At 39.2% G+C, this 118365-nt stretch overlaps 1 protein-coding gene across 1 annotated transcript; it reads left to right on the forward strand.

The window, feature by feature from the left end:
• The first annotated feature begins 25328 nt into the window (after positions 1–25328).
• GADL1 (glutamate decarboxylase like 1) lies at positions 25329–105668 on the forward strand. The gene is made up of 15 exons (XM_034064031.1): positions 25329–25453; positions 35402–35568; positions 36280–36406; positions 37994–38084; positions 38839–38945; positions 40373–40488; positions 46273–46352; positions 46469–46523; positions 50352–50468; positions 55122–55186; positions 55443–55524; positions 61188–61387; positions 65766–65817; positions 68850–68939; positions 105495–105668. Exons 1-15 carry the CDS (start codon positions 25447–25449, stop codon positions 105666–105668), a joined length of 1530 nt encoding a protein of 509 aa, XP_033919922.1. The 5' UTR covers positions 25329–25446.
• The last annotated feature ends 12697 nt before the right edge of the window (positions 105669–118365 follow it).

A 118365-nucleotide genomic window follows, 5' to 3' on the forward strand; every position in this document is an offset into this window, starting at 1 on the left:
CTAAATCACAACAGTGGTTCTCATATCTCGGGACACCTCGTGTTGATCATCTCTAGAATACTGTATGTTGACTCCTCCTGATGTAACGTTTTTGCTGCACAGTAGTACATAAGCACTTACTGCAGCAAATAGAGGCCACATAGCTTCCTTCACAAGTAGGAACTGAAACCATCCAGAGTGATTCTCACTATCCCTCTCTTGTCAGACAAATATTTCAACATGCTCTGCATTAAAGATGATTTTCAAATTGAAAACATATAGTTTAGTATTCAGTCAAAATATTTTTCTATTTCTTGCTTTGGTGTCTGAACCAGGAAAGTTGGATATTTTTTTCTTTGAATTGATAACTGGAAAGAGCTTCAGAAGAATATGCTTTTAATAATGTACATATTAATTATAATGTTCACTAATAAGTGCTAGAGCAAGAAGCTTTAAGCAGGTTAAGCAGCAGCTTAAATAGAGTGTATTATGCAGACAGAGTTATTTCAGCTATAAATTCCCACCAAAGGTAAAACTGATGTAAAATCTCACAGACTTTTAATTAAAAAGATATAGCTGTATCACCTTAATAGACTGTGGGGTTAACAGATTTGCCTTGTAAAAATATTTTGTGAATCATTTTCCAGTTTTCCAGGAATCTGCATGTAATAAACAAACCAAGAAGTGGGTGTATTAAAATAATTAAGATAAACCAAGTGCTCCACTCAGGTTCAGTGAAAATGCTGCCTTTAAAACAAGAGGCTGGAGGGAGAACCATTAATATGTAAATGCTGGTCATCCTCCATTGCAGCTGTAGCCCCTTTCTGGCTATAGCAAGAACAAGATCGAGTTCACTGCCTGAGAAACGAATCTAGTGATGATAATTATTGAAAACCAGGTATGCTATTTCCTTTGTTAAAATCCTGCTACTCAGTAACATTTTTCAGGTTCCCAAGAAGTGTTCCTTTTTGTACAGAACTTTATCTCTGGTGAAGAATCAATACTTTTCATCCTGTGGCTATGGAAATTTGCTGAAGTAGGAAAAATTACATGTCTTCTGCATTTTTTTGTAGTTAGAGGACTGTATCCTGGAAGATCCCCAAAAGTATGTTCCTTAAAATAGGCTCATTTTCTCTCTGCCTTCAGCATTTACAACTCTCCTCTGTCCAGTCAGCCTATTATGTTTAAAATTAAACCTCTGCTAGTGTTTTGGGTAGTATGTCCCAGTTGTCTTACAAGACTTCCCCACATACAAGACATCTTCTTTTTAATAGTTGTGTCAGCTATCTTGCATGAAGTTTACTATATACCAGCTTCTCCTTCCCTGCCTGTCACCCTCAGGAAACATTAAGGGCTTCTGCTTGAATTGTTACCAGTTCTATTGAGTTGCTAAGCACATTTTAAATGTAGGCTGTCACTTCTTTCTTTGCTTTCTTTCTCCCTGGTCTGTCTTCCTCCCTTTGTCTCCAAGTCCATTTCTGATGTGTTTGTGAAGCTTTCAGCTTCATTAGAGTACTGATTTTTTTTTTTTGTTAAATTATCTAATTCCAAGTCAAATGAGGACATGGTACTTGTAAATCATTTAGTTTCTCATTAATCTCTTCCAGTGCTGCCTCCATTTTTAGCTGTCTTCCTATTTACTATCTCTGGAGAAAAATATCCAGTGTTCCCATCACTTGTCACAAGTAATGTCACGGTTGCTGTGGATCCATTGGCCTGAATAATCAACATAATTTTTTTAATTAGAAATCAAAATATTTGCTGCTGCTGTAGAAAGCCACATTTTAAATCCCATGCAAGGAAGTACACTAAATTAAATGCAATAAACAAAAGATCTAAAGCCTGCCCTGTTAATTTGTGCCAAATCTTATTCATTAGTTTTCCTTTAACAATAGCTGTAGAATTTTAAGAGGTTGTTTAGAAGAGCAGAAATCCTGAGAACTGCATCCTTATGCCTTGATACTTCTCTGGCAGAGATCCCATTGAGATGAAAGGAATAGGACTTCAGCATTCACTCCAGAGAAGCTAGTATCAGCTTAGGCAAACCCACAGACAAAGAATTCTCTACTGCTATCCTTGACTACAAAACAGTGGTATCACATCAGACTTACAAGCTGCTTATAGGTAGATTGGCAGTCCGGGGAGGCTGCCTGCTCATATAGCAAACTAGCAAGAAAAAAAATTTATCTTGAAATGAAGTGTTTTTCAAGGCAATAGGTGGTATTCCACCTTCCAGGTCAGCATCAAACAGTGCCCTAGCAGGGTAGGAAAGAGAACTAGGCTAAATTCTCTACTCAATGGAACAGTTGTCACACACATAGCCATTGCATTAGTTTTATTTTTGAGGTAGAATGGGCCTCACCTTTAATGTTGCCTGGCCAAATCTATGCTTCAGCTGCATGAGAAAAGTAGATTCTTGTGCCTGCTAACCTTACTCTGTACTATATGACAGCTTTTCAAAATTACTTTCATTAGATTTCAGAGACATTTGCAGCTTATTTCTATGTAAGCATATATACGTTTTGTGATCTTTAGATCATTAATCTCAGCCACTGTTTTTATTTTATTTTGAAAAGAGACAGATTTGACAATAGTTTCTTTCGTGGTGTCACTCATCCTGAATTTTCCTATAGACTTGTGTGCAACAGTCCCCGAAAACAACTTCAGTGCTTCATGGTTATTTTAATTGCCACTCAGTGAATCATCTTCTCTGGCTGTAATGAGATCTAAGAAGTATTAAATGTTCTCTGCCACATCTGGGGCAGTTACTTAGCCAATACAATGGTAAGAATATTAGACTTACTATAGCTAGAGATGTTAGGCTGATGGGAAGGATTAAACATGTACAGATTTTGTATTTGAGACAGCAAATAATAAATGCTGCCTCTTAAAGAACAGAGGTCCTAGGTGGGGAAGATCAGGCCACAGTATTTCTTCATGTGTCAGAAATATCAGAGGAGGTGGAAGAAATTGCTGAAGCTTTATTTGTAAAGTATGCACTGGTTAAATTGTTGCCCCTTGCTGATCGATCTAATCCTTTTAATGAGGCTAGGTAAGCAAAAAGGAGGCGGTAATGACGCTGATGGCTCAGAGATTTCTCTCTGTGAAAGAAAACAAGCAGAAGATGGTTGTCTAAACAGCTCAGTGACTCTTCAGGTATCTTTTTCATCTGCAAAATGGTTGCTGGATGGCAAGCTAACCAAACTCAGAGGTTCTAAGTGCCTATAAGGAACAAGTGTTAAAATACAAATCAGTATAGTATACTGTAAGAGTGTGAGATTTGTTATGTTTCAGCCACCCTTCAGCTTGCAGTATACATTTTTCTTAAGTCTGAATTTGTGTTGGTTCTTTTTGCTTAAAGAATGATACATCAGCACAACAGCTCAACGACTAGGACCAGCACACAAAGATACTGAGGCACTTTGTTCTGCTCTATCTCCCTATAGAGACTATAGTGCCTATAGGCACTTTGTTAACCTATCTCCCTTGATGAAACTGCCCTGATCTGAGGATAAGGGATACTACTACTTTTACACCCTGTCATTTTATTTTATTTTTTTGTAAGTAATTAAAGATCTGGGGAGTATGCCTTGTATTTAGTGATTGCCCCATGGGAATCATCCTTTCACCAATGCTGATTGCACTGTTTATTGTAACTTCTCATCGCAAAATCTGTAGCCACTTCCGTTGACCTGGGACTGCAAATATTCTGGGGAGAATTCTGACCACTGACAGAGTCAGGTTACTTTCCTTCACCCAATGAGCTTTTAATGTTTATGCAAAGTGAAGCAAACTCAGCCAGAGAGAGGGAGAGGACTCCTGCCCCATAAAATAGCCAAACACTTGTGGTAAGAGCAGTTTTTTGGGAAGGCCAAATCCCATTAAGCAGATGATGAGTTTGAACGTGTGTTTTCTGCTGCTTCATTTGTTGAATTTACCACCAGTTTGTGGTGTAAAAAAGGGGGGAGCAGTAGTTCATTGGTTAAGTGTCCTTCAGATGGCAGGAATAACAAGCCTTCTTCCTTTGGACATGCCGAGACACTACCACCTGGATCACCTCTCCACTGGAACACCAGCCCATGGGACCCAGCAGAGCTTGGCACTCAGTTGCCAAGTGATGTTAAGTAACTGTGTGTATAGTCAGAATAGTCTAGATATTTAGGGAACACTCGTGTTTACACGAGTCCCTTGAGGGACTTCGGGATTTACGTGCTAACCGGGGAAGGTGGCAGCCAGCAGTTTAATGCGTTTTAGCTTCAGGGTTGGGATGGTAAATAGAGAGACAAGTGAAATGTAGCTGGCCTAGTCTTTTTGCGTATCTGGTACTTAGTAGCTTTATCACTTGAACAACATGGCTTTCTGCCATTGCAGCCCCATGCCAAGAAAACCACAGTAATTTATGTTTGACGTTGGCTGTACAAGTTGCACAGAAAAAAAAACTAGTTAGAGGAAAGTTTAGAAAATCTGAATGATTTCTGCAGGGGATTCTTTTTCACCTGCAGGGCTTAATTAGTAGGACTCTAGACTGTAACAGTGCAGTGCTTGAAAATGTGTTGGATTGCATTGAGATGTATGCTTTTTACGGGATGCTTTCTTATGCAAGTTTTGATGATATAGTGCAGTTGTTTAGAAATCCAGCAGCCCTTCCTCAGACAGTTCCAGCCCCTGCACACTGCTTTGGATATTGTAACCCATTTTGTTGTGGGCCAGAAGGCTTAGATTTGACTTCTCTTTGTTCTTGTAACAGTTTTATTTTTGAACTTGTCACTACAGAAATTTACATGACCTTTACTATAAACTTGAATAATCTAGTTGTAGCAGGCTCAGCACGATGTGTGTTCAAATGTACAAGGTAGGTGAGAATGTCACATGCAGTACCAAACATCTCTGTGCTTTGCCTGGGGAGCTGTTAGCCTACTATGCACAAGAAAGCGGAACAAAGCACAGTGCGTTTCACAGTGCAGAAGGCTAGCTGAGCACTTGGTAATATTTTTCACTTTCTGTCAATACACTATAAAGCAAAAATGTTGGTATCTATATATCTAGGGAACTGTGCATTTTTGCACATTGGTAAATACCATAACTCTTTTCTGCTTGTCAAGATGTGCAACCTACAAGCATGAGGCTTCAAAGGAGGCCATTTAAAAACATAATTTTCCAGTCTAGATTGGCATCTACATACCCCCCTAAAAGAGAGCCACTGAGACCACAGTTTTGAAATCCTGCTAAAAAAGGCTGTATCTCTCTCCTGACATGTCTGCACACTTACTGGTGGAAACCAGTTAAACCAAGGGAATATTTATAGCACCAGTGGGAGAATAAAGTTGGTCCCTTAACTGTGTCAGTATCCATTTCAGACCTGTCAGCTGCCTCCTTTCTTAGTTGAACATCAGAAAGCAAATTCCACTGAATGGTGGCTTCATGCTGCTCTCTGTTGATAGCTGAAGCTTCGATCAATGTCAATGTGAATCAGTTATTAGAACCTTCTGCCTGTACTGGCTGCAGCTCCTGCTCTTGACCCCTGGTCTCTTGCATCTAACATGCACTTGCCCTCTTGACTGTGTAATGCTTCATGGAAGCATCTATGTGTAGGAGATTTTAAGTATATGCTAATTTTACTGTAAATTATTTACAAGATGAATATGGAAAGACCTGTTTGTATAGCGCTTTTGATACTGGAGAAATCTGATCAGACATTTTCCATCAAGGAATCCTCTTGTCCTGTTTTCCCCTATTTGTCTACTTCATTGAAAATGTCTCCTGCTTAGCAAGTGGTCTGAGAAACTAAGAACTAGTCCCCACAGTATCCCCACAGTATTCACAGCTGCAAATACATGAGGAGTACAACCACGTTTAGGCAGCTCAGGCTGACTAATTATGTTGGTGTTTGCACGTTTAGCTCGGTGGTGACTATCTTTAATTCCTTCCCTGCAGTTAGGATGAGGAAGTCCAGTGAACACCTTCTCAGATGTGCTCAAGAGAGCCCAAAGAACAGGGTTTAAAGTGATTTGATATCATTAATTAGAACTGTAAGTGAATTTCCTCAGCTAAACCTAACAGCAATCCTTCTCTGACCCTTCAGCTATTGTGGGTTATTATTATAATTATTTTTAGGATGTTATTAGGATCATTTTCATTAAGGTTAAGAGCCTCAAGCTCCTTTCCTCCTAAAAGGATAATGTGTTCTTTCCATTTTAGATTAAGGAAATCACAAACCTGTCAAATCTTATGATTGCTAAAGGGTCCTACCATGTCGTCACATCTCATTTCCTCACCTGATTGTCCTTTGTCTTCGCCATCCATTATATATCTCCCTGCCCTTTCTCCTGCATTGTGAAACCTGATGATGGAGTATGTGCATGAGCGATGTGATCTGCAATCTGCCTGCAGTGGCACCTAGTACATGGGTTGGTGAAAGGGGATGGCCATGGTACTACCATGAAGCATAGATGTGCCCTCTCATGAGATCTGGTATTCAAAAGAGACTTTCAGAACTTTTTCAGCAAGAGCCTTTTGCCAAGACCCCTGCCTGTCACACGATTACTAGATCCACTCCCCTATCACACAAAGAAGGTGCTGGGACTTGAGTATCAGGAAAGAAGCAGCTTGCAAAGACTACAGAAAACCTAAACCAAAACAAACCAATCTCCTTCAGTGAAGGCTACATGAATACCTTCCTTAATAGCCAGAAGTGACTCTGATATCGAATGTTTACTATGCTGAGTCTGAAAACACAATGCACAGAAAACAGGTTCTTTGGTGTATAGATCACAGAATTTGAGAGTATTACAAGTGTCCCCTGTGCAGAGCCCTGTTGATGGTCAGTGTTATAGAAAACATAGTTTTTATTTCCCTCTTGAAGATATATCTGACATACACACTTTCAAAAAGAAATGTTTATTTTTCAGGTCCAGAGACTGTAGTGCTAGGACCCCAAGTTCCTCCAGTTAGTTGCCAGAAATTAAATCCAGGCTCTTTGATTCATGACTATGTCTCTTTCCCATTATGCATGAGCACTGATACCCTAAGCGCTGAATTCTGGGAATTTGAGCTTTACAGTCTTGGCCTCTTCATCTGTGTGCACATACCCAATGGGTGCTACGTCCTTATATGATCTGGACTGGTATCTCTGTTTAAGGATTCCTGTCTAATATTTCTGGGACTTGGAATTTGCTCTTTTGGATTCTTGGCAGAGAGACCTGATCTTGGCCCTCTGCTTGCTTCCTTTGGCCTTTACCCTTTTCAGTGGTATGTTCTTCTTTCCAGAGACCTGTCTTCATCTCAGCTGTCTGGGAGAACTCTGAAACTTTCCCCATCCTTTGCCCTCTGGTTTTGCAAAGATTCTGATCTAGCTGTGTCCACAAAAGTCACTGATGCTGCAGGGAATGGGATTTCTTGATATTCTAATTTTTTTTTAATTTCCATTTCCTTTTCCAAGTGCCAGCCTTAGCACCTTTGTTTTTCACTTGGCTTCAATTTAATATCTCATTCAACTTTACAGTTTGCCCACTTCAGAGCATCTCATCTATTTGATGAAGTTAAACTAATTCAAAATGTCTTGAATTTGTAGTAACATTACAAAAAATATCAATATGGACAACATTCCCTGAATAGGAATCAAACCATAATAGTCAGAAACTGTCTTACTATTGTTTTAATGAATATTCACACATCCATTGCACTTGGGTATAGATTTCTGGAGCTGAAAATGTCCTTGTTTGATTAAACATTATAGAAAAAGTTCACATGAGATCACTAGTGACTCCAAAATATAACATTTAATTTTCATTTCCCTTCCTCTTGGAAAAAAATGTGATTTGGTTTTCTAAGCTGTGATGATCTGAACTCTTTCAGTAAAAGTTACAGATTTCCTGAGCAGTGTGAAATGACTGTCACTGTTGGAAAATGTTCTAGTTTTATAGAATCGTAGAATAGTTAGGGTTGGAAAGGACCTTAAGATCATCTAGTTCCAACTCCCCTGCCATGGGCAGGGACACCTCACACTAAACCATATCATCCAAGGCTTCATCCAACCTGGCCTTGAACACTGCCAGGGATGGAGCATTCACAACTTCCCTGGGCAACACATTCCAGTGCCTCACCACCCTCACAGTAAAGAACTTCTTCCTTATACCTAATCTAAACTTCCCCTGTTTAAGTTTTAACCTGTTACCCCTTGTCCTATCACTACAGTCCCTAATGAATAGTCACACTGAATATATACTATCACACTGTATATATATATTCTGAATATATCTCATCACAGTGAATATATACCTATTCTTTTTCAGAGGACATTAGAAAAAAATAACTGCTTTTGACCACATATGAATTATTAAATTATTAAAATAGCTTCAGTGAGCTCAAAGTGAGATCAGAGCCTTAGATAAATACAGCTGGCACATAAGTACACCTAAAAGTGTACTGTGAAGCCCAAGACTCATTCAAGGTCGGTTTCCCTTTCTTTTTCTATTGAACCAATATGTTCAATAAAAAGCCATGTAGACAGCTCTGCAGGTGGCAATTAGTGTGGCAATTGGCCCTTAAGATGGGCCTCTGCTGCACAGTACTGTAAATATTGTGTAGGGGCAGTGTCTCTAACACGAGATAAAACGGGCCAGAAAGTCCAGTAGTGTAGCCTACTTCATGTTCACATAGTTAAATTCTCTTTCTTTCTTCAAATATGATGACTGAGCCCAAATGGCTTAACAACAACACACCAATACTGTTCCACCCCAAAACTGAGCCCAGGTAGGACATGAGAGAGTGAGAGCTGGCAGAGGTAAGAACTGGTCTGGGAGCATGTTAACACCTAAATAGTCCAGAACTCAGGTTAGTACCCAGCTCTGGTTAGTTTACAATATACAGTTATTAAGATTGAACTTCATGAACTTCATGAACATTTTAAGTTCCATTATAACATACTGTAATGATGATTATTGTGATTCTATGTAGCTATAATTCTGTGCTTCAGTAAAATCCTTCCTTTTCATTCCTAAAAAAGGAGGTTTTCCAGCTTAATTGTAAGATGACCTAACAAATATATCTCCTGTAACCTCAACTATTGGTTTAATGGTTAATGCAGCCCAGCAACAAATGTGAGAAATTTCACTTTCAGTTGCAGAGGGAAGAAATTGAAGTTCAACACGTAGCATGTCAGGGATGGACAGAGAAGCACAGGCCTAGTTAGCATTCTGTAGGTGATTTTCATCTAGCTCATTTACTTAAGTCTTGACAAGACAGTACTGTTTTCATAGGTCTCTGATTTGAAAGTCGTATCAAAATGAATCAGTGTTCTCTTTCTCTGTGTTGAGACCATTATCTTAATTTACTTTTTTCATAAGAGTAATGATTGTCCATTCACTTGAGTTAAAATATAAAGGCATCTGGGAACTTCAGGTAATATTTTTTTCTGAAAAATTCCAGTTAAAATGTTTTCTGATAAACAGTGAAGTAGGTAATATCAATGAAATATGTGGGTTGATGTTTCTTTAGTAATATTTGATTGTTTTGTGGTATCAAGGAAGAGATATGAAGAAAGAGCTTATTATGGTACAGCTTTGTCTGTAAATTGTCTTTGGCCCCAGTTCTGCTACTTGATTTTTGCAGAAGGACTTGTCTGAATGAGGTGTAGAGGCACTGGAGGGTGTTTCTGTATTATGTAATGAAATTCAACACACAGACCTCTGGGGTACTACCAAAGAGCCACTGGTTATGATTAGCGACAAAAGTGCAAAAGTATTCACTGAAGTGAAGCCTATACTAATAGGGTTGAGAGCCAGTGGTCTACAGTGTACTGTATTGAAGACTTCTGTTACACTTTAATTTCCCAGCTGAGCTGCTCACATGAATGGCCAAAGTGTTGTCAAATGCATGGGGATAGTCCTGCAAAGGGGTTTGGCTTTGACATGACCTCCTCACCCAGAAAAGAGGTACCTCCTCCACTCTCCATCCATACACAGAGCGTGTACAGATTAGTAGTATGTAATAAATTCCTTCTGACAAGGGGGAGGCTGGTTCAGAGACTGACAAATTGCTCTACTCAGCCTGTCTCAGAGGGAAGAGGACAGAAGGGTGCCCCACTGGGAAACTGCAAAACACAGTTCTGGTGGTGAACTTGAGCTGGATGCAGCAAGCAGTACAGCTGAAAAGGTAGAGAGGGGCAACCTTGCCCACAATCCTTCATCTGGAGCTAGACTGCTAATTTAATTTCATCACAGATAGCTCTACTCAGGCTATGGCCAAGCAAGGGAATGTGATAAGTGATAACAACTTATCACCCACTTGGAGGAGCCCCTAGAACTTTGTGTTTGCAGTTAAGGCTAAATAAGTTGCTTAGAAAACAGCTGAACTGGTTTAAGGTCTTATAGTCACCTTCCTGTTTTCTACTCTTCATCTGACAGAGTATTGCTGCCAGGAAACCTGGCAAAGAGAAATGTGTACCTGTGCCTCTGCCATTCCCATTCATAGCCTGTCATCTCAGTGAAAGTATGGCATACCAAGTGGAAGTCTGGTATACCAAACTATCAGGTGCACTGAGAGATAACACAATTTTGTTTTAAACTTGGCGAACAGGGTTTAAAGTAATGCATTTCATGCTTATAGCAAACTATCAGGTGCACTGTGAGATAATGTGATTTCTTTTTAAACTTGGTGAGCAGGGTTTAAACTAACACATTTTATGCTTATATTAACTTAAATTTTAAATGTCTTTAAATTAATTGAAAAATCATGCTTTTGGCTAAACTAATATTACTTCATTGTCAAGTTAAATCCTCAGATTCATATCTGAATGCTCATAAATGTGAGTGGTTGTAGAGATCCTTTTTCTTTGTCATGGAATTATGAATATGTTGCAGTCAAAAAAAGCAGGTTTTGGTACTGCACCATCAGAAGTGTATGTTACTTGAATCTTTATTACCAGATCAAATGCATCTATGCAAACCACAAAAATTAAATCGAAGAAAATTTCCTTCATTAAGATATAAATGAAACCACTTGCTGTACTTACAAAGACATTCCCAACCTGCTTTTTGGCATAAAATGTGTCTTTTACAGCTTATCTTGGCACATGCATCTCCTGCCTCCCAATTATAAATGCCTTGGGGTGACCAAGTAAACAGTAATTCCAGCTGCTTCTGACAGAAGAAGACACTGCTACACTGCATTATTTTTCTGCTGACTGTATCTTCCCAAGGAGCTGAAACATGCTTTGCATCAGCAACATCTGCAACAACAGAGATTTAGATAAGCGGGTCAGGTATATTGATGAGAAGAAGAATGGATGAAGGAGGGGGTATGTGAGCACATGTATAAATGTGGATCTACTTTTGCCTCCATATTTCCATCCAAATACCTCTCTGATGGATTCAGATCCTCTGGCAGTAGCCATAGAGGGAGCTTTCAGTATAAAGTGCTTTACTTGGAGTTTTAGTAACCATGGCTGAAAAATCTGACTCTATTACCGCTCATAGTAATCTATTACATTGGATTACTATGTTGACTCATATGGGGACAGCATTTCTTGTTGTAATTCCTAAACTAGTTTAGGGCATGGTCTAAGTAACATATTGTTTATGCTATTTGTCCTCAGCACTGTTCTTTACTATTTGCTCTGGAATTGTGTACATGGCAATGACATGTAGGTTGCTTTAGGTGAAAAAATGTCTAAAATAAGATGACAAATTTCAGGAGGGAAATGGCTTAAATCTGCAAGGACCAATGATTACAATCAGCTAGAGAAAGAGGTAGATGGAAAACCTTGTTGTTTTGAGGCTGGTGTTAATATATCAGGCAGCTGGGCAGCAGGACGTATTGTGAAAACACCTGCAGTGTAAAGTTTGATTGCCTAGAGTGAGAAAGGAGATGGTGGAAGCAGCAGCAACTGCAGTCAGACTGAGAAATCTCTTCTTTTGTTGTTTATTTTAACAGCAATATTATGTTGTATTGATGGCTCTGGAGAATGCCTAGTTTTCACTGGCTGGACAGAGCAGATTTGGAGCATGGGAGCTGCCCATTAAGTTGGCTAATGCATAAACTGGAAAGGCCATTTAGATGGAGCAGGCATCTTGAAGGCATCACCTTCAACATCAAATTTAGACCTCTGAAGTAGCAGGCAGACCTCTGGCACATGTTTAGTACAGCTAAGTCAACAGAAAGGCTTCTCGCTGTGTATCCCAGGAGCCACAGAGCACTTACTCTAAGCTTGTAATAACATTAAAGTCCATAATACAAAAGCAAGTACAACAAAAGCACACCACACCACAAGGAAAAGAGTACAAGAGACTGAGGTATTACCAGCGTGTTCAGACACTAAAGGATCAGAAGGATTTGTCCCCTAAAGAAGCCTAGAAGGTCCTACAAAGTGAAAATCCCTCATGCTATTGATAAATACCAAAACCTTCAAAGACTTCCTTGCCAATCTGCTCTGAAGAAAAGTTTTGGCCCCAGACCTGGTGAGCAGTTTAACTGTTGGTGCCTGAGCAAGATGCATCATGATTTTGACAGCTGTTTATCCTACATGTCCATCCAGTTTTCTCATTGGCCTCTATCTTTGGAGACAGCTAATGAGGTTCTTTGTTAATATCAATTATGGATATAGTGACAGTGAGACACACTAGAAACTGTCTGGACACAGACTTTCAGACCCATCTTATGCTGACCATTCAACCCACCATTACAGAGATCTTGTAAAATATTGTAAAAAAAATAAAATCTGAAAATAAGCTGTTTGGGTTTTTTTTTTTTTTGCATATATTTATTTCCCTGTTAGACCTTGCTGCAGCATGAAGGAGAAAGGGCTCATTATATACTAGCACAGGAGTCTTGATGATTTGCTTTCCTGTGTTCCTACCACATGTGTTTTCTTTTTCATTGTTATCTAGAATAGCAAGGATCATATAGAAAACCTGGCCTTTCCTATGTGCTTTTACAAGTTAAACTCCTCCAGGTGGGACTACTGTCAAATTGGGTTAACTTTTAGACTCTTTATCCTAGACAAAGTCTCTTAAAATGACACTATGGGCTTTCAAGGCCACTAAGGGCTATATGCCTCAAGCCTTTAAACAAAACAGAAGAAAGCAGATGTGCAGACATTGTAAAAGAGAAATCAAATGAAAGCTTCAGTCCATTCTTCACACCAAGAGTTTGTACATATTATTCTGCAGCAAGGCACAGCAAAGAGGGCACTGTGAAAGAGTCCATTAGTTGTTATGTTGTCCCTGGGCAGAAACTGTCACTTCAGCACACAGATCCCCAGGTAGTTTTCAAACAGACAAACTTAACTGTGAGTTGCAAACTTTTGAAAGTCTCATGTATAGTTCCCAACAGCTGGGAAAGATTGGGTTTATAATGCCTTATTATGCCAAAAGTTCCATATTACTTTCAGTGCTGAGTAGATTCTGGAACCTCCCTGAATACAGTCCTGTTATTTACTTTTGCTCAACCTTCTTATTGGATTGAATTTTTTTTAGACTGGTAAGGGAGAAATTCTAATTAACTCTCTCAATTTTTGATAGCTTGCACTATTATAAAACTAATTAGTGTCTGACTTTTATTGTTGTGAGAATTAGAATACTGAAAAAAAGCCTCAGAGTAACAAAATTAAAAATATGAGATTTTTCTAATGATTCTGTACTGGGTCAGACACATATTTCTTCCTAGCAACTTCCATTTTCTTTAGAAGGGAAAAAGAAAAGGGAAAACTCTTTGGGATACTTGAAGTCGCCTTACTACACCAGTTCTTAAAGCTAGCTTCTGAGAAAATGGGAGCAGTAAAGTGTAAAAGATACTCAGGATTAAAATTGTTAAGCAAAAAAAGTACCGTTTTCTATCAACAGAGGTTTCTGCTTGGAAAATAATGGCACAATTATTACTTCCATTACTAAGAATATCTAGAAATCGTTTGATATCTGAAAAGAAACCAAAGCTTCCAGAATGGTACAAAAGCCTTTATTACCAATCTGCCACTGTAGATGAACAGACTAACAAGGGACTAGGCTTGAAGAACTTATGAATGGATTTGCAGAGAAGGGTCAAAAATAGAGCAGTGTTGTCTTTTGAAGGTCAAAGATTGTAATAAAAAGCAAGGGCCATCTTAAAATGTAATCTGAGATACCTAATTTTGCCATGGTGGGTCAATTTATGCCAGGGTACTATACTGAAATTTTATTGAAGAGTTCTAAACTTTAGGGATTAACCTTTGAAGATGAATCAAATGTCTACATGATTAAGAAGAATTATATTCATTCATATAAATAGCCCTATTTTAAAAAGCAATATGCTGATCTGAGCTACTGATTTAACACTTCAAAATGCCAGTGGTAAGAATGTGTTTCAGTGGTTGTGTTAGTTTTAATGTGGCTGAATTGTTACACTGTATTTTAATGTGTTGAGACCAACCTTTAGAAACAGGTTGCTTATGTACAGGATGCAATACAGATTACATATTTTGGGTTTATGTTGCTGTTGACATTAAATGTTTGAAGATGGTTATGATTCAGTAACTAGTTTTAATGGACCACAGTTGGTTGTGAAGTATATAATTTAATGGCATCCTTATCCCTAAACATACCATTCTGTGTTGCTTTATGTAAGTAGGTACCAAAAGAACATGTTAAAATGATGCATTTTTTCTTTATTTATTTTTTATTAGTATGTATATTTATATACTTTAGGTTTATGTACTTGTCAGATATTCCCTATAGCTCTTTTCTAAAATAAGGTGGAAGCTCGTTTTGATTTCTTTCCATTGCACTGTTGGCGGGCCTTGTATTTTTGACTCATTTGGCTTAATTCTTTCTGATATGCCTATAGAGTAAGTCTTTGTATTCTTCTGTGTTGTCAAGTACAGAGGACTATGCGGTGTTCTCATCTCTACTATAACTGGTTGAGTGAGTAATCAAAAGTCTGCATTTCTTCACCTGTGAAATCCAGAGACCCCAAGAGAAAAGATGTCTTAGCAAAGAATGCCTTGAAAGTTTGAATGGAGGGTGTCTCAGGAGAAAATAACTTCTGAATGGTTAAATAAAAATATTTTTGGAAATAATGAATCATTCTTTCTGCCTCGGCTGCATGGCTCATAGGTTTACCAGCGCAGCTCATGAGTCTACATAACTGAAAGATCCAGGCATTCGAACCATGTCCCTCAAGTTGCAACTTTTTGTTTGCAGCTGACAGAGCTTTTCTTTAATATTCTTCCTCTAAAAAAAAATCTCAAAAATACTGTGTGAATTGCTGTTTTCAAGAGACCAATTCACACTGCCCTAATATCTAATAATGCTCCTTAAGTGTTCGACTGGGAAAGAAATAGCAGAGCTCAGACTCCAGTTCACCTATTCAGTTGTGAATGTCTTTGTCAAAGTGAAAATGTGTCTGAAAATGGTCAAAAAGCATTCTTGTTCACAGTTCCATTCTCTCATCTGTTTACACGCAGCCATTTCTACAGTGGAAACTCTAGTTTCTTTTTTTATTCATATACTAATCATATTGCAAAAGATCTGTAGGTATCCACATCAAAGCTGTACTCCAGAGTAAAGGTTGTGCTAACTCATTAAGTGCCACATCTCATTTTCTATCAGCTTCTTCTTCAGCTTCTGTTCTAGGTTTGCCTCAGCTCTACCCTCCAAAACAGTTGATGCTTTTCATGAGTGTTTTCTTTGGGGGAAGCGGTCTTCTGAGTCATTAAGAAACAGAAACAGAGATTACACTGTTTCAGCAGCAAGGATAGACTTTTCTCCTTTTTCATCCTAGTTAGGGGCTTGGACTTCCACCTTTTGCTGTGTAAAAATTTTAAACAATGGCTCATTCTCAACTTCCAAATGTGAAATGCACTCCATGTGCAGGGAACCATGCTGGATGCAGGAGATGGGATTTCAGATCCTTACTGTCTCAGGAGTGTGCTAGGTAACTTTAAGCAACATGCTGGCTTTGACTTGGCCTTTCTGTACGCTTTATTATACGTATGCAAGCTGTTTTCTCCAATCTAACAAAAGGGGCTTTTAAAGTTATGTAAGAGCTGAGAATGCTAAGAAGAGTGAGCTGCTTAGTGTAATTCTCATCCTGAGAGGTGCTTATATTTCTTGTTTATATCCTTTGATCTCAGAAAAAATGCTTTGTCACAAACTAACTTTTTTTTCTCACCAGGAAAGAGTTGCTGGAGATAAAACTGAAAAAAAGAAAATACTGAAAAAATGATGTCATTATTGAGATGGTACACAAAACCCCAGATGCATCAGGACAGACTCAAATTATAGTTGAATGCGTGCCCATTAGAGGCAACCAGTTGCTTTACTTTCTGCATGGGCACCTAGGTATTAAAACTGCTTCCAGTTATCACAACAACGTTTGGCATAGCTGTGCTTTTTAACCAACAGTGTACAGACAGACAAAAGGGCCATTGAAATACTTGATTTCTGCCTCTGCTAGAATGAGAGAGCTGACATAGACCAGAAGTGCCTTCTGGTTTCATGTAGCTAACATTGTCCTGAAGAAGTTAGTCCTCTCCCTGTTGCTGTTTCATGTCTTTTTGAAGACAGAGAAGTAGTAAACCACCTAACTGAAACCATTTCTCTAACCTACACCCAGTATTTACATTATTTGAATCATGTTACCGTTAAAAAAATACTTTGTTCTTTGTGGTAGATGTTTGCTTCTTGCTTCTGCCTAGTTTCTGTGTCTCAGCCATGGCATCAACTATTACAGTCCCTGCATACAGCAATTTCATTTTACCTCAGACTTCTTTAGCCATTACAGGTCTTTGCACAGATACAAGAAATAACACTCATTTCAGTGAAATATACAAGGTCACATTAGATATGAAGATGGCTTTCATCAGTTTCATGATGCTTGGTGTACATTGTTTATACACAGAAGTCTACATTTGCTCATGCATTACTTCACATGGTTACATGCTCTGGAAAACAATGTAGATGTATTCCACTTACACTCTGTGGTATCTGTATCTGTTCCAAATGGTACCACACAATGCCCTACATTGGATGGAGTGTTAAGACATGTTTGAGTGCAGTTCTTGAGCTCAAGTTATCTTCTGGTGGCTGCAAGTTACAAAGAACATAAATCCTAGTTTGAGAAATAATACTCATGCCTTTTATTTTATTGCTTTCCAGTATTACAAATACAGCTTTTGCCACAAAGATATTTCAGGATGCCATATACTTAGTCTGCTAAAAATTTCCTAGTTTTTATTCTTTTGGAAAATCATAAATTTTTTTTTTTTGCAGGTGGGAAACAGCCATGAAAGATACTTTTTTGAGGAAAAACAAGTATATAGGTTTTTCTTAAGATTCCTGTCATTACAAAACATGACAGTGGAGAGCTCACCCCTTCTCTGCTTTATCACCTCTACTGTTGTGCTCTTCAGAATTTATTGTCTCAGGAATATCTAGTGAAGCCTGGTTTAAAAGTTTCTACAAAAGACTTACGAAAAGACCTACTTGATGCAGCTGGCTGATGAGCGAAGCCCAGGCTTTATACTAATTGCTTCTTCAACTTTGTGAATGTTTGTGTGTGGAATTTATCTCCTAACTTCCAAGATAAACCAAGGACTGATCTTTGATCTCTTCTGCCAGCACATATGATCATCTGTTACAGCAATGTCCATGACAGGACTCTGACTGCAGCAGCATTTCAGGCACATGCCAAATCCCCAGCCTTGATAAAGCATCTGTAGCTTGCCTTGATGAGCATTGTGTTACTTTTACTACTTCTTTAGCAACATTCAAGCTTGGTAGTTTAAAGATAGCTCATACGTGCCCACACTAGCTGCAGTGACCACAGTAGAGCAGTAACTGATTCTCTAATTTTTCACTATTACTCCCTGTGATCCCCTTTCTATGCTTAGAATATAAAGATTCATCCATTTCAAAAAACAAATGAAAAATTCAAGAACACTGAGAAATAAAAAGCTATATGCACTTTTAGTATCTTTTTGTTTATTAAAAGCCATCAAGTACAGACACATAATAAGGATGAAAACACCTTGCTTCTATTAGCTGTTTTCCTCTAGGCTTCTCTATCTAAAACACAATGAATCATAGAATCATAGAATAGTTAGGGTTGGAAAGGACCCCAAGATCATCTAGTTCCAACCCCCTGCCATGGGCAGGGACACCTCACACTAAACCATGTCACGCAAGGCTTCGTCCAGCCTGGCCTTGAACACTGCCAGGGATGGAGCATTCACAACCTCCCTGGGCAACCCATTCCAGCACCTCACCACTCTAACAGGAAAGAATTTCTTCCTTATATCCAATCTAAACTTCCCCTGTTTAAGTTTTAAACCATTACCCCTTGTCCTATCACTACAGTCCCTAATGAATAGTCCCTCCCCAGCATTCCTGTAGGCCCCCTTCAGACACTGGAAGGCTGTTATGAGGTCTCCATGCAGCCTTCCCTTCTCCAGGCTGAACAGCCCCAACTTTCTCAGCCTGTCTTCATACGGGAGGTGCTCCAGTCCCCTGATCATCCTTGTGGCCCTCCTCTGGACATGTTCCAACAGTTCCATGTCCTTTTTATGTTGAGGACACCAGAACTGCACACAATACTCCAAGTGAGGTCTCATGAGAGCAGAGTAGAGGGCAAATGAAACAGGCAAATAAGAATTATATGTCTATCAAAAGATTTTGGTCATTTTATAAACCATAAGAATAAAGCTTAGATAGTCCTTTACTTTGGAACCAACAAGATCTTGAGAAAATTAAAGTCTGAGATTTGAAATATCCTCATTTATTTGTTAAAATTCTTGAATGTGATTTTCTTGTTGCTCCTGCTCCCTCTTTTGTCTGCCTGATGCAAACAGCAAACAGAAGCCCTGCTCTGATCATCCTATTTTTAATTTGCAGGAGTGATTTAATCCCTCTGAATTATAGAATGGGCAAGCAACTTCATAAACCTGAGTAATGAGATTCATTAAGCATTATTTTTGTCATGAGGATCTTTCCTAAAGCACATATCTACCCCAAGAAACTATCTGTTTAATACATAATGGATGAAACAATATGCTGTTTCCTAAATCCTGCAAGGTTCTTCCTCCTATGAGGTTTAAAATTCTTTCACCTCCCACCAAAATGAGCATTAGAAGAATATAACATGACCTGGTTTGCCAATATTGATTAAAGGATAATGTATAAGACGTAACAGTTATTCAAAAAGGGTATTACAATTTTGATATCAGCCACTTCAGACAGTCTACCCTTTATTAAAGTATGTTGCAAGGCTTCTTTTATTAAACATGGGAATAATAACAGTTAGATCTGTAATTATTATTATTGACTTGAATCAACAAAAGTCAGTCTTGAAGGCTTGCATGTTCAAGGGTTGTAAATAGCCCTATTTGGAATACCCTACTTTTTAATTCATGGAAATTGTCGTGGTTTAAACCAAGTCCCCCAACTCCCTGAGAGTTAGGAAGAAGAATCCAAAGAATGTAGCCCCCACGGATTGAGATAAGAACGGTTTAATCGCTAAGGCATAACACAAAACCCCTACTGCCATTTACTACTACAAATAACAATGATACAGCAAACAGCAAGTGAGAAGAATACAACACCCCACCAGCCACCGACCCATAACTCACTCCACCCTGCCCGGCCGAGCACCATGTGCTCCCTCCTCCATTTTTCCTCCACAGCTCCAGCAATCAAGGTATAACAGAAGTAAACTACCGGTACCAATAACAAATCAAAGTTAGAGGAGACAAACAGAGAGAGAGAATACGATACCACCCGCCGCCACGAGGCCAGCAGCCGGAACCCCACAGCCGGAAGCCCCAACCCGAGCTTCCCCTTCCCTTCCCGAGCTCAGCCCGGCGTGTTAACTCCTTCCCTCCCGGCTAGCTTCCAGTCCCCTCCCCAAGCAGGACGTGCTGTGGTATGGAATACCTCCCCGACTAGCCCAGACCAGGCGCCCTATCTCTCCCTCCTCACTGGCAGAGCATGAGCTACTGCTGAACCCATGACAGAAATATAATGTAATTTAATAGACTTAAATAAACAACTTGGGCATCTAAGCTGGGTCTATGAAACCACAAAAGACTTGCAAGCAATTTGAGTGATTTTCCATTTGGGAAGCAAGTGGGATTAAAGCTAGCAACATGTGGATGCCACAGGCCTGAGCTGAATGTCCAGCCCAGGTTGGCAATGGAGAGAGGTGCGATGTCCTTTCAGTGTCCGTGCCTCTTTTAGGCTGCTGTTGTCTCCTGCTCATCCAGCTCTTGTGAGGGACAGCAGTAAGCTCTGGTATTTGACAGGTCCTTGCCTTGCCTCCAAAGGATGCAGAGGCTTTTGCTGTTTTTTGAACTGCTCCCAGTGTTTTCCTCCACCTATACTCTTCATAGTACGTGTGACCTTCAGACATGTGAAGATGTGTTGTCTGAAATAAGATGTGGCCTATGTGTGTTTCAAGGGAATGGCATTTGATCACCTCTGATATGCAGAATGTAATCTCCAGAATTGTCTGGTAGCAGTATGTTGCTCTTAAATTCAGTATTCCTTTGGCTGTGTTTGTTGTCTTTGCTTTTGGGGTCCAAGCCTCACCAACTGATGTTTTGGTATTTTGAGCCTTGACATCCTGAACAATGTGTTTTGTTAGCCAGCTAATGTAATGTGTTACTTTGAAGGCATCAGATGCTGCAACTTGAGAGCCTAACTACTTCTTCCCTTTACTGTATAGAATGATCAGTCTTCACCTTCAGTTGGCCTCCAGTAGCACAGCAACACTATTCCTCTAGGCATCAAAAAGGTAATGAATGCTCTTCAACCTCCTAATGCTTTTTCTTTCCTGTCTCAGTTACATGCACTAGACTACTGATGTTTAAGTTCCACAGGTGATGTTGATACCAATAGAAGTAGCTATGACGTTTCAATTATTAATTGAAGTGCCCCAAAATCTGATTTTCATAAGTGCAGGGATATTGCAGCTTTTGTTTACTCCATATGGAGTTGGGAATTCTTTTTAATTCTACAAATGAAGCCCACAACTTTTCCTGGGGAAAAGGCAGGGGAAGAGCTGAGACCTTACTTTATGCACCATCTTGTATTTGCAGAAGTATATGGTAATTTTGAAGGCTTCTATCCTTAAGACCACCTAGAAGGCCTGGAATTTTTCAAAATAATTTCTGGAAGACCAAACCATTTGCAAGGTGTTTGGGTTTGCAAACCAAACTTAGGTAGCTCAAAATCTGTGAGTCTTTTGGATAAAACTGTTTTCTTGCTTGGAAAGCACCCTTGGTTTGAATTTTGGGATAGTGTAATGGAAAAATATTTACATGCTAACTCCAAAATGAACCCTCCCTCTCCAACTGTATTCTTTCTTCCTTCCGTAAGTAATGTATTGTTGTTCTACTGTTCTATTTGTTTATGGCCTTTGATTTTCTGCACAGTTTAGAGGATGCTCTTTATTTGTTGAAAAGGTTGTGCCTTCGTGTAACAAACTTCAGAGAGGGGGAGATATGATAAGAACAGAAAGGGCATGGAGATGAACACTGCCATATCAGCTTTGTAAGCAGAAGAGTGAAGATGCAAGTTCACATCCTGGCAAATAGAACAATTAAGAAGACTGTTAGTTCATTAATGTTTAAATGCAGTTCTCAATAGTTTATGTGCAACACAATTCAGTTTCGTGGTTCTGGCTACTTTCAGAGAGGTAGATTATTACTTGTCAGTGTCAAACCTTTTAGTCTTCCCTGCATACCACAGCTCATTATGGGGGATCATAGCTTCAGGTAAGGTAACTTGATTCATCCATGCACAAGCTGGGCAAGAAATACATGAATATTTAAAACTGATGTATATTTACTAGTGTAATATTGCATATAGAATTAGTTGTCTGGCTTGTCTGCCAGCATTTCAAAGCTTGCAGTTTAATTATCACGTTACCCATCTGATGGCCAGTGTTTTTAATGGATTCATGCTTCTGCCTTGTCATTCAGCTTCTCCTTAAGCTCTTCTGGGTTCCTTTGTGACCGAGGTGAATTAAAATCTTGTCAGCTTAGTGCACTGACAAATGAAAATAGGTGGCTAATGTTGTTTTTTGATATTTCATACTTTTCTTGCCAAGAGTGTCTCATGTACTGCGATTATTTAAAAACCTGCACACTCAGGGTAGTAATGTTTTTCACAGACACTCACTGTAGTCAGTTGACAAGGAATGTAGTCTTGAGCAGATGCTCACCACTAGCCACCCCTTCTTATATTTACTTAGTATAACAAGAAATAATGAAGTAAGACCACAAAGGGCCATTTAGTTATCTGGTCTGATCTCCTCTGAATCCTGTGTCATTAAATTTCACACATGTACAAGCAACTGAGGGCTGTAACCTGCACTGGGCTGAAACATGTCTTCCAGAATGATATCTTGTCCTGGCTGTGGTACATAAACCCATTAGAAATTGGTGCCTTTGTCAGCTTGTTCCAGTGATGTATTGTCACCTTAAGAAGAAAAATTGTGTGCTTCACTTGAATATGTCTGATTTCAGTTTCTACCACAGTTTCTTGTTATGCCATTCTCTGCTAGATTAAAGAGCCCTTCAGAATCCAGGCTTATTTTCTCCATAGAGGTACTTACATGTTGTAATCAAGTCAATCTTTTTGATATGATAAACAGATTGAGATCTTTAAGTCTCACTTAACAGCATTTTTCTTCAATTCTCAAATCACATTTTCTGCTCTTAATCTGCCCCCTCTCCAATTTTTCAACATTTTTCTCAAAACATGGGCAAGAACACAGTATACATTGATCTCACCACTGATATATCCAGAATAAAACTATCATCTCCCCTACTTCCTACTCCCCTGATGCTGGTTAATCCTTCCTGTGTCAGAGTGAGCATTTACGATGAGCTGGTGACTGCAGCTTCTATATCTTTTTCAGTAAGTACCACCTCCTTCTCAGTACACAGCATCTACAATCTTTCAAGCTTGTTACAGGGATTTAGTTATAGTAGATGTATTTTGTTTAACAAGACTGAGATTGCTGCTCAATTCTTTATTAAAGATGTATTAAGGATGTTTATTAAATGTATTTATTATGTTCACCATTTCTCTCCTTTTTGTGTCATTTTCAGATGTGACCCCCTTTCACAAAAACACACACGTTTAATGAAGGTTCCTTCCTGCGAAGATACATTTTGTCATTAGTCATTTAGACAAGTCTTATTCGATTTAGCATCTCCTGTAATAATATTATGGGATACTACCTTTCTTTCAGACTGTCTTAAAAGTCTAAATGATCAATATGTATTTAACCAAATGAACAATCTCATCAAAGAATGAATTTATAGAAGTTTCATCAGACCCAGTCTTCATTTAAAAACTGGAGTTATTTCTATTATTTTTTTTTAATCTTTTAAACTTAAATCTGTTATTCCTATTGTTATTATTTGGGGTTCTGATGTTGGCCTGTGTTTTTCTGTCATTGCAATCGCCCTTTTTTGATTACTGGTATAACATTAGCACTCCTTTGGAATTTGACAAGTATTCCAGACTTTACTAAAACAGGTGAAAGAGCCCAAGTATCCATTCTGGAACTGGGAGTAAAAGTTATCTACATTTACTTATAGAAGAATGGCCATGATTCCTATCTTAATTACTAGCATTCTCAAGCAGCTCTTCATAACCCCCTTGAGATCCATTTACTTGTTTCTTTTGTAGCACGTATTGAATATATTCACATTTTCCATATCAGCACAAACCTACTTATGAATTACATTTACTGATGGGCCAGAATCATATCACCACTGGGGTTTCTTTTATTCCTAATGCACTTAAACTGTTGCATTTGCCTTCAGCTCTTACAACCACAGATTTTTTCTTGCCTATTGATTTCTCCTAGCAATTTTTGATACTGTAACTTGCAATTTATAACAACTCTAATTTGTATAATTTCTCTTTGTTTTCCATTTTATTTTTAACTGCCACCTTTGAGCCTTTATGGGAAGTTACTGCCTTCTGTGATTGCAAAATCATAGTCTTTTGGACATTTAATTGTATCTTTAAGAAAGCCTCTTCTTTGGAGTTCTCACTAAATGTGCTTTGCCCTGTCAGTTCCCTTGCTGTTTTTTTTTTGGGGTTTTTTTTTTGCGGGTTTTTTTTTGTGGGTTTTTTTGTGTTTTTTGTTGTTGTTGTTGGGGTTTTTTTTGGTGTTCTTTTTTTGTTTGTTTTTGTTAGTTTGTGGAAATTAGCTCTTTGAAGCAGCTAGGTAATTTTGATTTGGGCTGTCCTTCATTTACCCATGATGAATGGGATCAGGCCATGATCACTTGCTCCCAGGCAACTACGGACTTTTAATTTAGCAATATCTATCACTTTTATCTATCATAATGAGGATATCTATTGGGCCACAAAATTACCTTCTGCAGGTTGTAGAAGTTATTAATGATTTAGCAGAATCCGTAGTTGAAGATAAAAGAGGACTACACTTGCTTCCTCACAAACAAGGAAATTCAGATACTACATATGAATAAATCATAGAATACCAGGTTGGAAGGGACCACAAAGATCACCTGCTCCAACCTTTCTTTGCAAAGCACGATCTACATTATATGTCCCAGAAACATCCAGTGTTGGGCAATCCACCACTTCCCTGGGGAGATTATTCCAATGCCTGATTGTTATCATTGTGAATAAATGTTTAAATCATACCTGAATATTTCACCAGCTTCCAAAAATCGCTGCTAGACTAACCAGGCCTGAATTTTAACTTAAGACACAAGCATCTGGGGATTTTGGTGAAGTTTTGGAGGCTTCATGTAACAAAAGCACTAACACCTTTTGTCAAAAAGAAAATGTTTTTTTTTTTGTTTTTTTGTTTTTTTTTTTTTTTTTCAAAGAGGTAGCAATGACAAGCAGATAAAGCTCGTCTTTTTCATAATGAAGGATACAAAGGAATGAGTATGAAGAAGGCCTGTGGTGCGTCAAATGGGGCTGGTGGCTCGAATAGACCGGAATAAGGATGTCAGCCACAACTCACTCGGGAAGCCCTAAAATAGCCCTTGGAGGCCGGCGGTGCTGGGCCGGGCGCTACTGCGTGGTGGGCAGCTTGCCGGCAGGGCATCGCGGGTCTGGCAGCCGGGTTATGAGGCACCGGAGGCAACGGCACAAACTGCCGCAAGCAGCGACAGGAATCTCCCGACCCCAGAATAAGGGCAGCTCCCGGGCACTTAAACGCCTCTCCGTGTTTACCGCAGCCCGACGCCGCCGTTCCCCTCACGCCTGGGGACAGCCCTGCGGGCGGCTCCCCGCCCCGACCGTCCCCAGGCCCCCCCCCCCCGCCGCAAGAGGCGGCCAGCGGCGTCTCGGGTATTAATAGGCAGCCCGGAGGCAACAGCCGAGCGGCTGTGGGAGCGTGGGGCGAAAGCTACGGGCTCTGCTCGGCCGCGGACGGCGAGGGAGCGGCAAGGGCCACGCAGGAAGGTGCCTCCCCTCCGCACCCAGCTCCCACCGCGAAGGCGAGATGGAGGGTAAACGCCGGTGGGCCACAGCCGCCTTCTCCCTCCTCTTTCCCGGCTTCTGCGGGATCAGGCGGAGGGCTCGGGGGGAGGCGGGCGGAGGGCAGCTCCTCGCTGCCTGCCCCTTCATCTGCCGGCCGCCGGCGTGCGGGGGCTCCGGGAGGCTCCGCGCCGTGGCTGCCCCCGGGACGGGGAGCAGAGGGACTTCGGGGACAGGAGGGAGGCAGGGTCGGCTCGCAGCCGAGGTGCGGGAGGGGTAACGCTGCCTTCGAGGAGGCTTTCCCCTGGCAAAGTGAACACACTTGGAGTGGAAACTTGGATGTGCGTAGCATTACCTTTGCAGTGGCTGCTGTGATGAATGCAGTGGGAGCATTCTTCAGGGTGACATTGGTTGAACATTTGTAAGGTTCATCTTGCTTGCTGGTAATTGAGTCTAACTTCTCTCACGTTATCACCACTACCCACAAGGGCAACCTTAGTGGCTGTGCAGGGATGAGTGAGAGGATTTTTTAGGCTATGCTTCCACTAACACAAAAGATAAAATCCCGTTATTGAGGGGATCAGGTTCTAGATTTCCACTCCTAGCTGCAGAAATGGTTCTTGACTGTGTATATCCTTCAGTCATTTGTCATCAGGGCAGTTCTCCAAGGTTGTTTTGGCATGGAGAAAGCCTGGAGAAATTCTGTGTTTGGAAGAAAAAAAAATAAATGGTGAGGTGTTCCCTTGTGGGGCATAAAGCCTGAGTCTGTTGTGAGAGTCTCAAACAAGTTACTAGCTCATCAAGTACAATAAACAGAATCAGAGCTAGAAACCACAACAGGAGGGAAGCAACCAACATTTATGCAATATGCTGCTTTTTAACTTATGAACTGACGGGTGCTTGGTGTGTGTATGGTATATTTGGGGCATTGTGTGGTTTGCATCTGCCAGCAGACTGAGGAGATGAGTCAGCAGGCATTTATTTCATGGTAAGGTGTTGCTGTGTTGTTTCTCACACAGGTGTAATGTGAAGCATGGTAAAACAGCCTCTGGTAGTGTGACACTCTGGTTAGTACTGTGGTCAGAACAGAGGGACAGGATATCTCCTGTGTCTTAAAATCTGATCTGATGAAAGAGATACAAGGATCTTTGCTAATATCCCTTCATCATCAGAGGAAGGGAAACATAGATTTGCAAGAAATGAAGTTTGCATAAAATAAAGCCATTCTCTGTGAGTACGTTCATTGTGCTTTAAACTTAATAAGAATTTTCTTGGCAGTTAATGAACGTTTGGTGAAGAAGTTTAATTTGACATTTGGAGAAGTTCAATAAATAATTTTTCTTTCTTGATTAAGACATCTTTTAACCTGTCACTTATACAGCCAAGAATTGTCACTTTTTAATGCATTGGGAGATCTTGTTGCATACTGACTCAGCTATTACTTGTTGCATACTGATTCAGCTATTACTGCCTATTAAACAGCTTAAATTTCATGTGCCTTAATTTCCCTGCCCTTCAATATTTTAAGCAGCCTGCTTTTTTAAAGACCATTTGTATTTCCAGAAGCATTTGTTACATGTACAAGACAGAAAAAATAGGTGCTTTGAAACATATGTCTCTGTATTTCTCTGACTCCTCCTCTCCCCACAGTCAGATAGGATAGTTGGTCCTAATGCTTACAGAAGCTACCTCTTCAAGCTTCACAGACCATAGATGTTGGTAGATATAGTTTGTAGAGCATTGATAGCTAAAGGATAGTCATCAAGAGATGGGTAAATTGGAGCCACTTCCCCCACCTTTTTTTCCCTCCCATCTGTGCACACAGGTTACCTTATTTTAACATAACGGGGTTTTTACATGTGCAATGAAGGAATAGTGAATTTAAAAGGCAAATGGTTGTTGCTTTGTGGCATGTCAGTGGAGGTTGTTTCTATTGATGATTATTGCCAGGGCTAGTCTAATGGTAGTGAAAGGTGGCTTTGACCTGGTTCAAATTTATGGATGTCCATCTGTCCATCTCTCTTACTGTTTCTTGAATATATGTGATCTTGTGGGTTTTTTGTTTTAAGTTGAAAACCTTGTCAAGTGTCAGCAAATAGAGGTGTCTTTAAAGATAGCATCACTGTATCAGAGATTTTTCAGTGCCATAAATATGATGAAGAAAGTGATGCTTAGTGGCCAGGGTCTTTTGTCAGCAAAGTAGCAATAACTCTACAAAGTAGTTGGTTAAATCGAGATCATTCAGAAGAGCTTTTGGCTCCAAAGCTTGGAAGTTTCTGCTGTTTGTCATGTCTTGCCTTATGTAAGCTGCAAAGCCTAATAAATATGATCTTATCCATTGACAAATCTCAGGATTTCAACACGAAAGTTTTTTTTTTATAAGCAGCTTGGCATCCCTCCATTAGTTACACTGGAAGATGTGTGTCTCATTGAGCTGCTTAAACTTATTTTTCTCAAGCAAATGTACTCTATTGTTCAGGGATTATTGAGCCCCCTTTGGGACCAATATATCATGTTAGAAAGGTGTTACACCTGCCTGAAGGGGAAAAAGCAAGCAGCAAATGCTGTATGTATCTGGTATTTGTTTGTAGTACTGATGCTGATCTCAAATGACTGATTAAAGTTTTGTTATGATCAAAAAAAGCCTCAAAATAAGTTATCTATCTTCTGTCTACCTTAGAGGAAAAACAGAAGACATGGGTGCAGTCAGACTGCAGGTGGTGTAGGGTCTCTGTGACTCTTTCAGCAGCCTGGGCAGGAATCACAGCCTCATTGGTGATCCCTAGTATGCATACATGGTCAGATCTGTGCTTCTACCAGGTATCATCTGGGCTGCTGCCCATGAAAAGGACTGCTGGTATCTTCAGCTGCCACTTGCCAGTATGTACGGTCACCCAGCAGCTTGGCCTCTTGCAGCTCAGGAGTAGATTCCCAAAGCCAGATAGGAAAACCAAGGCAGGCATGATCTGAAATGATGGGTCCGGAGCCTGGGTCCTTCATTTGTAGCTGATCTCTGCTGATCTGACCAGCAGCATTATAATAGTCTGTGCAAGGCAGCTTGTTTCATTTTGAAAGTGGATTGAACTACTTTGCTATACATAACATGCTAATAAATTATGAATGTCTACATAGGAGCTAGTTCAGAGGATCTAGTGGGCTGGAAAATTGTGTCCTGATCTACTATGCACTAGTTTCCCTGTGTTAGTAGATAAGGGGATATCTTAGATCAATGTTGTAGATGTAAATTAGTGAGCAGTATTAGGAAATCCTCTGTAGGAAACAGAAAATACAGAAATGTTAAGAAAGTAATGTTAAGAAAAAGTGAGAAGAAAAAAGTTGTTTTGACTGTAACTAGAATGTAGAGGTAAAACTTCCTAAAACAAAATTTAGACTTTTCATCTGTTTTTGCATTTTTAACTTGCGTTGAATTCCAGAAAATTCAGTTTTAGTAAATTACTACTTTCTTAGATGGTTTTTGAAAAACTGGAGTTAGAAATTATTTCTATATTATGACCCAAAATATAGTTCTTGCATGAAATTACAGGCTGTTGTGGACTCTCTTAAATCAAATGGCAGGATTTCCATTTGGAAAAAAGCCCCAGTTGTATTTTCATTTCAGTTTTTTTTACAGTGGGAAGCAGAGAAATCTCAAGGGTTCTTTATATTATCATGTGTACATTTTCAATTCTTTCTGAACTCAGACTCCTAAAGTTAACTTTTCTATCCCATGCACAATGCCTGTGACTGACTTGGGTGGTGAAATACATTCACTTTCCCATGGAAAAAAGGGACAGTCATTAAATGTTCATTATTGATATGCAACTTCTAATTAAAATAAAAGCCATTTTGTTTCTCAGATGCTTCCTGCACTGTTGGCAGATGTTAAGAATTAGAACATGTGAGCTGAGAGAATTTCATTGGGGTCAGGGAGTTGGGATTTCCATTTCGTAGTTGGCATCTGCCGTTTCTCGATTTCACATCAAGGTGAATTTGAATTCTCCACAGCCTTTCTTCCTAATTGGAAATGTTACAGCATGAATCATTCCTGCAGTTACTTGGTTAGGGCATTGAGAAGTTGTTATTAAATATTAACATCAGTTCCTGAGGTTTGGCTGCGTAAAAATTCCTGATTCTTCTTTCTTAACGTTTGTCTGCTACTTACCTTTTTTTTTTTTTTTTTTTTTTTTTTTTCTTGTCCTTCTTTAGCATAAACTGTTGTGTATAGCAAAGTGCTTGGCATGCAGTGAATGGGCACAACATGTCATGGGCATTCAGCTGTACCTGGGTACCCCACAGGACTCTAGAAACATGTCTGGAAGCAGAAACTCTCTCCTAGTGTGGACCTTGCAATCACTGTCAGATAGTAATCCCTAGGACTCCTCCCTAGATTTCTCTCTATTGTCCCAACCTTTCCTTTCAGAATGGGAAATTTGGGTGTGGGCTGAGGAATAGGCCCAGTTGTTTATACTGTTGCTATCCAGTGCTGGAGTTGAAGAGCTTTTGAGTCTGGACACAAGCACTTTTGTTTCCTCTGAGTCCTGCTCTGTAAAGGTCACGTTTGCATTTTAACAGTTGGAGGATTCCTGTGGGTGGTGGCTGTTGCAGACTTTCTGAAGAGAAGCACCCAACTTGTTCCCTGTCCACAGGCCTAGTCCATAAACCTGCAGAACAGGAACACGTAGTGCAGGAGCAATTGCATGAGCCCTACTGGACCTGTGCCTACTTTGTTTTCATATGGATGATTTTGCCAGGACACTGAGTTAACTTATATACTGATTCTAAGAAACCTGCGTTTCCTTTATTTGGCAACAGGCCTGGGAGATCAGTTTACTAAGAAACTGTGTATTTTGCCTTAAAACTAGAGTGGCTTTACTTCTGTCATAGGCATACAGAAAGTGGTGATTAAAAAAACAAAATTGTCTTTAAAGATTATGTATGCCAAGGGACTAGAATAGCTGCATAGCACAGGACAGGTTTGTGTTTTAACTCTTTGATATATGATATGGCACTACAATAATTCATTAAACATGGTGCCGTGGAGTCTTGACACTGAAGTTCGCTTGTTTTCTTTTGCTGGACACACTGAAAGAAAATACTGAGGTCTTCTGAAAGAACTGTGACTATCATACAGAATGAAAAATACAAAATTCATTTCTGATTAATGCTGTCAATTATTACTGCATATGTTACAAAGCAGAAATGAGCCCTTGGTCATAGCCAGCCTTTTGCGCTCATTGGAATAGTCAGTGGTGCTAGCACAGTCTAAACTGAATAGGATTTGGCTCTGGCATTCAAGCACAAGCTACTCTTTCACAGCCACCCCCTTCTGTTTCTTCCTTTTCCTTTCAAGCAGTAGATCCTTCTGGGCATTTTATTCTACACTCCCAAATGTTGTCAGAACGTGCCAAGTACAAAGCTCCAGTTTCTTTTTGTAGTGCAAGAATTTATCAGTGAAAGTTCCTGTATGTTTATAGAAACACAGATGCAGCTTTAAAAGTTCTTGATTGTGCTCACTTAATGATACAGAAACATCTGAAGTAATGTTTATTTTTCTGTACATTATTGCAGCTTTAATTTATGCTTTCTGCTAGGAAAGTAATATTGATCATAAAAATGAAATGTTGGTTGGCAATCCTTAGGCTTCTCTAATTTTTCATTCATAATATATCATTCAGTATGAAATGTGAGAGTTATGGGCTTGATTCTGCCGCTACTGAAGCCAGTGGTTAAATGCCCAGTTCTCTTTAGTTGGAGTGGGATTGAATCTTCTCTTTTGGAGAAAGGTATCTTGAACAGTCAATAATCCTGAATCTCTGATTTAAGCACTTCCATTTAGTACAGTTTTAGTTCTGTTTCAAGCCTGAAGCCATTTGGTTGAAATGGCATTTGATGTACTTTCTGGAAGTCTGTTTAGGATTCTGTTTCTGTATTCTTCAATAGAAAATAATGTTTATTGCAGCCACATCTCTATGTTGATTGCATATCATGTTTGAAAACAAAAAAGGTATATGGACAAGATGCTGTTTCTGTGAAGTGAGCTCAATGTGGAATGCATTCCTTTAGTGCTATCAGGGGTTTTTGAGACATATATTTTTACCTGAAATTCTTGGAAAATAATGTTTTGAGCATTTGAGGTTTGATTTTTTTTTTTCTTAGAGACAGCATAGATTATCAACTCATAAAGGTAGTCTATGAGTTACCTTGGATGCTGAGCTCTGAGAAGGTGTTAAAGGCATGCTAATTAACTTGGGTTCAGTAACATAAAAAGTGAACCTTGAATCTTTGTGGAGGTTCACCCATCTGAAATGTAATAAATTGTTCATAGGATCTTTTAAAAAATGTGATAAAAAATTGTTATGGAAATTCAGAATTTTTATCATCTACTTATTTTTCCTTTTCAAGGTTTTTACTGCAACCAAGAGAAAACACTTATTGTTCTGTAGAGTTTGGCATTCTCACAAGAGCTTCAGAAGTCAGACAGTTATAAGCAGAAGATTAAGTATCACAGGATTTGCAGTAAAACCATGAGGGATGGGAATAACGTATATACCCAACAGTGGTCTGCAAAACCTGAAGACCTTTTTCTTCAGAAATTCATAGAATCATAGAATAGTTAGGGTTGGAAAAGACCTTAAGATCATCTAGTTCCAACCCCCCTGCCATGGGCAGGGATACCTCACACTAAACCATGTCACCCAAGGCTTCATCCAACCTGGTCTTGAACACTGCCAGGGATGGAGCATTCACAACCTCCCTGGGCAACCCATTCCAGTACCTCACCACTCTAACAGGAAAGAATTTCTTCCTTATATCCAGTCTAAACTTCCCCTGTTTAAGTTTCAACCCATTGCCCCTTGTCCTATCACTACAGTCCCTAATGAATAGTCCCTCCCCAGCATATCTGTAGGCCCCCTTCAGATACTGGAAGGCTGCTATGAGGTCTCCACGCAGCCTTCTCTTCTCCAGGCTGAACAGACCCAACTTTCTCAGTCTGTCTTCATACAGGAGGTGCTCCAGTCACCTGATCATCTTCGTGGCCCTCCTCTGGACTTGTTCTAACAATTCCATGTCCTTTTTATGTTGAGGGCACCAGAACTGCACACAGTACTCCAAGTGAGGTCTCACAAGAGCAGAGTAGAGGGGCAGGATGTCTATATTTGGGTCTTGATTTAGCTACTGATTGTAAAATAGTTGCCGCTATTAATTTCCAGTAATAGTTGTATGGTTCCAAGGCAGAATTTAGCTCAGCAAGTTCAGATAGAAATGGTGATAACAAAAAATTAAGAAAATGGTAAATAATTGCAAAGTAAATTATTTAATGAATTATAATGTGGGCTAAGTCCTGAACCTTTTGCTGGAGCCTTATACAGGTAAATTGTTGTTTAAATGAAGGCTCTTTTCCCTTCCTTCCTTTTGACCCTTCTGCTATGCCTGAGGCCCAACACAGATGTGTTGGGACTAGTGGTAGACTATCACCTATTTTCCAGAGGATGTCATCTTCTTTGGGCTCTACAAAGTGTCTTATGAAGACTGTAAAACTGTGTATAGAGGTGAACAGACCTACTTCAAATAGGGAGCAGTTTTGTTAGACCTACCACACAGTTCCCTAAAGACTCAGTAGAAAAACCAATGTAAAGTTACTCTTTTGCTTTTCAAAGAATCCCTGGGAAGAGGCCATTGTAAAGTCATGGAAGCACTAGTATCACATCTCTATGCAAACGTGTCAGAAATAGAGTGGATGGAATTACCAATGGAAAGGTTTTGCACAGCTCTGGTTCTAGCAGAGACCTGAGAGGTGTAGCAGAGAGAGGGGAAGAAAAAAATGCTAGTGCTCCACTGTCTGTTTTTCTTGTAACCAGAGGAGGCATCAACATCTCTGCTCTGTGACAGATAATAATGTCCTGTATAGTGCTTTTTTTTTAGATCCTGTCTTCCATAGAAACAAGCACTTTGATATGGTGTCATCTCCAGGTAGCATCTCCAGGTGATGTAAAGTCTGAGATTCTTTTGTGTTTATATTAAGCTTTGGTTAATACCTAAGGCAGCTATTTATACATCAAATAACTATCAATCCAAAAATAATCCCCTCTTTTGTCTTCCCAAAGACCTGATACCTTGTTAATACCTGATGTTTTCAGTATTGTAAAGTTGACCTACTAGCTTGTGTTTTCAGAGAAACCTCTAAGACTTTTTCAAAGCTGCAATTTCTGTACAGTGCCTCCTCTATGGTGTGCTGGGAAGCATGATGAGAATTGACATTTTTGGCATCTGATTTCCCTCTTTGACTGTTGAAGATATAATACTGTTAACCTGTTTGTTCTGTATATGTCCCACAAGAACATTTATGCCTATCTTATAAAAATGTGCTGAAGTTTACTCTGTTCAGCAAAACTTAGTATATTGCCCTTTTGGATTAAAAATAGGGTAATTTCAGATATAGAGGGTGAGGGTCTCATTTTTCTTATAAGCGTTATGGGAAGCCTGAAGTTCCATCTTATGTTAGAATTTTATGTTATCAGTTCTGTTCTGATAAGTGAAAGTGAACTGAATAGCTTCTCTGAGTCATCCAAAAGTAAAAGCTCATGGGACTGACAGGGTTTCTTTCAAGCCATGGACCTCAAACTCATGCACCTCTCTAGGCAGTGTTGTTGTTCTTCTATATTCTCTTGCTCATGAGGAACTGTAATTATGATAAGCATGATGAATGTGTCATACTGCAGTGTCTGGCAGTTTTCTGGAAACCCAGTTCATTGTTTAGACCTGTTAAAAATATACCTTTTTTCTGTACTGCATAACTGGAGCAAAATGTAATGCAGAAAATTAAGTTGTTTTGGGCATAGAACTTTGTCCGTACATCTTTACCCTTCCCTCATCCTCACTGTAGTTGAAGGTGATCCTTCAGTGCTGCCTTGTTTCATATGTCTTAGCTATAATAAGTTGAGATCAATGGACAGATGCAGTCTGTAACCTAGATAATTTGGATATGGTAGTTACCACTTCTCCTTTCGGCACTATACTGATTCATACATCTGTTCCTTTGATATCTCCAAATGTCTCACTTTCATTTTATCCTTGCGTTAAGACTGGAGTCCTGATCTTGCCATAGGAAATCAATACATGAAATAGATACGTGGTTGCTGGTGTTGTCCAGTGTCTTATAAGCATCTTGGATATGCTTTCAGAGTGATGTAAAGGAAGAAGTAGCACATCAGGAAAGTATATCTCTTGGACAAAGGCAAGGGAGAGGAAAGAGGTTGTCATTGAACTGAATATACATGATAATCCACACAGCAAATGACTGTAATTAGTGAGTGAGGGCACTTAATAGGATAAGGGCAGAAAGAAGTACAGGTATGTGATATTGACAGCAGTCTCAAAAGGTTTTATCTTCATGGAGTGTGGGTCAGTGAAACAGGTTGCAAAAACAAACATGCAGAAGAGTCTGAGCAATGGGACTGGCTGGTGGGAAGGAGTAGCATAAACAAATGGGAAATTACTTAATAAATATATATAGTTATTATATATAAATACTTAATAATATAATAAAAATTACTTAATGCAAAAAGGGGAGCAGGAGGGGTGACGTATGGAAGGAAATATTGCCAGCTGAGAAAAATGCCTATCATCTTGCATTTTATTTCTGTTTATCCAGCCGTATCATGTTCCGGGCTGGAACTGTATTTTGTTTTCCTCTGTGGTTGGAAGGTGCCTTGCATGCTTTTGTGTGCTACAGAAAGCGGCAGATACCATGCAGTAGCCTGTTACTAACTATATAATAACAGTCTAGGTTTGAAGTAACATATCTGGCTTTTCGTCTGCAAAGATTCTTACACCAAAATCTAGGATTTTTGTATATGTAAAAGTTGATGTGATTTTTTTTTTCTTGACTAAATCTTCACCAATGAAAGAGTATTTTTTTTTTTTAGTTTATGAATTAGTTGCCCAGGTCTTGCTCTGATAGTGAGTTATTTATTTTACAGTTGATATTTGCAAACCGGAGATGCTCCAGAAGAATGCTATTTTGGTGGATGGGGTCATCCTAAATGGTCCAATAATGGACTCAAGAGCAGGAGAGAAGTTTGTGGAAGACGCCTGTAAGATTATAATGGAAGAAGTCATCCAGAAAGCTGATGATGTAACAGAAAAGGTAAAGCCATACAGCATTGTTGCAATTTTGTAACAGATAATGAACAGTAAATCAGTTTTTGTCTAAGCTGTTATTTTGTTGCACTTTAGCCTCACAATTACTTCTAGTCTACCCCTGGCTCTGAAATAGCTTTACAAATTAAGAAAGGTCATATTACAGAACCTTTCAATAACATAATTAACATACATATTTGACAGAAAATTATGTGTTTTTTTGTTTGTTTGTTTTTTTCCTTCTCGGAGTACAGTGGTCACTTTTGTCAGATGAGAAATGGGTGCTGTGTTTTTCTTGTTCGGTGTGGGGGGAGTTACTTGTTTGCTCCTTAGTAGCTGTGATGTTGGAAAAGGAGGAAGAGTGGATGTGGTACCACTGTGAAAAGGCAACACTGAGATTGCTGTGGGTTTCACAGAACCTCTGCTTAAGAGGCTATATGGGAAGAGGAGCTTTGCTTGCCTTTAGGTGTGCACTGGATGCTCCTACCCTTTGGCAAAACAGCTTCTGAAAATCTTGTGATTACAAATCCTTAATTAAGGACAGAATTTGAGCTGCAGGCCTGCTGCTTTACTGCTTTCCAGCATTCCCCACTCTAATGTTTATGATCAAGCAGTGCCCAAGACACAGCACTGAATGTGTTGCTTACCCTGCACCTATATAACCTCTTCCTCTTGGCTAACCTGTTCACTGCCGGTGTCCTCCCATCTCCATCCCTAGGTTTGTGAATGGCAAGACCCTGAAACACTGAAGCAGATACTTGATCTGGAAATGAGGGACACTGGAGAATCTCATCAGAAACTGTTGCAGCTCTGCCGGGATGTTATACAATACAGCGTCAAAACCAGTAGGAATGTGATTTCTAGTGAAATTATTTTGTATGCTAAGTTAAGGAAGACAGGACAATGTTTATAAAATTTTGTCATTTTTCAGGAAACCAAGGGTGTGAATTTTTTGTTTTACTGGTCATCATAAGTTTGACTAAAATGTGTAATCATGGCAAACTAATAAAAGACTAATTCCTGTAATGCCCTTGACATTAATGGTAGATTCTGTCATTTTGAAGTCTCATGAAAGTCACCTAGACAGATACAACAATCAGACAGGAGAAGGACTTTTATGTGCAGTTTCCTGCAGTCTGAGTGGTGAGGAGTGGAGCTACTGTCATTGCCCTCTTACCTTCTTAGTGATGATTGCCATACATTTACTATTGTTTTTGAGCAATAGCCTTACAGGGTGTTAATTTGCTGATAGGCAGTAATTCCTGTTCCAGGCTCTGAGAAGAAAGCCTGCAGTGTTTCAGAGACCAAACATCACATCTCTGCAGGATTAGTTCTCTGTGGCTAACCTTTCTGCATCATGTGTAATATAATTCAGTCTTAGCAAAAACGAATGAACAACATCTGTTCAGGACATAGAGCTGTGGTTCAGTAGCTCAGAATTTCAGATGTGACAGAGCTTGGGCAGTGTTTTGAAAAGTGAGAGGGACATTTGATAGTTATTTGTGCATTTCCAGGGCATGTTCTCTGCTACAAAGTAAAACTGTAACATAATTTTGAGTGAACTCGTGCCTTTAAAAACCATAGAAAAATAGCAGTACTGGTCTACGGGGCAGTGCATTAATAATATGCAGATATAATTACTGAGTAACTGGAAGGTGTTCTGTTTATCTTACTTTTGCAAATTGCCTTTAATTTTCCATTTGTTACACTCTATCACCTTAGAAAGGATATTGTATATAAAAGTATGCTGTGCAAATGGTCTTTAATTCAAGTACAAACATTTATTGAAGCCTCAGATATAATATAAATGGAGCCATATAGTTTACCTGGTTTTGCATATAAAAGTACTGTGCTGTGGATTAAAATTAAGGTGTTGATACCACTACTGAGCTGACTTGGTTTTATAGTCAGCAATAGTATAGAATTTTCTCATAGTTAGTTATATCTCAGTGTTTCAAGGCAAGTAAACAAATTCTCTTAACTTGTTTGAAGTCTGCAGCAAGATTTTCCAAGCTGTTATGCTGCCTCTCTGACTGCCTGGGATCAGCAGGTTCCTGTATGATACTGCTCAGGAAAATTTGGCTGAACATCCATTGCAGCCTCTAAAGACTGCTGTTAAAAGCTACTGTGTATACTTATTTATCAATTTTTTTTAAAAATTTTATTTTATTTGTGAAACTTGTGAACAACCCACATTCATTCTGTGCACTACTTGCATCTCTCAAACCTTGGTTTGGGACCTGAAAGTGCTCATCAAATTTGCTTTCAAAGGGTTGTCTAACCTAAAAAAAGGATAGTATACCCAGAAAATACTGACAGAATGATTGAGTGAACTGTGGTTTGCAGTGATCAGTGTTCAACTGAGAAAGGCTTGTGATATATTCTCTTTCATGTATATACTGTCACTGCTTGCTTTTCATCTGTGTTTTCAGGTCACCCAAGATTTTTCAATCAGCTGTATGCTGGAATAGATTATTACTCATTAGTGGCTCGTTTCGTTACAGAAGCACTGAACCCAAGTGTGTAAGTACAGTTCTTTGTCCTCTTGGTGATGAATTGGTGGCATGCTTTTTGAAATAACAGCTTTCCCCCGTTTCCCTCCTCCGCTTTTCCCCACTTCTTATTTCTGTTTTCAGTATTATAGAGGAGGTAAGAATTGTGCAGGAATGTGGGAGAGAAAACAGTCTGGATTGGATGAATAGCTCAAGAGGTTGGCTAATCTGATGAGGCCTTATTTTTCTGTTTTATAAAGTGGGGTTTAAGAGATGAGATCTTAGTTTTTCAATGCTTTTAAACCTAGACTTTCATCTTACTTGGTGCATAAAAATGAATTAATAAGACTTCCTGAGTTGTTCATTTCCTTTGAAGCATTCTGCACAGAGTTGAGTGCAAGTAGTTACCTGTCTAGTGCTACTTGCAAATGTAAAGCCTAAACAAAAAGTAATTGTTGCTTTGCAATAGATTATTATAGCTGAAATCTAACTATGTGACCTACATTGAAAGAAAACCCTGTTGTATTACTTTGAGAACTGAAGCTCAATGTGATGCTGCCAGGAACTAAGCAATTGCTCTGCTGGGTCAGATCCACAGTGTTTTTAGAGTTCTACTGCTGATAAATAGATCAGATAGATCTATCTATCTGGTAGATAGATATATAGATCAGATTCTGATAGGTAAGAGAAAGGTGCAAGAAACCTTAATCTAGTTTTACCAGTATCCTGTGGCATGAGTTCTGTAGTCTTAATATGAATCATGGTGGATTTTTTTTTTCATTCAGATATACATATGAAGTATCCCCTGTGTTTCTGTTGGTGGAAGAAGCAGTCATCAAGAAAATGATTGAGTTCATAGGCTGGGAAGAAGGTGATGGTATATTTAATCCAGGTAGGAACAGTGCAGATTTCAGGATGATATAAACCAACTAATATCAGTAATTCCATGAAAATTGAATTTGTGTCGAATATTTGAAAATGCATGTAAAAATCTAGTGATACACACACACAACTATTTAATCCAGGCGTATTTTACATGTTTCTAGTAATAATTACGTGAATCTGATCAGTTCTACATTAAATATAATTATGTGGAAATTGGTTGTAACTATTGCCCTTCCTGATCTTATCAACAACAATAACAACAGCCTCATTGGACTGAATTGTATTGATTGACAGAGAGGGAGATGATTTGTGTACCTGACACTAAATAGTGGTGCCTGAGTGCACTGGTCTATGTATCCTGCCTACTAGCTGTGGGAACCAGAGTTTATCATAGTGGGATTGTCCTGAGCTTAACTCCATTGAGTTTTGATGGTTTTATTAAATGTTACGACAAGGCCAACCAAACAAATATTCCTTAAGCTTCTTGATAAGCCACAGTTTTCAAATGTTCTCTAAAGCAGCATTCCAGCCCACTGTATTGAAATAATGAAACATAATGATATTATTCCACAGATTATTTGGGTAACAAATTATTAGGCTCAATAGGAAGTTGTTATATCTAATTTAGGGGTGAGAAGAGGAATAAGTAAATGAATTTAATCACCTCAAAAGCAAAGCAAGGTCAGCAATTCTAGCTTAACATGTGAGTAATAGAAAAATTAACATACTAAACATCCTTTTTTTTTTTAGGTAATGACTTTTTTCCCCCTACATCAGATTTAACATGTAGAATCCTTGCTTTTATGGCAGAAGTGCATAACTAAAACATACTGTGACACTGTCAAAAGAGAAATGAATTGTACTTTTTGGTGCTAGGTTTATGTGAAAGTTTTTCTTATTGATTTGGGTTTGCTCTTTTCTTAGAATAAAACCTTTCCAGATCTTACCTTTCAGACCTTCCAGTTGCCACTCACTGTGTATTTCTTTTTAACAAATAGCTTCCCCTCTCCCTCCCCCCCCCCCCCCCCCCCCCCCCCCCCCCAGTTTCCCATCAGAATACTGTAAGGCCTGCAAGGGAACTCCTAGGCTCTGTATAGTGCAGTCACAGCCTGACTTGATGTGGGCAGCTGAGCTGGCATGGCCTCAGTATAAATGGGAAGGAACTGTTGCAGGATATTTGCTGTCAGGGAGGACAGTTTGGGCACAGTTATTATTCTTTAGGAAATATTCCCAAAGAGCATTCAAACATGCTGTGTTTCCAAACATGCTGCAAAGCCCAAGTTCATTTTATATCTGTAGTTTTTTTTGGGGAAATTAAGCTACGATGGATGCATCTATAGGCTAACAGTATGGACAGTAGGGTTGATTTTTTTTTCCCCTAATAGGGGAAACAAGACTGTGGCTAACATGATATTTGTGTGCCTCTTTCTGCAGGTGGCTCTGTTTCTAATATGTATGCTATGAACTTAGCAAGATACAAATTTTGTCCTGAGATAAAGGAAAAAGGGCTTTCAGGTTTGCCAAGACTAGTCCTGTTCACATCAGAAGAGGTAAAAACAAAACAAATCAAAAAGGCATTTCTAAACCTTTCTCTTTTTCTAAATGTCTGCAAAAGTGATATAATTTGTATATTTGATGGGGCTCTGGTACAATAAATTTGTCATCATACACTGTTACCAGGTTGCACAGAGCCTTGGGCAACATGGTCTAGTGTGAGGCATCGCTGCCCATGGCAGGGGTATTGGAACTAGATGATCTTAAGGTCCTTTCCAATCTGAACCATTCTGTGAGTCTGTGATTCTGTACCTCATGCATATGGAAAATTGGAGCTAAGTGGAGAAGTCTGATGGTAGATTTTCCTGCAGAAGCTTCCTTGCTTTCAGAAAACAAGCACAGATGTTCCTGCTCTTGGAAACTTGATAAAAGAATTGATTGTGGGTGGGACAAACCTGAAGCAGAATGCTTGTGGTGTGATGTGGAGGTCTGCAGCATTTGAGTACTCAAAGCATAAAGTCTAATAGGAACCATAGGTAGGTTATGGATGTCAAAGATTTTTTCAGCAGATTAAATTTGTACTAAGCTGAACACTTGTGGACCTATGAGATGGCTCTCTGCATCGCCTGCTCTCCCCTATGACTGAATGCAGATTGGTTGCGGTACAGAGCCAAATGCACCATAAAACATTTCAGAAGAAACTGAGAGCAACAGTTCTTTAAATAATTAAAATTATGTGGCTAGTTGAAAGCTCTTGAATAATATCTGTCCAGACTGCCTGTGGTAAATTGAGTTATATTCATACTTGTATTCTGAAGCTAATTTTTGAGGCTTTTTTTCTCACTTGTCCCTCCAGTTTTAAGAGTTTATCATTTGATTAGTACAGAGCAGTTATTCATTCTGACTCCACTAAGTAAAGGTCCCAGTGAAAGTGAGAACCTTGTTCTAGAAAGTATGTAGTTACTAGAATAATTTTAGCTCTTAAGGTTATGTTCCAAACAGTTTGCAGTGTAAATAGACAAGAGGCTTATTTTGAAGACGCCTGAGAGAGATGGAGGCATTGCATAAGTTGTCCAAGACAGCACATATATTTTGGAACTGAATCCAAATGTCCTAAATAAAGGGATTTTTTTCCCCCCAGGCAAAATATATTTAGGTTTATTTTTTTCTGAAAAGTGTGCATATGAAAATGCATGCCAGTTCATAGTAATTTGTCCTATTAGATCTTAAAAATAGCTATGGAGATAAAAATGAGATTGAAACATGTTCTGTTAATGCTTTTGCAGCGAAGTATGTGGAATTTTTACCATGAAATATATTTTTTTTTCATTGTAAGATTTAACTAAAATGTATGTTTTCATAAAACAAACAAGCATTTAATTTCATGACAAAAGAAATTTTATTTGACTCTCAGTACATTTATTTTGATTTACTGGTCTTTGCTTCACCAGAAGGACCAAAACCATAAAACATAGAACTGATCAGGAAAAATAAACTAGTAAATAAGTCGGAAGGCAATGCTTTTGGTCTCTAATACTTTCCTTGATTCACAAAACCGTGTGGTCTTTAGTACATGATAACAATTTGCTGTAAACCTGCCACTTCTAGTGGTTAGAATTGTGGCTCTTGTATAAGATCTCCAGTGTTTATTCATGGTTTTTAGATGTCATATTCATATCTGCTTATTTTAGATACCCCTGTACTCAGTCTGAGTTATATTACCTTTTAGAAGTTTGTTTAGTTCAGATATGTCATATTGAGAATATATGCAGCCAAGACTGAAGAAAAGTACACAAGTGCTTGTGTCACATAATCTTATTTTTTTTATTATTTGTTTCTATTTTGAGCCTTTATTTAGCATTTTGTACCCTTTTTTTATATACATATATAGAGAAGCAAATGATTTTTTTAAAAATTATCCTGGAGCAAATAACATGTATTAATTCCTTTGACCGTTAGTGTCTTATTAACATCTTCAACCTGAATCAGGCAAACAGTGTTGGCATGGAGAAGCCATGAAGCTATAACAAACTGAGAGTATTGATAAGGTGTTAAAACACATGTCTGCACAAGACACTTTTGTCATTTTGCAGTTTGGCTTCAACACTGTTCAAATGAAATTATTTTTGCCTTGAGTTGCCAAGTCCCAAAGTTTCAGTCTGGCACTTGGCAGACTGAAAGAGTTGCCTTGCTGTAGAGCACAGAAATACACGGACTTGTCAGTCACTTAACTTTATATGATCTACGGTTATGTATTTTTTGTATGTTCTAGAATAAACTGTTTAATGCATGGCCCACACAAGGTCCTTAAATGCTCCATTTGGCCTCCAGGAATAAAAAGGCACTTTGTTCCTGCGAGTAGGATGCTTAGCTGATTAAAATTATGTTGATACACAATGAACATTGCTTAAGCTACTACTATGTAGTTCTATTGATGGACCATTACAGAGCGATTCCTCTTGATACATTAGCAGCAGTAGAGAAATTGTTATATCCCATTTCGTGGCATGATTTATGTGTCTGTGGGAGCTGAATGCAGTTGTAGTTACAGATGTCACCCAACTTTTTTATCACATTTTGCTCTTTGAGTCCCATCTGAACTTTACTCTGACCCTAGAATGTATTGCATTGATCTGAAAGGTAGAAATCTGCTAAATTTGAGGTAACTGAGGGTAGGAGAGGGGTGTGTAAACAATTGAAATGTGCATGCTGATGTGAGCAGTTTTTAGATGCAATGAAGCTAAATTCCTCCCCAGTGCAACTTGATCATGAAAGTAATAAAATGAGAGAATACAACATTAACTCACTATATTGTTCCCTGTTGAAATTACAACAGGCAAAAATGAGTAATATAACAGTCTCATAATAATGTAATAGCTTTATGCAGTCATGTTTCTAGGAAATGTTTCAAAATCAAGAAAATACAAATTCATCTTCTGTTTTAATGAGCACAGGAGGAAAGTACCTTATCTTTGCGAATGTTATTAGGAAATGAAAGCTATGTCTAGCTATAGTTAAAACAGTACAGCAGCACATTTAAATGAACTGTTCCAATTTGATCTTGTGCTCAAAGGCATTGATTTCTTACTACAAATGACTACAGATCTAATAATGTGTCCAAACAAACAAAACTGAAAAAGACATGGCATGATTAATCTGAATTCACAGTGTTTAAAATCATTATTTAAAATTACATTTGTAATCTAGATACAAAAATACCTCTCACTTGGATACTTATTTCCTTTAAGGAAAGGGAACTATGAACAAGCGAATTAGTTGACACTGTGACTGGAGCTGGTAAATGTTCTCTGGTATATTTTTTCTTAAAATGATACATGTAGTTTAGCATAATGACTTCTGGTAATGAAAGCAGGGAAAAAATGTTCTTGTATGTTTTCAGTCGATATAACCAGAAGATTACTTTTTTCATCAAATAAAGTATATTTCAAGTCTATGTAGTAGTATAAATCTTGTCCTTTTTTGGTCTTACTGAAGACCTGACAAAATTTTCCAAGAGGAAACAGAAGTATTTGTGAAGGCAAGAAATAATGTATCTGACATCCTGTTTTGTTTTGGTATTACCTTTGTTTTCTCTTTACCTCTGCTTTTTGGTATAATCTTTCAGGTGCTCAAGCCCCTTTATCTATATCCCAGTCTCCCATACAGTTTTTTTATAATAAAATACCTGATTACTAGTATACTGAATTTGCAGGTGTATTGCTTTCTCAGTTTGGAGCAGTCTCATTATTCCTGGTGATTCCTACCTTTCACTTGAACCTAATGGACAGAAATCAGTGATGAAGGCAACTTGTATTTCAAGTGATTCAGTAATCAGTTGAAAATGTCTCTGAACTTCTACTGAACAACATACAGCCACTCTACAATCATTATTACCATTATTGATGTAATTTAATGCAATGTAAGACTAATTATGTATGTTATTATCTTTGTAACAGTCTAAATGAATGAGACTTTGTGGATGTGTCATATTGCAAAATTAAGCTTTCTTAAAACTACCTGATAGTATCAAGTAATGTCTGTATGTGTGTAAAAAGTGGGCGATGGTAGAGGAAACCTTTTTATCAAAAAGAGAAAGAGCCCTTTGAGGTGATCCATCTCATCAAAATAAGCATGACAGCCCTTAATACCCTTAATATATTCAGGCCCACACATTAAAATGTTGTACATTTTTCATAATTATGTTCCACAGTAACTATATTTTTGTGAATTATCTGGAAGAAAATGGAATTAATTAACCACCTGGCTTCAGCTCCTGTATGAAAAGTAGCTTTTCTAGACATTTTTGTGGTTGCTGGAGTATGCGTTATTTTAACTCTTCAGTAATCTGAAAAAGAACCAGTTTTCTTTTTTGAGAAGAGTGGTACTAATCCAAGGGTTGGATGATCTTGATTCTGAGAACTATATAGTCCACTCATGTTGCATACTCTCAAAACTGTCTCTATTGCTGTGATTGGGTAGGCACTTGGCATGCTACAGGTTACTCACAATGGTTTTGACATCAAAAAAATCTTCAGATTAAGAATGTTTCTTGAATCTTGAATTCCCAGGCTAATCTTGAAGATCGATTAAGATGAGATCAGCATACTCTTATTCTAGAATAAAACAAAATGTTCTTATGGTAGAGTAACAGTATCCACAGTAGAGTAGGTCCTTATAGAGGTGATATTGGAAATATGGCAAGATATACCATTAATATTTGTTTGACAGAAATAAAAATACTTACAATAAATAGAGTGGACTGTAGGAGCTTGAGTATCCTTCCCACCGGAGCCACGTTACCACATTCTGATTGAATAAACCCCCATTTATAACATCCTTTGAGGCAGTGAAGGGATCTCAACTTTTACGCTCACTTCACAGACTTCATAATGCTAATTCCCTTTGTTCAGTGCAAATTGAGAAGTGGGCTGCATGTATTGATCCTCATTCAAAGACATTTCTGATGAAACCTAGCTAAAATTCTTTGCTGAAATGGTAACTTCATTTTCTGGAAAATGCAGACGAGAACCTTGTGCAAAATCCACATTAACTTTTGAAGATGTGCTAAGTCCTGTCTAAAGTCTGCTTACTTTCATAATGGTTTTTAAGATTCCATGTTCATGTGAAAAATCTTTTCAGATCCTTTTGCAGAGATGGGGCTTTGAAAGCCTTGGAAGTCCCAGTTGTACCACATTTAAAGGCTTTTAGTAAGTCTTGGACTTCAGTCCTTGAAGTAAAGGACTTCAGCTCCTTGATCCTCTGAACAGTTTCTGGATCAGGACAAGGGTCAGTTTAGCATAGTATCCTGTCTCTGGATACCACAAGGATAAAGTGATAGAGGCTTTAGATGTATCCAAAGGTACATATTAATTAAGGGTCCAGTTTCCAAGAATGGTGCTTTTGGACTTTCAGACCTCTCAGTTACTTTTTGACTGTTGAGTTCAAATAGAACATTCTTATCATGCGTTTCCTAACACTTGATAATTTTGACTTAGTTCTATGAAAACATTTTGAAGCAATTAATAATTCTTCCCTGATGACACTTCAGAATTTCTACTTTTCATTCTAATGCAAAACTAAAATTAAAAAAAGTATTAAATAGATTTTTTTTTAAACCCACATTTTAAACATGTTGCGCATCTTTTTTTTGTCTTATTCTCTCCAGTGTGTGTTGTTGTCAAATGCTGTAGCTTTGTCAGTTTGCTTAGTGTGTTAGGATATGCTGTTGTCATGACTGTTAGCTGCTGTTAATTTTAGTGTCACTGTTTTCTATGCTAAGAAATTCCTTTCATTTTAATTGCATGCTTACTACTTTCTTTTCATGTCTCTTTCATTTACAGTGTCATTACTCCATGAAAAAGGCAGCCTCCTTCCTGGGTATTGGTACAGAGAATGTTTACCTCATCAAAACAGATGAAAGGTAAGCAAAACAAAAGCCATAGCTGTGGTCTCTGATCATTTAAAAAATGCAGTAGTGCTTTAAGTAATCAAACTATTTGAATGTAACTGAAAAAGTTTTAAATCTGTGTCCCTTAGAGGTAAGATGATACCTGAGGAACTGGAGAAACAAGTCCAACGGGCCAGGAAAGAGGTGAGAGTGTGAGAGAGAGCATGAAGCAGAGAGGGGGAGTGTATGCAGACTGTGTGCTTGTGTCTGAGTGAAAAGAAAGAAAACAGAGAGTGAATGAAGCCTTAAAAAATAGGGTAGTTAATGTAACAGTGTGTTTCTTGCAGGTGCGATCTGTTTGCCACAAACTTCTAGGTGCTGTACTCTTATGAGGAAGAAAAATTCCGTGGCCTGTTCCGTACTAATGAAAGTCCAGAGTACAATGCTGCTCTGAAGTATTTAGTGCATTTCTTCTAGGATTTCTTTGGCCCTTGATCCTTTTTATGTGGATGCAGTATTTGTTTCTGTAAGCAGTAAATGAAAACTGTAGGCTTTTCAGTTAATTACAGCAGCTATTTCTCTATCCTCTGCAGTAAGCAAGAGCAGTAACATAAGGCTTAGTCTCTAAAACTATCATAAAAGCTACAAATGCTAAATTTGGTCCTTCCTAGTATTGTAGCAAGACTGTCTAAATTCTGTCCCATGTCTCTTTTCCCCCAGGGGCTTTGCCAAGTAGAAAGTCAAAGGCCAGTGTTTGGAAATACAGTGACATGTGTATTTGGACAACATTGTAACATATATTCCCGTAGTCTGTAAGATAACACTTACTATAGTGAACATAATTCATTTTAGAGAGCTTGGAGAACTGAATATGAATTCTAAGGTACAGAGCATCTTCTTTTGGCTTGGTTAGGCTCACTTGATTTCTCACTTGTGGTCTGTGCATCAGAGTAGTGGGATTCAGAGCTCAGCCCTTATTCTGCAATCTGTGAACACTAAGCAACTAGGCAATGTTGTCCTGGGTTCAGCAGTAGCAGTCATTTTTTTCTCCTTCTTAGTAGCTGGTGCAGGGCTGTGCTTTTGACTTTCAGTCTAGGAACAGCACTGATAACACCGATGTTTTTAGTTACTGCTCAACTGTTTAGTCTGACCAAGGACTTTCTGAGTCTCATGCTCTGCCAGGGAGGAGGGGAAGTCAGGAGGAAACAGAGACAGGACACCTGACCCAAACTAGCCAAAGAGGTATTCCAACCACAGCACATCATGCCCAGGATGTAACTGAGAGTTACCTGGAAGGGCTGACTCACTGCTCGATCAGGCTGGGTATAGGTGGGTGGTATTGTATTCTCTTCCCTTGTTATTTCCATTATCATTATTACTATTGGTGGTAGCAGTAGTGATTTGTGTTATACCTTAGTTACTGGACTGCTCTTATCTCAACCTGTGGGAGTTACATTCTTTCAATTCTCCTCCTTGTCCCTCTGAGAGTGGGGTTGGGCGGAAGAAAGATGGTGGGATTGAGCATGAGGGCTGTGTGGTTCTGATTTACAGCCTGGGCTTAAACCACGACAAATGTCGGTGATGTTGTTGATACCTTCTTTGGTAAACCTACTTTGTGGCTGGTAGAAAAGGCAAGGCATTCCTGTCATGCACTTGCAGGGTCATAGCACCTTTCAATAAGATAGGATTTAGATCTATTTTCTTCCAAACAACCATCTCTTCTTTGAGTTTCATGCTAAACAGCATACTTGTTGATATATAGTGGCCCTAGTGACCTAGCAAACTCTCTTGCTTGCCTCTTTCTATACTTGCCATTATCTGTGGCAGACAACCTGTACTTTACTCACTTGAGCAAGCTGGAGGAAAAAAAATGAAAGACTGAAATAAAATGGAGCAAGAGGAAGCAGGCTGTCAGGTGAATGGGCTCTTTACCTTTGCAAAAACTTAATTCTTGTTTGTTAATAAAATAAATCTAATGGTTATTTGCAAGAAATCTTCTGGCATTTCTGGTTTTTAAAAAAGGTCAATCTTAGTATGGTGCTCTGCAATTTAAAAACAAATGTTCTATGTTAAAATACTGCTTACAGGAAAATATTTTGCTTGCATTTTAATGGAAATTACAGGTATTTTGGAAGGTTTTCATTTCCTCAGAGCTTCAGTATGTGTGTCTGTCCTTGATAAAGTGCTACTTTACAACCTTTACAGAAAGACACTTCAGTGAATTACAGTAAATATTCTAATGACTCTAGATAACAGAAGATATATTTGCTAGTCATAGGACACAAAATGATTACAAATTCTGAATAGCCAGAATGTTAGGTCTCTTTTTAGAGAGTTTAGTCAGAAAGATATATATAACTATATTGTCAAGAAGAATGAAAATTTAATTCCCTTCTTTGTGGGAAAAATGTAATGGTACCAATCTTTGAAATTTGTAGAGATCCTAGATTTGTCCCCATACTCAGTCATGTTACCTACTGGCTGCTGGGAGACCTCTGACTTTGATGTATTTGTGGAAGAAAATTGATGAGAACACTAACAGAAATTAGGTGCAGCACATACATCTTTGCCTCACTTGCAAAAGTTTTGGACTGGAGCTTCAGGCTAGTTTGTAAGTTTGATTGACTTTTGTGGTAGGCTGTTCTAGGAATGAATGACCAAGAAGTGAATTATAGGCTGGTAATTCTTCGTGAATGTGTGGGATTAAATTAAATTCATTCCAAGGTTATTTTTCACTGCTTTAGCAAATTGTAAAGAATTTTTAAAGTACTAACAAATCATAATTATCTACCATTCTAACAGTGCTCTGTTAAAGAAGTATAAAACTACCAGTGTGTAAACGTGACTCAAGCCTGTCTGTCTTCTCTGTAGCAGATGTTTAAAAGAGGGCTCAGATTTCAGTTGAAGACACATAAGACTCCTGTAGAGTCTGATTTTTCAGCTGATGTCTAATTTCAGTGAAGGGACATTGAGTTATGTCAACAGAGACACTTACATCATCTGAGAGATTTAATTCACTGCAAATGAACTCCAGGTATCCCAGACTGTACAATTTAATAACAACTTTAGTGCCTCTTCAGTAGCAGCATTAAGCTGTGGCCCAGAAACTGAAATGTAGGGGATTTCCTTCAACATGTAGCTACTGGCAAGTGAGACTGCACCGTCATTGCTAGGGCTGGTACCCTCAGTTTCATGGAGATTACAGACTCCATCAATTCTATGCATTATTTCAGTTTCAGGTTCTAAGCAGGCACAAGCACCTACATCTGCAAGGGTATGTGACCTAGTCTGCTATTGTAGTTGCACCCCTGCTATTAGTTGAATGGGAAAGCAATGAGCAAAGCCATTGAAACCAAAATGGATGGCTTATGATGGTTGTGTGGCACTACAATCTGTTTAACTTTAAAACTGTCTGAGTGTCAGTGGTGTCTCTCCTAACATTCTACAGCCCTTCATGTGTTCTAGAAATGGGTAGGGGCAAGAGAATAGCACTTTGCTGTAGATCAGACATGGGGGCCAGACAGTGATGACTATTCCAGTTGCAGTATGTGATAGTGCTGTCTAGGGAAAATCATGTTCCTCTTCACTGAGCAGAGAAGGAGCATGTAGAGACAACTCAGGTGGAAACCCTAAAGGGATGAGCCTTTTACTTGCATGGGTAGCCTGCTGACTGAGCTAGTAGCTTGGTTATATTCAGCAGAATGGCAGCAAATATGGTAGTAAAATGTGAAATGAAAAGCCGTGTATAAAGAGAGATGTCAAATATCTGATATGCTTTGATCTTGACAAAACTAACATCTGTCAAAAGAACTGGTGAAGTCTGCCCTGGGATGATGTTAACTGGAAATGGAAAATACCTTTTTTAAGAAGAGTCAGCTCTTTTAAATGCAGTGCCTTCTGCTGGGAAACTAAAACGTAGACTGTTGTGTCTTTGTCCTACATTCCTAGACCTTTTTATACTCTAACTCCACAGGTATACTGGGGGAGATGAGCAGTGCAAATGATAGTTTTTTGTTTTCAATCCTATTGCAGGAGTCAGCACCATTTCTTGTCTGTGCTACAGCAGGCACAACAGTGCTGGGAGCATTTGATCCTCTGGATAAAATTGCCGATATCTGTGAAAAACATGGCCTCTGGCTTCATGTAGACGTGAGTTTGCATACTGTACATTTTTGTTTGGCGTTGCTTTTTTATAATTGCTATTTTTTGACTGTTGATGTTTCTTTGTAGAAGCAAGTTGGGTTCTAATAACTCCTCCTTCCCCTTTTTTTGTGCATAGAGACCGGAAACAAAGAGTTCTGGTTTGTCTCTGCTGCATGTGCTGAAAAACGGCAAATAGCTTGGTTGTGATAAGCAGTCAAAATGATTTTGTCATTGTTGGGTTATATTTAAAATTATTTAAAAATCAATTTCTTTTTCTTGCTACACCCTAAAAATACTTCAAGGGTGATTATATGTAAATCTAACTTAAGATTCTTTCCACATTCTGTTGGAAAATGGATGCGTTATAATTGTGGTGTATGGCTCATACAGGTTAGAATAAAAGTATATTTCTGACTCAACCAGTCATAAATTAGTCATATTTTCATACACGTTTGAGTTTCCTGTGGATCTCTCCATGTTTCCCTAATTTGTTCAGAATTTTTTCTTTTCCTCTTTCTTTATAATTTTAGGTTTGGATATTAAAATCCATTCATGAATCTTTTTGGAACAGTAATTGAGACTTTTTATTACCAGAAAGAGTTAGCTGTAAATGTATTTTTCTAAAGCTACATGTCTTCATGTTTTCTGAAATTTCATTCTCTTTATCATTGCAATGCCACGAATCCAGAATGGCCAGATTAAAAGCCATGGAGGAGTGAGAGAATCTGGAGCAACATTAATGGAGATTTTTAGACTTCCTCCAAATTTTTGAGGAGTTTGTTTAATATTGAGAATCTAAAGAAAAAGCCTGGCTTCTTGTTGAATGATTTACATCGTTTGCAGAGTGAGTTATAGCAAGTGACTGCTGCTGTTTCTTCCAACTGTAACCTTGGAGGAAAAAAAGATACAGTACAATTAAGGCAAACATTAGACCCCAGGGAAAGTTCTATCTAATTCAGGCTTCTGTGTATTATTGGGAATCAGGATTACCTACTGCAAATGGTCTCAAGAGCTGTTCATAAGAATATCTTTTGCAAAAGTCAGTGGTGTTATTTCCAGTTTTACACTAATGTATCTTGTTTCGGAATATTTTCTGATCCCCAGAATTGATATATTTACCTTAAGGAGACTCTTCATTAAACACAAAATGATAAAGCTCATGATTTTTAGGAAGGGCAAAAGGGAGAATGTCAACATAAAGTCAGTGAGCTTCAGGAGGATAAATTTCAATAAAGTCAGAAATAGTAGATAAGCTCTGACATGGAGACAGATCTAAAAAGGAAAGGGAAGTTAAGGAAAAAGTTGTTTTAAGAATATAAATGCAGTATAAAGCCCAATAATAAGCCCAAACTGTCTCAGCAGTTAAACCATTTAACAGCCTAAGTGCAGAGACTGTAACCAGGATCCTTTTGTGTGCATTGCAGTATTCATACATGCATTCCAGTTGCTTATTGCATTCTATCATACGTCTAGGACTTGTTTTATAACACCAATAGGCACTCAAGCTCCAGCACAAATCTATATAATATATTGTGTTCATTTAGCTTTAAATATAATGTATGAGTATTTCTTCCCTGCTTGTCCTTACTTTGTCTTTTTCCTCCTCCCCCCATATAGACAGACCAGTACTGAAAATCAGGTTTGACCTATTAGCCGGTGCTTAGGTAGTTAGTTTAATCACACTGCGAACACTGTGATTCCCATTATCCAGCTTTAAGTGGCTTGTTGCATATATAACACACTAATTTTCTTGTGCCTTCTTACCAATTACACTGCATGCTAATCTTGGTTTTGAGCTGTCCTGCATTACTCTCAGCTGCATTTGTCGTAAACAAAATGTGTCGGTCTAGTTTGATCAAGACACTTTCATTCTGTAGTCTCATGGATGGAAGAGATGTAGTTAACTTTATTGTTTTTTTGCCATATCCCATGAGGAAGCCAGAGAGACATGCCAAGCTGCAGCTGTGGTAGTGAGTGCAAACATGGCTAGAAAATCATACTCAGAGAGCAGTTACCAGGGGTCTACTGCTGACAGGGGAGAAGATTTTGTGCAGGATTCCACGAAGGCCCATCCTAGGTTAGAAGTTATCCGGTATATGCATTAATAACTTGCATGAAAAAGAATACAATGAATACATTTGAAAATGACTTAAAATTGCTGCAAGTGGCAGTGGGAGGACAGGATTAGAAATCAAAGAGATCTTGGTAGTAGAGAGAAAAAAGTGGAAAATCTAGGTTACAGTTCAATAAACATAGAGCTCTAAGTTTAAGCTGTAATAATCAACTGCACAAACAGGCTGGGAATTGCTGGCTAGAGAGCAGATCTTTAGAAAAAACATCTGGAGTTTGCAGCACATCACAAATCAATGATCGTAAGCATTTTAAAATAGGATTAAATGTCTTTCAGAATTGAATAAAGAAGACTGATTGATAAAATAATTCTTTCTTTCTGCTTGAGCCTCAGTCTGCTTAATCTGGATTGTGTCCAAATAAAAAGTTTCATTTCAAGAAGGTTAAGGACCTACAGAAGAAAGATTAGAAAATAGTAGAGCAGTGAGGATAAGCAGAAACATATCTAGAAATTATGCCCAATGAAGAAAGACTGAAAGCACTGATGTTACTTAAACAAGAAGAGACAATGAGACAATATGTAATAGTCTACAGGTGCTTTCAGAGCTGATGAAAAGAAGAAAAGGAATAATCTGTTCCCCTGACCATTGCAGATATGACAAGAGATAACACTGCTTAGGACTGACACTTTAAATCAATAGGGTGGTTATTCTTAAATGCAAATTAAGTGGTTAGTTTGTGCAGCTTCTATTATTAGAGGTCTTTAAAAACAGGCAGAGCCAGTGATTCTAACTCTTTGGTACCTTCTCATTTGTGTTTGTTTGAACTGACCCTGGATCTCTAAGAACTTGGTCTTTTGAACTGGGTAAAAATGTAGAAGCAGCAACTGCTTCTCTCTGCACCTTATTTTTCACTTCAGTGCTAATCACAAGCTGTGTGTTCACTGATTAATAACCTCTAGAAAAGACAAGTGTTAGACAGAAATGAGTATTACTGATTGTGCCTTTGGGGTTGGCACACTGTTGAAATGACCACTTGAAGGCCTTTCTAGTCCTGTTTTTCAGAGATAGGAAACATGGGCATTTTCACACTAAGAGCTTTGGAAGCAAATTTTGTAAAGAATTATTATATCTCACTGGGTGTTTTATGAATTATGAAAGTCAGGGAATAATGTGACTGTTTTGACTATTGAATTGTATAATGAGAAGAGTGAAATTTGTCTATTAATAGTTTGTCTTCCTATAGCATGGCAAATTTGGGCTAGCTAGAGAAACTTGGTTTCAAGTCATGGTTCTGCCACAGGATTACAGTGATGTTTGAGGCAAATAATTTCCTACCTGAAGTCCTACCTGTAGATTGAGCAACAGCCCTTTCCTCAGCAAGGATGTTGTGAGCATAACAACATAAAATATGATGTGGTGCATTAATATGCTATGTTAATGAAAATGGCATGATAAGACAAGTTATTGACCTTACATTTCCCTTGTGAGACTTTACGATTCGTGTCTGCCAGGTAGCAGACCTTGTTCCTAATTTATGGCCTACAAAGTAAACACTGATGCTGAATTCATAGATCAGCTATCACATCTATTTTTCTTTTGCTTGAGTAAATTCTGCCTGCATGAACACTGAAAATTCTTCTTTTTCCATATTTAGTAATAATTTCACAAATGCACTGTATGACATGTCTAGTGTTTGCTTGTTCTCCCACCCATTCTGTGGGGCAAATATTGTTGTTCGAGAACTGAAGTTTCACAGCGCCGGGTGGGTGAAATCTAATCCTTCCAGAATTCATGGATGTGAATCACCTTTTCTAACTCTAGTTGAGCATAAATTAAACTTGTGTAATATAAAACTCATTGCCTGAGTTTCTTCCATAGGCCATGGTATCTGCAAAAGGTGTTGCACAAAGACAGGTATCTAGAATAGATAAGATGACACTCAAGAAGGAGTTTCAGTGGAGATCTCCTCACTAAAAAGGCAGCCTAAATGATTTTAAGACCCCACACTTAGTTCTTATATTGACCTCAGGGAGATGTGGTGAGTCTTACTCCGTTTTAACATTAGTTGGATTGCTGGTAACAGAAATGCTGCTATTGCCTACTCACTGACTTTGCTTTTAAAATCTAAACTCTGTGGAAAATCTGAACCTGGACTTTGCAATTGGCAGAGGTTATAATTCTCTACTGTTTCGCTTGTGACTGTCTCAGGAAGGAAGCAGCTAGTAGGAAGAAGATATGCAAAATGGGGCTTTATGTTTTTATTTCTAAGGTTTAGGCTGGAGGAAAGGAAGCACATCTGATCTAGTATCAGGAATAGTTCTGGTTAGCAAGTATATCAGTCCATGCCCTTGCTTATATGGAAGGGACAGTGTAATTTGTTTCTCCAATCAGCTCCTCCATTTTAAGCATAGCCCCAGGTTGCCATCTTTATTTCAGTACGTGATACTAAAGGCAAAGTTTAGACCATCGACATATAGTAAACTAAGTTTTAAGTGAGGTAAAGCATCTTCGGAAATTACTAGTTGAAGTATTATCAAAAGAATGTTACACAAATAATATTGTCTTGGCTCTATAAATGTTCCAACAGGCTTCTTGGGGTGGCTCGGCTTTGATATCAAGGAAGCATTGCAGACTTCTTCATGGCATCCACAGGTATGTCAGTTCAGTTGATGGACACACTTATCAGGGACTGAGCCGGAAGTTGTGTGGCCTCTTGGCGTCTATGACAACTGCAATTTCCAAAACACACATTGCTATTAATTGGAGAGATTTCAGAACCTGTGTGTGGGTGGGTGTGGGGGTGGGGAGAAGGGAAATCTGACTTGGATTGTGTTTGGCCATTTTTGATTCTCTAGTACTTGTGATTATAGGTGCAATTTCCACCTCTCTTCATTTATAAATTTCACAGGGCAGATTCTGTTGCCTGGAATCCCCACAAAATGCTGTTGGCAGGAATCCAGTGCTGTGCTCTTCTGGTGAAAGACAACTCTGTAAGTTCTGTCTTTTTATAAATGCAATAGGCTGACGTAGCTGTAATATGGAAATGGAAATAATTAGAAAAGAACTGCAAGTGCAAAGGCTGAATGATAGAATTTTGAGTTCCACCACAAAATTAATAAATGATGAATAAGAGAGCAGGGTCAAACTGATCCAAGCCACTGCACTCACCAGTGGTATATTTTGCAGCAGCTGCTCTTACTAGTTAACTTTTGTACATGACTTGCATTCAGGATTCAGTATTTTGTTACCTGGGCCTGCAACACTTAAATGCTGAGCTCATCAAAGTCCTCAGAATAGCTGTCATCCACTGGGACAGAGCTGAGTCTACAGACTGAGTAGACAGAGCTTGTCTTTGCATCCCCTTTACATGGGTGCACCAGAGTGAGAAAGGGGAGAAAGAGGAGACAGAGCATATGCAGGTAAAGTTGCTGAGCATTTTTTTTCCTCACTCTACTAGTTTTTCCTCACTGCCAGTGTCCTGGGTTCAGCAGTAGCAGTCATTCTTATTCCTTCTTAGTAGCTGGTGCAGGGCTGTGGTTTTGACTTTCGGCATTGGAACAGCACTGATAGCACCGATGTTTTTAGTTACTGCTCAACTTTTTAGTCTGACCAAGGACTTTCTGAGTCTCATGCTCTGCCAGGGAGGAAGGGAAGCCAGGAGGAAACAGAGACAGGACACCTGACCCAAACTAGCCAAAGAGGTATTCCATACCACAGCACGTCATGCCCAGAATGTAACTGGGAGTTACCTGGAAGGGCTGACTCACTGCTCGATCAGGCTGGGTATTGATGGGTGGTATTGTATTCTCTTCCCTTGTTATTTCCATTATCATTATTACTATTGGTGGTAGCAGTAGTGATTTGTGTTATACCTTAGTTACTGAACTGCTCTTATCTCAACCTGTGGGAGTTGCATTCTTTTGATTCTCCTTCCCATCCTTCTGAGAGTGGGGGTTGGGGGAGGGGGGATGAAAGTTGGGGAGTGAGTGAGAGGGCTGCATGGTTCTGACTTATGGCCTGGGCTTAAACCACAACGGCCAGGGTGATTGAGGCTTTCCAAAAGCCATGACTAATTAAAATGTCTAGCAAGAGAACAACAGACACGTGACCTCAAGTGACAGAAAGGTGCAATGAGTCTGCAATGTGGTAAAACTTCCTGCTTATACCTCTGTGGAATTCTTCTATCTTAATAAAGAAAACAGTAAGAGGTCAATTATTTCAAACCACATTTCAAACTCCGCCCTGCTGAAACTTACCTCATTGTCCACCATCACGGTTGAGTTTTAGCTTACATTTAATAGGTTATGAATGACTGAATAGGAATTTAATAGGAATGAATGACATTATGAAGATATGGATCCCCTAAGGTTTACATCACTGTTTTGTGGCCATGGTTTGTCATGGTCACTTTTATAAATCACTGTTAAAACAGATGATAATTTCTGTTCAGCTGCTAGTAGTTAGCTATCCATGTAACTGGTTACAAACTTCTGATAGTTAATTAGAACTGATGAGGACCAATGAGCATAGATGCTAATCAGTGCTCTCAGCACTGTTTGCTCCTAGTCAGGGGTCAGACATAACAGGACAGCAAGATATGGGTTCGACAGATGGACTGTTAAGTGGGTAAGGAAGTGGCTGGGTGGTTGCATTTGGATTTGCATTTGCATTGCAGTCAATGGTTCAATTTCCAAGTGGAAACCAGTAACGAGTGGTTAAGGGTCCATACTGCGACCAATACTATTTAGTATCTTTATCAGTGACATGTACAGTGGGAATGAGTGCATCCTTAGCAAATTTGCAGATGACAGCAAGCTGAATGGTGCAGTTAACAGCTGAGGGACCTGGAGAGGCTGTAAGAATTAGATTCCAGGACTGCCTGTCCACTACTTTATCTTTATTCCAGGATGACAAACAAGCAGAATGAAGTTATTGACTAAGATTAATGTGGTGTCTTAATTGCATGCTTGGGAAGAATTCAGTGCTACATTTTTAACTAAAGAGGCCCAATAGATAGATATAGCCCCAGGTAATGGTTAGACTACTTTGGCTACATAGTGGAAATTTTTCAGGAAATAAGACGGAAGAAATGGAGAGGAATGAAATATTCTAGCTGCCCTGGAATTTAAAGTCACTTTACAAACACTGTTCCAACATCAGGGCTCTGGCACTCTTTCTGTATTCTTCTTTGGAGTGTAATGTCTGATAGAGCAATCCTATTCCACTTCTAAATCACAGCTAGGCAGTGCTGGAAGTACTTGTGCAACTGAATCCTAAACTGTTGAGGGGTGAAAACACAAATATTGCTGATCATATAGTCAGATCCTATTGTACAGTGAGATACATTATGGAAAGTACAAGAATTCTCTGTATGGGGAGAAGGTGTTTTACTCTGTTTAATTCCTTGAAAATTGGAACTTAGGTGTTTTGTGTATGTGCCAGTAGTGTTTATAGGCAAACAGAGACACATACAAATTTGAGTACGTTTGTGTCAGCTTTGTGAAAGTGTTGGAATATAAATTCCTAAGAAAAAAAGATCAAATACATACTTAAGACACTTTGGCAGAAAGGCCTTGTTTCACTTTAATTCTGTCCATTCCAGAACAGGCATCTGAATCCATTTTCCCAATTAAAAATGCTGTTTTCACACCAGTAAGAGAAGGAAAGTATATGTGTATTGGTTTCTCACTTTGAAGCTTGTTCCACTGCTCCTAAATTACTGCATTACTTACTGCTGCAGATGAAGCAGGCATTTATATGCAAACATAATTCCCTCACACTGTGGTTAGGATGTGTCAGTGGCAGTTGGATGCTGAGGTGGGAGCTGGAAGAGTTTGATACACATTGCTATGCTAGTGAATGTTCCAGGAGTCTCAGGTAATTTCTGAAGGGGTGAATTCTGCAGGAAGTCAGAGCAACAAAATGTTAAACACAGATGTTGAGTCCTATTTATGAATCAAGCCCTACCTCCCTTTGAAAGTCTGATTAAAGAAGTTTTGTTAGCCTGTCTTCCCATTTGGGGTCCATTTGGCACTGTGGACTACCTCCACAGTTTAGGGTTTAGGATTTAGGATTAAGGTTGGGTAATTATAAGTGGACAAATAATCCCCTTCAGTTTTTCATTCTCTTTGTTGGTTTGGTGGGTTTGTTTAATTTGTTTTGAGGTTTCTCTCTTTTTTTTTTCTACATAGCATTAATAAAACTGTGGCTTTTATTAGTGTTAGTAGGCTTAAAACATTGAAGCTAGATTATTAGAATGAAACATTGTATTAAAATATTTTCCTATACAGCTTAAAGAAAAAAAATAAACTGCAATGAAATGCTGATAAGAGTATTTTCTAGCCTTAGTGAAACAAAATTGGAATGTTTTCCAAAGAAGAGATAGAGAAATATGTTTCACTCTCCTTCCTCCCTCTCCTTCCTCCCCTCCCTCCTCTTCCTCTCTTTTTTCTCTCTCTCACAAAGCATGATTTTTGTTTCTTCTCCTGTCTGCTCTAGTGATGTGCTGGAGGATGTCATACTTGCCTCTGGAGACTGACAATAGGCAATATCTGCAGCAGGAGTTCCTGAGCATGTTTTGTTATTAGTAATATAAGTAGGTGGGAGAGGATCACCAAGCCAGCACATCATGTCAGCTTCGAATGCACCAGGAGAGCAGGACAGTATCTACCTTCTTTTTTTTAAATGAAATATGTTCCCAGGAATTTGAGTTCACTCAGAGATATTGAACTATTTGTTCTTGTTGAGTTTTCACTCTAGAACATTTGTTTTTAAACTATGAAACTCTGCAGCTGTACTGTGATCTTAAGTGAACTCAGTCTTTCTGCAATATTACCAACACAGTTTAGGGTTTTTTTGTGACAAACAGAAGTTATTATTCTCAGATGATGGGCGTGATGGGAACAAATATCTAATGAAGTCCTCTGTTGTGCAGCTATATTACATTTTGATAAGGCAGAAGATAGTTCCACATTGACCAGCCCTCTTATCCACTCACAGCAGAAACACTGCAAAATTTTGAAGTCAGTAAGAATGGAAGCAATTAACTTAGATTTGTGGATGTTGTTGCCTTTGTTTTGTTATATATATATATATATTAATACAATGTCTAGTAACTTGTATTTCTCCTTAAAGTCAAGGTATGGAGATCTAAATGAATAGAACACAATGGCTTGACAAAGAGATTCCTATTCCTCTTTTGCAGCTGCTAGCCAAAGAACACAAAGCTGAAAAACCAAAAAGTAGGTGAATTGTGTAGATCAGGTGCTTGACTTTTCTTTGGTTTCTAATATCACCTTCTTGCCTGTTTTTTTTCTGAGAAAGTTGGGAACTATGTGTCAGAATCTTATATACCACAAAAAGCTGCATCCAGCATTAGCTTTCAGCTATGGTTACTGTGTGCTGCAGCAGCACATTATCACTGATGGCTGCAGAGGGAGGGCAGCTGCTGCCCCCCCAAGCTGTCACATAAACTTTTTTTTCACAAGGCTGAATGTGCTGGTCCTGTGCTAAAGAGTTCAGGCTGAATCCTGTCCTTTTCAAAAACCAGCATTATTACAGTGGGATCTTCAAACCCCTACAGAAGTTGTGGGGAAACCTTTGGTGCTCTCCTTTTGTGCAGCTGGGTTTTTCTTTTAGCTTTTAGTATTGGTGGAAGGAATTGAAAAAGCTGGGAGAGAGGGAGACCTATTCTGTGTATGCCAGTGGATTATTTCTCCCTTGGATTTTTTTGTCTTCACCTTTTTTCTCTATTTTACTGCCAGTTCCAAAGTTACCAGTCGTGTACTGTAATGTAGATCAAGAGCTGTACCTCGGTTACAGGAATGTGCCACTTTCAGAGTGATGTCAGACACTGCCATTTTAAAATCAGAGTCACAGCACATGCAGAGGAAAGGATGAAACATGCAATGCTTTTTCAGTTGTTTCAGTTTGAAGAGTGATGTTGAATTGGAAAACGAATTGTGCTCTTTGGGCTACAGTTCAGCAGTTTGTCATGCTGTCCACTTATGTTCATTGGTTTGTTCTTCATCAGACTTCTGGTTAAACTGTCACTTAAATACATGTTTGCAGATCTGAATTAGATGTTGTAGTCATGTTTTTAACCTCATCTGAATATCTATTCTAGCATTATTTTACTGATTGTGGTTTATTTTTCTTACCCTCTTCTAATATTGCTGATAAATCTCCAATCTTTTCTGTCTCCTGGGGTCCTTGTAGGTCATCCTCATCTCTGCTCTTACAACCTGCGTTCTGCAGCCCTTCTCTCTACTTCATAGTATTACAGAGTATACTTTGATATTACATCCTTTAGCTAATGGCCAGTGCTATGCATTTTCTCTTGTATGTCTTTGGGCACCTGTTTCTCTGGTACCTACTCCCATCGTGTCTCGAGATGCGAGTAAGGATTCCTCTTCAACCTGCAACTCTTCAGTGACATTATGAAGAAAATAATAAAAAGAGAGATGCTTCTTTGTTTTCAGAGTTGACTTCACTGTGTTCATCTGAACACCATTAGCTTTGGATGGTTTCCTGCACATCCAGTTCTGTTTTACTAATCTGTTAGTACAGACAGGAAGAAAGAACTTTGGCATGTGAAGTTACAAATTGATGAAATGCTCATCAGCAATCTGTGTCTCTGTTGTGTTCCTAATAGGGCCTCCTGAAGAAGTGTTACTCTGCCAAGGCTGCCTACCTGTTCCAACAGGACAAGTTCTACGATGTCAGCTATGACACGGGTGACAAGTCCATTCAGTGCAGCAGACGTCCAGATGCGTTCAAATTCTGGCTGATGTGGAAAGCATTGGGAACCACAGGCCTTGAGGAGAGAGTGAACAGGGCACTGGCTTTGGCTAGGTACCACCACACAGTTCTGAATATGTTTAGTCTGTGTAATTGACCAAAATGTAGACATTACTGCTACTCCGTATCTTGGAACCGACTGCATTGTTACTTCCCCCCCCCCCCCCCTTTTCCTTTTGTTTGTGTATAATAGGAGGAACTAATAGCAATAGTAATTAGTGTTATTACATTTGCTACCATATTTAATAATAATGATTATTTTTAGCAGCAGGTCTATTGGTAAACATAGAAGTCCAAATTATGCTATCAATCTACATTATTTAATATTTATATTGTCTGAACCTGACATAGAACAGGTTTATCATATATGCTCTTCTAATTCATAACTGTGTCTTCTGGTGTTAATGTAAAGGCAGTCCTATATGCCAGACTCTGAGCTGCATTTAGCAAGAAGAGAATTAGCTGTTCTTCTGTTTACTTCATTCCTCATGACTGAGGAAATGCAAAAAGCTGATGGTGTGGGAAGATTTGTATGAGGACATCCTGTTAATGTTCGGATGTAGTAGAGGTATGTGAAGGCATATTTTTGTGAGATACTGCTTGTTTTTTTTTTTTTTCTCCACAAGTTTGCAGGATTTCTTAATGTTTACAGCATATTCTGTTAGGGGTTGAAATACCTTTTTTTCTTATGATCTTCCCCTCACCTGCCGTGTTAAATTTTACTCAGTTTTGGACATACAGACCTGAGTTTCACCGCCGAGTTCTGCAAAATTCTTGCTAGACAGTGTTTCTAAAGTGATGGTGATGTCTCAGTTTCTGGGAAGAAACTACCATACACAGGTTGCTTTATCTTCTCAGAGGAGAAATAGTATCGAAATAAGACAACAGCCCATTAAAAACAGTTCACTTGAAGTATCATATCTATTCGGAATTTATACAAAAGAAACCACAATGAAACCTTTACCAGTTCCTGGGCCAGCTACTACCATAAATCAAATAATTAATATTGCAAAACAGTCACCCATGACATACTGCCATTTTTTTGGTATGAATTTTCAAGTTTAAAATAATTGAATGTGAAAATTGAAGGAATAGCCTCACTTTAATAAAGTTACTTAAAGAACGGGTAAAAATGCCTATGACCTAAACCTAGAGTGAATTGGAAAGGAATGAAAAGGAAGGCAGGAAAACCAGAAGGAAGGCAGGAAAACAAGAAAAGCTCAAATGAACTGTGGCTTTTTTCTCTACTTTATTTCTTTAAACCACCCATTATTTGGCCAGTTAAATGTTTCTTTATATCTTCTGGTTAAATTGCACCTTGTTTTTGTTCCAAAGCATTGTACTGTTCTGTGTGTGTACAGAGTAAGTAATTCATTGCTGTGTCAGTAAGAGAATTCAACCTTATCAAGGTCACTGGCCAAGGTCATTTGACTGAGAGTGTAGTGATTAACGACCTTTTTGGGATCGATATTCCCTTTGAACACTGGATTCAGCTGGTAGTGCTTCTAAGGAGTGACTGAGTTCTCTCTCTTTTTTTTTCCTTCTTATTTTTTATTTTCTCCCTTAAGAAAAAATTAATTTTTAGTTATTGTCTGATGAAATATATTATTTACAGTATCTGCATTGCTGTCTTGAGTCTGCATGGGCATGGGCACTATGCCAGGTTTCCTAACTATTCAGCAGCTGCGCAGCCTTTCTCCTGATTTGTTACAGTAGGTGTTACTTAGATATTCCAAAGATAGTATTTCAGTGTTCCTGAATGCATACCTGAATTAATTCTGTAACTAGTCCACTGGCTATAGAACTTACGAGCAAGATTACTTTTGTTTCCCCATCACTAGTGAGCGCTGCCAAGGTTTTAAAGCTAATTGCAGTCATGTATTTCTGTTGCAGCAAACTTTTTAGTGATTGGCTATTTCATTAATTTCTTCTTGTTCTGGAGATGAATCATGTTTTCAGTGTATTATATATGCCAGGAACATTGTGATGCTACCTATTTGGAAAGGCTTATTTTAAAAATCCCACAGTAGAGCATCCTGCTGATCAGTTCACAAATTTTCTTTTTTTTTCTTTCTTTCTTTTTTTTTCCCTCTCAGTTATTTTTGATGCAGGGGTTTTGTTTTGTGAAGTACTTGGAAAAAAAAAACCCAGAAGTAATACATTTAGAATACAACTGTAACAACCACTGCATTTTATGCTTCATCATCTTCACAGTTTTTCTGCCTGATTCCTCTTCTGATACCCTCTTAACAGACATATGTCTACTTTCACAGCACATCTCCACCCCTCATTTTCTGCAAGGCTTAATCATAGCAAATACTACTCCTCTGTGCACTCCAGTCCTCACTGAGACTCAAGTCCTTTTTTATGTTCTACAACAGTGACACAATAATAAAACTCCCCTGTCAAGTGTGGAAAGATGCGCAAAGTAAACTGCTCCACTGCCATCCAATGGCTCTAGCAAGATAAATCATGGGCGATGGATTTTCTAATGGTTGCCTTCTTAGGCTATTGGCAATATAGTTAAGAACATGATAAACAGCATTGTGATCTTGACTGACAGCAGATATCCTATGTCAGATGGTGCTATTAAAAAAAAAGCACTTCTGGTAATAGAGGAAGGTATTAAGTACTGTAAAATCTCTCTAACAATTAAAGACCTCAAAAAGAAAATTAAGAAGTGGTGATCATACATAGCTTTCTCTTACAGAATTTATTTTAAAAAAATTGAGGGCCACTGTCTTGTGAATATTCTGCTGGTTTTGCTGAATGCTGGTCTTACGGTGCAGACAAGTATCTTGTAATCAACAGGACAAAAACACTGAGTGTGTTTTAAGACAATCCTGCTACAGAAGGGGGTTCCCCACAATACTCTCACATGGTATCCAGCCTCCTCCTTACCTTTCAGCATGCCTCTCTTGCAGCCTAAACATTAGTGTGGGCATTAACAGCCAGATAACAAGGAAATGCACACAATAGGATCTAAATGGTCATGGCAGAAAAGATCCAGAATCTGGGTCTAGTCTAGGTCTCAGTAGAACTTGTTCTAGTGAGAGGAAATATCTCAACAGTGCACAGTGTGGCACAACTCAGAGATGTGTCATGGGAACTGGTGCCCTATCACAGCAATCATTTTATAGGGATGTGTGCTAAGAGATACTTGTTAATGACAAACAGTGTGACAACTCCCCATGCTCTGTTCTGAAGGCTGTTTTCAATCTAAGACATTGTTCACTGCCTCCCTAGCCTGTTTATGCAGCTCATCTGCTGAAGAGCAGGCATTCTTCGCAGATACAACTAGAGGTGTCCTTGTGTGGTCCTGTTCCAGGAATGTAGGTAGTACCAAGGAAGGTTATTTTGACAATGTTTTTCTTCCTCAAGTGGTGGACAAAAGAATTATTTGTGTAATGATCAGTAACGCAGCTGCAGGCAGGAAAAATTCCAATAAATGCTACAAATACCAGATTTGTATACAATCTGTCTCAGTTTTATTACTGTTAGACAGCAAAATCTTCATTTAGATCTCAGGCAGTTAATCCTTCATGTAGGGGACTAAAATTCTGTTGAAATGGAAGAGCTGCATGAATTTGAGGGAATATGTTTGGAATTTTTCTTGGGAAGGGTTTGGGGGCAGGGCAGGAGGGGAATAAAGAGAGAAGTCCCAGCTATGCCAAAGTGCCCTCTTTGCTTCAGAATTCCTGTGTGATGTGTGCCAAGGCAAAGCTGAGGCCATGTTTTTTAAAAAAGTTATAAATTGAAGCTGTTTGGATTCAAACTTTTGATTCAAACCTATTTTCCCATTGAAGGCTTCTGTGTTTTTCATACTGACAGGTGAAAGAGAAAAGAAATATTTATTTCAATGCATTGTTAGCATAGAATGCTCAGGGATTATTGTGCATCAGCAGTAGTCACTGAATGGAAACGTGCACTTCTGTGTAGTGTGGAACAGGGACACTTCTGAGGAAATTGCTCAGTTTGAAGTATGTAGAACTCAAATTCTGGGTTAGATTGAGAGGTCCTTCTGACAGTAGTAGTGCAAGAGATGTCAGTGTGACCATGAAATAACATGGCAGTATAGCATCAGTACTTGAGAAAGAAACAGAGGAATTAATCTGTAGAGAGCAATATCAGTGGAAATGTGTGCTGGGAAAGTTCACAGCCTGATGCAAATAGGAACAATTTGTACCATGTAGCTCCACTGAAAATCTGTGCCTGAGGACAGAATTTGGCCTCTCCTCAGTGCTCCTTGGCTGGCTGTGGTCTTCATTTGTTTCCAGGAACTAATAGCTACTGCATTTTCACAGCAGGTGGAAATGAGATTTAACTCTGTGGTTTCTTTTGGGGGAGAAGGAAGAAAGTTCAAGACCTTTGTTGTCTATATGTATTGTTTTGTTCTCTTCTGTGCTTTAAACTGCTGCATTTTTAATTGCAGATATCTAGTTGAGGAAATTAAGAAAAGAGAGGGATTCCAGCTTCTTTTGGAGGTAAAATGAAAATGAAATTGTTGGGGTTTTTTTGGGAGGGAGGTGTCTATTGTTTGATCTTGTACTTTTTGGCAATTGCTGGTTTGTATTTGAAGTATATAATAATTTTACGTATTGGAGACACACAGATGATTGAGCACATGTAATAGGCTCTGCATTCCCAACCGTCAGTCTGTTTATTTTCCTAGCTTCTGGGCCTGTATTGCCTCAGGGGGTGTAGATGGAGCACTTTTCTCTGAAAGCAAAGAGCCTAGCTGCAAAAATGCAGTGCTTGCTGGATTTGACAGATAAGACTGTGTGTTGGATGGAAAACTATTTTATCCTAAAAATGGATTTTTTTATCATTAAAGTCTGTGTTTTTTCCTTAACTCTGTTTCTGCACCCATCTTCCTAAAACCTACCCAAAGTTAGGGTTTTCACTCATCTTTGCTAAACCAGTCAGTTTATTACTTGTTGGTGATCTTGTCTGGGGAAGAGTAAGGGGGGCAGAACTCAAGTGCTATTTTGCCACCTATCCTCAGCTCTTTGGTTAATAAGGCTAATATCTGGGATGTTGCAAACACCTGTCATTTCTAGAAAAAACTTCTGCACTGTTGGAAGTGTCTTTGTGAAAACTGGGTATGTAGCATGGGTAGGAAGAAAGCACATGGAGGAGGAAGGATGAGGAAGTGCCACTCATAGACAAACCATAATGATGCAGATTTGATTTACATTTGCTGATGCCAAGAGCATTCAGGTTGGGCTAGGAGAAATACAAGATATAAAACATATTTTATACTGTTCATACAATATAAACTTTTCCCTTTAACTTAAAAAAACTGCTAATTTGAAAATGCATAGTGGGAAAATTTACATAGAGTGAAGAATTTTGGGCCAGCAGCACATGATGGAATTACCAAAGTAGCGAGTCTGTTTAAAAGTTATCAATTTTCTGCTACTGTAGAGCTTAGCAGAGAGCCCAGACTCACTGTAGATGTAGAAGATGCTAGTGAGAGCAGAGACTGCTTTTTAGTCCCTGCAGAAATAGGACACTTGGATTAAGAGGGATTGGAAGGAGTGCTATAGTATGGGCTACATAGTATGGGCTATAAGAAGGAAGTTAAGCTAGGGTTAAGAAAAAGTTTTCAGGAGTGCAGGGCAACAGGCAGTGAGAATTCAAAGAAAGACTGCTGGGAGGCTGCTCGGCCCAGTTATGCGAGCCCTTTCTTAGTGGAAATTGGACTTTAGGCAAGAAGCTCAGGAATATCATCCTCTGATACATGCAGTGAGGAAAGTCCGATAATGGGAACCACTCTATGGCCTGGAAATACTATTCACGCTGGCATCATCTTGAGCTCTTCTGTGGTATGTTTACTTACCTCCTTTGGTAAGAGCTGTGACAAGATAACCAGAAATAGAGTGAAGCATAGCTGGGGGTAGTTAAGTTTTTCTAGGATGAATGATATATTCATAAGGGGATGGTATATTTGGTGTGTGAAAGGAAACTGAGATAATCAAAAAGGTAATATAGGCAATGGCAATATGGTAATATGTGCCATCTGTCTACTCCTGCCATCTGATTTTAAATAGTTTTAAAATAAACCCTGTAATGGCAAGCTAGTGCTTGTGCTCATGAGGAGGATGCTGCCTTTTCAGGATCTGTATTTATGTATGTACTCAATGTGTGCTCTTTGGGGGAAAGAAATGTGACTTAAAAAGCTGAGCCTTATGTCATTCAGTGGCAGCACACAGCAGGTTTGCAACTCTATTCCTGCTGACAATGCTATTCTTTTTTGATGATTAAATTGTATTTAATGCATTCTTTGAAGCAAGGCAGAAAATGATATGAGCAGTTCTCAGTGCCCTTTCATGAAAGAACATGTCTCAGCTGGTGAGCTCTCCTTGTTCAGGAGATTGCCTGGGATTATAATAGCAGGTGTATTCATGGTGAGGCAAAGAGATGGTGTGGCTGAGCTACCCTTTAACTTTCTTTCTTTCAACCAGTACTGATGAGGATGGCATGTAGGAGAAGAGAAGGGTGTGTGAGTTTATAATCCATGTTATAATCTAGACTGCAGTTAAATATTGTGCTGCAAATAATGTAGGTCAAGATTTGCTGAGTGGTTTTATAGGTGGTGTTGAGTGGGATTAGGAGGCACATCTATTCCTCATGCTATTGCTATCTGTACAGGTTTAAAAAAAAAATGTTTCCAAATTAGCAGGAAATGTAGAGACCCTGGCAAAATTTAAAGGCAGAATTTCACTGGAGGGAAGCAAAGATGTGGAGTCTTAGTCTTTGCTCAAAAGGTCTATTTAGATATTGGAATATATACATCCAAGCTATGGCACGTACACTGCAAGGGGTCCTGAGATTGTTATAAAATGTGGAAATTGAGAAAGCCGGCATTAACTCCAGCACTATGTAGTATGCTGCATGAGATATGATATAAAAGGAGGTTGGCATTGTTCAGTAGAAAAATTACTAGCTGTACAAGTGTTAAATGGTGACAAAAATTGAATTTATGTAAAATGGATCAAAGGAAACTTCATTAGAAAAAAAACCTAACAAAACCAACCAACCAAAAATGAACAAACAAACAAAAAACAAAAAAAACCCACCCCAAAAAACAAGAAACAAAAAACCTAAAAAAAATGTTTTCTTGTCGCTCCAATTTTGAAATCTGTAAGTTACCTTTCTATGCCTCTGTTAAAGCTTTGGTTAGGAAAAAAGAGTTAACAAAGAATTAAATATGTACATAGGAAGAAGAAAGGAAAAAGGAACCCCAAAAGGTTTCCTTTTTCTGGCAGCAGGAAAAAAAATGGATGATACAAAACCCATAATATTTATAGAACTACTTATAGTTCTTATAGTTTTAAAAAAGGAAAACAGAAGTTGAGTTGGAGAAGAAAGTTTTAATGAAAAGAGTATAAGCTCTAAGGTTCTTCCCTCCTTCTTCCCCTCCAAAACAAAGCAGAACTCTTTGATGATCTATAATATATATTCCTGTACGATTTGTTATATCTCATAAGCAATCCCTTGTTCTCTTGTTTAGCCCGAGTATGCAAATGTTTGCTTTTGGTACATTCCACCGAGTTTAAGAAAAATGGAGGATGGACCTGAATTTTGGCAGAAGCTACACCAGGTGAGTGTCACATGCAGTGTTATCTGTAGCTTACTGATATATCTGTGTGCCAAATAAGAGTGTAGAATAGCCCTTGGCTTTGCTCACCATCAACCTATCAGTAGATTTGGGATTTAACCTTTAAATATGTGTCAGTAAGATTTAAGTTTGTTGTCTGTTCAGAAAAGGCTAATTAATATTTTTTCCTAATGTAAGAGATTAAGACATTTACAAGTATTCATCTTACTATCAAAGCTGGTAGCAGTTGGCAGAATGAGCAAAGACAAACAGTTTGCATCTGTCATCTGGGCAGATTATTCATTACTTGTTTCAGACACTTAAGGTTGTCCTTGGAGCTTGTCTTTAGTTATCTCTGATAATCTATGATACTGCAAGTGACGAAGTGCTTAAGAATACATTTCTGATGTTAAACAACCCGTAAGTGGTAACAGGAATACAATGAGAGAAACTTCTTTGAATGTTTTGGCAACTCTTTGCCAACTTGGTAGAAAATCATAAATGTCTTGAAAAAAGCAGCAGTAAAATTTTGAAGTTACTAGTAGGGAATCAGTAGTTAAGACTTGATTAAGAAACCAGTAGACACTATGGTATTATGTTTTCTTGAATAAACTATTCTGTGAGGAATTGAATTTAACTCATTGTTTGCTCCTCTCTGTAGCAGATTTGGTGCTCTGCATTTCTTTTTTCCTAGGATTTGCTATTAGAAATTTAAGCTAGAACATTGAAGTGTATTCACAGGAATTGCTTTTTTTTGTCTCTGCTTCCTGGCTTCTCCTCCCTGGCAGAGTATGAGACTCAAAATGTTTTTGGTGGGAGTAAACATTACTTAGCAACAACTAAAAACATCAGTGTTATCAGCATTGTTCCCAAGCTGAAGGTCAAAAACACGGCACTGGAACACAGGAGAAAAATGACTGCTACTGCTGAACCCAGGATGGTATCCACCCCTTATTCCGTACTATTTGCATCATGCTCAGATCCCACATTTTTCAATATGTCAACACTCTTGTCTCATATATGTATATGTATATACATCCACCCCCACAATTTATGATAGATGCTGGTGTCTTTATGGTGAGGTCTTACTTAACCCTGTCTGCATTGTTTTGGGAAGTATATTTAACTTTTGCATCACCAAGACATGCATAGCCACTGTGTGGGTGCAAGGGCTTTGCATTTACTATGTTTTCACAAAGCATGGGTGGGTCATAATTCTTTCATATGAGGCTTTCCTTCCTCGTGTTAGAGTAGAAGGCCTATGTATGTATATACGCGCACAGGGAGCTGAATAACAGCTCATCTACATGTGGAGGAGTGAGGGTTTGGGAAAAGACTAGTGGGAAGGCATAGAAGAACTGGTAACTACAACTGCCATCTTTTGTGTTATGTATGCTATGAAAGGGACTGAGAGGGAAGAGATGTAGTGCAGTGAATGGCTTTGAGCATGTATATTGTAAGCGGCTTATTGAGTGTAACTTACTGGTACTCTGCTTTGCTGCTCTATGGTGCTTCTGGTCAGGGTGGGGAGTAGATGCCTGCCTTTATTTTATACACTTACATAAGTAGACTGATGCTGGAAATGCAGATTTTTCCTAGCCAGTTTTGTGGGAGAGAACTCTAGGAGAAGGGAGCTTGTGTGCACTTTCTCTCAAGAGCCAAGCACCACTGCAGATCTCATCCACACTTTTTATGGGCAAGGTGACTTTTTTCTTGATTATTATGCTGCCTCTGATGAAGTACAGAGAAACCCCAAATCCTAAAATATAACTTATTTTCCTCCTCCTCACAAAAGCCTGAAAAAAAAATCTACCACAAAGCAGCCCAAAGCTCCCTAGCAAAGCAAGGTACTGAATGGCACAAATTCCTCTCCCAGAGGAAACAACAGATTATGACTGCTAGGTGTGTTGCTTTAAGCACTGTATGAAGTTCTTGAACACTACAGAAATGAGCCTGTTACAGAAACAAAACATGTTATTTCACCTCCCTGATTCTCTACAGAGATAGGTCTAGGGTTACTTTGCTTTCTGGATACTGAGGGCCAGTTTGAGGCACAACAGGTATCAGTGAGTAGATGACATAACAGCAGTGGGCCCCCAAAATAAGACTGACTTGACTTTTCAAGCTGATGTCAGTTTGTTTTAACATTGCTGATGCAAAGAGCATCATCATTATATTACATTAATCAGTACAAAATATGTCTAGGCAAGAAGGAATACATTCTGACAAGCAAGGTTTAAGATGAAGACTGGAGAGGTCATTGATGGGCATATGAGGATGTGTACAGTTTTTTGATTGCAAGTGCTTCTTGAATATTCCTAGCATTTCACTAAAATGAGCATTAAAATGCTTTAATTCACAATTTGTCTTTTCACACAACATTTTAACATCAGTTATTCTGTTTATCCAGAATCAATTTTCCTTTTTGTTGAGCTGCATATCTGACAATAATTAAGTAAATGTATGTCTTAAAAATCTCTTGAGCAAGTAATGGATTTTATTGAACTGCTTGTTCAGCAATATTGTTCAGAATAACATATTGTCTCCTGAGGTTAGTTATGTGAGTTTTAGTGATGGTGAAAGTTGATAAGCAAGTAGCTCTGATCTCAAGTCCTCAGCTTTGTGAAGAATTTGTGTAGTCTTATACAAAATAACCCTGAAGGTTTCCTGCTGTACTGGATCCCCTCCAGCTTCCATGGCCCACTTTATGTGGAAATGTGTCAGGGCTGACTAGCTTGCAGTGTGATACCTGGTTCTGATGTCAGTCTTCTAGCTGTCCTACATAATCTCTGTCTCTCAGAAGCTTCCCCACCCCACTGTGGTAGGCTATTTGTTTTAAATTCCAGGGACTTGAACTTCATGTATAAAATTAGCCCTATTCAGAGTCTCCAACATGCAAAACAGAAAGATGATAGGAAAGAGCGGCCTGAAGGGTTTGAAACAGCCACTGTCTGGTCATTTGACTAATCACCCAAGCACTTTAGGATGAGGAACAACATGATGGTGGGGAAATAAAGAACAGCATAAATGTACTTTACTCTGTTACCTAGTGAAACTGGGAATTCTGTGCATGCCCGCAGTCTGACACCACTCTCATTTTTTGGGATTACTGCAGACATTGGCTATGAAGTTAAACTGGTTCTGCAGACAGTACAGCAAGGCTTTGGATGCAGTTGGGTGGTCCATGATAGTCCATGCCCTGAACATTTGTCAGTATGGGCATAGCAGATGGCATAATCCATAAAGGAACCTGCAGTGTTGGGTGTTTTCCAGTGACATTCTTCACAATTAATTGTGGGATTAATTGAGGGGTTAATTGTTGTAGAAACCATACAAATGGTCACTCTGTGGTAAGTGGGAAGCTGCTGATACATTCGACCAGAAATATTTGTAAGTGGTGCTATTTTTGGATCTGACATAAGTCAGGGATGAGAGGACAATGGCTTTGCTCACACTGCATGTGCCCCTTGGTGATATTTTTTCTCCTCTTCCTCTTGTGATACACCTGAAGATTTGTCTACTGCTGAGGATAGTATGTCACAGAGAGAAAAGGGTAGCTGGAAATTGCAAGCTGGAAATGGAAGTGAAGGAAGGAAAAAAAAAAAAAAAGGAAAACAAAAAGAAAGGAAAGAGTCCAGAACGTTACAATTTTCATATTTTTTTTTCCAAAACCACTAATATCTATGTATATTATTACTTGTAACAATCTTCTCTTTAGAAGAGTCATCTTTCTCAGCTTACACCAAAGTGTCTCCAGATGATGTAGAATTAGCTGATTTTTAGTGTCTGGAAAGCCTCATGGCAGCACAGAGGGTGCTAGGGCACAAGGAAGGGTTTGGAGGGATGCACCTGAAACTACTGCTGTCCTGTTGCTAACGCAGACTGCCAGCCATGCCTTGTACATTTTGGATCAGCTTGTGGTCTCCTCAAGCTGTGTAGTCTAGAAGACTAAGATGACAAAGAATTAACCATCTTTAACAGAATCCTCCTCCTGCAGGAGCTTGACTTTGCCAAAGGGTCCTGGAGTGTAACTGTGGGTAGACTACTAAATATTGAATGCTACTTAGTAAAGAAAGCTAGTGGTATATTGACAAGTACCACTTTAGACCTCAAAATGTTAATGGGGTTAAAAAAGTGTCAGTAGGTTCCTGACAGGTCTTTCATGCTTTACTAGACTTTGCCTGGTCTGTGGTTCTAAATAACATATGCTGGAATATCAGATTTTCAATAGTTTAGTTTCAGTAGGTCAGCTTTTATGCACAGTTGTTAGTTTCAATTGCTCAAAAATCTAGCATCTCAGTGGCAGACTCTACTTGAGTAATTTGTTTGGGGTCTTTTGTTTTGTTTTCTTCCTGTCCTTTTGTGGATTTTGGACCAAATAATACAAAGTTTATTGGCAGTATTAGAAGGCTCAGGATACAATTTCATGCTAAAGCCCGTACAGTTTGGAATGCCATTTTTGCTTCTCCCCTCTTCCCCTTAGTAAAAGGTAATCTTATTCTTTCCCCCTTCCCCAAGGGAAGAATATGGCTGTCTGCTATCTGAAGGCATATTTGTAAAACAGCCTGTCATGCTGACTGGTGTTGTGATACATTTATATAACGAGAGGTTTCATATCAAAGCAGAAATATTAGGAAGTTGAAGTGGTGTTGCCTTAGCAACCTCTGAATCCTGTGGCCTTTGTGGTATAAATCAAACACTAATCAAGGACCTGATTCAGTATTCTTTATGTATTTAAAATTTCTATTGACTATGGTATGAGGTTTGAATGTGAAGGGAAAACAAGACCTCCAGTTGGTTGTATTAATAATGTTTGGCCTCTATAATTTTTAAGAATAAGAGAAAAATGACATTGATTATAACCATAGTATTAAATGCAGAGAGCCCAAGTTTATGCACAAGAAAGGTCCCCAACATATCACTGCAAGTGTTTTTCCACTTGGGATTTGTGTTCAAAATGTTGTTACTTGAATGCCTGGCATCCTTGTATTTTGAGTTTTTCTGACACCTGGACAAGAAAACAATTAAACAGTATTTTAATGTGTGTGTTTGAAGGGTAATGGTAGAGAACCATTTCTGTGAACTTGGCTTACATAAGTAATTTTTATAGTAACACGTAGCCTATTGACTCTAGCATCTAGCTCTGACATGAGCTTCTGTGGAGGGCCACATCAAGTGACAGGAAAATCAATTGTAAGATTTACACAGAAGTACATGGGAGTTAGATTGGCTAAATCATTAGCTTCTATGACAAGGTGACCCATGTAGTGGATGAGGGAAAAGATGTAGATGTCATCTACCTGGACTTTAGTAAGGCCTTTGACACTATTTCACTGAGCATTTTCCTGGCGAAATTGGCTGCTCATGAGTTCACAGAATCACAGAATCACAGAATCCCAAGGGTTGGAAGGGACCTCGAAAGATCATCTAGTCCAACCCCCCTGCAAGAGCAGGATAACCTAGAGTTACTGTGTGTATTTGTTGCTGTGTAAAAAAAAAAAAAAAAAAAAAAAAAAAAGGCTGTTTACCTGAGCCCAAAATATTGTGGTGAATGGAATGAAACCCAGTTGGCAGCTGGTCACACGTGGTATTCTCTAGGGTTCAGTATTGGGCTGATTCTGTTTAATATCTTTTCCAATGAGCTGGACAAGGGGACCAATTGCAACCTTTTTCCCTTCACAGGAGGTGTATAATCCTTCAGGGTAAAGAAATATGTATGTGTTCGTACATAATATGTTAATGGGTGCTGGTCTGTCCTCCCAAGTAACGAGCAATAAGACAAGAGGAAGACAAAGTTCCACCAGGAAAGATTTACATTGGATATTGGGAAAATTTTCTTTATCAAAAGGCTTGTCAAAGATTGGAACAGGCTTCCCAGGGAAGTGGTTGAGTCAGCATCCCTGGAAATACTTAAAAGATGTGACACTTAGTGGTGGACTTGGTTAGTGGTTAGACTTGGTGATCATAGAGGTCTTTTCCAACCAAAATGTTCTGTGATGCTATTGTGACTGTCCTTCGTCAGTCCTTTGTGCATACTGTATGCTATAATTTGGTGCAGTTGTTTATGATCCCATGTGCTTTCATGTTGCACTGAAATTATATAATCATGGAAAAATATGTTTGGAAAAGAAAGAAAGTGGGAAAGGTTCTGCTGTTGGTTTGGTTTTGTGGTGGTCTGTTTGTTTTTTGATTCCCTCTCATTCCACCCCCCATCCATCCCCCCAACCTTTGAGGATTGTGTTAGAGATGGTGCCATCCCTTAAACTTTTGTGTTCTCTTAAAACAGCCTACAAATCTGTTGTGGGCTTCTGTAAGTGGAAGAGATTGATTTGGCAGGTCTAAGAGAAAGACCTTCTCTGGGGGATGGATTGTCATTTCAGCAAATCAGATGGGGACCTCCAAAGGCATAGGGGTTTTCTAAAGAAATTTGGTTTGTCTGGGAAATCTTCAGCATCAAGAGAAGCTCCAGATTCATCCTATAAGACTTGAGACAGTTACCCAAGGGAGCTACTTGAGGAGTTGGCACATTTTCCCTCTGTTACATGGAGGAGATGAAGGGGAACTCCCACATCATAATTTAGGCAACCTACAGTCAGAAGCACCCTTGGGAAAGACTTCTCAGTATTATTTATTCAGGAGGAGAGCCTTACAGATGCCAGGATCCTAGCTCAGCTACTTTAGTTCATAAACACAAGCAAGAAGACCCAGAATCCTCAGCAGGCTGTGTGCTGTTATAGGCCTCTATCTCACAAGCTCCTGGAGTGAAGAGCTATAAAATATCTTTGTGATTCAATGGACTCAGCTGAATTCTCAGTATCGTGTTCAGGAAGGGCAGAAATGTAGCATTCCCGGACAGCAAGAGGACCACTTAAGGCCTGTAGGCAAGGACTTCAGCAGGGTGAGGCACAATAAACCCCACAACCAGAAAATGAGGAATACATTAGTGGCCAGGACATATATTGTCATGTGAACATTCCTCATCAGAAGATGGTGCTCAGAAATTTAATAATAAAATAAGCAGTTGCCTGTTAAAGTAACAACATCTCTTTATTTTGCAGCTACTAATATATAATATACAGTAGCAGAATGAATAAATTCTTTGTAGTTTAGTTGTATATAAATGACTGTTGTTACGAAGATCTGAGCTCTGATAAATGAGAACAGTACAGTGTAATATAATAGCAGAGAAAAATCATAGCTGTGTTTCAGTACCTTGTTAATGAAGGATTTGTACGATTTGCCTTTTAATATGTTTTAATCCTGCAGTTTTATATAACTCATCAGTACAAAAGTGGCTGTAGCTGTTAATTAAGAAAAAGATATTTTTCATGACTGTTTTAAAAGTCCTCTGTAGACTTGAGTTGTATGAACACAAAATAATACACCTTTAAAAAAATTTTAATTCAAAATAGAATACTTGGGTTTCTGACTTCATGTCTGGAATTTATGTCTTTGTTCTGTTATATTTATTCTTGCATGAGTACTAAAGTAGTAGGGCTAGACTAAGGGGCCATATTCACAGTTCAAATTCTCCATCAGGAGAAGTAGAGATGAATGCATTTTACCTTGAACACTGTCCTAGTATCACTTCAGTATATATTTTACACTGGTGAGGTTATACACCTGCTTAAGTTTCAGTGAGATACAATGATTTGAGAGAGTAACCTGATCTCATACTTGCTTTTCCATGGGATGACTGACATATCAGACGTACATATGGAAATAGAAAAGAAGGTATATTTGTATGACTGTATTGTAACTACAGTAGATGTAGTAAGACAAGGCAGAGATGTGAACTGCTTCCACCTCATGCTTTCTGTTGTAGTTCTAAGAAATTTAGTAATTAATGATAGGGCAATGGTACAGATTTCTGTTCTAGCTCTCTGCTTTGCCCCTCTTCCTGACTGGCTCCAGTTTAAAGTAGCCCTGGTCATTCTGGAATCTTTCCTTATTTTAAGTCAGTGGTACAGTTTCAAATGAGGCAAATAGACAAGAATCAACATCACTAAATAACCTTCCACTTCATTCAACCATGTTAGTTCAGTCCTTTGGATAGTTAACTGTTTCTGTTCTGCCCCTCAGTCTCTTCCCAGACTAGTAACAACCAGGTCATATCTTGAAATGATATTTGCATCCCATCCAGAAATAATAATACATTTGGCAGGAAAACATCTCTTTTGTAAGTACAGTGTTACACAGCTGCTAAAACTATTCAATTATTGAAACAAAGAGAAGAAGCTCAAATGACCTTGCTGCTGTATGGTTTACTAGATGAGAGTGCAGGGCAACTTTTGTCAGAGACTTAACATTGAACTGTACATGTTCGAGGCCCACTGGGGACTTGAGGTCTGTTGATCCCCAGTGCTCAGGCTACAGAGACTACCAGAGCTATGAGGAGGGAGTCTGCTGCAGCTCCGTGTATGTTGTGTTCAGGCTGAACAAGAATTTCATCTTCCCTTTGCCACCTGCAGAGCAAGATTGCTCAGATCTCCAAAGGTGAAGCAGATTTCAGACCAGTTTCTTGCTTGAAATCCTTTTAAGGATAATGGAGGGTCCAATCATTTCTCCTTGTGGTAATACACAGAATGGCACGAAATGAAACTGGGGATATTGGCAAAGTGGAGAAAAATATTGTAAGGAAATAAAATCATGAGAGATTGACACGTTCGAAGCAAAGGATCAAATCTTCTAGGGATACCAATGCAATATGAATTTTCATCACAGTATATAATGCACTGTGAAGGTACCTTAGCTAACTCAGGTTCTAGGAGTGGTATGGCCATATGTAAGTACGGTACTTAATTCAGGTTAAAAACTGTCTCACAAGGGCTAGTTAAGTTAACATGACTGTTCTTTACAGACCAAAGCAGATCATTTGCAAAAATACATGTTTCGTGTAGAGCTACTTACTCCCTTCTTGCAGGGGAAGCATAGGTTCCACTTGTCCAATGTCTTAAAAATTTTGCATACTGCCTTGCAAATGACCTGAGGGTCATTCTAGCTTTCAGTTCAGATATAGAAAACAAAGAAGCTGGTTTCAAACCTTTCCATTATTAAAAGCCTCACACATTATAAATCTTTGTGTTTACATATAGCAAACATCTAAAAAGCCTCATTTTCTAATTGGAAGATCGACTGTGGAGATTCAAGGGGACCTCATTCTCCACTTTATTGCTGCAAATTGAGTTGACTAAAAGGTGCTTAAGCACTGCATAAGTGGTTCTTGCTACTTCTGTGTGAATGAAGAGTGCTATTTTATTTGTATGTCTTCCAAATAGATACAGCATGTTACCCACATGTTTCTTTTTTGGGTTTTTTTTTGAGATTCAGTCAAAGAATCAAAAGTCATATAAATTCGTCAGGCAGTTGGTGACAAACCTCAGAAAATCATCATCTCTTGTGTTGTGAAGAACTGAAAAAGTAAGATCTAAGTGCTCCTAATTTGGAGCATTTTGATGAATTATCAATATTTTATAGATAAAGAAAATAAAAAAGGCATAGATATAATAATTTGTAATTATTTTTTTTTGCATGTACCTCTTGTCATTTCCTGAACAATAGTGCGTTTTTGTTCATTACTCCTGTAGAAATTAAAAATTTCATATTTAATGTAATGCAACATTGTGAGACTTTTTAGAACTGTTGATATGCAATTTTTGAATGTAAATGTGTGTATACTTATGCATACGCATGTATATGTTTATGTATTTACATATTGGGATCATGTAAATGAAAATTATTCTTGGAGAAGGTGGAATGAGGCATAATATTACTGAAGTAACTAGAATCTCAGAAAAACTAAACAGAATCGCAGAGTGGATAATATTGGAAGGGACCTCTTGTCCAAACCCTATGCTCAACCAGGGGTACTTAGAGTGGGTTACCCAGGACCACATCCAAGCGGCCTGTGAATGTCTCCACGGATGGAGACTCCATAACCTCCTTGGGCAGCCTGTGCCAGTCCTCACTCACCCTTAGTAAAAAAGTGTTTCCCGATGTTCAGAGGGAACCTCTGGTATTTCAGTTTGTGCCAGCTGCCTCTGGTCCTGTCACTGGACACCACTGGGGAGAACCTGGATCATCTTTGTGCCCTCCCTTCAGGTATTTATATACATTAAGGTTCCTCCTACGACTTCTCTTTTTTAGGCTGAAGAGGCCCCAGTCCCTAGTCCCCAGTCTCACAGTCTTTCCTCAAAGGAGAGATGCTGTAGTTCCCTGACCATCCTTGTGTCCCTTGGAATCTCTCCAATAAGTTCATGTCTCTCTTGTACTGGGGAGCCCACAGCTGGACACAGTACTCTAGTGCTGAGTAAAGGGAAAGGATCACCTCCATCAGCCTTCTGGTGATCTTCTAATGCAGCCAGTCTGCTTTGCTGCAAGAGTACGTTGCTTGCTCACAGTCAGCCCTGGTGTCCATCAGGACCCTCAGGTCCTTTTCTGCCAAGCTGCTTTCCAGGTGGATGGCCCCCAGCATTTATTGGTGCAGGGGGTTGTTTCTTCCCAGTTGCAGATTTTGGTTTTTTTTTTTTTTAACTTCATGAGGGTCTTGTCAGCCCATTTTCCCAGCTTCTATTATCTGTTTCCCTTAAACATGGTCAACATTTTTGTTATCTGAATAGCCTTTGGATACTTTTAGGTAAGAAAAAAACCCCAAAACATCAAAATGAGAAACTCCACCAAAACCCAAACCCACAACCCACAACCCTACAAAGCAAACAGAACCTTATTCCTTGCAAATGCATATTTTCCAAGAATTGTGACCTCTAAATCTATGGTTTATTCTCAGAAAAAAAATGCAGTATCTATTATTAGCTATTTACAGTCAAATATTTTCCATTCTGTGCTACAGCAAATTGCTGTACTCTTGATGTATTTTGTTGGTTTCAGCTAGTTCATCCAGATTCCTGTCGACATGCTACTTGCTTGCCCAAACAGTGTATATTTTTCTCTGCTTAAATAGGACTAATTACTCTTTCTTTCCTTTGCTACATTTTGGAGTTGGAACATGTTGACTAATATTTTAAATGGCCTTTTGTACCTGCCTGTGAAGAGAACTGCTTTTAGTAAGAAAACAGTTTGAAGACACTCAGCACAGTTAATTTAGTTCTAGTTGACCCTATTGACTATGTTCATCTAAAGCAGCACTGTGCTTCTGCATATCTGTGCACCCCTTCATTATGCTCCCTCAGTTCACATTAATAAGCAATGATGGAAGGAAAAAAAAGTTTTGAGTTACAGGCTGAACTCCAAACTGTGGCTTTTTCTGGAAGTGTCATAGATCAAGTTTAATAGCCTGTGGATCAGAACGAAACCTAATATACATCACAGGGGAATTCAATAATTGAAGCATCCTAGGAATGTCTAAGTACTGGAGTCTTGAGGTCACTAAAAGTTTCATTCTGTGCTCAGATTTTACCTGAATAAAAGCTGTCTCTTCCCCCATCATAATTTCTTTTTCTAACAAATGGTAATCATATTTTAATGCACTGACTTAAATTACTTCATCTGGCATTTGGGGGAACAATGAACTCCCTTTACTTCCCCTTCCACCTCCTAATTTTCTGTAAATGAGAAAAACAGTCATTTGGGGGCACTAGCATTTCAGAGTGTCTCTAGTACTCTCAGTTCTCTGCTAACTCTTCTCTGCTGGGTGCTTGCAGAATGGTCCCACAGGGGCATTGAATGTGTTCTCTGTGTCTATCGAGCTGGTCTGCAAGCCAGCTCTGAATTTACTTCTTACATATGAGAAGCCCTGGGGCTCTCTGAAGGATCCTAACTGGTCCCCTGGTGATGAGAATGCAATAATTTGAAACCCAGGGGCTGCACAAGTGGTATTGTGTATGTATGGGGAGGATATATAGTCTTGTCTCAGGAAAAAAGCAGTCATAGAAGTTTTTTGTGGACTTGGTGCTCTGTGGTTTGAACAAGGGATAAATTCTATTCCTATGCATAAATCGTGAACGGAAGATTGACTTTTGCAACATCCTACCGACAGAAAAAAAATATTGGAATGAAGCTGTAGGAAGCCTGGAGAAACTGAGACCCTTGGTCCTTTCTTAGGATGTGATCATGGGGCTCTTCTGGCAGGGTTGCATCGTGTGACTGTTGTTGGTGTGAGGAACAGTCTTATGTGGAGCCCTCGGTATTAGAGGTAGCGAGGCAGCCATGCAGCCCAGATCAGTCCCATCTCCTGGTGGTCAGTGGTGCTCCTTGAAGACCATCCTTGTCTCACCATATTGTTTCACCTTGTGCCTGTAAGCTGCTTCTAGGGCTGTCCTTCCTGCCGCTGCCTGAGCTGCGAGGATTTAGATATACAGTTCAGAGAATCAGGAGTTTTATCTTTTCTGTTATATAGTGGGAGTTTGAATTAAATAGGGTGATGACTGAGGAATGCAAATGAGGAAATAACAGATGATTCTTAGATGAGCACTTGCAGTGAACATTTTAGTGTGCACTAGGGATTGGTGAGGTGACTGCTCAGAAGAGCCCCTGGCTTGATCCACGATGGTTATATATATTCCTAAACCCTGCTAATAATTGTATTTCAGTGCTGAAGGACATGTTTAGGATAAAAGTTAACATCTGCCCTCCCATTGGTCCTTTGCATGGGATTAATCTCATTGAGAGTGAAAGCAAAGAACTTGTCCAAACAGAAATTACTTTCATCAGTTGTGTCATTGTTAGTGAATAATTTTTTTGCTTTTGTACACAGCAAAACTGCAATGTGAAATGAAAGCCACCACTTCTTGGCTGACACCTTTTTTAGTGCAGCCTCTCCATCTGCAAGACATGGTAACAGGAGTTTCTCTGAATGCTTTAAATACCTTACAAAGGTACTTGAATATTGGAAATTGCAGGTGGGCTAAGTGACTGTCATGAATGAATAATGTGTGCTAGTGTGGTCTGTGGGTGGCGGCTTTTTAAATGAACCCTTTCTACACTACGTCATAAAGTTTTCTTCAGTTACAGATCTTTCTAGTGGCATCGTGACCATTCTGGCCTGCCAGCTGGTACTTGCGGGGGTTTCTGAATGAACGAAGTGTTTCCTAGCATTCTGTTGGTTTTGGCATGTTTAATAAATAACAGCAATGAATTTGCTGTAGTGCAATAATAGCAATGACAAGATAAATAGTACAATGTTTTTTTTTGGTCATTTTATGGGGAAATGGACAGAAGGAAAATAAAATCTTTGACTTTCTCCCTTAACTAATGGACCCCTACAGCATGAGTTCCTATATATATGATGGAAAACAGAGTATGATATCTTTCTGCCTTATCAGCCAGAAAACAGAAGCTGCTTAACAGTTGAAATCTTTATTTTATCTTGCAGGAAAGGTAAACTGCTATTATAGTCTGTAAACATCAGTGACAATTTCAACACAGGCTTAACCTAACTGGGGAAATATTTAATTGTATTTGTTAAATCAGGTGTAAGTGGGAAACTCCTATATTGAGTGGAGCTGCAAAGGATGGAGGCACTTGTGCATATGTAGCATTTCTAAAAAAGAATGGTAAACATGTCTGGTTTTGCAAATAATTTGATCAAAGAACTGTTTTCTTTAGTGGGGATTCCTTAGGGTACAAATGAAACATTTATGGCTTATGTTGGACAGCTTAAGTAGATTTTTTAAATCACAGTAGTTAATAGAATTTCCTTACTTTGTTCCTGGTATTCCAAAAGGCATTTTTTTTGGGTACTGGAATAGGACTGCAAGTGCCAGAGAGTAAAGCATGCTCTTTGCCAAAAAAGACCAATGAAGCTGTTACACTTTCTGTCTTTCTCTGTCCTTTTCTCTTTCTTCTTGCAGCAGCAGCTCTTTACCAGTACAGTGTTTGTGCTCTTATCCTCTAAGCAGACCCAAGCGTGCTGGAAGAGATACATCACAACAGGTGATGGAGTTCTCTTCTTTTTCTCCTTAGGGCAGACCAGATCAGCCAGCTGCAGTCAGTCTGGAGATCTGTGGGAAGGCATCATCTGGCTTTACCTTTTCCTTTTGAAAGTATGCTGAAAATTAATTGTGCCTGCCAGACAGGAATGTTTTAGCCATTAACAACAGCTTCAGGTTGCTCCATCTGACTTACGAAAATAAAAAAACTAATTTACGTGTTTGCAGTTGATTTGCATCTAGCCAAAAATCTGAAGCCTGTGACCGCAAAGAGTGTAAGGGCAAAAGGAATTATGTGGCCACCTCTGTATTTTGAGGACTTTTCTCTGGGTAGTCAGGTGACTTTTGTAGAAGCAAATTTCTATTTGTAAAAGCAAAGGCATCTATTCTCAACTGGAAAATATTGAGGAACAGTAAAACTACCATTTTCCTTGTCGCTTTTTTTAATGGCTAATTAGACTTCCTGTATGAAAGGAGATTGATTGAGAAGGGAGGAAAAAAGGTGGTGAGAAAATAACGTTCCACACAAATAGCTTTCTGTACTCTATTTTCCCCCTTTCACATGCATATAAGCTATCAAGTCACCTCTCATTCTTTTATTGATAAACGAAACAGACTCACATCTTTAAATCTTCATTAGCCACTGAATAATTCCTGTGGCTGTCATCAGCTTCCTTACAGTTTTTCGTTATGCCTGAAAAAAAGAAGTGAACTCAGGTAGTGTTTGCCAGCAACTGAATTTCCGCATGTGGCGATGAAATTGCCTCTTTAATGCCTGTGCACTTGTTTATAAAACTGTGGAACATATTAACTTTTTTCTTCCACAGTATTTCTTTGGGAGCTCAAGCTGATGGGGCTTTGTAAAATACACATGTTGCGATGATGAATGCTGAAATGAAAACTTCTCTTGTGTAAGTGGCTGTTACAAGAGCAAAATAAATTTTTTTTCCCCCCACTGGTACATAGAAAACAGACTGAAGTCCCAGATTAACCAGTGGTCCTAGGATGTGGGATATATGTTTAAGAGCAGCCCCTGTTTTAAAGTGTCTGCATAAATGACTTAATTATAAACGTTTGTAGTCTGTCTCTTGATGGAACTTTTTAAAGCTGATTTTGGCTCTGATGTAGAGTGAAAGCCATTGCAGAAAAATCAGTTTCTTGCTAGGAAGGATTCTTGATTTCTGATACGTGACCTGAATGAACCTCATATGAATTTTGTTTTACTGTTGACTGCTACAGTATTTTCTGAGTCACTGTTTTTAGCATACTCATCCATTTTGAGCTGTCTGTGTTTTTTTTTCCTTTTACGCACAACTTACATTTTGGCTGTATAAAAGAGCTATTGCTAGAGCAGGTTTTTGCCCTCCAGGTCTGTGCAATGGCTTGTTTCCCTCCATTTTCTCCTTTTTCAAGTCTCTCAATTGCAAATTGTATCAGCTGTCATTCACTGACTTCCAGAAAACCAACAATGAGGATTATCATCAAGGCTAATCTTGATCTCTGTGGAGCGTTGCTAGCAGCACCATTTGATTGACACCCTGTTTACTACATACGGAGATATGCTAGTTTTCAAATCTTGCTTAGTTTTACTGTATTGCTATTGTATGATCCTAACTTTTTTGTGCTGCTGCTGTGTGAATTCTTCCTGCTATTTTTCATCTAAATGGCTTGTGTAAAGCTTTCTTATTAATGCTCTAAGTGCAAGTAAATAATCAAGAAAACTTGTAATATCAGCAAAATAATGAAAACAACCTGACCCAAAAAATGGTGTATGGCAAAGATATAAATGTAACTGAACGCAAAAGACTAAATTTTTAGTTTTTCTATCAATTTTAAAATGACTATATATTCTTACCCTTTAATTCATTATAAATTAAATCCTGTATGAGTATTTCTTTAGTATTTCTTAAACTTTATGTTCATATTTGTTTAAGCATCCATATTTCACTAGGTCTTTCTCGTTAGCACTTCCAGTACTGGTGCTTGTTTTCTGAAATTTCCATGGTATCCTCAAAATTATCCAAAGATTCAGTGAGCCTTTTTTAATCTTGGGTTAAAGCCATCCAGGCCTGTAGGTCTAAACATTTGCCCTCAATAGATCTTTAACATCCCAATATCTGCCAATGGCTTGGAAAGTTCATCAGATTTGTGTCAGGAATCCCCCTTTCCAAAATTAAAAGCTTATTGAAGACCTCTGCCTTTTTCTGCATTTTTAATAATGGTTAACCGTAGCTAGGGCTTCACTCTTCCAGAATATACATACTGAAGTGTTTTTTCTTTCCTTAGTCCTTTCAATCAAGGACAGGACTTTTCCTTCTGATTAATTTTCTCTATGTCACATTTGTATTAACTGCAATATGATCCACTTCCCCCTTTCAACTTGTTAAATATTGCTTTGCTATCTTCACTTTGCCAATAAACCAGGATGGGCTTTTAGATAAAGCTGCCTTTCTTGATTGAAGGATTGCAGCTTTTGGCCATCTAATATCTTTTTAAAGAGCTTTAAGCTTTCATCTGTCTCTTCTGCCTGAAGTTTTTTTGAAATTAAGTCTTTCGAAACACCCTCTGTGATTGGGACCATCCTTTTCCTTTGGCTACAGGAAGCATAGTCAGGTTGTGATAGGTTCACAGAAGAAACTGCCAATTTAATGATTAAAATCTCTGTGATGATATGGTTGGAGGTGAAGATGCATCATAGAATCATAGAATAGTTAGGGTTAGAAAGGAGCTTAAGATCATCTAGTTCCAAACCCCCTGCCATGGGCAGGGACACCTCACAATAAACCATGTCACCCAAGGCTCTGTCCAACCCGGCCTTGAACACCACCAGGGATGGAGCATTCACAGCTTCCTTGGGCAGCCTCACCACCCTCACAGTAAAGGACTTCTTCCTTATATCCAGTCTAAACTTCCCTGTTTAAGTTTTAACCCGTTACCCCTTGTCCTATCACTACAGTCCCTAATAAAGTCCCTCACCAGCATCCTTAGAGGCCCCCTTCATATACTGGAAGGCTGTTATGAGGTCTCCATGCAGCCTTCTCTTCTCCAGGCTGAACAGACCCAACTTTCTCATCCTGTCTTCACACAGGAGGTGCTCCAGTCCCCTGATCATCCTCATGGCCCTCCTCTGGACTTGTTCCAACAGTTCCATGTTTTTTTTATGTTGAGGACACCAGAACTGCACACAATACTCCAGGTGAGGTCTCACGAGAGCAGAGTAGAGGGGCAGGAGAGGTGATCCTGCTGGTCACACTCCTTTTGATGCAGCCCAGAATACGGTTGGCTTTCTGGGCTGTGAGTGCACACTGCTGGCTCATGTTCATTTTCTCATCGACCAACACCCCCAAGTCCTTCTCCACAGGGCTGCTCTGAATCTCTTCCCTGCCCAACCTGCAGCTGTGCCTGGGATTGCTCCAACCCAGGTGTAGGACCTTGCACTTGGCATTGTTAAACTTCCTAAGTTTATCCTGACTAGGTTGGCATTGGACACCTCACAAGCGTGTCAAGGTCCCTCTGGATGGCATTCCTTCCCTCCAGCGTATCAACTGAACCACACAGCTTGGTGTCATCAGCAAACTTGCTGAGGGCACACTCAATCCCACTGTCAATGTCACTGACAAAGATGTTGAGCAAGACCAGTCCCAACACCAATCCCTGAGGGACACCACTCGTTACTGGTCTCCAGCCGGACATTGAGCTGTTGACCACAACTCTTTGCATGCAGCCATCCAGCCAGCTCTTTATCCACCGTGTGGTGTGCCTATCAACTGATGTCTCTCCCATTTAGAGACAATGATGTCGTGTGGGACAGTGTTGAACGCTTTGCACAAGTCCAGGTAGATGACATCAGCTGCTCCACCCCTGTCCATCAGTTCTGTAGCCCCATCACAGAAGGCCACCAAATTGGTCAGGCAGGATTTCCTCTTAGTGAAGCCATGCTGGCTGTCACCAAGCACCTTGTTGTTTTCCATGTGCCTTACCATGCCTTCCAGGAGAATCTGCTCCAAGAATTTGCCAGGCACAGAGGTGAGACTGACTGGTCTCTGCTGGTGAGTTGGGAGAGGATACATTGCCATGCAAAACTGATTGTTGTATGAAATGGGGACTGTCTAGACATACTAGGTCAGTGCATGTGGTAACAGGGATGCTGTGACCAGGGAAAGGCACAGCTAGTGTTGGGTATCTCTGTGTCTTAGCTGCTTGACTGATTAATGCCTCAGCCTGATCAATATAATGTGGTTTTCTACAGAGACCCTGGAAGTAGTATCTGTGCTTGTGAATCTGGCTGATTTATGCAATCAACTGTACCTGTGAGATAGTTGTGTGGACCTGGAGGGCTTGCTGCTCATACCCAAAGTGCTCTGCTGGCAGTGGTTCAGATGGTGGTTAGTGTCTGGATGCAGGACCTGCTCTGCATGCCCAACTTAGGGCACCAGGTACAGGAAATCTGCAGTGTCGGTAGCTGTGTCAGGGCTCGGAGCTCTCTCGGGTCCAGCCGGATAAAGAGATAGACGAGCGTTTGGGGAATTCATCTGGAGCATCGCTTTCGGAGTTTTTGAGCCGTAGCTAGTAGTAAAGCCAGGTGACCATCTGGGGGCACCAGAACAACAGTAATAGGGTGGAACTGCTCGTTTGTGCGAGCATTGCTAATGTCTATTTGGGGCAGTCAGGAAAGAAAAACAACGTTTTAGGAAGGGAGGAAATTTCTTCCAGTTCTTAAATCAACATAATTTCCTCAGTAATACTGCCAGCTCTGTTTTGGAGGCATGAGCTGTTAAAGAATCCACTGTAGCAAGCATGAGTTATCTCCTACTTTGCAGACAGCACTAGCTTTTTCTTTCTTTCTTTCTTTCTTTCTCTTCTTAAATCATTGTATAAAATTACCTATTGTTTACAGGGTTTACACTAGAAAGTGATTTTAAATAAGATATTTTGAATAATTATCACTTAGAGGTCAGTGTCTAATAAAATATGAAATTACTTACAAAGATTTTACAGTTCTGTCTTTCCAAGGCATTTGGTGTCCTATACTCAGACCATATGTTCATTGGGGTCTGAACCAGAAACCTTTGAGGAGTCAGTATATGGCTTTAACAGCAGTTGAGTGGGTTTTGGTGTGAGGTTTTTTTTTTTCTTTTTAATCTTTGAATGATAACTCAGCTGATGGTCTGGATTTCAGATGTGTAGTGATATCTGAAGACATCCCTTCTGGCTAGTTGCTCTATGTGGATTTTAGCATAGACATAGGTATTGTATAACAGTGACTGTAGGCTACTGGTAAGTCATGGTGTTGATCTGTCTTTGCCTGCTCCTTGACCTGGCCTCACAACAAAAAGGGGGAGGGAGGGAAGTAGTATTTTTCTATTTTAAAAGAAGGCTTTTCTTCTCTCTGCTATAGCCTCAAGTTAAATATTTGTATCTCTTTGCAACTTCTGCGAGGCAGGCAGTGAAGACACAGATCATCAGTGTTTAGGAAAAGGATTCTTCCAAGTGTCTCCTGAAATCCTCTTGCTAATCTTTGAAAATTGACAGTATTATTATTTAATATTGAAGGTATGACCCTCTTTCAGTTGTGATGTGGATTTTGTTTGTATAAAGATACTGAGTTTCTGTTGTTGAGTCACAGCATATATTGAGTCACTGCTGAAAGGCAAGGCTACTTGCCTGGCCAGTGCTATTGGAAAGCATTGTCCCAAGGTATTCTGAGTCAGCTGCAATAATTAAAACATGAAGCTGCCATGGACTTTCATCCCCAGGGGATGGACAAATCCAGTTGTCTCACTGATTTAGCGGCCTTGAAGTCATCCCCATTGCATGGATGAATGTTGAAGCACAATCAGAATGTGGGTTTTAGTTCTGACAACACACACAAATCTTTTTTGTAAATGAAAAATTTTGCAAATAGTACTTCTGACAGTTTTGACAAAGATCAGACAACCATGAAATGAATATAACATTTAGACACCTGAAAAAACACAGATTTGGTGAAAGGACTCCTTGCTTATTCTCACTAAGTAATGTGGCCTGAGAAAGATACTACTTCACTATGCAAGTCTTCCTTTCTTTATATCCCTAAGCCATCAGTCACAGACCACTAGAAAACCATCTCATGATGACATATCTGGCTTATATCAGGCAGCAATGGGCATCTGGAATTTCCTCTTTTTCATGTTCACTAAGGTCTTCTAAAAATGACGAACTGTTCAACTTGCTGCTGCTTAACTTTAAATCCGTCTCTCCTTAAATATGTGCAGTTCCTGGATTCATGCACTAGATGGTGATCAAAAGCAGCTCAGGTTGTATGCTCTCTGCTTCCCAAAGTCGCAGCTGACAGTGGAGAATGAAAGCACATGAGACTGACCGTTCTTCCTGCCAAGTTGTAAACTTTTTTCTCTGTCCCTGAAGGATTAATCTGTTTAGCAGAATCTTCTTAAAGATTAAGGTAGACATGAAAGTGTTTAGTGGCACTACTAAATTCAGTTGGAATTGTGATTTTGAAATCAGTGGTTTGAAAAACCTATGGGAAGTGCTTCTGGTTGTGCAATCAGAAAATATTCATAAAATAGCCCATAACTTCAAGCTGAGCTTACTTTTGTTTCTACAATGCAGGAATTCAAATATATAAGTTCTTAAAATAGTTGTTGCAGACTGACTGTTGCAGTTTCTGACTGTACAAATTGATTATCAGCAGTTAATCGAAGGTAGTAATGGAAAAGAGTACTACTCTGAAAATTTGAATAGAAATTTTTATAAGATTAAAAACAAACCAAGGGGGAACCATTTCCATGCTGCCTACCTGAAAGTATAAAAGCTGTTCTAATCCTGTACCTTGGAAATGCTACTGCCTTCAAAGGGAAAAGATTTCAAGACTTTGGATTCTGTAACTGTAAAATGCATTCCACTGGAGAGAATCAGTCAAAAATATTCCTTTTACTAAAAATCAAAGTATAATTTTCAGGGATGGAGGGGGATGGATGGACTTTGACAGATTAGGGACATGGGGAGAGGCAGTACAATAATGTATAGAGTGATGGTATGTAGAAAATATCAATGGTACAGGAAGGTACAACACAAGGAACTCTAAGCTGCTATTGTACAACATGCCAGACTTTACTATAGCTGCTATAGGCCAACAGCATAGTTCAAATAAACAGTTGAGAGTGTCACATAAATAGTAAGTCTTATAGCTGGGAGCTGGTTTTTTATTGTACCCTGTATACATCTGTAAGCAAGGCAGCAGAACTCTGTCTCAAGACTAGTGCTCAGAGCCACTCTTGTACACGCATACTTTCTCTGGCAGGGTTAAAAGCTGGTGGAACCAACCCTATTGCTGCTTCAGAATGGGAGGAGTTCCCATGGGGGATGGCTGTGCAAAAGAGACAGTGCTGTGGGACCACCTTCATATATGGAATGGTGGAGATCTGATGGTGCATGGAGTGATATGGCTTAATTTAGGCTTAAATTGAGAGTTGTCTTTTTAATTCCTGAGCCAAACACAGACACTCAATGCTAAGGCCTTATCCCAGAAGCTAAAGAGATCCTCCTTGGGCAATAATCTTGAGTTAAATATTTGTAACTCTGCAATTTCTGCAAGGCAGGCAGTGAAGATGCCGATCATTAGTGGTTAGTAAGCTGGATAATAGTAAATAAATATCTACTCACAGGCAATTTTAGGCTTAAAAAGGGCAAAAGGAAATTGAATACAGCTACAACATCTTTTACACTGATGATCTGTGTAGCAATGAGGAAAAGCAAGATTCTGGACAACTGAGTTGATGATATGATTCATATGCTGACTTCTTAACTCAACAGTCAGCCTGGTTATAATGAGAATCATCTGAGGGAAGTAAAATAACAAGAGGCTGAAGCTTGTAGGAGGGCAGTAGCCTGCAGCCATGCTAGCTGTGAAGAGTGCTCTGTAGCACATTGGAGAGATGGAGGTTGTGCCACATACTAGATGGAGTTCTTCTTTGGTTTATTTCTTGTTTGTGGTTTGGTTCTTTTGGAGGAGTCCCCTGCAACTCCAGCTTTTGTTTTAAATTGGTTGTACACAGCTGCATGTGTGCACTTGCATGAACCTAATATATGCATGCAAAAAATCTGTATAGATGAAAAATAGATTTTTGCATGTACACATAGCCATCTTGTCAGCAGAGCACCAAAAGGATTGGTATGAACTAAACTTCTAAAAACTGGCTCTGAACATAGAAGGGAAATAGCATCAAAAGAGCTGAGGAACAGCCTTAGTATGGTGTTAGCACATATTCTCACAACTGTTGTTGGTTAAAGATGGCTCTTCCTCAAACAGAATCAAAAATGCAAGCCTCACATTGTCTCATTCTGTGCATTTTAAATTTTTGATCTTAAAGAACTTAACATGTGATAGGATAATGAGGTAAAAGCATATGTGGATTTAATCCTAGTTCGAAGTGCCATTTTAAGTTCATGCCAGATGAACCTCCACCCCAAACACAGAGTTTTCTCATGATCAGTATGCATGTGTGGGACCAATGGGATGCTTCTGGGATCAAATACAAATGAGTTCTTATATATAGAAAATATAGAAAATTATTCAAAGTACATGCTCCCACCAGTTCAGTGAAAACCATCAGTTGCCAACCACAGAAAAAACTTCAGAGCAGTGGCAATTCAGTGCAATGTCAGAAGATGGCTGAATCCAGGCCTCTGGGTCCCAGAACCATTGCTCCATTTCCAGCACAACAGGTAGGAGGCCACTGTGGCTGCCTGTCCCCAGGTTCAGTGGGTACACATATACAATTGGTGCACATGTGTGCATGCACACACACACACACTACATGATATACATACAGCTGACTGAACAGATCAACACAGAGAGCACTGTCTTTACTGGTGCCCCCATAAACACATATAGCAGTCATACAGACATGAACAGTATGAACAACCAAATTCTCTTCAGCTGGTAAGAACTGAAATCTTGTGCAGTAAATACATGCACATTATAGTCTCTTTGGTCTTAGAAATTGAGTTTATTCAGTTGTGGTACCTTAAGGTTACTAGGGTTCTTCTGCTTGTTGATGTTTCCCTGATCCTTGCTGGGTCTTTGTGTTCTCTGTGGTTAGCCTTTAACCACATCACCCAATGCACATGCACCATGTTGCTGTAGAAGCACTTGGTTCCCCTTGTTTCTGCATCTACTCTGGATATCCTCCCTATTACATTATGACCAGTGCAATATTTGGGCCTATCCAGCAGTTCCATAGCCTGGGAAACAGCAGATGAATGTGGATTTTAGATATCTTAAAGATATCAGCATAGACTTTATTTTTTCTTGCTTTAGCCATCTAAGACTTAAACAGTGGTCTTCCACTGAAGCCCACTGAGGAGGAGAGAAGCTTTTTCAAACTGAACCCATGTGTCTTGGGTGCCTATTCTGCCATGAAGTGAATCACTCTTAGAAGTGCCTGCTTTTCTCCATTAAAGTTAAAGCCTAGATGACTAGCTTAGCCCTACTTTTCCCATTTTACCTTAAGTGCTGGAGGCCGTGTCTCTGGGTAGCACATGGTCTGTAGTTTGATGTACTCTCTCAAGATATTACTCACCTTAAGTGTGAGACTCTTACAAAATAAGCAATTTCTGTGTATAAACAACACAGGCCCTGATGGAAAAATGCTGAAAGGATCAATATAAGTCAATATATACAGATTTGGGGACTGTAATCTGTAGTACCAATGTGTGTGGCATAAAGAGGATGAAGCAACCAGGATTTTCTGTGGTCCCTCATGTCTTCACACAGTTTTCACCAACAGTGACATTCACACCGGTGAGCAGCCCTAGCTGTGAGTGCATGGAGTGCTGACCACTGGAGGAGCTGTCATCCACAGTGCAACTGGGGCACTCTACATTGCACCCTGATGCCTGAGTTCAGCTGCGGTTTTCTCCAGGAGGAAAACCATGTTGGCCCAAATTGTGACAAGAGTATTTGCAAGACATATCTGCACTAAAAATACCCTGTCCTGCTCACTAACTTACTAATGAGCCTGAGTGATATTCAGCTTGCCATAGAGTTGTGATTAAGATCTTGGTTATTATTTCCTTTCTGTGTGATTCAGCTCCTTCCAGAAATTAAGATGGAGATTATACTATTTCCTGTTATCTATGAGGTGGATTGAAATGAGGGGAAAGCACTGTAAAACTCCAAAATAGAAGCAATTTTTCACTTTGGAGTATGACTTCTTTTTCCTGACAGCAGATACTTACTGATTTGTGTCCCTGCTCCTTACCTGCCTAGTGCATGAATAGTAGATGGATGTGGCTTTAGGAGTATCAGGTTTTTAAGAAAAATGAGAAAGATTAAAAAATAGCATAGTGCAAACAGAGCTTTTGATTCCTTACCTGTGCTGGTCCTAGCAGAAGAATGGAAGGAAGGTCTACAGCAGTGTGAAGGAAGAACCCAATATACAGTAACAGAGTCATGGTAGAGAAAAATTATTTCTATCCCCAGATACTTATTTTCACTGGAAATGTTATGATTTAATTATCAAAGCACGGTAATTATGACCCATGCAATACTAATGATTATTGGCAACAAGGCTCACAAGGACGCACAGTCTAATTAGCTTTAATGGGATGGATTTAATAATACATTGGATTAACATCTGTTAGAACCAAGTATCAAGATTTACTGTTCTCTGAATAAATATTGGCCTCTTGCTTTCAGGTCAATAAATCTTAAGCTTGTCTCCATTTAAATGAGTATCTACTTATTAAGTTAACACTCTTCTGTTTCCTGTCACCAACTTTAGTGGAAGGAGAGGGAAGCTTCACTTCCCTCTTGCTGTATCAAATGCTTCTCTTACAAAATTGCAAGAGAACATTGACTTTGTAAATAGAGGAAAAAAGCGTTGGTCCCTACACTCTTCATCCTTTCTTCACGTGAAACTGCCCTTCCTTACTGTTGCTTGATGGGAATTTCAGAAATGTTCAGAAAAATATCAGTTACTGGTAATGCCATAGTAAAAGTGTGTAGCTTGCATCATCTGCTCTATTAAGTGGTCTTTATATTTTGTATAATGCTGTGAGTGGTGTCAAAAATGTTTGTGGGGGTGAGTGGGAGGAAATCCAGCTCCTTCACGTGTACTGAGATAAAACGTTTTTTCTAGGACTTCAGGTTTCATTTTGTGCTTCAGATATTTAAGCACAGATTCTTTTCTATCTGTAGGTGTCTTGAGAGGACTGAGATGAAATATGTCTACTGCTGAACCCATGACACTTTTTCATGCCTACAAGGGAGGAATTTCTTGTTCCTCTCCAAAGGGGTTGCCATGGTCAGAAATATCTACAAGTCTTCCAAAATTTCTTATAAATCAGAAGAGATTCTCTAAAAGCAGTAGCAAATACTTGATATCCATTCAGCAAATATTTAGACCTTCCTTTAAAATTTAATAAAGTTATAAGGAAATGTGTTAGTGTAACTCTACTGCAGATGAATTCAGCTATGAAACTCCTCATGACTTCAATGGCAGACTTCTATAGGTGAATGTTGATTAATGAGAATCTTTTCCAGAGCCACTGGTCAGTTGGAGACTTCATTAATTTTGTAGGAAGATTATTTGTATTTACTGAATTCTGTGGAAACTTTTAAATAAAAGAAGTGAAATCTAGTACACTTAAATGGGCGAGTTTTATATAGTAGATTGTAACTGCTTTCAAATATCAAAAAATTGTTCTTGTGCTCTCTCATAAAAAATATCCTTGATCGTGTGGGAGCATGAAAGAAATGTGCAGGTTTTTCATCCTGCTATTCTTTTCCTTCTAATTGTACCATTTTTATATTTTTGGTGTGATTTGGAGGTAGCTGTGACACTAAAGGAAATGACAGCATTTGCTGTAGTCCAGAGCGAATACGTGGTCAGACTGGTGGAACAATATGGTTCTTGAAGCAATTCTGAGTACAGGATTAGGTGGTTTGATGTGCAGCTCTGAATGCTGAGCTACATCTATAGGGGCATAAGGAAGGCCTGAGATTGACAGTTGTTTTCTTTGCAATGTATTCTTTTGAGAATTTTGCACATCTCTGCAAAATTGATGCTATATTTTGAGCCCAGTGTGCCTTTTCCCCTCTGACTGACCTTAAATTATCTAGGGATTGACAGCAGTCTAGTTCTATTTAGCTAAGACTTTTATTTACTGTAATTACCTATATTTCAGTTCTTTAGTTTGCGTATACTTGTAGGTGCAAAACATTATTTTTTCTTCACTTTCCACCCTTTTCAGACCACAAGAAAAAAACCTGTAGAGATCCTGCTTTGTTCTTTCAGTTTCCTAATTGTCCATGCATTTAAGCATAGAGTTTTGTAACATACGTTATATTTAAGTTGAGGAAAAAAAAGAAAAAAAAAAAAAAGGAAAACATGCTGGAATGAACATTGTCCTGGGACAAAATGTACTTGGGAAAAGTGTTGAATTTGATAGAGCTTTGTGTGGAAGGGTTTGATGGTCTTTACTTCATGGTCATATCAGGCTCTAAATAAATGAGTTTCAGGAAGGCAAACCCATTATATTAACTGACAGCTATTGGTCCTATGTTTCACTGGATGGAAGGGAAAGGGGATCATTTTCTTTCTTAAATGGGGTGCTCAAATCAGACAGCAGCCTTGCATCTGTGGTAGCCATCTGGGTAATCCCCTCATCCCCTCAGCCTCAGCAAGACTGTAAACACTTTCTAAGAAAGTCATCATGATGTTTTAAAGAGAAACAAACAAACAAAAAAGACAGAAATTGTATATAGTTTTGTTAATATTCAAATTTTTCTTTAGAACTGGTTAAACAATATGAGTGAATGAAGACATATTACTGTTCTTTAATTCGTACTATAATGCAAACACAGAAGGTGCTGCTACTGCATCAAAAGCAGTGTGAATAGCAAGTCAAAGGAGGTGATCCTGCCCCTCTACTCTGCTCTCGTGAGACCTCACTTGGAGTATTGTGTGCAGTTCTGGTGTCCTCAACATATAAAGGACATGGAACTGTTAGAACAAGTCCAGAGGAGGGCCATGAGGATGATCAGGGGACTGGAGCACCTCCCGTATGAAGACAGGCTGAGAAAGTTGGGTCTGTTCAGCCTGGAGAAGAGAAGGCTGCGTGGAGACCTCATAGCAGCCTTCCAATATCTGAAGGGGGCCTCTAAGGATGCTGGGGGGGGATCCTTTGTTAGGGACTGTAGTGACAGGACAAGGGGTAATGGTTTAAAACTTAAACAGGGGAAGTTTAGATTGGATATAAGGAGGAAGTTCTTTACTGTTAGGGTGGTGAGGTGCTGGAATGGGTTGCCCAAGGAAGTTGTGAATGCTCCATCCCTGGTGGTATTCAAGGCCAGGCTGGACAGAGCCTTGGGTGACATGGTTTATTGTGAGGTGTCCCTGCCAATGGCAGGGGGGTTTGAACTAGATGATCTTGAGGTCCGTTCCAATCCTAACTATTCTATGATTCTGTGATTATGCCAGAAGCTGATTTGTGCAAGTTGTATGTAGGATCTTAATAGCTGGGAATAATTCCAAGTTTCTGAAGTGACATTTCTTTTTCTACACCAGAAGTGAGTAAAATTTTTGAATTTGTGTCACTATATAATATAATCTCCCCATTGTAAAGTTCATGTCCCAGCCACAGATGTCCACATTGCATCGTGACTTTTTTCTCTCAATGGAGTAGAACAGAAGCTTATCCCTGTGCATACAAACTCAAAAGGATATATTTTTTGTTAGTTACTCTTGCTTTCAAGGTGACAACCAATCCTTTCATCTTGGATGTAGAAGGGTAGCTTGCTTTTGGCAGGGTTGGAAGACAGGCAAACCTACTCACTAAAATGGGAACTTAACAAATGTTGCATAGAAGAAACTTGTGTATGTTATGAAAGCCTTTAAAATAATTGTTTTTTTAATGTTCAAATCTTATTTAAATAGATCAGAGCACTGGATTCATAGTGTTGCGTACTAGCCTTTGGAGTTTTCTTATTGCCTGCACTTTCCACATGGCTTGTAATAAGACTTCAGTAAAACAACACAGAGATGACAGAAAAATGATAAGAAATCCACATGAATTGTCTTGAAAAGCCATATGTGCTCAGACGGAGACATGGGACTGCGCACCTGGAAAAATCTGTTGTTCACAACTGTACATTTTAGCTGTAAGTGAAAACATAAAGATCTTCAGGTGCTGATTCTGTTCTGGGTGCTGTCTTCACCCTTTACCGTTAGTGTATCTTTTACTATTAGCCTTTTTCTGACTGCTATTTTTGTTGCCTAAATGGCTGTCTAAAGAAGTAATTTAAGGTAATCAAAGTCTAAAGTCATTCTGCTATCCTCTATTAGTCAGATCATTTTCGGTGATTTGTGGGGTTCATTAATGTATCTTCTAGCAAAAAGCAGTGGGTGTGAAGATGATGTACAGCACAGACATATTGCGCATCCCTGAGCTGAAGGTATATGGGCAATGTCAGTATCAGGACAAAAATACAGCCACATCTGTTCTTTGATATGTTAGTTGCTCTGAAGAATGTAGAAGTGGTTACTGCTATTTTGACAAATGCGCCTATTTCTCCTTTTGTTGCCTGGTGTGGCACAAGGGAATCACTGGCGCAATAGTGTATGGCCATAATTTGTTAGTGGTTTAGGGATGTGGGCCCAGAACAAATCCTAGACAAAAGAAAAACATGTTTGGGTTTTCCAAAGTGCCTTGGCTACAGGAACAAAGCTGTGATTGGATGTGCAAATATTTGGTATTGCGATTGTCCTGGCTGGCGTGACAGCTGACAAATGGTCTGAGTTTGTTTTTAATTATCACCAAAAGGGAAAAAGCCTGTGATTTTGAAGCCAACAACTGATGTTGCAGCAAAAGGCAAGAAAATATATTTAACAATGGAGGGTATACTTTCTCAGTGTTATAATACGTTGAAAGCACTATTACATCCAAATATTTATGGTATTTAGCTAGTTTTATATTACAACCAAGCAAGCAAAGTGGTTCATTTGCTTGTATTGTATCCAGTGATCGATACTAAAATGTCAGCTATTGTTCTTACTTAATACTGACTGATATCTTTGATATCAAACTTATCATCAGCAGTCACCCTAGGAAATGTTGCAGATACTTTGTGATTGATATTTGAGACCTATTGAACACAGAAATTATTTAATATACATCATAATACTGTAAAGAATACCCATGAGGGTATCTGGGCTGATCACAGTAGATAGAATTGTAGAATCTCAGAACTGGTTATGTTGCAAAAGAGCTTAAAGATCATCAAGTCCAACCATTAACTTACCACTGCCAACTCCACTACTGAACCATGCCTGTAAGTGCCACATCTACAAGTCTCTTAAATACCTCCAGAGATGGTGACTCAACCACTTCCCTTGACAGCTTGACCCAATGCTCAACAACTCTTTTGGTGAAGATTTTTTTCCTAATATCCAATTGAAGCATCCCCTGGTGCAATTTGAGGTCGCTTCCTCTCGTCCTATTGCTTGTTACTTGGGAGAAGAGACCAACACACACCAATGTATGATGCATGAACACATAGAGGCTTCACTGCCCTGAAGGATTATACACCTCTTGTAAAGGAAAAGAGAAACATGTTACCAGATGGGGCTTTGAGCAACTTGGTCTAGTGGAAGATGTCCCTGCCCGTGGAGGGGGGTTGGAACCAGGTGATCTTTAAAGATCCAAACAGCCTCTAGTGGGGTTAGAGACCAGTCCTATTTGAGTCTGTATTCAGTATTTAAATCATTGTGCTATCATTTAAGCAAGATAAGAAACAATGTTGTGAAGACACACTGAAATTAATAGCCCACATGTCAAAGTTTAAAACTGAGTTGAAATACTTCGTTAATGAGCTTTTATTTACGTTTTTTTGGTGGCAATTGATGTACAATACTTGTTTCTTTATTAACATACATGAATCCAAATTGGTCAATTCTTGCAGGAAGCATAATTTCACAGATTTCAAATAGGCAATAAGTTTTTTTTAAGTAAAAATCATGAACTTCCAAATGAAAATTTGCCCCATACGGGGGAGCCAAAATAGATTTTTGTGCTCAGATGGGAGAGTATATACTTGTCTTCCATAGCAAAGAATGGTTGAGGAAAGAACACAAAATGTGTTTTTCATTTTTGTGAAATCATGAGAATGTGATCTTTCCACTTTGTCAAAAGGGAGACTTTCTTTGTGTTCTAGCTACAAATCTGCAGCCAATTTCTAGTGCAGTATTCAGTGCCTTGGAAAATTTCATCAAGGCTGTATTTGAGGAAGAGAAATAGTTGGAGCTGCTAATATTCTCCTGTCCTTCCAACACTGTCTAGTCTGCTTTTGTGGATCCCTAGAAAGGTTATTGATTTACTGAGAGTGTAGCTTTCTCTAGTAAAAGCTGACGGCTATTTGCAAACTGCCACCTGAACCAGACACATACGGAGGAAATTTAGATAATTACATTCTCCTTCCACTGAAGTCCATGGCAATTCTGAAATTAATTTCAGGAGGAGCAGAATGGGGTCTGGTGACTGGGAGTCATTGCTGCCATCAGCTGGAATAACTCTTGAGCTTTGTGTTGCATAGATGCTCAGTGACCTGGGAACTGTTCAAAATATATGGAAAAATGTTTCTGACAGCCTTTGCCAGTATTAACACCAGCTTTCACAAGCATTCTGACTTTGTAGTACTTGCTGGGCTAGCACATTTAGAGTCATCCACACTACTTGAAGCTGTTCATGTGGGATTTCCAGCCAAATTTTACCAACAAAAGAGGCAGTCTCATGAATTTTTTCACATGTTGTCTTTTCTGAGTGCCAAAAAATTCTAAAGATATTTCAGTTAAGCAGTGCCAGCACTTCTGATGCCACATATTATGTGCAAATAATGGAGCTTTTGGTTTGGCCATTGATTTAAGAAACTGGAAGCTATTCTTGGTTTTAGCTGACCAGAAAGATTTTTTTTTTGTTTTCAGACAAGCTAAAATGAAGCCGTTTGCTCCATTTTGATTTCCTTAGTCCTTTTTTACTGTCTGTAATAAAAATGGGTCAATTTTCAATCAAATTCAAGTTTCAACTGAAAACAGTGTTTTGAAACAAATACTCAAAATATTTTTGTTTCAAAAAATTAGAAAATCTTCAGCCTGTTCTGTTTATTTTTCTGGCTAATGCTATCTTTTCACTTGAGCTCTTTGTGAAATTAGCAATCCCCCACCACAGCCCACAGCAATATAGTTTCATAAATTCATTGCTTAGCAGAATATTTTTACCCCCAGCATTGTTATTGATTTACAGCTCATTCATGTTGCCTTAGTTTTTAAATACGAAATTGACAGAATGTTGCTTTTAAAGAGTATTGCCTCTAGCCTACAGTTTGGAAAAGCTGTTGTGATATGTCAACATCTAGTATAACCAGACTAACACAAGTAGAGTCTGTGAGAATTACAACAGTACAAGTAACATTCAGGTAACAGAGGTACAGTGTCAGAGACATAGAAAATCAGTTGTGATAGGACAGTTTGAAAATACTGTATTAGGTCTAAAATGAGATCCCTTACAGATTAGGGGAGGGCACAGAGAAAGAAATTTATTAATCAAGATTGGACATATTCTTCCATTATCAGCAAGCTATTCTGCAGTTGTCCAGTCTGAGCTTTCTTGCACTTCCAGCATATCTATTAATTGCAATTGTTAGAGACAACATTAGAACAGAAAAATCAGAGGTAAATTAAACCCAGTAGGTGCTTATTTCTTTATTTCAGCAAGAGCAACAAGGTAGCATATTTGTTGGGAAATTCTGCTATTCTTTAGGAAAACTTATTTGGCTATCCATACCCAGCAGCATTAGTACAGCTGGGTGCTCAGTGGATTTACCTCATATGAACAGAAAAGCTATATTATTCTTTTCTGTCCTTTCTCATGAGAAAACATCAGCTATTTTGGTCTATGTATGGGACTCAAGCTATAGGCTGGTAATAGTGGGTATGTATTTTAGAAGTTAATGGGATTGTGTGGTTTGAAAAAGCTAGGCACCTGGCTATCTTATTATGGTTTTTTTTTTGGTAGTTAGAATTAACTTTTACAAACCAATTCTTATTTAAAATGTTCAACTGGAAGCAGCTTACAGTAGATGAGTTCCAAAGCCTTATGCTGTGCTGTGGGGTGGGAACATCACCTGTTTTACAGAGCTGCTCTGGAGATTTCATTTTACACAAGAAACTCATGTGCTAGGAAATTGTTCCTTGCTTAAAAACAGCTTGACCACTCTAAGAATGGTTTTGGAGGCCTTGCTAGCTGGAAGAAGAAGAAATTATCTCAATTTGGTGGTTCATGAAGTCCTCTGAAAAGATTTTAATGCTTAACTTGGAAACTAGCTGTTGGAAACACTAGGTACATTCTGCTTCTGATGAGAATGTGCTCAACTCTATTGATGAGTCAGTCTTTAACAGTGTTTGCTGAAGTGTGCTATGTGGTCACAGCCTGGCCTTCATGGAAATTCTTGATGTGTTGGAGGAATTTGTGTTGAATGCCATTGACCAGTCTGTTGGGGAACACAGTGCTTTTGAAGGTATTGCCTGTAGTATGATTGTGCAGAATCACTCTTCTCAAGGATACTTGAGCCATGGAGAGGGAGATTATTTTCCTGATCCTCCTGGTGCGCTGGGTACTTCATCTGCTCAAGCTGCCTACTTATCACATTGCTGTGTGTGTACTTGCTGGTAAGGAACATCGATATCTTCCGTGTGAATATATCTGAGGGTCAGCTGTGGTCTAAACTCTTGACAGAAACAGCTTAAACTTTAGGGCTAAAACTTTCTGTTGTTTGTAGTGTGGTTGAGTGCTGGCTGAGAGTGGGAGAAGAGTCGCCTGTCACCTAGGTAGATGGAGAAGGAGCTAAACTACTATTTAATTTTTGCTCTAGTTTAAAAACCTCTGCTATTAGTAGTAAGGGAAGCATGAGATTATACAGCCTCTGTGTAGGTCTGAATGGGGAGACTGTGATGCACCCATCAGCCCTCAGGTAAAGCCATTCCCTGGGCTTCTGGTTGCACAATGCAATGTATGCAGATCTGCAGCAGCCTTCCATGCATTGCACCTTCTCCCCACCTTCTGAGGTAGAAGAAGGGCATGTCTGGTAGGTAATATGCTCCTGTAGTGAGTGTTTTAAATAATCTCCAGGATGGATTAACAGGGGAGCCCAGAGGTAGGAAGGAAGAGAAGGGAGCAAAGGCAGGAAGAGGATTTCAGTTTTAGGGTACATTACACTTAAAATTCTGAGACTGCTCCACTGACAGGCCACATAAAGAATTAGATGTACAATTTGAAGTAAGTCCTGCAGTAGAATAATTGGACTGGTGAAGCAATTTCACTCTCACTAAATTGCTTTCCAGGGAGCCTATACTGAATGGAGCTGTGCAGCTCTTTCTGATATTTGAGCATCCTCAGGTCTCATTGACTTCAGTGGGAATTAACCTAATTGAACTCCTCAACAGACAAATTCCTTAGGTTCTAATTTTTCTGCTGCTATTACATTCAGTTTGCCATCATACGCTGTGCTCCTCAAGTCCAAGCCTTAGCATGCATGTGTTATTTAATGGCTCTTGAATGAAACATGCTTAAGTATTTGTGCATATATTCTGTTCCTTACTGCTTTCTGTGGATGGGATCCCCTGATAGTTCTGTTACACTGCATCACGTTAGCAAACAGAACATGCAAAATGCTTACTGGAAAATCTTTCAAAAATAATCCAGTCAAAAGCTCATATGAGAGTTTTATGTTTTGTTTATTTTTAAGTAGGAAGTGTTTGTTTTGCCTTTACAAAAGGATGAATGAACTTCAAATTAAGAGGACAAATTCATTAGCATGGAGGGTAAATTTGGTAATAAATGAGGTGGTGAAAGTGAGATTTTTCTACCTTTCCTTTCCATGAGAGAAGACCTGCTGAAATGTACATTTACAGTCCTCAAATTACTGAAGCTCTAAAAGTTTTTGCCTTCATGGCCTCCATTTGTGCTACTGCACATTTTGGGATAATGGATTGTGAAGCACTGTGTGTTGAGAAGAAGAGAATCAGTAGTGTGATGCAAAAGATGAAATAACTCTGATGGCACATCAATAAAAGCTAAAAGTTTCCATAGGGATTTGAATGTTAACGAAGAGCTTGAGAAACTATATCAAGAGAAATTTGCTTTTCCCCTTGTACTTGTAGTGTCTTTATTCCATAAGCAGAAGTTGCTTGGGGATCCTTGTCAAGTACAGGGGTGGAGGAATTTTTTCTTTTCATATGTATATGGTCCCCAGCAAAATGACTCCAGGGTGCAGTGTCTTCTAAGAATTGTCACAGTGTCATTGCTGTCAGGACATAGCTGGCTTGAATAAAAATGGAAGAGCAGAGCTCTTAGTAACCTTGTGTGCTGTTAAAGGGCTTAACACGTGGAAACTGTAGGAGAAGTAGGAGAATTTTTATCATGCTAGAATTATTCTTTATTTAAGAGAATGTGTGTTGCAGGTCTATACACTGGTGTGCATAACCAGGAGCATTGCCAAACAAGAGTTTTCCAATTTGACTCTACCACTGGCAAATTATGCAAGAACAATTATAAGGCCCAGATTTTGCTCCAGCGTTAGTGCTGCTCAGTACTGCATTCAGTGGTTTGTTAGGATGCAGTTTGGAATATTTGGTCTGCCATAGAGAGGATTGTTTGCTGTGTACATACTTTTCAGGGTATGAAAAGGCATCTCTGTTATGCAAAATAGCTACCATCTCTATTGAAGCAGAAATTAAGTGATTGGTTAGTGGGTTTTTTTGTTTTGTTTGTTTTGTCTTGTTTTTTCTTGAGTATGGACTAAATGAAGTTAGTCTGAAGTAATTCTGAGCTATAAAACAAGAAAACTGAGAAATCCTTTAATCATTTGCTAGGCAGACAGAAACCCAGGTGGGTAATGGTATAGGGATATATTTGATGACTTCTGTTTTAAAATGAGGTATTGCAGATATGCAGCAGAATTGTGTTTTCATTGGTAGCTTTCATTAGGATTTTTATGCAGGAGGCACACCTGGAGCTCCACATTAGATGGGAAAAGGTGCTATTGAATGTGACCAAAGGTATCACAGTATGCCTCTTAATATTTCTGTTGTAATTCTGAGTGTTCCTGTTCTTATTGTTAACTTCTTGTTTCCCAAATGTTTATCAGAACTACTTTTGCAACTTATTTCTCAATTTATGCTTGCAGCAATATGCAAACCCTCAAATTCTGATTGCACATTGTAGTCTGGAAGGATATTAATTGCTTTAATGTGCATACTTCATACTGATGTCACACTCTGGACTTCATTAGAATTCTGACTCCATCACTCTCATAGTTTGAAAAACAAATGCTAAATAAACCACATAGCTTCATCACAAGGACAAATCATAATCAGAGAGACAGATTAAGTTAGAACCATAAACACTTCTCTGAATTCAATATACTTTTTGAAACAATGATAATTTAGGTATCTTCCACTAAATATGGGAAAGCTCGGCTGTTAATATTGAAAACCTCAACTGTTTCTATCTAAGCAAAATGTATGGGACTTGCTTACTAGAATATGCCATGTAAAAATAAAGCTATTAAGGTAAGGTTGGCATCATCATTTTTCTTTTGCAGATCAGGTGAAAGTTTCTGACACTAACTTTTAGAGCTGAAATAAATTAATGTAGAAACCAAGGTTAGGTGATACAGGTATTTGGTTATTCCAAAGTCAAACCATCACAGAAGGAAGTAAAGGAACCTATTGTTCTGAAACACACTGGTGTTATTAGTAATATATCAAAATGCAATACATTTTTTAAAATACTGTTTCTGGCAGAATACTTACTGATGTTGAATTCTGTCTTCCAAGGAATAGGAATTTAATCCAGCAGTGCATTTAAGCTAATGACTAATTTCAAGGATGAGAATGCCAAACTACACACACGCTTAAAGTTAAGCAGAAAATTAATTGAACAAGGTTAAAAGCCCTGCTGGGATGAGATAGAGTGTTCAGCTATAGGGACCTGACTCTTCTGGTCTTAGTCACCTTTTTTTTTCTGTAGTGAGACACCTATGAGATTTTATCCCACTCTATACAAGAGTGGTGTATGCTACTTATGTCTTCAATCTAAGAGATGAAATCTTAAGCTCCAGGCCTTTTCCCTTAATATTGCATCACACTGACTTCTTTGGGAGCTTAAGTTTCACAGGGAGCATGTCCTCCAAGGACAGCTGCTTTGCAGATGTGGTGGGAGAAGGGCCATCAAGGGTGAATAGTCACGTTTGGCCTGGTTAGCACAAGGAGAGAAAGTATGCCTTCAGCCAGCTGCAGTTAATGTACTTCCTATGTGCAAAACTATGATCTAAATCAAGAAGACTTAGGGACCTTAACCCAAGATTTTCCATTACACAGATGAATGCCTTGAGCAGCAGGCTTCTGAGGGGTTTAGATATTGTTCTGATTCTAAGGTTCTTAGGGTACAGTCTCCCTCTAAACCTGCAGGTCTGAGCTTTTCTGTTTCCTGGGGCAGGCAGTGGGAAGGGAGGCAAGATACCTCAAAAAAACTTCATAAATCACAAAATACAGTTCTTGCCCAAATCTGCTGTATTTCTGAGTGTGACATCAAGCCTTTTTGTCTCTACTTTCAGGTTGCTCCTATAATTAAAGAAAGGATGATGAAGAAGGGCAGCATGATGCTTGGGTACCAGCCTCACCAGGGCAAAGTCAACTTCTTCCGTCAGGTGGTGATCAGCCCGCAAGTTAGTCGAGAGGACATGGACTTCCTGCTGGATGAAATTGAACTGCTTGCTAAGGACTTGTAGCTGTAGCTCCACAGCACCAGGCGCTGCTCACATGTGATATGGAGAGAATGGCAGCAGCATTCTGGTACTATTTTGTGAAAAGTAGCAAAAAAAATGCCGTATATTTTGGAAACTATAATTTTACAGAGTGATGTTGAGAGCTTTGCAGGTAGAACACCCCTTCCCAGGAAAGTATTTGCTGATGAGAGCTGAAAGTGGCTGGAACAGGCCAGTGCTTGCGGCACCCCTGCTGCCATTCTGGGAAGTGTTTCCTCAGGAAGGGAGCACTTCTGAAAATCATGTCTACATCCCAGAGAGGGCAGCTATTTATGGGGTGCCTATTCACAGTATAGCTCAAACTGATCACTCACGTACACGAGCAATCCTCCTCTGAAGTAACTGTTAGGAGTGGATTTAGCTCACTGAAGGTAGTGGTCTGGTTAGTAATCACACTGATAAGGCTTGAAATTGTGGACTTAGAGGAAGAGTACTCCTAGGGCTCTAGCTAGATGGCTTGCTGAGATTTTCTGTTGTGATCACAGGCAGACAGTAGAATAGGGCTTGATGGGGTTGTGCAGTTGCCATCGCAGATGTTTGCAGCACACCCCTGCACAAAGGCCCAGGCAGCCAGTGTTGACCCTGCTTTGAAGAGGTTAAACTGGATCATCTGTTAAGGTCCCTTCCAACCTACAGGATTTTGTGATTCTATGAAATACAATCATTGGGCCCAATCAGTGTTTGCCAGGGTTTCCCAACCAAAATATCACCCCCACTTTAGAAGAGCTGTGAATATTGGAATAGCACTTAGAAATTTTAAATCTTTTTGTTAACAGGAGTTACTATCATTTCTGAACTGCTATTCGCTTTCCTCTATTTTTAAAGTGTAAAGATTTATATTGCAGCTTTTAGATGCACTTTAAAATTATAACAGAGAAAAAAGAATATTTACCTGAAAGATATATTTTTTATGCATGTTGACTATATATTAAGAACATAGCAAAATGACTTCCTTGTCATTGTCTGTTTGTATTTTCCTACAGATTTGGGATGACTTTATCTATGTTATCAGTGTATAATTTATATTTTGACACTGAAATTAACGTGTTGATGATCAGAGAAGGCCTGCCTGTAATTTTGTAGGATGAACAGCTTGAATATGGTTTGGTTAATCCTAAATTGCAAAATTAAGTTCTAAACTTCATGTTAAGAATTACAGTATACTTTGGATCTGTTTTTGTTCTATAAAAAGGTCCATTTTATAAAAATAGAAATTTGTTTCTTGGGGTGAAGTTCTTGCAGCAAACTAATGGAAATAACCATGTCTTGCACCTTGTAATCAACACCTATTTAACTTTAATGATTTGGTATTTGTGTCTTATTCTGTATCTGGGGTAGCACTGACCAATATGAACCTTTCTACTATGATGTTTTCTGTCCTGCTGAAAGATGCTTTTAACCACAATGCTTTCGTGTTTCCATTTCATACATTCTACTAGGGTCCAGCATTGCATGAAGTTTGTACTTCCAATCCCCAGGATGTTGGTGTGGAAAATTTAACAAGGTCATGATAACCAAAAAGGTCATGCTGTCAGAGCAGTAGATAGGAGCAAGAGTCACTCTACAGCACTTGACAGATGCCTTTAACAGTGTCCTGGAAGTTAATATTTTTGTGCTATTGTAGTGATTCACTGGACTTTAAGCCGAAACCCATATTGATACCAGTATCAAAATCACACACAATGTGGCCCCAGCCTTTGCCTTGTAATACCCTCAGATCACTGTATCATTTATTGCCTTATGCATCTGGCTACACCAGCTATCATGACTGGAGCTAAATTAAGGGCTGTTGGGCTTATTTAGCCTCCCAGTAAGGCCAGATGGAGTGCAGAGCGCACAACGCAGGCCCTTCCTCCTTCTCTTTTTTGACCTTGAAGTGCAGAACAGAATACAGTGGCAGGATGTTTTGCTTATGGTCCAGATTCTTGGTGAATACTGGATGTTCTGCTGATTCGTGGGGAGGTATGTCATTTCCCATCAGCTAAGAATTTGGTCTGTGGTGTTATGTGACACCAATACTACAAAAAAAAAGAGTGTTCTCGCCTTGTTTATCTTTATGTTAGTACATTTCTTTATTTCCAGATACTGTGAGACGCTTACAGTGCATGCTGGGCTGAAGTAACACAGTTCCTTGCTGTAGCAGTAGTGGCTATAATGTATGTAAATGAGAGCAAAATGGAACTTTTTTAGTGATTGCAGAAAATAGGTCTCTGATCAACATGTGCACTGATTTCTTCAAAGGTGTAGGTTAACCTTCCAGTGTGATGTGAGCTCCTTATCTAATCTCCATATATTTTCTATTATATCCAACCCTTTATGACATCCCAGGTGTGCTATATGATGGTCTCATTTCAGGACTAATGTCATTTTCTCATAGTTGCCTATTTAGGACCAGTGTCTATTTTGTAGCCGGTGATTTTAATAAAAAGTAAAATAAATGACACCTTATAAATACAGGCTATGTTTATCATTTGTCAATCAAAACCTGCAGAGATATGTATAAAGAAGGTACTTACAGGCACTAGAGATAGAGAAACAACAGACTGCCAGCACAGTTATAAAATATGAAACCTATTTAACCCTGCTTCAGAATGTGGTTTACTGGTGTGCTGTGCCCATATCATCTTTAATGAAAATATGTCACAATTTATCTTGCTTTCAAGTGGAGAATCTAAATTGTCTTTGAAGAAGTGGGCATTTTATTTATTTTTTTTGCTTTTCTGGTTAGATAGGATTGGCCCATGAGATCCTTCTAGTTACTGACAAACACCATCTCTCAGGATGCTAGACCAAGTTCTGGAAGTAGTGAGATTCAGGTATAAATCAGTGTAAGCTGATCAATTGGCTGTTTGTTATTTCTGGTGTCTATTTCTAATCTTTTTCAATAGGAAAGGAGGGGAAATATTTAGAAGGGATGCTGAGGCAGTTTTTGCTCTTAGTTGTGTGGATGCATCTTTTGAGAACTTCGGGTATTTTGTGCTGAGTCCATATGCAAAATCATTCACACAAATTGGCGTGCCTGGATCAGGTCATCTTTGTCTCAGGGCTTCTAATAGTATTTTATGTGATAGATTAACACTAATCAATAGAGTTCTGTTATGTATGATTTTATTGGTTTTAACTCACATTGATTTAACTGGATTGGGCCCTGGGTTTTATCACTGGGGTCTTTCCTTTTAGTACCAGCAGTTTGGCACTCAAAACATCTCAGTTTATGTACTCAAGTTTTTTGCCTAGAAATTCAGATTTAGCTTTATTTCCGTGAAATTAAATTGAAATGTATTTTCATTTTATCCTTTAATGATGCATTTTCTAATATCATTTGACCCTTAAAGGATGAGAAATGTCCTTTAAGAAAAGCCTGGTAGAATTGGTAGGGTTACATTCCAGAATGCTGGGTAGGAGCACATGAAAAACTGTTATGTGTATCAGGCTTCCTCATACACACAGATCACAGTATTAGTTCATGCTCAGATAATCTTTATTTTTAAATTTTTGGGTAGGATTATTTAGCTTACAAAACTGATCTAAAATGTTGAAGACAGAAGAGAATAATTCAGAAATATGAAATGCTAAGTCTGATTTCTGCTATTATGTCACATACGAGCAATATGACAAGCCAAAAATAAGCTGAAAGTGTCAATTAAGTCCCCCATTTTCAACAGTGCTAAATCTGCCTGGCCTGTCTTCCCTGTTGTCTACTTCCATGGGCTTTCCACTGGAGAATGAAGCATGTTCATCCTGGAAATAGGCTGTAGGTAAGGCCCACTCACACACCTGCCCTCCTTCCTGTGGCATAACTGGTAAATACCGGTAAATCATTTCAGCTTATAAACACTGTGTCTGTTACACTAATTGCTAAATATTGCCACTGTTGTAACAGTGAAATAATGCAATTGCACACATTAATTATGCCTTAATTGCACATGCTAATTGCAGGTTAGATGCAATCAAAGCAGCACTGCCTGGCAAATGCACTGTACAAACCACGAGAAACTCTGGTGGAGGGGTTTTCTTTCTTTAAATTGAATCTAGTCTCCCACAATTACGCGTTTTTGCTTCAGATGTACAATTAGATGTTATTACTCTGATTTTGTAACTGCACAATAATCAACCAAAAATTACTTTCAGAAGCAAAACAAAACAAGGAAATTTGCACAGCAAGAGGTACAATAAAGAGAACATCAAAAGTTTCAAGGAAAACCCACAGATGGACACAATGGTCATGTGAATGATTAACCTCTGCTAAATCTCATGTATGTGAATACACCACATGGCTATGCTTCTGGAGTGGAGTGGTGAAGCAGTACCAGTCATGGAGTCATCAAAGGGCTTGTGTATACCTTGACACCCGAGTAATCTGCCCCAAAATAGTAAGGTTCATCCACTAATCCTAGACAAGCCCTTTCAGAAGGCAGGAGGCTTTGTAGTGCAGTAACAAGGATTGTGCCTATCAGGTAAAGTCTGTTTTAAAGCAGTCTCAATAATAAAAAGGATACTGAAAAAGTAATCTCAAAAGAGTCCAACAGAGATGACCACTTGGAGTCTTAGCTGCACACGTGCAATTAATCACATTTTTAAAGTTAATTTACAAAAAAACCCCACTAAAATCTTTATTTTTGAAGGATAAAGGCAAATAATGGAAAACAAAGGACATGAACCCTTAATAATTTTGTCGAATTGTCAAAGTTTGTTCTGTTTTGATGAAGTAGTTTCATTCTTGTAAGTAATTTAGAAAATGTTAATTTCTACAGAGCTGTTTAAAAAAGGAGTGTATGATGAAAGCAACTGCCATGAAATTGCAGAGGCCTGTGGAAATTACATTTGTGTTTGGAACTGTGCAGTCTATATTGTCCTCCGCACCACACTGTTTCCCAAGAAACTTTCACCCAGCTTGTAGTTCTGGGAAGTGACTTCTTAAATCTGGCAAGCATTGGCACTGACATCCTGCTCCATTCATGCCAAAGTGATAAAGATTTTTACTCTTACTGCATTTCTATGCCCTCTCTCATTCCAGGACATTTTTCCAGAGGGAGATATTCAGTATTTGGCACTATAGGAAAATGTCAGAGTAGCAGAGAGGGGAAGATTGAAAGCTGAAACAAAAGCAGCACTCAGTTTTGCACCTTGAAGTGGCATTTTGCCTTCTCTTTCTCAGCAATGGGTTTGTCTAGATGCTTAGCTGGTAATCGCTCACTGCTCCTATCAGAACCGTGGCAACACCAAGATCATGACTTTACTGTGTCCTGGGCAGTGTGTTTGGCCTTAGAAAACTAAATATGACAAAGGGTGGGAGAAAGAAATGTAAGTTGACCTGTTTTACAAAAGAATTATGCACAAAGAGCTTAAAACTTTTATTTTTTTGTGAAAACTTACACTCTGGTTTATAAAAAAACTGTTGAAAGAGTCACTTCTAGGAGACAGCAGTGAATGAAAAAGAGACATACTGTGCTATGGGCTTAGCAGAGTGAGTTGGTGCTAACCGGAGACCTTCCTGGAAAAGAAATATTTTCTAGACTGGACTGTTGCAGTATTTGATGTGGTGTCTTTTGGGGAAACCTACATAAGATGGGAAGCAGGACAGAAAAGTACAAGACAAGTAGGACTAGCTATTGAAAGATAAAAACAAGTGCTGGTAAAAAGAAGATACCACTCTGGTATTGATTCTGTGCTACTCTAGCTTCATACTATCATCACTAACCATTTCAGAAAGATCAGATATATGTTTATGAAATTTACTGAGGAAGCTTATGATGGGAGATTTAGACAGTCCAAAAAAGTGCAAAATCTCCAGGGACTTGCAAAACACAGCAAAAACTTTTAGTTAGAGGTGGGATGTACTAATCACTTGGGAAACAGAAAATTGTGGGAGTACGTATAACGATGGCATAATTAGCAGTGTATGAGCTAAACCTAAATGCCATATAAATAAAGTCAGCCAGCCAAAAATTTCAATGGTAAATATTAAAGCAGATCTAGCCTCTTATCTGGATCATAGCATCAAGAAAACCCCAGCTTGGCAGCAGACTCGGTGGCTGGTCCAGGTCTCTTTCCCCCAGTTCTGTTGCCTCAAGCTGTGAGCAGCAAACAGTGAGAATATTAATTAGTGTTACAGAGTCAAAGGGTTGAACTGCCTTGTTGTGTGCTCCATCTACTGGTGTGTCTACTGGTAACCAATCTGTGCCAAACATATGATGTCTCTTCTGGACATCTCACATGTGGCAGAGTAGGGAATTTGAACTAAAACGTCTTGGGATTTTTCAGACAAAAATGCTTTGTCAGAAAATATTGCTTTGTTTTAAGCAATCTTCTTGTGAAAACATTGGTTTTCAACGGACTTTGGGGAAATACATGCAGACCTGTGATCATTTCTTGTCATCTTGCCTAATAGTGACGGAAATATGTTTCCATGCAGTGTAACCCATGACAACACTGTGTATTTGGAGCTTACAAGCTGAGCAGTGGGGAGCTAAAGTGCCAGGAAAAATGAACCTCTCAGCAGAGCAGCAATTCTTTAAGCTTGCTCTTTACCAAGGTTAAAAATGGAGTCAGGTGCATGCAAGACATTTTTAAGCTGTATGATCTCAGAGCGCTGAGTTTCCAGGCTTGAATATATTCGGAACCAATCCAAATGCCTGTTTTTTTAAATATTTTCCCTTCCATGAGAAACATGGATGTTCTGTGGTGAGTTGCAAAAGGAGGACGTCCTGCCCCCATGCCCCAACACATTTTAGAATTTCCCATTGAACTAGATTTTCAGCTTCTTCATCACCCTGAACACAGACTTTTGGAGACACAAACTCAACACAGAACCGCAATCCCTGTGGCAGGGAAGTATCTTAAGATGTCGTCAAAATGCTAGAACCTCCATTCTGTTACAGGATCAGTTATACCAGAGAACTGGTGTCTAACCTTTGTCTAGTCATTCTGGACATCCTGAAGCCTTCCCATAAAGTTTTCTTAATGAATTATCTAGATGTTCTCTGCTGTGCTTGATCTATCCACCACAATTAGGTCCAACATATTTTTTCTCTTTGCAGCTTCTCAATGTTCAAAGATTATTATCTTATTGCCCTTCAATTATCTTCTTTTCTAGTCCTGCATTGCAATAATTGCTCCCACATTTCCTCAGAGACCATGTTTGAAAGTTGTCTTATTATTCTGCTGCCACAAACAAGACAGAATAAGGTAGAGCCTTACCAGGTTTTAAAAGAGAGGCAAGCTCACTTTGTACATCTCTCAGCTACTGCTGCTGTTTACGCATCACAGTGTGGTGGTCACCCTCTTTTATAACAGGAAGACACTATTGACTCCTGTCAGGTTTGTGATCCACTCTCAGCACTACAGCTTCTTTGGCCAACTGCTCTACATGTATTTTCCCCATTAGACAGCTAAATGCTTAATTACTCCTTTGTAAGTGCTCCCACTAAAGAGGATCACATTTTTTCAAAACATTCATTCAATCTGTCAAGAACAATTTGAATTGTCAGTCCATATTGCAGCACACTTGCAGCCTCTCACAACATGATACAATTTTCAGGTTTAATAAACATTATTTTTTATCCATCACCTAGGCTATTATTTAAAATACTGAATAGGAGCTAGACTTGGGTTGCTATGGAACACAGTCAATGCTTCCTAGGGATCTACATCGTAACTGTTATCTTTTTCAAGCCAGCTTTGCTGCCCCTCTGTACTTGAATTTAGGCAATATTTCCCTAGTTTGCTAACAAGAATATCACCTGAGGTGATGTCAAAAGCCTTTCTAAGCTCAAGACATATGATGTGTGCTGTACCTATCTTCTCAATTTTATAAGAGGTACTACTCTGTATGGAAAAAATAACCAACAACAGAGTCGATGTTGACTCCTACCCTCTTCTCATTGTTTTCTGGTTGTCTTCAAATAGTTGAAGGGTGCTGAAAGGCCTGTCTGGGCCAAATATGACTGATTGACTGCAGGCAAATAGGGGTCTAGGAAGGGGAAGATGAGGGAGCATCAAAGTCTTGCCTTGATACAGAACCATGATGTGGCTGGGATGTGAATTTAGATTTGGGGCTGGACACATACTCCCATAGAATAGAATCATAGAATCATAGAATAGTTAGGGTTGGAAAGGACCTTAAGATCGTCTAGTTCCAACCCCCCTGCCATGGGCAGGGACACCTCACACTAAACCATGTCACCCAAGGCTCTGTCCAACCTGGCTTTGAACACTGCCAGGGATGGCACATTCGCAACCTCCCTGGGCAACCCATTCCAGTACCTCACCACCCTGACAGTAAATAATTTCTTCCTTATATCCAATCTAAACTTCCCCTGTTTAAGTTTTAACCTGTTACCCCTTGTCCTATCACTACAGTCCATAATAAACAGTCTCTCACTAGCATCCCTGTAGGCCCCCTTCAGATACTGGAAGGCTGCTATGAGGTCTCCACGCAGCCTTCTCTTCTCTAGGCTGAACAGACCCAACTTTCTCAGCCTGTCTTCATACAGGAGGTGCTCCAGCACCCTGATCATCCTCGTGGCCTCCTCTGGACTTGTTCCAACAGTTCCATGTCCTTTTTATGTTGAGGACACCAGAACTGCACACAATACTCCAAGTGAGGTCTCACGAGAGCAGAGTAGAGGGGCAGGATCGCCTCCTTCGACCTGCTGGTCACGCTCCTTTTGATGCAGCCCAGGATATGGTTGGCTTTCTGGGCTGTGAGTGCACACTGGAGCAGGCTCATGTTCATTTTCTCATTGACTAACATCCCCATGTCTTTCTCTGCAGGGCTGCTCTGAATCTCTTCTCTGCCCAACCTGTAGCTGTGCCTGGGATTGCTCCAACCTAGGTGTAGGACCTTGCACTTGGCATGGTTAAACTTCATGGCAGCCTTGGCCATGAAGTGGCCTCAGCAGTGACCTCAGCAGTGCTACAGTTGGGTAAAAGGATGGTCTTAATGAGAGCCCATGAGAGCACAGGGAAAAGGCTTCATCTCCCCAAGCTTCATCTTCCTGACTGTTCGCTGCCAGTGTTCAGGCTCCCTCATGGCTCCCTGCACAGCCCTGCTTCCACCAGGGAAGAGCATGCCCTGCCATAGGAGCCAAAGTTAGTCCAACCTGCTGATGTGATGAAGAGGATGAAGATGGGGTGACACTCTGCTGCACCACTCCCTCACTTTTGTTTTTTTTTTAAGAATGTTCTGCATTGAAAAGCTAACCTTCTGCCAAAATGTTTTCCTCTAGAGCTAGTAAAACCAAATTAGACTCTTCCTCAAATCAGGAATCAATTTTGTCTGGTTGTGTGTCACGGATATAATAAACAATTTATATTTGAGCAAAGGCTGTGTTTAAGTATGGCTGAATCCTGTTTGGTTTACTGTGATTAACTTAAACAATTTATAAATGGATGAAGTAAATTAATTTAAATTCTTCCTCCCATTTCCTATGACTTTGTTAAGATTAGGTTCTTAAAGCAACCATTCCAGAAATTATTTCAAGACAAGCAAATAAATGTTAACATTCCTACATTAAAATGAAATTGCTTTTTTTCCCCTCCCCTTCTTTAATAAGGCTTACATGTCCTTTCCAGAAGTACTTAGACAAACAATCTGCTGCTTGATGGGAAATACCCTTAATGCCTTAAAATATAGGTCCGTTTTTTTGCTATGCCATTCAAAGCATTACAAGAAAAATTTCAGTCTAATCCTCTGCAAGTTGCTGCTGCAAACTCCTCCTCAGTGGTGAGGCTGAAGCGTAGGTGATGTTGTCATGTTGCAGAAATACTGTTCTTGCTTCTCACATGGGGATTAGATGAGCAAAAGAGGTTGTAGCCACAGCTCATGAGCAAATCTGTGTAAAAGCATACATGGCTTAACAACTGGAAAATTAAAAGTCTTGTTATTTATATCCTGTTCCAAACCTTTTTAGCTAATTAAAATTATGGCCTACTTGCTTCTGCCTCCAGGAGCACTCCAGGATAGTGTACGGGAAGCGAATATATTGGCTGAAAAGAATTGGTACCCTGGCTTTAATTTCACTAAAAGAAATGTCACCTTTCCAGAATTAGGGCTAGATTCAAGTATCAGCAGTTATCATCTTTCACTTGCTAAGTGCCTCTTTTATGGATGGGCAACTCCTGAATGCACTGTCTGTGAACCCATGTGGAAGTTATAATTCTTCTAGGTGACAACACCTGCATAGCTGTTTTTCTTAGTGGTGTGAGCAGATGGGCTTTGTGTTTTCTTTTGCTGGATCCTTTCTCTGACAGTCTTTAGCTCAGTTTTGTTGGATTGAAGATGAAACACTGTTTTTGACATTCCAGGCATTCATATAACCTGTACGAAATGCTTTTCTCTTTCAAAAAAATAGTGTTTTTCTTTAAATGATTCATAGACAATCATTGCAATGATGCATCAAAAAGCCCAGAGTAGGCCTCGTATTTTCATCTCAATCTCTGAAGCAGCAATCCTTGTCACTTCTGAGTCTGGGGAGGCAATGCTTATATGTTGCCACATGTTGTAGTCCCAATTTAATAGCAATATTTTTATAATCTTGGTTTACTGGGTAGTCATAGTATAGACAGCCTTGCAAGATGAGTGCAGAGATCCCCTCAGCAATCACATAAATGTATGAGGAAGTCAGCCTTTAAGTGCTAAACATTTGCAGCCACAGACAGATGTTTATCTCAGGAGAAGTTTATACTGTCTTCTATTTGAGAACTAGAAAGATTTCACTTCAAGCAAAAGCAGAAATTAGATGTAATCAATATATTTTGTAAAACATTTTTAACCTTAAATGGTCTCCTGCAAGGTTGAAGCATGAAGACCCTCACATATTTGTAACAGAAGGAAGTCTATTTATGGAGCACTTTGTGCAAGTCAGAAAGCACTGAGTTTGGGCTTTGTCGGAGTGGGGTGAGGAGCTCCACTTCTGTAGCTTGACATACAGCTCTGATGCACATCTTGTTCTGAAACACAAATACAGTGAGTTGCTTTCATGAAAGAAAGACCAGCACCTTGATCCAGAAGACGAAGGAAGGAGGGCACAGGGAGAGAGCACTGCACTGTCCCCATTCAGGCACCTGAAGGTATGTGGGAAGAGGAGTAGCAGGGAGGGGATGGCAGCAGCCTGGGCTTGAAGCCAGGGATGGGTGAAAAAAGAGAGCAAGGTTAATTGCTTTTTGATTCTTCTTCTACAGGAAAGCCTTGCTGCAGTAGAGGAGGAAGAGGGGAAGTGTTTTCAGCTGTGAGTAGTCCCTCCTGTGACACACTTAGGATGGTTAACTGGGGAAGAAATTCCAGGGATCTTTGCTCTACCTGCTTTCAAGCGGCACCGCGTTCACGAAACAGCCATGTCAGTAGTGGGACTTTAATCATGCCAACTTGATCAGGTGATCATTAGATTTTTAAAGCATTTAACAAAGTGGATGGAACTGTCTGAAGAGATCGGTCACCAGTATAACTGAGCAATTAATTCACATCAGATGAGTTGCCTTTTGCCTTTTCCTTTTCATGAAGGGATTAAATGGTGCTCAAAGCATTCATTAGTTGAGTTTTAAATCTCTTTCCTGGGCTTGGTCCTTCCAGGAGCCTCACAATTTGGTCATATTTCAATGAACTGCTGACATTCCCCTTAGCTTTCTTCCCATGAGAAAGGCTTTTTGGTTGATAGAGGTCAAAAATACGTGAGAGCTGTCAATAGGTCAAGACATAGTGAAGAAACAGGGTCCAGACAGCCAGGCTGAGACACCATGGGCTCAGGCCAACTGGGTGTTGAGCATCATGCTGAGAAATGTAACCCAGCAGGACACAGGTGCCTTAAAAAAACCCCAGAATCCTGCAGGGAGGTACATCATTTATACCAACCCAGGAGGAGACCAGAATTTTTAGCACTCCCCCAGCAAAAGTCTTCTGAAACACACACATGGTGTGCACCAACTTGCATGAATGTTTGATAAGTAATAAGCAGCATGAATGCAGCTAAACTGCATTCAGGAACAAGCAGACAGTCTGGAAGAGAATCACTACATCTTCTTTGTGGGTGGAGGGAAAAATTGCCATAGTCAGAGTTCTATTAAAAACGTAATGGCAAAAAAAAAAAAGAGAAAAAGAGAAAAAGGAAAGAAAGGCAAGAAAGGCAAGAAAAGTAAGCAGAAGAGAAAGAGCTAAGGATCAGGAAATAAATTAATCAATGTTCCTCTCAAAGCCAAAGAAATCCTTGGGTCCCAGCACAGCTGGCTTGACAAGATGACTGTGTTGCAGGTGCTCCACATGTGGCCCATTTTGCTTCCAGGAGCATTCAAAATAACAGTGTCTTAATACCTTTCTTTTCCTTTTTTACCCCCCTAAGGAGCTGGGTCATGATTTTTTCTTCTTCTGTTATTCATGTCTATCCCAGTAGCAGTTGAGAATATCATAAAATGGGTGAAATCCCATTGTGCTTGGAATTATGTGGATGGTTAGCACAGAGACAAATTGTGCCAGGAAACTGCCATCCGGTTTTGACCATTGCATGGTTTAGTAGTTCACCCAAAGATTGCCTTCTGCACTGCACAGCTGGAGCCCCCTTGCTGTGTACCATGTCAATAAAAGGCTGATTGACATGCTAATAAAGACCTGCTTACTGAAGGATGTTGAATATCATATTTAGGCTAAGAAAGATGGGCAAAATTGAAA

This window comes from Melopsittacus undulatus, chromosome 1 (genome assembly GCF_012275295.1).
Source record: "Melopsittacus undulatus isolate bMelUnd1 chromosome 1, bMelUnd1.mat.Z, whole genome shotgun sequence".
NCBI classification, from domain to species: Eukaryota; Metazoa; Chordata; class Aves; order Psittaciformes; family Psittaculidae; genus Melopsittacus; species Melopsittacus undulatus.

Excerpts from the sequence above, each read along its gene's own strand:
- GADL1 (XM_034064031.1), top strand. Across the intron at positions 38,946-40,372 it reads TGATGGTATATTTAATCCAG|GTGGCTCTGTTTCTAATATG; the intron begins GTAGGAACAGTG and ends CTCTTTCTGCAG. Across the intron at positions 46,524-50,351 it reads TCCAACGGGCCAGGAAAGAG|GAGTCAGCACCATTTCTTGT; the intron begins GTGAGAGTGTGA and ends ATCCTATTGCAG.